General features: G+C 42.3%; 5 protein-coding genes and 1 non-coding gene across 7 annotated transcripts; all 6 read right to left on the bottom strand.

Annotated features, from left to right (window-relative positions):
* Positions 1-15,133: 15,133 nt before the first annotated feature.
* Positions 15,134-21,292, bottom strand: LOC123826068 (zinc finger protein 211-like). 2 transcript variants are annotated; one of them, XM_045849876.1, is made up of 4 exons: positions 21,064-21,292; positions 20,683-20,815; positions 18,864-18,990; positions 15,134-17,806 (listed from the first exon to the last, which is right to left on the bottom strand). In XM_045849876.1, the coding sequence occupies exons 3-4, from the start codon at positions 18,895-18,897 to the stop codon at positions 16,659-16,661; spliced, it is 1,182 nt and encodes a 393-aa protein (XP_045705832.1). In that variant the 5' UTR covers positions 18,898-18,990; positions 20,683-20,815; positions 21,064-21,292; the 3' UTR covers positions 15,134-16,658. The 2 variants fall into 2 exon arrangements, with proteins under 2 accessions (XP_045705832.1, XP_045705822.1); XM_045849866.1 differs by lacking the exon at positions 20,683-20,815.
* An 8,824-nt stretch (positions 21,293-30,116) lies between these two features.
* LOC123826064 (zinc finger protein OZF-like) lies at positions 30,117-43,499 on the bottom strand. The gene is made up of 3 exons (XM_045849853.1): positions 43,201-43,499; positions 39,895-40,018; positions 30,117-36,176 (listed from the first exon to the last, which is right to left on the bottom strand). Exons 2-3 carry the CDS (start codon positions 40,013-40,015, stop codon positions 34,699-34,701), a joined length of 1,599 nt encoding a protein of 532 aa, XP_045705809.1. The 5' UTR covers positions 40,016-40,018; positions 43,201-43,499; the 3' UTR covers positions 30,117-34,698.
* A 4,786-nt stretch (positions 43,500-48,285) lies between these two features.
* Positions 48,286-48,389, bottom strand: LOC123826949. The gene has a single exon (XR_006787150.1). It is a non-coding gene; the product is annotated as a small nucleolar RNA U13 (small nucleolar RNA).
* Positions 48,390-51,759: 3,370 nt separating this feature from the next.
* Positions 51,760-57,176, bottom strand: LOC123826061 (zinc finger protein 345-like). Its single transcript, XM_045849837.1, has 3 exons — positions 56,757-57,176; positions 55,513-55,636; positions 51,760-54,218 (listed from the first exon to the last, which is right to left on the bottom strand). The coding sequence occupies exons 2-3, from the start codon at positions 55,631-55,633 to the stop codon at positions 51,889-51,891; spliced, it is 2,451 nt and encodes an 816-aa protein (XP_045705793.1). The 5' UTR covers positions 55,634-55,636; positions 56,757-57,176; the 3' UTR covers positions 51,760-51,888.
* Positions 57,177-67,492: 10,316 nt separating this feature from the next.
* On the bottom strand, positions 67,493-126,146 carry LOC123825994 (zinc finger protein 717-like). The gene is made up of 10 exons (XM_045849657.1): positions 125,871-126,146; positions 110,747-110,785; positions 110,003-110,129; positions 102,575-104,028; positions 85,164-85,337; positions 84,486-84,651; positions 83,652-84,393; positions 76,196-76,340; positions 72,481-72,604; positions 67,493-70,975 (listed from the first exon to the last, which is right to left on the bottom strand). Exons 1-10 carry the CDS (start codon positions 125,997-125,999, stop codon positions 69,747-69,749), a joined length of 4,329 nt encoding a protein of 1,442 aa, XP_045705613.1. The 5' UTR covers positions 126,000-126,146; the 3' UTR covers positions 67,493-69,746.
* On the bottom strand, positions 116,956-125,999 carry LOC123826080 (zinc finger protein 154-like). Its single transcript, XM_045849915.1, is given in 4 exon segments — positions 116,956-120,906; positions 120,909-122,309; positions 123,524-123,645; positions 125,871-125,999. Coding segments are annotated over 3 exon segments (1,635 nt in total). The 5' UTR covers positions 123,558-123,645; positions 125,871-125,999; the 3' UTR covers positions 116,956-120,706.
* Positions 126,147-133,485: the final 7,339 nt, after the last annotated feature.

Here is a 133,485-nt window from a genome sequence, read left to right as displayed (position 1 = left end):
AAAAGGTTTTAAGTAAATTTACGATTTTGTATTGGGCCACATTCATAGCTATCTTGGGCCATATGCATCCGGAATGCTGCAGGTTGGACACCCCTGCTTGGGCCCAGTCCAAGGGTCATTTTCCCCACCCTCCTTTTAAAAATTATTTAAAAGAGAACTTGTATAGCTGAAAAACCTAAACATGTGACAGGGTTTTATAAATTCTTTTTAAAAATATATATTTTATTTAACCTTTACTATATTTTTATTACCATTTATTCCCCATATACTCCCCTCGCCCCATTTATGAGCCTGTTTTTGTTTTGCTTGTTCAGTTTGTTCATTAGCTTCCACCTATGAGTGAAATCATATATTACTTGTCTTTCTCTGACTGGCTTATTTTAATTAGCATAATGTTCTCCAAGTCCATTTTACCCTGTTTTAACATCAAAAGGTTTAAGGCTTCCTGGCTGGTATGTCTTAGAGGATTGAGTGCTGGCCTGCAAACCCAAGGGTCCCTGGTTTGATTCCAAATCAGGGCACATGCCTGCATTGTGGGCCAGGTCCCTGGTGCAAGAGGCAGTCGATAGATGTTTCTCTCCCTCTCTTCTTCCCTCCTTTCCCCTCTAAAATTATTTTTTTTAATGTTTAAGGCATAAGATGTGCAAGGCAATTCCTTTGGCATGGCAGCTACAACTCCATTTTTTTTTTAAGAGAGAGGGGAAGGGAGAGAAACACTGACATCAAAGAGAGACATCAATCAATTGCTTCTTGTATTTGCCCCAACCTGGGACCAAACATGCAACCCAGACATATGCCCTAACTGGGAATTAAGAACAGGTGACTTTTCGCTTTGCGGGAGGATGCCCAATTAACTGAGCCACACTTATCAGGGCACAACTCTATTTTAAAATGGCTCCATTTATTATTATTTGGACACTCTGGTTTCCTCAGAAATGATTCCCAATAGTACTCTAGGGAAAAAGAGGAACACAAGGAAGTTGCCTTTCTTGCCTGTATAGTCACTGATAGTAACCAACCCAGAGAACAGCACTCATTAAACCAAAAGATATTTCTTAGCCCAACAGCTGAGATATATTTATTTCCTTTTAGGAATGTACTGCCTATCTGAAAAGAACCATTACAAGTGCTCTTGTGTGCCAGGACAGTGGCTGACATAGTCATAGTGGCAGCACATTTGCAAAGGTGACATCTGGGCATGGAAATAAAGATTTGGAACACCATTGTTAGGATAGTGAACCAAGGCAGGAATGGGGAGGGAGACATGTCTCACCCATTAACTCAACAGTCCTGAGCCTTGTCTGGTAAGATTGCCAGGTATTCCAAACATCACAAGAAAAACCATGAAAGCACAGGAGGAAGGGAGGCATTGAAATTCTATTTGTATCATTTTCACTACCTGGGAAAGACAGCCTTTAAAACTGTGTATTCATCCCAAGGTCTGGACGGTGGAAGCAGAGGGGGAAACTGGAAGCTGGCTACAAGCATAGAACTCCTAAAATCCCAATAGTCAGTATACTCAGACTAGTTGCGAACCCACTTGCAGCTTTGTGTTTATGTATTTCATAAATAAACTTACTATCTCATTTCCACTATATGTGTTGTCTCTCAACTGAATTCATCTCTTGTGAGCAAGGCAAAAACCCAGAAGGGAGAGCACCCTAACTCAGGTCTCTCTGGCAATACCATGATCTCATTTCTTTACTAGGAATTCTCATTTCACTTGTAATTACAGGGACAGTGTCTGACTTGGGAGTTGAGATTATTCGTGATAAGCCAAAAAAAGGGGAGGAGAGAAAGAGAAAACACAACACAAATATTTATGAATTGTTTAAGTTACCAAAAGTCATTAATAATAATTGTGTAGTATCCCTGGCTGGTATGGCCCAGTGGATTGAGCATAGCCTGCAATCCAAAGAGTCGCTGGTTTGATTCCTGGTCAGGTAACATGCCTAGGTTGTGGGCCAGGTCCCCAGTTGTACATGTGTGAGAGGCAACCAGTTGATATATCTTTCACACATTGATGTTTCTATTCCTCTTTCTTCCTCCCTTCAAATCTCCCTAAAAACAAATAAAATCTTTAAAAATATTTTTAAAAAGTAATAATTGTATAGTTATTCTCAGATATATGCAAGAATGGCTCTGGGGAACATAACTGTGACAGGTGAAGAGAGTTAAAATGTCAGCACAATTTGACCTGAGGACACTGAAGTCTGAGAAGTGAGAGAATGCAGCCGAGCACACAGCTGTGAGACAACTTTGAAAACAAAAGACAAATACCCCAGCTATCAAGTAGCTTACACTGTATTTAAGAAAGACAGAAGAAGAGGCCCTGACTGATGTGGCTCAGTGGATCAAGCACCAGCCTGTGAACCAAAGGGTCCCATGTTGATTCCCAGTCAGGGCACATACCTGGGTTATAGGCCAGGTCCCCAGTAGGGGGCGCTCAGGAGGCAAACACACATTGATGTTTCTCTCCCTTTCCGCCTCCCATCCCCCCTCTAAAAATAAATAAATAAAATCTTTTTTTAAAAAGAGGAAGAGATAGAAAAAGAAAACAGTTACACGCAATATTAGAATGTGGTAGGCACATGGAAAAGAGAGATGATGAAGACACCAAGAAGTAGAGAATGATGTGTAATATTATACAGGCAAAGGAGGCTGACTTGTGCCCAGGTCTTAATTTATAAATGTGTCTGAGTGACAACACAGTAATACCATTGAAAGAAAAGTTTACTGTTATTCACAATTCCCCTAGAAGTGAGAGGCACAGAAGAAATACCAGGTTTTCATCAGTAGGCAGAGGCAGGAACCATGGGAAAGCCTAGGTCAGAGCCTTAATTATATCCTTTGTGGGAAACATAAGGCAGGGCAGAGTCAAGAGCTGATGATTGGCTAGTTTGAACAATTCCAGTGGACTTTGGGTTATACTGCCTGGTATCTGGCCCGGGGATGATTTAGGTTACAAAGGTAAGCCACTAAGTGCTTATGTAAAACCATGAGCCCATGAAAATACTAACACAAATTAAACTCCTTAAAGGAAATGAGAATATTTTCAATTGATTAGGGGACAATGGGCTAAGAAAAAACTCTTTCTATAAGACAGTTTTGCTCTTCAGTTTATTAGAGGGGAGAAATTTATTTCATCATGATTTGTCATTCATAGCCATATTGCTTAAATATATTGGAATAGAATATTTAGGTACTTTAGGTACAGGTTATATATACATTAAACTATTTTACATGAGTTACTTTCAAACATATAACAAATAAGATTAATGTTTAAATATAATTTTAGTTAAATATTGATAATCATAAAAATGCATAATTGTATATTTAGCAACATATGATATTTAATGAACAGGCATTATGTTTATAAAGTAGTTGTAATAAAGTCAAATGATTATTTAAAGATGAGAAATAAAGGTGAAATGAAAATGAAACTTTTTTAAAGTTTTCTTTAAGTACCAAAGACAAATTTTCTAAAGATCAATTACATAAAAAATGATAATTTTAAAGATATGGAAGGATTTGTTTTAAAGAAAACCAGAGCTGAACAGTAGTTAAAGCAGTAAAGTGGATTTTCATCAGAAACTATTGGAATGAACTTCACAAAGAACTGGGCTAAATTCCAAATATGGACACATCAGGGTTTATAGTTGACTCAGTGGATGGAAAATTACTAAGAGGGAACATCAGGTGTATGGAAGGATCCTTGCTAAGCTGATCTAATAGGATTCTTGCTGACGGCAGGCTAAGGTGATCAGCTATCACCTGGGAGATAATGGGATGAGGAATTTGACCAGCTATCGAGAGTGATCAGATATTGAGGTGGAGATGATTGTGGCTAAACCAACCTCATAGGATTCTTGCTAAAATTGGGCAATGCAAAGATGGGCATAGAAGTCCAAAATTGAGGCCTAGTAGGGAAGAAGATTCAGAGGAGCCTGACTAAAGTTAGATCAAGGAAAGTTCTGTCAGATCTGACCACTATATATTCTAAATTGGAAATGAATTATTTTACTACTTATTTCTTTTTTAATCCTCACCTGGTGACATTTCTTCCTTGCCTTTTTTTAATTTTGAGAGAGAGAGAAAGAAACATCAGTGTGAGAAGGAAACATCAATTTGTTGCTTTCTCAGATGCTCCCCAACCAGAGATTGAACCTGCAACCTTGGTATGTGCCCCACTGGGAGTCAAACCTGTGACCTTTCGATCTGTGGGACAACACTCCAACCAACTAAGCCACACCAGCCAGGACACCACTTATTTTATTAAGGAAAAAATATTGTAAGTTTTAAAAGTGGTAAACTATAATGTGTACTAAAATTAATTTATTTTAAATGATTTATTTTTTTAAGATTTCATTTTTAGAGAGGAAGGGAGGGAGAAAGAGGAGAGAAACATCAATGTGTGGTTGCCTCCCGGGTGCCCCCCACTGGGGACCTGGCCCACAACCCAGGTATGTACCCTGATTGGGAATCGAACCAATGACCCCTTGATTCACAGCCCGCACTCAACCCACTGAGCTACACCAACCAGGGCTGATTTATTGCTTTTTTTTTTATCACAAGCAATTTTGATTATTTCACCAACTAGACCAAAGTCATCAGAGACCCTGATCTCTCCTATGAAAAGTTTTGGTCATTGCTGTGGCCCTCACCACCTGCCAGAAGAAGCTACCACCTGTTTTCCTTTCTATCTTTCTCAAAACACTGTGTATCACACTCTTTGCCAAATACCATGAACCTCTGTTAACTCAATTTTAAGTCTACCAGTGCCATCCCAATTCAGGGTATTCCCAGGTCATTTTCTTTCCTTTTGCTAAAAAAAAAAAAAAGAGGGAGAGAGAGAGAGAAAGAAAAAAAAAAGATTTGCAATGCCCAAGTTATCTTTTGGATTTTACTTTAGAATTTCAAGTGTATTTCAAGTCCAGCAGTTTCAAACACTGACAAGCCCCCAGATGTCATTATCACTATTGTCTGACTTTCTTCCCATGAATAGCAATCCATAATTTTATTCATTTATTTTAAGGATTTTATTGATTTACTTTTAAAAAGAGGGGAGAGAAGAGAAACACCAATCACTGCCTCTCACACATCCCCAACTGGGGACCTGGCCCACAACCAAGGCATGTGCCCTGCCAGGAATTTTATCAGCAACCTCTTGGTTCACAAGCCAGTACTCAGTCCACTAAGCCACACTGGCCAGGGAGCAACCCATAATTTTAGAAAGTCATCTTTGAGCCATGATCTAATCTATGTTTATATTTTGGCAATCTTCTAAGCAGTATGAGGTCAGGATTATTTTTGCTATTATTTCATACTGAATACCAGTGTGGTGACAGATCATCTAACATAAAAATGAGGTTATAGCCCTGGCCAGGTAGCACAGCTGGTTAGAGTGTTGTCATGATACACCAAGGTTGCAGGTTCGATCCCCAGTCAAGCCATATACAAGAATCAATCAGTGAATACATAAATAAGTGGAATAATGAGTCGATGTGTTTATCTCTCTCTCCCCACCGCCTTTTTCTAAAACCTGTAAATAAAAAATGTTAAAAAACACATGAGCCTACAAACACACAAAAAGTGGTTTAAATAAGTGATAAGAGGTCTTAGAGGGAACTTACTGCCCGGAGATCAACTTCAAAACATTATTTTTCTAACCCTAAAAGGCAGAGTGGAACTGAGCAACACAGTTGTCACTGCCAAGGAGCACTGAGGGGCTGAATATTGGGAAGCCTAAACACACCAGTGCAGAGGTATTCATCAGCCTGTGGCCTGGGTTCACACTCAGTGTTACCCAATAAGACAAAATGGAAAAGAGAAAATAAGAGGAGGCAAATATGCTCACCAGGACCAGGATGGTGCATGTTGCTCTGGTCTTGTGGGAGGGTCTGGGGAGCATCTGTTAGTGAATGTGTTGCATTCCCTGCTGATGCCTGGGCAGGATGAAGACCACAGAGCCACTAGAACAGGCCATGAGGCTCAAATCTATAAAATCAGTGGAGAACATGACTGCATGCTTTGAGGCTACAGATTTGTATGGAAAGAAGAAATACGGTATCCATAAGTTTTCCCCATACTCCTACTTTTGCTCTTTTTTGGTACAGTAACATTCACTGTAATCAAGATATTTAACAGGAGACGTAGGATCCAGCAGAGAAAACAGCAGAAGACAATGTACTTTGGGGATCTGATCTTAAATTCCTTCCACTTCAATGTATTAAGGATGAGCTTAATGGCCTAGATGCCACTGAGGAGGCAGGTAGTGCCCAGGGAAACCCTTCTGGCCACTGTAAAAAGAAGACAGGTTTACATCCAATACCACCCAGGAAATATTTCAACCAAAATGTTGCCACTGTCTGAGGAATCCTTTTGTTAAGAACCAAGTTGTTAGCTATGACAAGGAGGATGAGAATCCAATCTGTGGGTCTGAACATGTGTCTAGTGAGCAAAGTAAAGGTATAAAGAAAGACAAAGGTGGGAGGAAATTCCAATGATCCCAGCTCCAATCTGAGTGAGGAAAATAACACAAAGATTTAAGTTAGTAGAAACCATTTCATCAATTTGAAGTGTGGATATTGTTGACTGATATTATTTGAACCACAGGAATCTAAAAACTAAAATGGAAAATTGGCTACTCTCATTACACCAAGAAAATTTCTTTGATCATGTAATTTTTCAACTCATTATGAATATCTAGACATGTATTTTATATGTGCAAAGCAAATTCCTGCAGGATTATTTATTATAACAAAGAGTGGACCCCAGCCCTGGCTGGTGTGGCTCGATTGGTTGGGCATCATCCTGTAAACCAAATCGTTGCTGGTTGGGGCCTGTGCAAGAGACAACATATTCATGTTTCTCTCACATTAATGTTTTTCTCCCTTTCTTTCTTCCTCCGTTCCCCTCGCTCTAAAAAGTAAATAAAGATTAAAAAATGTAAGAGAGGACTCCGCCCACTGTCAATCAATGGGAGACTGATTCAGTGACTCATGGACTTTGTCACAATGGAGCACCAGGCAGCAGTGATGAGTCAAGTTCCCTCTACTGCTGCACTGCCAGGATATTATAAAGTAAAAGACAGAAAATACCAGAATACAGTGTGCAGTTAGCTTTATTTTCCTAATAAAAGGAATAAAATTATATACTATCCACTTATTTGCATGTATATGGTTATATTTTTAAATAGAAGAATACATTTTAAAATTATAAAAATGAGTACTTGTAGAAGAGTATGGAGACATAGTAGAGGACAAAGTATTAAGTGAGACTACCCTCAATATATCTAGTTTGTGGGTTTGGCTAGATTTTTACAAAAACAAAAATAAAGATAAAAATAAAAATAAAAATAAAAAATTTACCCTCAGTAGTGTGGCTCAGCGGATTGAACACCAGCCTCTGAACCAAAGAGGCACTGGTTCGATTCCTAGTCAGGGCACATGCCTGGGTTGCAAGCCAGGTCCCCAGTAGGGGGTGTGTGAGAGGTAAACACACATTGATGTTTCTCTCCCTCACTTTCTCCCTCCCTTACCCTCTCTAAAAATAAGCAAATGTTTAAAAAAAAAAACTTTACATACTTATTCTAATGATATATAGTAGCAAAAATATAAAACTCAAGCATGTAAACAAAAAAATAAATCTAAATATATGTCAGTGGGATTTAAAGAAATGAAAAGGAATTACCTCAAATACTCTAAACACTAGTTTGAACATATACTCTATACAAATAAATATGACAACAAAATAAGAGTAAATTATTGCACTTGTGAGTAAAAACTGGTATTTTAATTCTGTGATTTTATATATATGTGTATATATATATATATAGGTATATACACACATACATACACACAGATATAAGATGTATCCATATCACAGCTTCTTGAAGAAATAAATGAATCTACATTTGGAGTAGAAGGTATAGAACATGATCTCAGAACTCATTATTATACAAGAAAACAAAGGCTATGCTGTACAATGGAAACTAATATAAATAATATTGAATGTAAACTATAACTTTGAAAAATTGTTTTTAAAAAAAGAAGCACTCTAAATCATTGGGGTTGTGTCAATGGGACCCAACAGTTAACATGAAAGATTCCCATTGGCTAAGTGTTGGACATTTTCAGTATCAAATAGTTATTTATTTTGGTGGGATCCGGGAGGAAGAGTGAAAGAGAGGGAAAGAAACATTGATGTAAGAGAGAAACATTGATCTGTTTCCTCTCAAATGTGCCCCAACCAGAGATGGAATCTGCAATCCCAGCATGTGCCCTGACTAGGAATCAAACTGACGACTTTTTGTTTTGGCAGCTGATGACCTACCAACTGAACCACACCAGTCAGGACTCAAATAGTAACTTTAAAGAATTAAAACAAGTATGTTTTCTAAATATATTTTTATTATTTTTGAAATTAACCATACTTTTAAAAAATAACCTTACCTTTAGTAGATGACAGAAGACCAAATCAACACACTAAAAAAGGAAAAATAAAGGGGTAGAATTAAGTTGTTTTTCTATCTAAACTTTTCCTCAAGAAACTTTTTTTTTTGTAGAAGTTTCTACCTAATAAGAGAAACAGAAGTGGAACATCACATAAAGTGAGGCATAATCCTTAATGACTATAAGACCCCAACAGGGGTCATGTTCCAAATGCTCACCATAACGGATGGGTCTGGAGGTCCAGAGGGCAATTCAAGAACATATGAATGTTTGCTACAGGGAAGATGGGGAAGTTCACAGATAAAATGAGTTTGACATGGATTATAGTTGTGTGATGGGTTCTTTTGGTTTGTATTATCCTCTTCTTCTCTTTTGTAGGTATTTTGATTTTTTAAAAGATTTTTATTTATTTACTTTTAGAAAGAGAAGGGAGGAAGAGTAACATCGATCGGTTGCCTCTCACACTCCCCCAACTGGGGACCTGGCCCACTATGCAGGCATGTGCCCTGCCCGGGAATCAGACCAGTGACCTTTTGGTTCACACACCAGTGCTCAATGCACTGAGCTACACCCACCAGAGCTTTCTGTAGGTATTTTTTTAAAGGTCCATATTAAAGTTGGAAAGCATTTACTGCAATAATTGACAAATACGGAGTTTGTTCTCTGCTACAACTTTGTTCTTTTATTCTCTATAGCACCATACCTTCTTATCTTGCATTAGATAGGAGTCCATTGAGATCTCTTAATGTTACTCTTTTTCTCAACATTTTCCTGAGCCAGTGATAACAACTTAAATGCCTTCATTATCAGGAGAGTGAAGTAGAAAAGGCAAAGCCAGCCCTGTAGGTAGAGGTACAAAGTGCAGAATACAAGACCCAAACAAGTGCAGTGGTATTTTCCAGCTCTACCTATTTTTCACTTGTATTACCATATCAACAAAGTCAGGTTGGTTTCTATAATATCTCAATTTTTATAAAAACAATGTTTCAATTAAAACACTACATAGGCAGTAGTATCTGGGCTCCCAATCACAGGCATCAAAAATAAATAAATTGCAATATATTAAGGTGACACTACCTCATGCATCCAAAATTACTGGATATTGGTTGTTTTGCTTTTCTTTTCTTTTTTGTTTTTGTATCACAGTGGTTAAATATTAGTATGGCTTAAAAATTGTTCAGAAATAAGACCACAGTGCTGTATGCCACTATTCTTTGTTCAATATAGTTTAGGCACAGCCCATCAATAAGATGAAATATAACTCTGGATGTATTATGGAAATCACAAAATCACATGTTTAACATTCAGAGAGGATGCAGGGTACATAATTGCTAAATAGCATGAATAAAGTGAATTCTTATCAATACTAATAAATATTTACAACATACACAAATGCTATGTTTAAAAAGTAGTAATTTACAATTTCTCTATAGGAACATTATATTTAAAAATATGAGCAAAAAATACTGTGAATGATATGCTTAATTATGCAATTCAACCATAAAATTACAGAAATGTGGAACAAATAGTGAAACTGCACAACTTTTAAAAAAAGATCTAGGAGTTCCAGCCAAGAAGGAGGTGCAGGTAGAGAAACCCTTCACTTCCTCGCAGAACCAAAAGGAGGATAATAACCAATCTAAAATCAATAAACAACCAGAAGCACCAGAAAATCAAACTGCATGGAACTCTGACAACCAAGGAATTAGAGAAAAAATCAGTCAGAACAACCAGACCGGTAAGGCGGCAGACCATGTGAGTTGGCCTGTGTAGAAAAACCTTGGGAAGGCAGCAGGCTGTGGGGGTGGGGCTGACTTAAGGGGAAACTGAGACTCAAAGTTGATACAGTGGTTTCTATAGTGAGAGAAACTCCCAGTCTCACATAAGATTTCGTTGAAAAGTGCACTAGAGATGAGCAAGCCAGCTGCATTGTTCCCTCTCTGGCCCCTCCCCCACAGGCAGCACCACAAAGCAGCAAGGAGGGCTGCCCTGCCTCAGGAATTCCTACGGCCCGGCGCCCTTACAACTTACCAGTTGTGCCAAGACAAAGTAATACGGCTCAAATGAAAGAACAGAGTGTAACTTCAGAAAGAGAACTAAATGATGAGGACATAGCCAACCTATCTAATGGAGAATTTAAAGCCCTGGTAATCAAAATGCACACAGATCTGATTGAGCTTGGTCAAAAAATGAAAAACAAATGAAAGATACCCAACATGAAATAAAGCAAAATATTCAGAGAACCAACAGTGACAGGAAGGAAACCAGGACTCAAAGCAATGATTTGGAACAAAAGGAAAAAATAAACATCCAACCAAAACAAAATGAAGAAACAAGAATTCAGAAAAGTGAAGAGAGTCTTAGGAACCTCTGGGAAAACCTGAAACGTTCCAATATATGAATTATAGGGGTGTCAGAAGGACAAGAACAACAGCAAGAAATTGAAAACTTACTTGAACAAATAAGGAAAACTTCCACAATCTGGCAAAGCAAATAGACTTCCAGGAAGTCCAGGAAGCCCAGAGACTCCCAAAGAAGTTGGACCCAAAGAGGAACACACCAAGGCACATCATCATTAAGTTACCCAAGATTAAACATAAAGAGAAAATCCTAAAAGCAGCAAGAGGAAAGGAGAGAGTTAGCTACAAAGGAATGCATTAGGCTATCAGCTGATTTCTCAAAAGAAACCTTGCAGGCAAGAAGGGGCTGGGAAGAAGTATCTGAAGTCATGAAAGGCAAGGAGCTACATCCAAGATTACTCTATCCAGCAAAGCTTTCATTTAGAATGGAAGGGCAGATAAAGTACTTCCCGGATATGGTCAAGTTAAAGGAGTTCATCGTCACCAAGCCATTATTATATGAAATGTTAAAGGGACTTATCTAAGAAAAAGAATATAATATGAACAATAAAATGACAACAAACTCACAATTATCAACAAATGAACCTAAAAGAAAAGACAAACAATGAAAACAAAAATTAAGCAAACAACTAGAACAGGAACACGATCAGAGAAATGGACATCACATGGAGGGGTGTCAGTGGGGAGTGGAAAGGGAGGAATAAAGGGAAAATGTACAGAGAAGGAGAAGCATAATTATTTGGCATAAAATAGACGGGAAGAGATAAAAAATGGCACAGGAAACAGAGGACTCAAAGAACTTATATGTAGAACCCATGGACATGAACTAAGGTGATGGAATGCTGGAGGGATGGCGGGGCAGGGTGGACAAAGGGAGAAAAAATTGGGAAAACTGTAATAGCATAATCAATAAAAAATACTTTAAAAATCTAAATAAAAATAAAACATTGTTGTAAATAAATCCATAAAATAAATAAAAGTGTGCATAAACAATGTAACATAACCAAATAATATTTACAAGTTTCCTATGCTGGTGGAAAAGGAGAAATAAATGAAATTGAGTTTAGCAGATTAATTCTAACAGTTATTGGAAAAAAGGCATTACTGTTAAAAATAAAAAGCCTGCTCTTAGTCAATAATGAGAGAGTAAAATTGAGGCAATGAAATACACTATGAAAAGAAAGTCTATAAAATGTTTCGAAGTATTTGATATGTAGAGAGGTAGGCAGGTAAATACAGATTAAAATCAGATAGATCTTTTTCTATATACATGTATTAAAAATAGTAGAAATTTAGTGTGACTAAAAGGAATTTAAAAAATATTTGGGAAATAAAAGCTTATTTAATGTTTACGAAGATCTTTGCAAACTTATTTGAAAAAATGAAGCTAAATTTCTACTGCATGGCATTTAGACATATAGAAAACATTATATACTAGCATATATATAGAAAAATCTAAACCTAACTGATAAATCATATAGTATATATATATATTTTTGAAAACTGTGATATGTACTAAGTAATGCATAAAAAAGACTTATTAGAGTATAAAAAATGTACAACTTATGTAAGGTGAAAGGCATAAAAAATATAAAGACAAAGCACAGAAAATTTTATGTTACAGAAGAACAGTGAAATGTGAGGCAATCAATTATATTCTAAGTGCTCATCATAACCAATGAGATAGATGATCACATATTTTCTAACATTGAAAGTATATAAATAAGCATTTCTGAAGAGAAGAAACAACATAAATGTAAAATATGATTTTTGTTAGAAATTATAAGGCAAATGCATGATAAATTTAAATAAAAAGAGCCCTAGCTGGTGTGGCTCAGTGGATTGAGTGCCAGCCTGCAAACCAAAAGGTTGCTGGTTTGATTCCAGTTAGGGCACATGCCTGGATGCAGGCCACATCCCCAGTTTGGGGCATGAAAGAGGCAACCAATCAATGCTTCCCTCACACATCAATGTTTCTCCTTTTTCTCCTTCCCTTCCCCTCTCTGAAAATAAAAATTAAATTTAAAAAAAGACTGAAAAAAATAAGTAAATAAAATCTTGAAAAAAAAAAGATTAACAAATCCAAGTAAGAGATATGAGGATTGTTCATGAATGGTAATCATAATAAAGGTAAATCATAAAAATGAATTTTGCCTGGCTGGTGTAGGTCAGTGTATTGAGTGCCAGCTGCGAACCAGAGTCACCAGTTCAATTTCCCAGTCAGGTCCCCAGTGGGGGACACATGAGAGGCAACCACATTGATATTTCTCTCCCTCTTTCTCCCTCCTTTCCCCTTTCTCTGAGAATAAAATCTTTTTAAAAAAATGTAGACATGAATGTTTTGTGAATTCTGATCCCACATGTCCTTTAAGAAATACAGATGCTCATATACAAATAAAGCCCCTCATTTCTTTGGTCAAATTGCTTTCTATGGAGGCACAATTAAAAGCTACATTGGGCTCATCTTACTTCCTCAGAAAATGGCAGGACAATCAATCTCTTTCAATAGCTCCTTTCTGGGAGCTTGGTGGTTAGAACAGACCTAGAGATTAGTTTGGGGAGATGGCTTTGGAAACCAGAGATTCAAAGCAGCTGCTAAAGCTCAGGGACTACCAAAACTACAGGGTTTTAATGCAGTAATATTACCTGGCAATTCCTGCTCCCTAACCCCAGAAATTCAGAAGGCTGACAGAGAAAGCAGAGGACAGAAGGCAGACAGCCCAGGGACAGGAACTTTAGGTCTCTATTCTTAGGAGCCCTCAGAAAATATCCTTTTTGTACATGCCTATGTCCATGTTCTCACTCCAGAAAAAACACACACTTAAGATGTTTTCTAAGCAACATAATCTCTATAAAATTTTTTAAAAGGAAGCTCCACTTACCAAATGTCATTGCCTGCTGGAATAGCAGGTGTCCTGGTTGCACCTGGAGCATGTGTGCAAAAGGGGGTATCTTATCCTCGAGATTAAAGGTTTGAGACACCATGAGCTCATCTCCTTGCTGGGAATTACCATATCACCTGTAATGGCAGAGTCATTGTCCCTGTCAATGTCTGCGCAGGGAGTTGAGATTCTCTCTGAAAAAAACTGTAAAATGAAGCTATTACTAGTGTTTAATTCATTCAGAAAGAGAGATAAGAACAGCCAGGGGCAAACACAGTGAAGCTGTCTGAAAAGTATCAGTTGGAGATGAAAGATGAGACAAGGACACTATGATGTATGACATGGAAGGAAGCTTGGCTTGGGCTGGGATGTTTCTGGCTAACCTGAAGATTTTTGCCTCCCAAATATGATTTTTTTTTTTTTTTCCTGAGGACCCTGCCCAATTGTAGCCTGGAAGGCAGAGGAAGGCAAGAATCATTCAGTAAAAACTGAAATTGTTAAAAATAAACATGAACAAAGATAGACTTTTTTTAAAATGCTTTTTATTTGTTAGAGAGGAGGGAAGGGAAAGAGGAGAGAAATATCAATGCGTGAAAGAAACATCTATCAGTTGCCTCCCATACATCACCATCAGGGGACCTGGCCTGAAACCCAGGCATGTGCCTCAACCAAATGTTGAACTGGTGACCCTTCAGTTTACATCTCCACGATCAATCCACTGAGTCACACCAGCCAGGGCTCCAAGTTTTTTTCTTAAAAATTTTATTTTCAGAGAGAGGGAGAGAGAGGGATAAAAAGGGAGAGAAACATCAACTGGTTGCCTCTCACATGCTAACCAGAGGGCCTGGTCCATGACCCAGGCACGTGCTCTGATCAGGAATCAAACCTGCAAACTTTCAGTTCATAGAATGTTGCTCAACCCACTGAGTCATACCAGTCAGGGATTAACTCCAGGTTTAATGGTAATTACTGATACAAGGATTTTTTTTTTTTTAAACTGGCTTTAACATTCAGGTATTTCACAATAATTTCAGAGCCAAAGACTTAAGCACTTTTTATATTCCTGATTCATTTTAGATAATCAGGCTTTAATAATTTCATGCTGCACAATTCAAGCACTGTTGATTTCTCTCACTGTAACTGACAGAAATTACTGTAGGTTGTCACAACTGCACCCTCCTCAAATCCCTGGGCCTACAAAAAGTCCTGGCAAATCACAAATGCCTACAGTCTTTTCCAGAAGGCCTTGTGCAGTACATGGCTTTTCTTTCATTTTTTCCTTTATTGAATCTATTGGGGTCACATTGGTTAATAAAATTACATAGGTTTCAGGGGTACAATTCTGTAACACATCATCTGTATATTGTTATTGTGTTCACCACCCCAAGTAGTGTGTGGCTTTTTATGAAACCAAATACATCATTCCAACAATTCCCAATTCTCCAAGTCCATTTAATTCAATTCTGACACTATATGGAGTTAGCACAGATCCCACACATAAAGGACTCATTTCCACAAGATTACTTCCACTTCAGGTGCCAAGTATAAATGGGGTCCCTGGGTGACCCACACTTCTTCCAGGCCAAATACAAATCTGGAATTCCCATAAACTACCACCTGCCCCTGCCATGGAGGTACAGTAATGTGTTAGAATTACTCACAGAATTCAGGAAAATGCTATACTTATGATTAGTTTCTTATAAAAGACACAGTCAACAGCCAGAAGATACATAGGATGAGGTTTGGAAAATCCCCAAGTGCAACAGCCTCTATCCCAGTGGGGTCAGGGTACACCCCTCCCTTGGTTGGATGTGTTCACCAACTCAGCTGCTCCTCAAACTCTTTTTAAAAATTTATTTAATTTTAAGAGGGGGAAGGGAGAAAGAGAGCAAGAGAAACATCAATGTGTGGTTACCTCGCATGCATCCCCTACCGGGCCTGCACCCCAGGCATATGCCGACTGGGAACTGAACTGGCAACCCTAAGGTTTGCAGGCTGGCACTCAATCCACTGAATCACAGCAGCCAGGGCACAACCGCTCTTATTTAGAGGTTTTTATCAAGGTGTCATCAAATAGACAAGGTTGAATGCATCACTGACCATTGGTGACTGAGTTCAATCTCCACCTCCACAGTGTCGTCAGGCCAAGGGGTAGGGCTAGAGTTTTAACCCTCAAATCTGGGGGCAAGAGCCCTTCCTGAAGCTCTTTATTGACACCTACCTTGAGTCATTTCATTATCATACAAAGATGCTCTTCTCATTCAGGGGATTCCAAGGGTTTTAGAACCTCTGTGCCAGGAACTGGGGACAAACACCAAATGTTTATTTTTATTTTATCATTAACAGATTAGGCAAAAATTGTACTAGGAGGTACTCTCTGACATCATACTGAAGATCTCAAGAAAGCTGTCCTCTTCACACTGGCAAAGATCAATTCTGTTCTCAACTTACCCCACACAGCAAATATAACTCTTAAGGTTAAAGGTGACTTAAGCAATTGGGACTTATTATTGCACAGTCCAGGCCAATGTGAGGCAGAGTTTCCAGGCTGGTCTTGGAAGGATAGAAAGTCCATCAAAAATATCACACAAGACCAGCAATGCCACAAAGAATGTAAAATGCCACCATCAGTTGTCAAACTGTGCCCTTCTTTTCTGACCATGTTGTGGTGACTGATACATGCTGTGGGAACCTGCCAGGAGGTAGAAGTGAGATGACTTCTGCCACAGAAATTTGCATCATTCTAGCAAGGGTCCTGAGCAGGTCAGAATATAAAATTCAATTCCTGAAAACTCACATTCTTGAAACTCAAGATGGCCCCTCATAGAGGCCTTCAAAGTCTCATGCCGTTCATTATCATCTGTGGAATTCTCACACTGGATTCATAAAACTGGGTGGTAAAGTTTTTCCTGTTGGATCAGAGTGGACTATAAGCTGAAGGCTTTCTCCTGGAGGGTACACTCTTAAAGCCTTCCTCTACTATGGAGTTTATGGTGTTGAATGAGGCTATAATTTTGGCTAAAAGACTTCCCACATTCACTGCATTCATATAGTCTTGTTCCAGTGTGAATTCTCCGATGTAGAATGAGGCTGGAGCTGTGTTTAAAAGATTTCCCACATTCACTGCACTCATAAGGACTTTCTCCAGTGTGAAATTTCTGGTGCTGAATGAGGCTGGAGTTTTGTCTAAAGCATTTCCGACATTCACTGCACTCATAAGGCATTTCTCCAGTGTGAATCCTCCGGTGCTGAACTAGGCTAGAGCTGTATCTAAAGAGTTTCCCACAATCAGCACATGCATAAGGCTTTGCCCCAGTGTGAATTCTCTGATGCCGAACAAGTCTGGATTTAAATCCAAAAGCTTTCCCACAGTCACTGCACTCATAAGGCCTTTCTCCAGTGTGAATACGTTGGTGCTCAACAAGTTTATATTTGAACCTGAAGGCCTTCCCACATTCACTGCACTCAAAAGGCTTTTCTCCAGTGTGGATTGTCTTGTGCTGAACAAATGAGTGCTTGTAGCTGAAGGTTTTCCCACACTCACTACACTCATACAGTCCTTCTCCAGTGTGGATTCTCTGGTGCTGAACAAGTGTACGTTTGCGGCGGAAAGTTTTCCCACATGCACCACACATATAATGACGTTTTCCACTGTGAAAGACCTCCCCACACCCAATACTGCTATGTATACTCAGTAGTGCTTTGGGAATGGCCTGGCGCTGGAAAAGACCCACACTAGTAAAGAAGTCCTCTCCAATTTCCCCGAAGGTGAAATTCTTCTCTGACAAATGACCTCTGTAGCTCTTCACAGAGGCCACGTCCATGTCCTTGCTGTAGGGTTTCATTACACTGTGCTCCTGATGTTGGTGAAGATTTTCACTAAAACAAAACTGTTTCCCACATGCCACACATGGGTTCAATTTCTGCCCAGTAAGTGCTCCTTGATACTCATCTGGGGACAAAATATCTCCCATGACAGGAACACACATCTCAGAGACAGGAGCCGTCTGGATTGACAGATCTAGCTTTGGAGTCCTGACTTGTGGCAATCTTTCCAAGGAAACAATCTGTCCAGAAGGTGCTTTCTCAATCTCTAGGCCACACAAACAACCTGAAAACAGAGAAATATTAGTAAAGTACATGTTGTCTTTGGGGACAAGTGGCAGCAACATCACAAATATGTACACAGGTGTCTGACACACCAAAGAATGAATACATGAGGTTCTTTCAGGATGAGGGAGTTGGAGTCACTGGTGTTCCATGACTATTAAGGATATGTGCACACCACCCCGTTATAAATGTGAACCAAGGTTGGAGAACACTGCAGAGTCAGCAGTAAAGAAGAATGGGTAACAGGTAGAGGCAGGAAAGTTGGGAGTAGGCAGGGGTTACAAATTAGTAAAAATGACAAGCTGGCCAAGGATCATGAATGGGAAAGAAAAAAATAGAAAAAAAAATACTAGTTTGAATAGGTTCTTGGTGGGATGTGAACACAGCCCAGCGAACCTGTCTTCTCTTAGCAGGGCCAGGCCCCATTTAGCCAATCTTTCTAAGGTGAGACTGATATCCATTCTATGAAGTACCCAGGACTCTTTCCCACTATCAACCCAAGTTGACCAACTACATGGGACTTGGACAATGCAAGTCCTAAAGGAGACAGGACAGTTAAGTGGACAGTACCAGCCCACAGCAATTTATCATGACTGTCCACAGAAAACTAAATGTTACAAAAAGAACCTTGGATGAGGTTCTCACAAGAACAGCTCATGGTGCATGTAAGGAGTGTCCATGTCAGTGACAGCAATTCCTGACACAGCAGGCACGAAAAACTGTCAGAAAAGGGGAGCAAAACCCGGGATACACAGATACCATGGATCTGGAAAGTTACCCAGCCAAGGAGAGGGCAAGCAAGGTGAGATCCACCCAGCTGATTCCAAGACTAGTTACCAGAATCCTCTCCTGCCAGGCTTTGGGGCAGCAGGACTGGGCTGCAGGGGAGAGAAGAGGACAGTGCAAAAACCCAACCCAAGGAAAAACAGCACTACGCAGGGTACTAGAAAAAGAGGTAGTGTCTATGGTCTCGGGGTAAGAAGGATGGAGCAGCCCCTAGGAAAAAGCAGAAAGGCAAAATCTAGTCCAGGTCACTGGGGTGGGTGTAAGAGTCTTACCCAGCGAAGATATAAGTGCCAAGTTCTCCAGCATCACATCATAGTACAGGCGTCTCTGAGTCTCATCGAGGAGACCCCATTCCTCCCAGGAGAAGTACACAACCACATCCTCCAGAGTCACACTGTCCTGTCATGACAGGGACAGATGAAACCACAGCCTCTCTCCCGAGGACCCATAACCCACCCACCCCCAACATCTACCCCATGCCCATGCCCATCCTCCTCCCAAGTTCCCCACCTTAGATCAGATAACAAGGCCTGATGCAACTAGTGCTGCTGGCTCCTTAGGGTTCCTTAATGTGCCCAGCCCTCAGCCAAGACAGGTCAGTAGGCAAACAGACACCAGCTAAGGTCAGAGACTATATTGCAGGGCCCCATCCATTCCTCTCAGGCAATTTCCTTGGGGTCTTCCATATCATGCCTCAAAGCACAATAGCCTTGGGGGTCACCCATTACCTTTACATTTCCAGTACCAGGGGCCATTATTTCACATTCCCTCTCTCTACATGTACCTCTCTCACATCTTCAGACCCCACAGCTGCATCCCCACAGCCACTGCCAACTCCCTGCTCTTCACCATGGTCATGTCCCTGAACGCCCTCCTGTTACTTGATGCATGGCATCCAGAGAGAAGTTGGCAAATTCAAACACTGTCCAGTACTACTTAAGACCTCCAGCAGATCCCAATACCAGGGTAGCTGTGGATGCTGCTTTGGAGGCCTCTCTGCCTGTCTTTAATCCTCATTTCCACATTAGTCACACACACCATATGTGAATTTCAAATACCCACGACCCCCTTCCACTTCAGCTTTGTATTCGTCCCCTCAGCAGCTACAACTCTCCTCTTTTCACCTAACTAACCTTCATTAACATTCCTGCCATACTAGTACCCACACCAGTCATGATCCTCACACATGACCACATTTGCCGTGACTGTGCTCACCAGCAAGACTGACACACCCTATATCCTGCCAAAGCTTGCTACAAAATTCTGGTAAATCCATCTTATTTCAACCCGTCCCATGCCTCCGCATCTGTCTCAGGTTTACTCTCACCTGTCCTCAGGAAAACCTACACCTCTTTCTACTGGTGGCCAGAATAGGGAACTCCTCCATACAACCTTCAGCCAAGGCTCAAGGAGGAGTCTAGGGGATTTCTCCCAGGACCCCAAACCCAAGGGCTGGGAGAATGGCAGCTAAAGAGCCCTAAAACACCACACTCCCAAAAGTCAAATTGGATGGAGTCAGAATCAGTGAGGACCTGGGACACCCTGCACTTTCCTGGATAGGATTCATTAAGTGCTTCTTCAGCCACAGGGACCTGTAGGCAGAAGCAGGCTGGGGCACTGGTGTTTCAATGGGCAAAAACCTCCCCTGAACCTCTGGCCTACACTACCGGACAAGGGACTTCGGGTTCAATTACTAAACTCTGTGCTTTAGACCTCACTGCTATCACTCACCAGCTCTATGAAAAGGACTCGTCTCTCTGTGCCTCACTGTCCTCATCACCTGCAATCCAGTCCGTTTCCCCTGAGCAGCTCTTGGGAAACTTAAAAGCCTTAATCATCCCTGGCAGGGTGGCTCAGTAGGTTGGAGCGTTGTCTGGCGCACCATGAGGTTGCATGTTCAACCCCCCTATCAGGGCACATGCATAGACTGCAGGTTCGATCCCTGGTCTAGCTGTATAGGAGGCAACTGTCGATGATTCTCTCTCACACTGATGTTTCTCTTTCTTTCCTCTCAGAAATCAATAAACACATCCTCGGGTGAGGATTAAAAAAATAAAAATTAAAAGTTAATGAAATAAAATCAGAACTTACTATAAAAAGAAATAAAAGCCTAAACCAGACCGTGTTCCTCTTCTCTTCTTGGTTATCCACGGCTGCCCGGGTCCTCAGAATGGAGGTACAACCCCCCAACCTGACAGTCTGGGCGTGACTCGGCCTCAACACTCTGTTCCAAAAGGACACAGGAGGAATTCCAGGTTCCCGGATCCTCCCGGCACAGCCGCCCTGCGCGTCTTTACACAGCGGTCCCGCAGCCCGTCACCCTCTACAACCCCCGTCACACCCTGTGTCACCCACGAGCCCCTCATGGTCCGGGACGCCGGGACCTGGGCGGCAGGACAGGACGGGAGCCCCGCACCCAAGCAGCAGGACTCGGTAGGATGAGGGGGGAGGGCGCGGGGGACGCGCACTCACCTCAGCCGGGCGCCCTAGCTCGGCCGCCGCCATCGGACTCTGGGCGGGGCAGGGCGGGAGCGGCGGCGGCAAAGGTACTGTCACGGATCACTCGGAATGTGTCGCGGACACTCAGACCTGCGTTTCTGCGGCGGAGACCACAACTCTCGCGCCTTTTCGGACAGGTACCTCCATCCGAACCAGAACAGACCACGGAGTAGCCAAAATGACCGCCAGCGAAGGCCGGAAGTCCCGCCCCGTCGCGATGCGCATATACCGAGTCGCTCTTAGCTTGGGCCTTCATTGGCGCAACTCTACTGCCTTTCGGCGCGGCGCAGTGTTCTCTGGGAAATGTAGTTCCCAGCTCTCCAAAGGCCTGGGCTAAGTGTGTCTCCACCCAAATGCCAACCGGATAGCTCCTCCAAACACACGCGTACCAGGCCCGTCCTAGAGGGGCTAGTGAGGGGTCTGATAAGATTAGGAGGAGGGCTTCGCTGCTTCTCAAAAGAGCCTCATGCATATCTATGGGGAATATTGTCTGCGAGTGATCAAATAAAGTTTTTGGAAACATTATTTCAGACCCCATGAGCTCAGCACTTCAAAGGATTAAAAATATTTTAGATGCCCGGGGAGACTACTGATACAAATGGACATACAACTCCATTAAGTCATTCACACATAAGATATATTCATACTCAGATAAAAGCTAATAAACATCATTTTATTGTTCCTCTCATGCATGTAACCTGACAGAAGCATTGCAGTCATTTTTGTGGGGGAAAAAAAGCATTTCTCCTATTCCGAAGGCACAGTACTACTCTACGGCGAATTAAGATTACGTATTTTTAAACTTTTTTTCAGATTATCTTTTGAAAAACAGTTGTGAAGTGGAAATTGCACAAAGTTTTTAATAATAACTTTAATAGTTTCTAACATTATTAGAAACGATTGTAACAGGGTGCAGCCAAGAGGGGAGCCCCAAATAAGGATTTGTAATAGGGTCCAGAAGAGCTGGCAGATAATTGGCTCCACACCACAGGGCCACACCTGCCCAGAATGCAGGCAGCTGTGGCCAATTGTGAGAGAAGCGGGAAATGGGGCTGCGGAGGAAGATTAGCTCTGGGATTTACACAGGGGCACAGTAGCCATTGGGCGTCTCTCTTTTTGGGACCACGTGGCTTTGGTATCTTGGTTGGGACCATGAGGCTTGGGTGAGAGTCAGGACCACAAGGCTTTGGTAGTGCTCCCTTTTGCCACATGGAGGGTGCTGGGAGGGCTGTGTGCATTTGTGGGGAACTTTAGTTTGTGTTATTTCAAATGAATAATAAATTATTTTCCTTTTCACGAATCTTGGGCATTGAGAGATGTCTTTCCTCTGGCGGCAGACATAATGAACCTGGGGGGTTCCTTTTGGGTAATAGTATATTGCCTCGGCTGCCCTTGGCCCCCCCTTTTGTATTGTAACACTATTAGAACTATTTATGTAGTTTTTTAAAGGTAGTGGTACAAAGCTCTGGGGAAACATCAGAGAAGGGTGAAAACATTTAAGACCCCAGTGAAATTTGTTAAGTTATGGAAATCTGAGAATAGCTAGAATCTTCAGTTGAGCATGTGAATCTTCTGGAACCTTGGTCACCCTGAGGATAGCCTCTTCAAAACCTGATTGTTTTCCCCATGAGCACATTGAGCAATACCAGCTTGTGGAAAGAGTAAAAGAAGACATTTATCCCTGGCTGGTGTCGTTCAGTGAACTGAGCAATGGACTGTGAACTGAGGAGTCGAAGGGTCAATTCCCAGTCTAGGGTGCATCCCTGGGTTGCAGGCTGGGTCCGCAGTGCAGGGCACATGGAAGGCAACCACACATTGATGTTTCTCTTCCTCTCTTTCTCCTTCCCTACCCCTCTCTAAAAATAAGTAAAGTCTTTTTTTTTAAGAGTACCTTTAGGCTAGCCACAAGAGTAAACATAAAAGAAAGATTTTGAGGTGTCATGTTTATTCAGTGTTTTAACAAATGTTCATTGATCACATTTTAAAAACCATACAGAATTATGCAAGTATGTTTATTAAAGCTAAGGACAGTGAATCAAGAAGGGCTTAGGACAAAAGAAGCAACAAAAGAGAGCCTAGGCATGGCTGCTCTGACTCACTGAGAAACAGAAGTCACAGTAACAAAAGTGAGACAAGGCAGGGCTGCTGTCAGCTCACTGAGAAGTCAGAGAAAAAGGGGGCTTTGGAGACAGAGTTAGCCTGGGATGGACAGCTGTTGCCCACTGCTCCCCTGGTTGTAAGTTTCTTGGGGTCCTGAAATGTACTCCTTGAGAGGAAAGAAGACGAGAAAGGCACATGTGTGCTCTTGGGAAGAAGAGTGTCAACATTTCTGATGACAGATATTTTAGAGCTGGATCATTACAGATAGCAGCACAGTGGGTTTGCAACTAAATACATCAAATCCAAACCTGTGCTGAGACACCAGGCGATTCTGCAGGTCTGGGAGCTCAACAGCAGCATCTAATTTCTGGGTACATGTCTGCAGTGTGAAGAGTTTAGAGTAAATGACATGAGGTTCAGTATCTTTAGTCAGAGAAAATGAAAAGACTTCAGAGAAGCTGTGAGGAGAGAAAAGTGTCAGGCAGCCCTAAAACAGGTGGCCAAAGGGGTGGGATATCAGATGTTCTCAGGAAGCATCATTCATCACTATATATGAAATGTATTTGTGTTCCAATCCTAGAAAACATTATCTGAGAGACAGATTCATATTTGTCTTTATTTTACTAGATTTCAGTGATACAAGTCAATGAATCTGACACCCATCTAAAAAATAAACACCAAATGGCATTTGCAGTCAGGACAGCAGGTGCCAGGGCAACACCTGTGCATGTGTGGAAAGGGGCATCTGAACCTGAGATAAAGTTTTGGGAAGCCATAATGTCATCTCCTTGGTGTAAAATAATTTATCAAGTCACCTGTAGTTTCAGTGACAAGATCTGCATAGGGAGTTGAGATGATCTTTGAAAAATATTTGCAGATTGTACAAATTACTGAAAGCCATTAATATTGAATTATAAAGTTTTATATTGAAAACTGTAGAAATAGCTGAGGGAAAGCTTACCTGTGAAGAAGTTTAAAATATCTATAAATATCAAATCACCATATTATATACCCAAAACTAATATTGTATACTGTCTATACTTAAATATAAATTTTAAACATTTTAAAGATTTTATTTATTTATTTTTAGAAAGAGGGCAAGGGAAGGAGAAAGAGAGGGAGAGAAACATCAATGTGTGGTTGCCTCTTGCATGCCCCCAACTGGGGACCCAGCCAGCAATCCAGGCATGTGTCCTGACTGGAAATTTAACCAGCAACCCTTTGGTTCACAGGCCAGCACTCAATCCACTGAGCCACACAAGCCAGGGCTAAATTTAAATTTTAAGAAATCTCAGGGAAAATGAAGCAGACCAGAAAAAAAAATGAGATTTAATGAGTGAGAGAATGAAACTGAGCACTTCCTTATCTGGAATTATCAATCACTCTGAAAGTTTTTCTCAAAACATGATTCCATTTCTGAGTTCACTGAAGGTACTGAAATTGAAGGTAGAACAGCATATGAGATAGAAAAAGAAAGAGGTAAAAAGAGGTGAGATATCTGGTTCAAATGAACAGATATCTATGATGTCATTCAGTAAGTGTTCTTCCAGATAGCTATTGAGATTCTTAGGTCTTTTGGGCACTTCAGCAGCTACACTGAACCATCAGTATGTTAGCATGGAACCTACCTTCTAGGAGCAGGAATGAGAGCATCACATAAAAGTAAATTACCAAATTCTTTTGTTTTTCTAAGGGTGTTATGTTCTGTAGAAAATGGAAGAAAGTAGAGTCCATATGATGTCCATATGATGAAAAGTTTAGTGGTTACAGAAGTGTTGTGACATTAAAGGATATTCACAGTAAGACTCATAGGGAAGATGATACTGAAAAAAATATTTTAAAGACATGAGGGGGCATGTTTAATTCTTTCTTTTAATCTTTAAATGTCCATTTAAAGAAATTGCTTTAGTTCAAACAATATAACTACAATAGATAGGGCTACTATGGCTTCTGTCAGGCTAAATGCATACATGGCAGAAACAGAGACAGAAGGGGGTGCAGGAAGAAACCACTGGAGTGTTTTCTGGTGTAATTTCCTATAAGGACAGAAATGCTGTCATTTCTGTGCCCAGCCTTATGACCTTAAAGTTTACTTTAGAGGCCCTCTCTCCATACAGTCACATTGGGGTTTAGGGTATGAACACATAAATTCTGCCCATGAGTTGGTAAAAACTCAGGGATAGAGGCAAAGAGCATAGAGTTCACCTATTGTACCAATTTATTTGATTGATTTGTCTGTCTTCAATCAGAGTGACCACCTTCCCAAAGAGAGGCCATCCATTTACCTTGGAACTTCCATTAACCAAGTAGCTCTTTTCGGTCAATCAAGAGAAGGTTATAGGACACAACGTAAATAGAACAATTGGCCACTGTGTCTGGCGACTCCTCCAGTGGTTACTTGGGTGCTTTCTGACAACACTCCAGAATCTACTGGGTGTTCTACTATTCAATCCTATTCTGACACTACCTGGAGTCAGCAACTGATTCAGTCTCACAAAACTTCCCTTGCTTCACATGCTAGTCAGAGTTCCATGCTGTGCATTCTAAAAAAAAAATGTGGGGAAAGCCCTGGCTGGTGTGGCTCAGTGGATTGAGTGCTGGCCTGTGAACCAAAGGGTCTCCAGTTCAATTCCCAGTCAGGGCACATGCCTGGGTTGCAGGCCAGGTCCCCAGTAAAGAGTTCATGAGAGGCAACCACACATTGATGTTTCTCTCCTACTCTTTCTCCTTCCTTTCCCTCGTTCTAAAAATAAATAAATATTTTTTTAAAAAGAAGTATAAATAGGAGTACAAACTTACCCTCTATAAAAATAAATAATATAAAATATTTTTTAAATGTGGGAAAAATCATGAAGCTCCTTAAATTTTATGTCAGCTGTTTAACAGGGGACTTTCAGAGTGACACTACTTGGCTCTACTATCTATCTTTTAATGTTGAGACTCTATTTACTTAGTTTGCTGATGTAGAACCCACTAAAAGACAATGTAAAGGGGAAGTCATGCAAAGATTCCAAAGAGTACAAAATAAAGTTTCCAAGGACAACAAATAGTGAAGAGACCAAAGAGTTTTGGGATGACTTTACCCGGGACAACGCCAAAAGAACTGAGATGAAAGGACACTGGTTCCAGCTGGTTGTGAAGTGAGGGAATGACACGGATGTCAAATGAATATGTATAATCCCTATGGTGGGACTTCTGGTCAAGATGGCAGCATAGACAGGCATAGCTTGCTTCTTCACACAACCACATCAGAATTACAGCTAAAATATACAACAACCATCATTCAGAACCATCAGAAATCGAGTTGAATGGTAGTCTGACAACTACGGAATTAAAGAAACTACATCCATCCAGATGGAAGGAGAGGCACAGACATGGAACTGGCTGGTCCCTCATGAACACGTGATGGATAAAAATTTGGGAGGAATATCTCTGGAGCAAGGAGTCTCAGCCCCACACTAGTTCCCTCAGCCCAGGGTTCCAGTGCCAGGAAGACAAGTCCCTGAAACTTCTGGCTGCAAAAACTAATAAAATGGCAAAAAATACAAATTATCAATAATTGAATCTAATAAACAAACTAAGCAAAGAAGAACAGAGACAGAAACATGGATATGGAAAGTATTTTGATGGTTGCCAGATGGGAGGGGGGAATGGAGGAATGGGTGAAGAGGTGAGAGGATTAACAAGTACAGCCCTGGCTAGTGTGGCTCAGTGGATTGAGTGCCAGCCTGCAAATCAAAGGGTCACTGGTTCAATTCCCAGTCAGGGCACATGCTTGGATTGCAGGCCAGGTCCCCAGTAGGGAGCACACAAGAGGCAACCACACATTGATGTTTCTCTCCCTCTCTTTCTCCTTCCTTTCCCCCTTTTTAAAAATAAATAAAGTATTTTTTTAAAAAAGAAGCACAAATAGGTAATTACAGAATAGCAATGGGAGTGTAAAGTACAGTATAGGAAATAGAGTAGCCAAAGAACTTATATGCATGATCCATGGGCATGAACAAGTGTGGGGGGTTGCCTGAGGGAGTGGGCGATGCTGGGTGGAGGGGGGCAAAAAGAGAAAATAAGGACAACTGTAATAGCATAATCAATAAAATACAATTTTAAAAATCTCTATGGTGACCAGGGTTATGGTGAGTGTAAACAGGGTTACATGCTAGAGAGTAACCCTGAGGCAGGTTGCATTTACATCCTGAGACACAACTCTCCTGCACATAACCCTTAAAATATTTCACTAGATTTATTTTTCAAATATAAGCATCTTAGAAAAACATGGATTCACTTCTGTAAGGGGCAAGCCAGCTCCACTTCGAATAAACAGTAGGCAACATTGCAAAGATAAATCCACTGATCTACTTGGTTTTACCCTGCACAGGAGCCCTCTCTCTTCAGTCTTATGAGCAGAAATGCTAAAAACCAGCTAATCTGGGATTCACACTCAAACTTCAGACACAGAGGCCTTGGACAGCAACTTCCATGGGAACCATAGTGCTTCTGTGCAGAATGCACCACCAACTACATTACTGAGAGGGCAACACATGACTAGACACTAGACCTGGACTACAAGTCCCAGAAGACATGGGGATGCCAGCTCTCTAAGGGGGGTTTCAGGCGACAGCTCACTGGGATGTGCAGGCACCATGTCCAGCACTGGAAGGCCCAAGCATGTCTAAAACTAGAAAGATGAATGGACAGGGTCAGAGTCCCATTTCTATAAGAAATGTGGGTTTCAGCAGGAAGACGGGATTGTCTTTGAGACAGGATTCCACCATTCTCCCAGGTCATGGCACCTGAATAAATTTTTCTTTTTGCACTGGCACCTGTCTCACAAGTTTGGCTTTTGTTTCAGCAGGCAGCCAAACCTGTTTCAGTTATGATTTCTGGATACAAATGCAGATGCAGCATTGGATGGACATCTGATGAACATTTTGTCTATATGTGACTTCTATCCTTTTATTAGGGCAAGTAGAGTCCAACATGTAGGTGGTACATCAGGGAGAAGTGTCAACCATGCATTTAATCTGCAAAACCCATTCATATTGGCTAAGCAGGGGGTGGAGAAAGAAATTGTGTGTGTTTGTGTGTGTTTTACTCCTTTATCTTACCAGCTTAATCCAATAAATGTTAGCCAGGATCTTGGTATTAAGGTTGGACCAATCACAATGTTGAGTGCTCCAGAAGACATGGACATGAAGGATCTTGTCAATGATGGTTTAATAATTACTAAAACCACTTAAAAATGTTTGTCCCCCACCCCACAAAGGACATTACAAAAGCAGCTCTCCCTCATATGGAAGCATAGGCAAGAATGTCCACTATAGCACACCCCTTGGAGACAGTCCAGGAAAAAGGATGGATAAATGAGCTTCTGCACCCACTGGAGCCTTCTCCATAGCCCAATAGGCCTTCCTTCTATACATATGAGGAAAGCAGAGAAATGTCACAACTTACCCTATAGATTGCCACCTTCCATGATTCAAGCTATTTCTACAGGGTACCTCCCAGTTTCTCAGGACTTAGCCCCAGTTCCTGATGGACACCAGCTCACAAATGGATTCCGAATAACCGGCACATGTGCTTTTGCCTCAGTGCTGCATAGAATCTTTTCTTTTTTTTTCCAGACCATCTTTTCAAACTGGTTGGGCAAATAAGCTCCTTCAACCCCCATGCTCTCCATCTTTGGAATATATGGGTGGAAAACATTGGACTTTTATGGTATCTGTTCATATAAGAGGATTCTGCAACTTTCAGTCACCAGTCATGTTTACATTCCACTTAGCTATTGGTATTTCCAGTGGATCTAAGACATGATTATATCGTTTGAATAAAATGGTTCCCTTTTATGGAATAAGGCCTGTCCCCAGGTTCCCACCTCCCCTCCCCATGGATTTTGGTGCCTGTGGCTGCACTAAAATAAAGGGTGTGGGACACAGAACTGGGTAGCAGAAAGAGTTTGTGTCCTGGCATTGGAGTTCATTGTCTTCTCACATAGGACACATCCCTGGATTTTAAAAAGTAAACAATACAAGCATCACACTTTCATTTATTCAACAGGTATTTATTGGTGATTTAAAATGTTTCAGCCACTTGAGATGTTTAGGCACCTGAGATGCTTTGGTGAACAAAATAAAAATTCCTTACCCTCCCTGTTTTTCTTTTTTAAGTTTTTATTTATTTTTGGAGAGAGGGGAAGGAAGGGAAAGAGGAAAAGAAACATTAATGTGAGACAGAAACATCAATCCGTTGCCTCTCATATGCATCCTGACCTACGACCAAACCTGCAACCCAGCCATGTGCCCTGACCAGGAGTGGGACTGGTGATCTTTCATTGTGCGGGATGATACTCAACCAACTAAGCCTCACAGGTCAGGGCTCCCTGCCCTTCTAAAACTTAACAACTTAGAGGGGGGAGACAATAAATGAAAAATATCATCTGGAAGTTATAAAATGTGTTCTAAATACAGTAGTACTATGAAAATATACATGTTTGCAGACATGTATATGTATTACCAACAAATGTATAACCTCCTCAAAACCCATTTTTTTCAAATGTAAAGGCTATTTCACAATGCCAGTAACTTTCACACAAAATAAAATATTTTATTACTGATGGCTAATTTCCTCAACTGTCTTAGAAATAAGTTAGTTTCACCCTGGCTGGCATAGCTCAGTGGATTGAGTGCAGGCTGAGAACCAAAGTGTCACAGGTTCGATTCCCAATCAGGGTACATTCCTGGGTTGCAGGCCGTGACCCCCAGCAACCTCACATTGATGTTTCTCTCTCTCTCTCTCTCTCTCTCTCTCTCTCTCTCTCTCTCTCTCTCTCCCTCCCTCCCTTCCCTCTCTAAAAATAAATAAATAAAATCTTAAAAAAAAAGAAATGAGTTAGTTTCTTAAGCCAGACTTATTGCTATCAGGATCCAGTGAGTACATGAGAGGTTGAGTAGCTGTCTCAAAAGTTTCTTATCCTATCATTCCAAATACCATTCTAATTATTTGCTGAAATTGCTGACACATTTGCACATTACAATTAGCCACTTCTTAGACAAGGTTTATTGTCTGGTATTGTTTAAGTGATCATCCTTGCACATGTTTCCTGTACACTAAATACTGATGAGATGAGTGGGACGTTTGGTTTCTACAGGCAGGTGTGTGATGATAACTGTTGGGAAAATAAAATATTTTCCCAGCCCAGACATTCTCTCACAGTACAGACAGGAAACACTTTACTATTAAATAAGCATTAAGCCAGAATGAGATGTCCATTGCAGGTACTCTGCTAAGAAAGTACAAAAATAGAAAAAATTAAAAAAAACAACAACAACTCTCATTCCCCTATATCAGGGGCCATGGGCTGCTGCCGGTCTGCGACCTGTTAGGAACCACCGGATTAAAGCTGGCCTGAAATCTGCCTCCTGTCTCCCTCCCACCTCCTCTCATCCAAAGCGGGCAAAGCTCACCTGAGCTCCCTCTCACCTCCGGGTAACCCCCAACCCTCCACCCTGTCTTTCATGAAACTGGTCTCTGGTGCCAAAAAGCTTGGGGACCACTGCTCTATGTAACCAAGCTGATATGCATACTATAAGCTTTTAAGATAAAAACAAGTGAAAAACACTGTATCGAGAGAGATAGAACACATAAACAGGAGGTAGCTTTACAAACAGACAAAGTGCCCCCGAGCTTAGCCTCCTTCCTTCACAGGGACTGGGAGCCTGAACAAAAGGCTCAGCTGGCCTTCAAAGGCGCACACTTTAGAGATGGAAAAGTACTTACAGGTTTCAAAGAAGGCAAATGCTCTAAGACAAGGAAAGGGAAGAAAACCACCTTTCCATTTTCAGCAGAGAATTAAACCTTTTGTCTTTATTTTGTATTGGTTGTTTACTATTTTTTCCCCAAGTATAAGTCATTTCTATGCGACACGTCTGGAAACACAAACCTCGTGACTGTTTTGCAAGTATACAGCAGCACAGCCTGGAAACAGACATGTCAGGTATCAGATTGGATGGGGACCCTGTGCGAAAGTTCTGATACTGATACTCAGCACAGCCTGGTCACTTCACATACACCATGGGGACAGTGTGACAGGTGTGAGATGCTGTCATGTCCTGTGTGAGAGGTGCAGGTTGTAGAATGCGACCATCCTGCTCTACTACCCAGGTTAGGGAGTGGTTGGTCTAGTTTTCTAGGGGGGAAAGGGAAGGTTCTTAGGGATTCACTTTGTCAGTCATTGATTTGCATTTTAGCTAGAAGGCTGGGGAGGAACAGTCAGGGAGGGCTAAGATCACCTGTTGTGGGGTGGGTGGAAAAAAGAGACTGAGCTTTCTTCAGTCTTTCAGCATGTCTTCAATGTCCACCAAAGTGACAGTAATTACTGGGCGACACTTAGTTCTGAGGCACTGATGGGAGGGGGCACCCTGCAGTGATATTAGAAGACCAACAGGATCTAAACACAAATCACTCTATGTAATGGTGAGGGCCAGTGTTGTTTGGAGTGACACTGATGACCCTGTGTGGGATGCCAGCGCAATGGTGAACACTTTAGAGATGGAAAAGTACTTACAGGTTTCGAAGAAGGCAAATGCTCTAAGACAAGGAAAGGGAAGAAAATCTCCTTTCCATTTTCAGCAGAGAATTAAACCTCTTGTCTTTATTTTGTATTGGTTGTTTACTATTTTTTTGGTGAAGCCTTCCATGAGGACAAGAGGGCAGGAGTTTGCAGGGAAGGTGCAGCAGGTGTGTGGGAGGGGCCCTGGGGCCTTGGGTGATTTTAGGGTGTTGTTTCTACATGGTCCCACATCACAGGAAAGGAATCTGGGCTTCTGGCTGGAGTCTGCTGTTTCCCTCAGGGACAGGATGCAAGGGAACAAAGTGAGCTGACCCACAGCTTGTCCAATAAATCTTTCCCAGCTCACACTTGCAGCTGAGTACCCTCTCTGAGCTGCAGATCTCTCCTTTGAGAAGTAGACATAAATAATTCCCTTGCTAGATAATTTCAGGGGTGTTAAATGAGATAATCCTCCAGAGAGCTCCTTAATGAAAAGATGCCTGGGGACTGTTATGGGCTGCACTGCATGGCATAAATCCATATACTGAAGTCCTAACCCCACTGCCTCAGAATGTACTTGAAAACAGGGTCTTTTGAAGGTAATAATCAATAGGGTAGGCTGGTGTCCTTACAAGAAGAGGTTAGGTCCGACACACACACACACACAAAAGGCCATATGAGGACAGAGAAGATGGCCATCTGCAAGCCAAGGAGAGAGGCCTCAGGAGAATCCAACTCTGCTGACATCTTGGCCTGACTTCTAGCCTCCAAGTATATGAAAATAGGTCTCTGTTGTTTAAGCTGCCCAGTGTGAAGCACTTTGTTATGGCAGCCCGAGCAGACTAATACAGGGTCCATCATCTGGGAAGGAGAGGATTTACAGGGCACCTTCAGGTTGAAGGGATACCCCAAAGGGGCATGCCAGGAGGCAAAATATCACAAGGAACTGAAGTACTATACCCAGTCTCTATCACAAACTTGTTAAGGCCACTTTTCAATCCTCAAAGGAATTACAAAAAAGCAATGACTATCCTTCAAAATGAAGCAAAAATAAAAAGCTGAATCACAGTTAACAGAGCTGGAAGTATGAAGATTAATGTGCCAGAGGTGATCCCTGTATCAATATCTGACTACAGATAAGGCACTTGTGGATCATTCTCCAAAAGCAACTCCCGACAACTAATTCTGTATTTCTCCAAATAACACTGTATGTTTTTCAGAGGAAAGTAAAGTAGCAAGTATAATGGGTAGGTGAGGAAAAAAAAGAATAAACTCTGTTTTGTGTACTCAAAACTGTACAACTACTTTTATGGGTGACAGATAAGTTCCTTGTCAAGTGTGACAGTTTCACAGCTTTATGAGTATGGCAAAGCTCACCAAACAGTCCACATCAGATAAGTGCACTTTGTTGCATGTCAATTATACATATACCTGCATAAAGCTTTAAAAAGTGGTTCCTATTAATGACCCAGATATCCCCCTTTTCTTAGAAAATTAGATTGGCAACACTATGTGAACTCTACCACCTCTCTCCTCATGTCCAAGGAGTGGCAGCCTTGCCTCAGTGGCAGCAAATACTGGCAAACAGTGATGACTGTTGCCATCCAATCATCAGGAATGATGACTGGGTCACAAGGCACACATCTTAGGACTGAGTACAGGATTGTCCTTCTCTCTAGCTTTGTTTTCTTGCCTGTACAGCAACGGCCTTGAAGCAAGCACCCTAGAGAGGATAGGGGAAGACCACAGACCATTAGATTATCTTCTCTGCCAATGACCTAAGCTAGGGGAAACAGTTATGGAGGTTCTCAGAATGCCTGTATAAAGAGATCACATAAACCAGTCCCTGGAACATCTGTGGATGAATTTTCAGAAGAGGCAACTTCTATCTAATTTACTGCAGTCTCTCCTACTCACTATTAATACAGTCTTTCTGTCTCAGTTGTGTTTCCACCTAACACTCAGAGTCTTACAGCAAATGACACCAACCCATGTATGAAATTTCATACATAATTGACACATGGCTCATTTGTAGGACCTGGGGAGGAGGTCTCCACATCATTGCTGAAAATTACATAATATATATGGTGAGCAAAGAAATGTAACTCATATTGTTCACAGAGGCACAAAAGCCTCTTCTGAGTGACCTTTGACCTCTCCAATAACCTGGGCATCAGGATGCAAATTAGGACAAAGTCATGCAGTCTTTCTTTCAATGCCTTGGGAAGCAATACAAAATAAATCAATATTGAACAGCAATTTTTTGCCATAATGCTGTTATGCTGAAGCATAGTGAGTCTGGGATCCCCACAAAATCTGTTCACCTCCACATGTTGACAGATCACAATTCTGCTTTCAAACAATCTTACGTAGTGAACTGAACCACAAACATTAAAGGTACTAAAGTAAAAAGACCTTTATAAAAAGATCATAAACAGAGCAGTGTACAGTGAGCAGGTTCCATATTCATGAATTAGAACCTAAAAGATTCATCACAGTATAACATGAGAACAACAATGACCCTGGAAGAAGTAGTCCTTGTTAGCCAAAAATGGGTCTGTTGGACCCACATTGGGGTCAGGGCCATTCCCTACTCAAACAGGAAAAAATAAGGATCTCACCACAGGATCAGAGTATTCACTATTTTCTCAAGCAAAAGGGAGAACAGAGGTCATCTCTGAGAACACTGGGGTTGTGACTGACAAACATATGTAGGTGAGCCAGGTGGTAGAGATGAAATGGCTTCAGCCACAAAAACTGGCAATGACGTCATCTGGTAATAGCCCTGGGCAGGTTACAAAGTGCCACAAAGCTGCTTTGAGCCTTGCTTGTACCTGAAAACTAAGAGCAATCTAGAACAGTGTATGAATGTTTCACTAAAACATTGCAATTTAGGTAAGTGGCTCTCAAAACATCTCCTCCAGTGTTCTTACAGTAAGTGAAAAAAAAAATTTCCAGCACATTTAAAGATTTTCTCCACTGTGAACTCTCTGATGTTGAATGAGGTTAGAGGTATAGCTAAAGTATTTCCCACATTTACCACACTCATAAGGCTTTTCTCCAGAATGTACTCGACAGTGTTGAATAAGATAAGAGCGTTGTGCAAAGGATTTCCCACATTCACTACACTCATATGGCTTTTCTCCAGTGTGAATTCTCTGGTGTCTAAAGAGGCTGGAGTAAATGCTAAAAAACTTCCCACATTCACCACACTCATAAGGCTTTTCACCAGAATGAACTGGACGGTGTTGAATAAGCTCACAGCGTTTTCTAAAGGATTTTCCACATTCATTACATTCATAAGGCTTTTCTCCAGTATGAATTATCTGGTGCTGAATGAGGGCAGATCTTTGGGTGAAGAACTTCCCACAAGCACTACACTCATGTGGCTTTTCGCCAGTATGAATTCTCTGGTGTCTACTGAGGCTAGAGGTATCGCTAAAAGATTTCCCACATTCACCACAGTCATAAGGCCTTTCACCAGAATGAACTCGACGGTGTTGAATAAGGTGAGAGCGTAGTCTAAAAGATTTCCCACAATCACTGCACTCATACGGCTTTTCTCCAGTATGAATTTTCTGGTGTTGAATGAGGGTAGAGCTTTGGCTGAAGAACTTTCCACAATTAGTACACTCATACGGCCTTTCTCCAGTATGCACTCTCTGATGTTGAATGAGGTTAGACCTTTGGCTGAAAGACTTCCCACAATCACTGCACTCATATGGCTTTTCTCCAGTGTGAACACTCTGATGTCGAAGAAGGAAAAAGTTGCGGTTAAAGCATTTTCCACAAACACTGCACTCATATGGCTTTTCTCCAGTGTGAACTCTTCTATGTTGAATGAGGTTAAAGATTTGTCCAAATGCTTTCCCACAGTTGCTACACTCATAAAGACTTTCTCCAGAGCAGACACCCTGACATTGAACAAGTTTGTGGTTGCGGCTGGCAGCTTTTTTACATTCGCCCAACTGGGGATGACTTTTTCTGCTGTGAAAGCCCTGCCCACCACTGGGTGGCTCTCCACTGTTAGGAGTGATTTGGTGCTGGAGAAGGCCAGAGATGGCTTGGAGGTCTTCCCCAATATCCCCATGGGTGAAAAGTGCCCTTGGCACGTAGTACCTGCACCTTGTCACAAACGAGGCCCTGTCCATATCTCCTTTCAGGAGCTTCTCTCCACTGGCAGGTTTCTGTTGCTGCTGAAGCTTGGCATTGAAACAGAAGCCTCTCACACACGCATCACTGAAGAATGCTTTCTGCTCAAGGTATGCTGCATGAAACTCAGTCAGGTGCAAAATAGCTTTCAAGACTGAGACACACTGCTCACAGGGATGGGTCTTCTGAGTTGCAGGCGCTGTCTTAGAAGAACTGACCTGTGATTCTCCATCTATAGATACACTCTGCTCAGAAGGGGTCTCATCGCCTTCCATTTTATGCAAACAACCTGAAAGCAGACAAATGCTTAGAAAACAGATGTGGGCTTTCATGGGAAAATGAAGTCCTATTACAAAGGTGTATCACACATAATACATTGGTTCCATTGAATGTCTGAAAGAAAGGGACTTAGAGGCAGGTTGAATAAGGTCCTGCTGTGTAGTACTGGACCTCTGAAGATCGCAAAATAGGGGACACCTCACTGGAAAAAGAACACAGAGATGCAAGGACCACATGGAAGTGAAACTGGATCTGCAACTCATTCTTCTGTTAACAGCATTGATTAGGGTATTTTGCTGGTGACACAGGCAAGTTATGCAAAAGGCTGGTTATGTCCTTTACCCAGTAAAATTCAATAAATGTGTAGTTAGTGTTCAAGGACTACATAAGGATGTATGCAACCTAATAACACATGCTCAGGTCAATGATGGAGAATACTGCAGAGGGAGCTGTGCAGAAGAATAGGTGATGCACAGAGGCCACAGATGTTAAGGTAGCCCGGTGCTAGAAAATCACAGATAAAATGACAAGACAGCAAAGTGTTACGATGAGAAAGAAAAGAAAAAAATAAGTTGTGGCCAGTGACACTTGTACTAAAACACTACTAGACACAAGGCAGGTTTCTGGAATGATCTGAACACAGTTCTTTTCTCATGCCCTCTCCATAGTTGACGTTTACCAGGGCAAGGTCTCTTCTGAGACCATTTTGAATGCCCACCCTGTGAGAAAACACGGCTCTCTCCGCATCTTATTGTAAAAACTACTCAGAACTTGAGTAATTCACTTCTAGCCAAGATGGAGGCGTAGGTAGACACACTGTGCCTCCTTGCACAACCAAAAGAAGAACAATTTAAAAACAAAAACAACCAGAACTGACAGAAAATTGAATTGTACGGAAGTCTGACAACCAAGGAGTTAAAGAAGACACTTTCATCCAGACCAATAGGAGGGGTGGAGATGGGCATCCGGGGTGGAGAGGGCTCACGGCAAGGCAACAGCTGGCAGACCCAGTGAGGTGGGGGATTGTGGAATGGGGCACTGCATGCAAGGAGGCTGGCAGACCAGGCAGTCCCACATTTGCACGCTGATAAACCAGGCAAAACTGGAGAGCGGGACAAACCGTACAACCCAGGGTACCAGTGTAGGGAAATAAAGCCTCAAACCACTAACTGAAAACACCTGTGTGGGTTCAGGAGCCAGGAGAAACTCCCAGCCTCACAGGAGAGTTCATTGGAGAGACCCACAGGGTCCTGGAAAAGCCAACCCACCCAGGAATCAGCACCAGAAGGGCCCACTTTCCCTGCGGGAAGTGGGGGAAGTGACTGAAATCCGGCAGAGAGCGGAGCAAGCACCATTGTTCCCTCTCAGACCCCTACCCCTCATACAGCCTTACAACCCAGCTATGTGGGTTGCCCTGCCCAGGTGAACACCTAAGGCTCCACCCCTCACTATGTAACAGGTGCAACAAGACAAAAAAAATGGCCCAAATGAAAGAACAGATCAAAGCTCCAGAAAAAATACAACTAAGCAATGAAGAGATAGCCAACCTATCAGATTGCACAGTTCAAAACACTGGTAATCAGGATGCTCACAGAATTGGTTGAATTTGATTGCAAATTAGATGAAAAAATGAAGGCTACGCTAAGTGAAATAAAGGAAAATGCATAGTAACCAATAGTGAGGGGAAGGAAACTGGGACTCAAATCAATGGAGTGAGCCAGAAGGAAGAAAGGAATATTCAACCAGAAAAGAATGAAGAAACAAGAATTCAAAAAAAAAAAAAATGAGAGGCTTAGGAACCTCCAGGACATCTTTAAATGTTCCAACATTCGAATTATAGGGGTGCCAGAAGGAGAAGAGGAAGAGCAACAAACTGAAAACTTATTTGAACAAATAATAAAAGAGAATGTCCCCAGTCTGGCAAAGGAAATAAACTTCCAGAAAGTTCAGGAAACTCAGAGAGTCCCAAAGAAGTTGGACCCAAGGATGAACACATCAAGGCACATCACACTTACATTAGCCAAGGTAAAAATGAAGGAGAGAATCCTAGAAGCAGCAAGAGATAAGGAGATAGTAACCTACAAAGGAGTTCCCATCAGACTGTCAGCTGATTTCTCAAAAGAGACCTTACAGGCAAGAAGGGGCTGGAAAGAAGTATTCAAAGTCATGAAAGGCAAGGACTTACATCCAAGATTGCTCTATCCAGCAAAACTTTCATTTAGAATGGAACAGCAGGTAAAGTGCTACCCAAATAAGGTTAAGTTCAAGGAGTTCATCATCACCAAGCCCTTATTTTTTTTTTTAAAGATTTTACTTATTTATTTTCAGAGATGGGAAGGGAGGGAGAAAGAGAGACAGAAGCATCAGTGTGTGGTTGCCTCTCACATGGCCCCCACTGGGGACCTGGCCCGCAACCCAGGCATGCGCCCTGACTGGGAATCGAACCTGCATCCCTTTGTTCGCAGCCCACACTCAATCCACTGAGCTATGCCAGCCAGGGCACCAAGCCCTTATTGTATGAAATGTTAAAAGAACTTATCTAAGAAAAAGAAAATAAAAAACAGGTATAGTAAAATGACAGCAAACTCACAATTATTAACAACCACACCTAAAACAAAACCAAAAACAAACTAAGCAAACAACTAGAACAGGAACAGAACCACAGAAATGGACATCACATGGAGGGTTATCAAGAGGGGAGTGGGAGTGGGAGAGAAGGGGAAAAGGTACAGAGAATAAGTAGCATAGATGGTAGGTAGAAAACAGACGGGGGAGAGCAAGAATAGTATGGGAATTGTAGAAGCCAAAGAACTTACATGTATGATACATGGACATGAAGTAAAGGAGGGGAATGTGGGTGGGAGGAGGTGTGCAGGGTGGAGGGGAGTGAAGGGGGAGGGAGAGGACAACTGTAATAGCATAATCAATAAAATGTATTTTTAAAAACCTCAAAAGAAGAACTTGAGTAATTCGAGTACTCATGAAAGAAAACAGTGGTGAGCAGCAACCACTGAATCACAGCAACTCAGCATACAGTAGTATTCAGGAAAGACCAGATTACAAACATCATTTGAAGAAGAATCTTACAAGAACAGCCAACAGTCCATTCAAGTAATGACAATGACCAGGCACAGGGAGTCACAAAGAGCCATGAGCCAGATGAAGGGGCAGAACTGGAGGCCATGGGTCAGGACACAGTCACCCTGTCAGGAAGAGGGCAAGCAAGGTGGGATCCATTGAGCTGTCTGCAAGATTTCAGACTCCCAGAGTCTTCCCTGAACTTAAAAAAAAAAGGTTTATTTATTTATTTTACAGCAAGAGGAAGGGAGGAAGACAAAGATAGAAGCATGGATATGTGAAAGGAACATGGATTGGCTGCCTCTCACATGCCTCCACCCAGGGACCTGCCTTGCAACCCAGGTATGTGCCCTGATCTGGAATGAAACCAGTGATCTTTTGTTTTTCAGGACAATGCTCAACCCACTAAGCCACACTGTCAGGGTTTCCATGCAATTTTTGAGAAAACAGGTGTTAGGGCTAGTCCAGCACTTCATGGCTCAGGACATTCCACACAGCTCAGCACTGGCAGCCACAGCACAGTTGACAACAGAGAGGTGGAAATTAGCAGAGTTCATGGTCTGGCTGTGGGAAAGACAACGCTACCTCTGGAGAAAACAGGGAAGGCAGGACATCACCTCAGGAAATGAGGAGAGATATGAAGGTCTTACCAACAGATGTTACAAGGTTGAAGATTTCCCACATCACATCGCAGTACAGAAGTCTCTGAGCCTCATCAAGGAGCCCCCACTCCTCCTGGGAGAAGGCAATGGCCACGTCCACAAAGTTCATATCCTGTCAGAATGGGGACAGTTCATTCCATGACCAGCTTCTCTCCTAGGATTCCAAGTTTGTCCTACACCCCACTTTCCACATCCATCTGCTCACTCGTGTCCCCACATCAGAGAAGATACCAGGCATTGGTGCCATCGGTGTCACTCTTCCTATATTCCTATTGATAGTGTGTCTTCCCACAACAATAGGCTGATGGGCAGTTATGGGCCTGGCATGTGGGTCACACTGCCTCTTATCAATGCAGTGGGTGTCACATACAATGGTTAGGGATTGAAGTTGGTCATATAGATGGTGTGAGTGATTTGACACTGGTCTCGTCAGGCAATACCCCGTTGGTCCTCCAGATTGCACAAGAGAAAAAAAGATGGCATCACCCTTTACCATTATGATCCCAATCCCAGGGCACTGAGGCCATCAGTTTATGTAAACCTGTGTACATAATTCTTTGAACCACACTTCTCTCACACAGCTACATTCCCAAAAACACAACTTCAAAGGTAGCACAGCTCTGCCATGACAGGGACTGTTTGTTCCCAGATCAGCTTCTTTCCCAGGATTCTAATTTCCCCACCCCTATAATCTATCCTTTGCTTACCCTTCTCCCTTCCCCAGGGCAGTGGAGGTTTTTAATCCTGGGTGGCACTGACTTCTGCTATTTCATCTAAGTCCTATTGGTCATTGAATCAGCCCTCAACAAAAATAGACACGTAGGCAGATAAATGGATTCTCATCTTTGGAACTGCCATGTAGAATTACAACCTCTCTTTTCAGGCAATTCTCCTGATGTTCCCCACATTGTTTCTTCCAGACACTGCCTGACATGGGCTGATCCTTAACTCACTCTTAGATCAAAGCCAGGGACCTGGAGCCATAAATTCACACTCCCCCTCCAAGTGTACTTTAATCTTCCTACCACACCTCTCTCTCACACCTGTACACCACAGCCCCAGTCTCCTCCTGCCCTGTACCTCAGTCACCACCTTGACCTCTCTACTCAGTAGTCAGCATATGTGGTCCAGAGAATACATGGTAAATTCAAACAGGATTAGGTACTACCCAGACTCTGATGGGCCCCACTGACAGGGGCTGCCTGGAGTCCTGCTGTGAAGGCCTCTCTCCCTGACTGTTCCTTGCTTCAACCTCACCCACTGAGAACCACATCAGACCTCAGATATGCACAGCCCTCCCCCATTGGTGCTGCTCCTGATGTCTGTCCACCAGTCCAGCCTTCCCCTGTCCACCTCCCACTCAGTGAAGGCCCAGCTCCAGTGACCCTCCATCCCATGCCCAGAGTCTCACAGATGATCACTTATGCCCCTACACTAACCTGCCAGCCTGACTGGGACACCCCAGGTCTCACCAAGGCTCACAAGAAACTTCTGGTGAGTCTTTAGAGCAGTGAATATGCACCAGCTCCAGTCTCCTCTTGTGTGAATTACTCTTCAGGGCTTTGTTCCATTTAAGTCCACATATCCCTTAATGTCCCTGGCCACGTGCCATACCATATCTTACCCCCAACCCCTACACGACCACTTCTGTCTCTAAACTGTGCTATGAACTCCCCTCCCAAAACTAGAAGCCCCAGCAGGAAACCCAAGACCAGGTCTTTTGGGGTTATTACTACCATTATCATCCTGACCACGATTCCATATTTCACACTGACCTACAACTCCTCCCTGGTCCATACATTCTCCTCTACCTTTTGGAGACGTCTCCATCCTAAACTCCTCCTTGGCGTTGCAGATGCCCTTGAACTACTCTCTGAAACAACTCATACCATTAACAGGCCAAAAATAAACCTCCTGTTGTCACCAATGAAAGCTACTTTTCCTATTGTGGATTTCACCATCTCAGTTGATGCTGCTTCTAAACCTCCAGCTGCTAAACACCAAATGTTGAAGTCACCCCCTACTCCTACCTTTCTTTCTCTGAAACTCAAAATTACAAAGTCCAGGTGGCCACACCTAAACATCCATCCAAATGCTTCTCCCACCTACATTACCCCATTTTGGTCCTCACACTAACCCAAATTATACAACCAGCCTCCTCCCAGGTCCTTCTACCACCTCCCTCACATGCACTGTTCTCCACGCTGCAGCCACGGCAAATCTGCTGAGACATGGGTCAGATCACCTGCCTCTACTGCTCCACATCTTCCATTCCTCCCATCACCTGCAGAACAGACAGCCAACTTGTCACAGAGCTGCTCTAGACCTAACTCCTTTCCCACTGGTCCCAGATCCTATAAGAAGGGATACATGCAGATCCCTGAACCAGTTCGGCCTCAGCTACAAGCCTTTGCACGTTCTGGTACCTATGCCTGGGAGGACCTCCAACATCTCATTCCATTGGTTGTCAAACATAGGAACCACTTCACATAACTCTATACCTGGACCTAGACCCGTGGGCTTGGCGTCTGTTCAAGGTTCCCAGGCCCAAGGGCTGGAAGAGTGGCACACTGTCCAGGACACCTCTCTTTCATGACCTCAAGAGTGGGAAGTCATGGAATAAGCTCCACAAACCAGAACCCTAAGTGATTCTGGAGTGGCAGGAATCTGTGGAAAGAGAATGGTCTGCTGAGAGCCTGGCCACCACTGCCAGGACGCACGGGCTAGGGCCACTAAGCGCTCTTGTCTGGCCCAGGGCCAGCTTTGACTGTACTACCTCGGGGGCTCCGTCCTCAGTGCAAAGTCTGCCAGTCACGTCACCTTTTACAGGATTCACCATCCTGTCTCCTCTATCACCTCTTCTGGTCTCTCCTTCCTCTCAGCAGTGTTTGGAAAACATTACAACCTGACCTCAATTCCTCTCTACTCAGTAGTCAGCGTATGTGGTCCACAGAATACATGGTAAATTCAAACAGGATCAGGTACTACCCAGGGGCCCTGATCCCTCTTTTATTCACAACCCTCCAGAGCCTTCACTTCTGGAGAATGAAAGTAAAACTCCTTACGCAGTACTTTGCCTCAGCTTCTCTGTCACCTTTAGACACAAAACAGAGCACGGATTATCAGACCGGACCCTGAGCGTCACTGGACACGGTGGCCCCTCAGTCCCTCCACTCTCTCCACCCCGTCACACCCTGTGTGCCCCCGCGAGCGCTTCACTGTCCCGGACACCGGGGCCTGGGCTGCAGGGCTCGGCGGGCTGGGGGGGGGAGGGCCCGGGGGCCGAGCACTCACCTCAGCTGGGAGCCTCGGGGCGGCCGGCCTCCAGCAGGCCCTGTGGGCTGAGTGGAGGCTGCGAGGCTCTGAGGCCCCGATCCAGCCCGATGCGGTCAAGCTTCGGAGGCACCTCTGCACAGCGGGGACCACTCCTCTGGCGCCTCTTCCGTGGCGACCTGGACTTTGAAGGCTCTCACTCCGTGAGCCCAGCCGAGAGGCCAAAGCAACCACCTAGAGGCAGACGCGTGTGTCACGCACGGACCCCAGGATCCGCGTGGCAATGCAGGTTTGGGGTTTTCACTAGCTCAACTCCGCCATTGTTGGGCGCATTGCGCCCTGGGTAATGTAGTTTCCTCCACTGTTCAGGGTGTTAGTGTTCCAATCGCGCACTTGGAGGATTAAAGAAATTGAATGGCAGCAGCCCGGCCGGTGATATAGTTGGGTAGAGCGCCCTCGCCCATATGCCACCATTCACACGTAGGGGAACAGTGGAGAGTCAACCAATGAATGCATAAATTAGTGGAACACCACGATGATGTTTCTCCCCATCTCTCTAAAATAAGTAAATAAATGTTTTTAAAAATATTTTATTTATTTATTTTTAGAGGGGGGAGGGAGAAAGAGAGGGAAACATCAACATGTGGTTGCCCCTCGCTTGCGCACTACTGGAGACGTGGCCCACAACCCAAGAATGTGTTCTGACTGGGAATTGAACCATGGAGTACTTTGGTTTGCAAGGCGGCATTCAATCTGCTGAGCTACACTAGGGCAATAGTAGGACAATAGTAGGACAATAGTATCAGCTGAGTGCAGGCTAGAAATTGTTTACTGTGGCCACACCACCACGTGTGGATGTTGTTGGGAATAAGATGGAGGAGGGAAGATAGCACTGTAAGAAGGTAATGAGTTTCAGGCATCCTGTCCTTAAGAAGATAAGATGGGTTGTCTCCAATGCAAAGTGAGTGGCTGAATCTTGATCGCAGCACTTTCTATTTTCTGCTAGAACCGGGAAGGGAAGGAAAGTGGGTCCATTGGAGGTTAGCTGTCTATTTGGAGCGCTTCATTTTTTTACCCAAATTGTAGTCCTCTCATTACAACAGTGCAAGGAAAAGAAGGAACGTTTATAGATTTCAAAGGAAGAATCTGACCTGTCCCCTCACATCTTTAAGATATTTTATGCTGCCACTGATCCTTGACCACTGAATGTTTCATCATCTGTGCTTACTTTTCTCCATTTTCCATAAAACTTTATATTAATTAACTAAATTTAATAACTTGGTTTTATGTAATGCTATCTCTCCATTAGAAGCTAGATTACGTGTCTTATACAATAATGGTGCAGTATAGCTACCAAAGTGCCCAAAGATGTAAGAACCTCAATAACTCTTTGGGGTAAGACTTACTGAATGACATCGCAGATATTTGTTCATTTGAACCACCCAACTACCCTTCCTATTTATCTCTTTCTATCTCTTTTTCTATCTCATGTTCTGCTATACCTTCTACTCCAGTACTCAAAAGGAACAATATTTTGAGACAAACTTTCAAAATAATTAATAAACCTGGATAACAAGGAGCTGTCTCATTCTCACTTATTACATCCCAGTGTTTTCAGGCCTTCTCTGTGTTCCCTGAGATTTTTAAAAAAATGTTTTACAGGTAAGTTGTTCCCTAGCCATTTCAGCAGTTGTCAATACAAAACTTTTTAATTAACATTAATTGCTTTCAGTAATTCATACAATCTGCAAATGTTTTTCAAACATCATCTCAACTCCCCATGCAAGTATTTTCACTGAAATTACAGGTGATATGATAATCATTTTACACCAAGATGACATCATGGTGTCCCAAACCATTATCTCAGGTTCAGATGGCCCTGTCCACACCTATACAGGTGCTGCCCTGGCACCCACTTTCTTCTTCTTTTTTTTCATTTGACACCTGCTGACTTGACTGCAAATATCATTTGGAAAGTGTCTACATTTTGAGATGGGTATCGGATCCATTTACTTATATTACTGAAATTCAGTAAAAAAGACAAACATAAATTTCTCTGTTATATGTTCTGGAATTGAAACAAAATTATATTTTTAAAAGATTTTATTTATCTTTTAGAGAGGGGAAAGAAGAAACATTGATTGGTTACTGGTTGCCTCTCTCATGTGCTGAAATGGGAACCTGACCAGCAACCCAGGCATGTGCCCTGACTGGGAATCAAACTGGTGACCTTTCGGTTTGCAGGCTGGTCAATCCACTAAGCCACACCAGCCAGAACCACAAATATATTTTGTATATACTAAGGAATGATGCTTCCTGAGAATATCTGATATATCCTACCCCTTTGCCCAACTGTTTTAGGCTTGCCCCAAACCTCATCTCTGCTCACAGTTTACTTCACTCTGCAGACACCTGCCCCGAAATTAGATGCAATTAGATGCTGCTGCTGCTGCTGAGTTGCCTGGGGTCTCAGCACAAGGACTGACATGCATGTTTGGTTTTGGTCTATTTAATAATGAAAAGGATTTGAGAGAGCCATCAATTTGTTATCCCACTTATTTATGCACTCATTGAGACTTGTATGTGTTCTGACCTGAGATTGAACCCACAGCTTTAGGGTATCGACAACGCTCTGAACAACTGTGCTGTCCAGTAAGGGCTGGTTTTGATGTGTTTGGTTGTGAGCTTGTTGTGCTGGTCTCTGTAAAGATCCAGCTCTAAAATTTCTGTCATCATAAGTGTTGTCATTTACCTCCTGTTTAGAGACCTGAGGGTCTAATCATTTCCTCATTTAAGAAAATGAAATGCTCATTTAAAGAACATAAAGCCTAATGCTGGTGGGGTTTGGAGAAAAAAAAATAGTAACAATCTTAGTAGTCTTAAGATAGTATTATCTAGTATGAAATATAATCAGATATTAATTGGTCTACTGAAATTTGTCTTTCTACCCTCTCAGATGTGTTTATTAAATTAGAAAGATAAGAATAAAATAAAATTCTGACCAGAGAATTTGTTTCATGGTCAGGTGCATGTCCCTTCAAGAGCAGGAGGCACTTAACTCAGATCCTGCCTTTGTTACCCTGAAATCCCATGATGAAGGGAATATTGTGATCCTTTCCTGTCCTGTATCTCTGAAGTCTTTAAGAGATGGAATGATTGATATCCACAGCATTTTGGAGACTTACAGGATTGTATAGCAGACAAGTTAAACAAATTTTATTAATTCCCACACCATATCTTTTTACCTGTTTTAAATTTAAATATTTCATGTATTGCTCAAAAGATTCTAAATCTTTCCTTTTCCCTCACTTTCTGTCCTAATTGTTACATATTTTATTCTATTCTTTATGCCCAAAATTTCTTTTTCAAACTTAAGTGTTTTTGAAAACTTAAAAAAAATTTAAATTTAAAAAGCTAAATTTCACTGTGAAATCTTAGTAAATCAAGGTATATATACATTTAAGGGCAGAATGTTTTAAAAACATTTAATTTACTTAATCCTAAATTGCACAATCAGTCTGAAAAACAAGATTAGAAAATATAGAGAATGACAGTGGTAGATGCCCAACATCTATTTTCAGCCCAACACAACATTGGCAACTTTTAAGACTAATTCAAGTTTCTGAGTTCAGAACATGATTTATTAAATAATTAAATCCAGAGCCAAATAAAATTCATCCCTTCACAAAAACAGAATATATCATATAAAGTTTTATATATTTAGCACTCAAACAATTCTCAAGAAATTCCAAGTTAGCAGCAGATAAATCTAAAGCTTTAGAATTTACAATACATAAGGCACGTATACTCTTTGGGGGGTATTGACTATGTTATAATGTGCTTTACACATAGAACATACTCAGTGAATGTGGGGAGAGGTTGTTTCCTTGCTTTTTATTTTGCTTTATCTTATAGCAAGTTAGTTTTAGAAACCTTTGTTTAAAAAATCAGCACACTGTCAACTTAAATTGGTTGCAATTAGTATAAATAATAGTCTCTAAAGTTGATTCCTTGGTTGAAAAAATTACTTAGATTTCATACTTTTATTAATAAAAATGATGATAAATTTTACTCTTTATTAAGTACCTTCTATTATCCCATCCAAATATTCTTCTGCAAATTGTAAATAATTTTTTACTAAAATGCAATATTATTTATTTATTTATTTTTAGAGAGCAGAAGGGAAGGAGAGAGGGAAAGAAACTTCGATGTGTGAGATACATTGATCAGTTGCCTCTTCCATGACCCCAACTGGGGACCTCACCCATAACCCAGGCATGTGCCCAGACCAGGAATCGAACCAGCAACCTTTCAGTTCATAGGCCAGCACTCAGTGCACTGAGCACCAGCCAAGGCAGAAGTCACACTTTTAAAAAACACTGTTTTAAACTTGCAATTTCCCAGTCATTTTACTGTTTTATTATTGATGTTTTTGAAGTTTTTATTTGTTGTTACTGTATCAGTATGATAGAAATAAAATATAGTTGTGTTCTACTGGAATATCTTACATTCTCCATGTTCAGTGACATCTATTTGGCAGTTTCAAACTGACCATGATGAGAGTATTTACACCAGGGAAATTGACAAAAGATTACAAACCTAGACTTGACAATGTAGTATGGAATGTTTACACTTAAGAAAGTGGTGGATAATACATTAAAATTGTAGGTTAAACTTATAAGTGTATGGTACAAGTGGGCTTAAGTTGTATATAAATATAAAAATTGAGAAAAAAACAATACTCCTTCCAGTACTCAAAAATAATTGTTCCATATGACAAAGAAGTCACTCAGGTCATTGGAAAATGAATGAAATTCCAACATATGTCTTTGTTGCTTCACTGTGTCCTATTGGTTAAAATAATAAATTCATAAAAAGAATACAGGCAAAAATATTCAAGCAGACATGTTATCAAAAGAAATAAAGACAGAGTAAATAAATGTATTAAAAAAAGATAACCATTATAAATTCTTAAGAAAATGGAATAAAATCCAAAGCAAGTTACCACTATACTGACTTCCAGGACTAATATTTAAAAAGATTAACCACAGCAAGTGCTGGCAGGGTTGCAGAAGAAATGGAATTTTCTTTTTCTTTTTTTTTTCATGTCAGGCAGGTAATGTGCCAAAGTCATAACAAGGTTTGTGGGAGGCACATGTCACACAAGAGCGAAAACACCCCATCATCATGCTTATGAACTACAAAAGGATAGAAATGGAATTTTCTTATGCTGTGGATGAATGGGAAGGTAAAGGAAACCATTTTAGATCATAGTTTTGCATTTCTAAAAATACAAAACATTCACTGACACTATAACAGCATGAGAAATAAAACATATATACATATAGAGAACTGAATGCAAGTATTCATAGCTTTATTTGTAATACCCCAACCTAGAAATAGCCCAAACCATAGACAGATAAATGAATAAACAAAGTATTACCTATATAACACAAATTTACTCAGAAATAAAAGAATTAGCTTTTTACGTAAGTGTTATTGTTGAATCACAAAATAACTGTGCAGCATAAAAGTACTTGTTAAAGAGATATACACCTTATAATGCCTTTAAAATTGTATAATACATGAACTAATCTATTGTAAAGGAAGATAAATCAACAACCAGCTGGAGGGCTAAGGAAGACAGGGAGAGAGATTATAAAAGGGCAGGAGGTAACTTAAATACAGGGTAGGACAAAAATAAGTTTACAGTTTTTTAAATAAATAATAACATAATAATAAATAATAATGCAAGAATTAACTTGGTGTTTTGCATACTTACAACTGTAAACCTATTTTTGCTGAACCTGTATATGGGTGACAGTTAAGTTTTTTTTACCTGTGAGTTTCAGTTTATCCTTATGTCAAAGCTCACTAAACAGTACACATTAGATAAGTGTACTTTGTCACATGTCCATTATATGTATACCTGAATAAAGCTTTATAAAATAGTTCAAAATAAAAACCTGGATATCCTTCTTTTCTTAGAAAATTAGGTTGTAAAAAAATCAGGTTTTCAACTGTACAGAAACTCTACCTCCTTTCTTTTCATATCCTGTGAGGGGCAGTCTGCCTCAGTGGCAACAAATATTGGCAAGCAGGCCTGACTAAGGCACTCAGTTGCTTGGGCACCATCCTACTAAGTGAAAGGTCACCAGGGTGACTCCTGGTCAGGAAACATGCCTGTGATGCTGGTATGGTCCCCTGTTGGGGGAGCAGACAGAAGACAACCAATTGATGTTTCTTGCATTGATGTTTCTCAACCTCTCTTTCTCCCTCTATTCTCCTTTCTCTAAAAATAAATATACAGTCTTTTTAAAAAATACTGGCAAGTAATGAAGACTATTGCATTCTGAATCAACAGCAACGCTGGCTGGGTCACAAAGAACACATCCTAGGACTGACTACAGAATCACCCTTCTCGCTAGTTTTGTTCTCTTGCCTATAGAGCAATAACCCTGAGATGAACACCCCAGAGAGGCTAGGAAAAGACCACAAACCATTAGATTATTTTCTCTGCCAATGAGGCAGATGAAACAGTTAGGAAACAGTTATGGAGGGCCTCAGAATGTTGTATACACAGGTCACACTAGCCATAGTCCCTGAAACATTTGTGGATGAACATTCAGAAGAGGTACCTCCCACCTAATTTACTGCAGTCTCTTCCATTCCCTATTAACACAGTGTTTCTGTCTCAATTGTGCTTCCATGTAACCCAGAGTTTTATAACAAATGACACCAATCTATGAAATTTTGCACATAATGGCACATGGCTCCTTGCACAACCTGTGGAGTAGGTCCCTTCAACATTGCTGGGAATTATGTAATATAAATGTAAACAAAGCAAAAGAATCCATTTTGTTCATAGAAGTACAACAAAAGCCTCCTCCTTGGGGTGATCTTTGACCTCCCCAATAATTATGGTACCAGGCTACAAATTAGGACCACAAAGTCATGCATTCTTTCTTTCAAGGCCTTGGGTATAATTACAAAACTTATATTGAACAAAGAGTGATTTTTGCCATCACACCTTACCTTCCCAAGCACAGAAGTCTCGGATCTCCATAATATCTATCTACTTCTACATGCTGACAGATCACAATTCTCCTTTCAAATCATCCCACCCACTAAATACAACCACCAACATTAAAGGTACAAAAGCGAAAGGACCTTCACACACACACAAAAATCATTATCAAAAGCAGTGAACAGCAAGCAGTTTACAAATTTACAGGTTGGTGAATGAGAACTTAGAAATATTCATCCCAGCATAATGTGATAACAATGTCCTTGAAAGAAAAAGTCCTTCTTAGCTAAGGATGGGTCTGCTGAACCATGTGGGTCAGCTCAGTCAACAGTCAGACAGAAAGGAATGAGGATCATGCCAAGAGCTTGGAGTATTCATAATTTCCTCAAGCAAGTGAGAATACCAGGGTCAGTTTCCCTGAGTACGTTGCAGTTGTGACCGACACACACTTTGCAGGTGAGCCAAGTTATAGAAATAAAATGGCTTTACTCACAAAAACTGGCACTGACATCAATCTGGTGATAGCACAGTTCAGGTTAGAAAATGAAACTTCTTAAAGCCTCATTTCTTCCTGGAACTTATGAGAAATCTAACACAGTGTACATTCCACCAAATTTAAATTTAGGTAAATGGTTGTAAAGAGTCTCTTCCAGTGCTGTTATAGTGAGGAAATAAAACATTACAAGCATATTTAAGGCTTTTCTTCATTGTGAGCTCCCCAGTGTATATATAAAGACGTGAGATTTGTGAACGAACTTGAGTGTTGAGTAAGGTGCAGTGTTCACTATAGGATTTTGCACATTCAGTGCACATGTCTTTTGTCAGTATGAATTCTCTGGTGTTGCATAAGCTTAGATTTGTGACTAAAGCATTTTCCACAAAGACTGCATTCACACAGCTTTTCTCCAGTGTGAACTCTCCAGTGATTAGTGAGGCTCGAGTTTTCCCCAATACAATTACTGCAACCACTACCCTCATAAGGCATTTCTCTGGTGTTAAATTTCCTATGTGAAAATCAGGTTAAAAATTTAAGGTGTTTTGGACATTTTAAAAAATATTCACTTGTTAGAGAGAAGGGAAGGGAGGGAGAGAGAGAGGAAGATAAACATCAATCAGTTGCCTCTCACATGCTCCCATTTAGGGACCTGGACTAAAATCCAAGCATGTGCCCTGACTGGGAATTGATCCAGCAATCTTTTGGTTTGTGGTACAACACCCAACTCACTGAGCCACACCAGTCAGGGTACTTTTTAAAAATATTTGCTGCACTCATAAGCTGTTCTCTAGTCTACAGTGTGTGGTGTCAAAAAGGCTACAGCTATTTCTAAAGGACTTTCTTCATATACCACATTTGCAAGACCTTAGACCAGTGTGAACTCTCTGATGTTTAATAAGGGTAGAGGTCTGGCTGAAGGACTTCCAACATTCATTACACTCATACAACTCTTCTCCAGCGTGAACTCTGTAGTGATCAAGGAGGCTAGAGGAGTGCTAAAAGATTTCCCTCATATGTCACACTCATGAAGCTTTTCTCCAGAATAAACTTGATAATGTGGACAATTTGGGAGGATGTCACAAGGATTTGCCAGTCGTTACAGTCATAAGGCATTTCTTTGGTATGATCTTTCTTAATGTCAAATAAGGTTACAATTTTGTCCAAAGGCTTTCCCATATTTGCTTCACTAATAAGGTTTTTTTCCAGTGTGAATTCTGCGGTGTCGGAAAAGGCTAGAGCGCTGCCTAAAGGACTTCCCACATTCACTACATTCATAAGGCCTTTCACCAGTGTGACACCTGTGGTGTTCAATGAGTTTAAAACTTTGGCTAAAAGCCTTCCCACAATCACTGCATTCATATCGCTTTTCACCAGAGTGAACTTTCTGGTGTTGAATGAGGGAAGAGCTTGTGCTGAAAGACTTCCCACATTCACTACACTGATAGGGCTTTTCTCCAGTGTGAACTCTCCGGTGCCGAAGAAGGTGAGATTTGTGGCCAAAAGACTTCCCACACTCACTACACTCATAAGGTCTTTCTCTACTATGAACTTTCTGGTGTTGAATGAGGTTAGATGTATAGCTAAAGTATTTCCCACATTCCCCACACTCATAAGGCTTTTCTCCAGAATGAACTCGACAGTGTTGAACAAGTTGGCTGCGTCGTCGAAAGGATTTCCCACATTCACTACACTCATATGGTTTTTTTCCAGTATGAACTCTGTGGTGTTGAATAAGGGCAGAGCTTTGGCTGAAGGACTTTCCACAATCAATACACTCATACGGCTTTTCTCCAGTGTGAATTCTCTGGTGGTTATTGAGTACATATTTGTAGCTAAACCATTTCCCACAATCACTACACTCATACGGCTTTTCTCCAGTATGAACTCTCTGGTGCTGAATGAGGCCAGAGCTATGGCGGAAGAACTTTCCACAATCACTACACTCATACGGCTTTTCTCCAGTGTGAATTCTCTGGTGTTGAATGAGTATGTATTTGTAGCTAAAGCATTTTCCACAATCACTGCACTCATATGGCTTTTCTCCACTGTGAATTTTCTGGTGTTGAATGAGTATATATTTGTAGTTAAAGCATTTCCCACAATTACTACACTCATAAGGCTTTTCTCCAGTGTGAACTCTCTGATGTTGAATGAGGGCAGAACTTTGGTTGAAAGACTTCCCACAATCACTGCACTCATACGGCTTTTCACCAGTGTGAATTCTCTGATGTTGAATGAGGTTAAATTTGTGGCGAATGCGTTTCCCACAAACACTGCACTCATTCAGCTTTTCACCAGTATGGCCTCTCTGGTGTTCAATAAGCTTACAGCTTCGGCTGAAGAACTTCCCACAATCTCCACACTCATATGGCTTTTCTCCAGTGTGAATTCTTTGATGTCGAATTAGGTTAAATTTGCGGCGAAAGCATTTCCCGCAAACACTGCACTCATACTGCTTTTCTCCCGTGTGAATTCTGTAGTGTTGAATGAGACTGGAGGTTTGTCTGAAGGGCTTCCCACAATAACTACACTCATATGGCTTTTCTCCAGTGTGAACCCTTTTGTGTTGAATGAGAGCAGAGCTTTCACCGAAGGACTTTCCACAATCACTGCACTGATGGGGTTTTTTACCAGCATGAATTTTCTGGTGTTTACTAAGATTAAATTTGTAGCTAAAGCATTTCCCACAAACACTGCATTCATAAGGCTTTTCTCCAGTGTGAACTCTAAGGTGTTGAATGAGGATATATTTGCAGCTGAAGCATTTACCACAAACACTGCACTCATACGGCTTTTCTCCTGTGTGAACACTTTGATGTTGAATAAAGGAAAATTTGCGGTTAAAGCACTTCCCACAAACACTGCACTCGTATTGCTTTTCTCCCATATGAACTCTCCTATGTCGAATGAGGTAAAAGATTTGTCTAAAGGCTTTCCCACATTTGCTACACTCATAAAGCCACTCTCCCGAGCAGACACCATGACAATGAACGACACTGTGGTTGTAGCTGGCAACTATTTCATGTTCACCCCATCGATGATGACCTTTTCCACCATGAAAGGCCTGCCAACTCTCACCACAACTGAGTGGCTCTTCGCTGTTATGAGTGGCCTGGTGTTGGAGAAGGCCTAAGATGGCCGGGAAGTCCTCCTCAACCTCTCTCCTGGTGAAAAGTGCCCTTGATACACAGCACCTGCACCTAGTCACAAACCAGGCCCTGTCCATATTTGTTTTCCTGGGATTCTCTCCCCTGGCAGGCCTTGGTTGTTGGTGAAAGTTTGCACTGATACAGAAGCCTCTCACACACACGTCACTGAAGAATGCTTTCTGCTCAAGGTATGCTGCTTGGAACTCAGTCAGGTGCAAAACAGTTTTCAAGGCTGAGACACACTGCTCACAGAGATGGGTCTTCTGCATTGCTGGAGTTGTTGTAGAAACCCTTACCTGTGACTCTCCTTCTATAGATACAATATGCTCGGCAGGGGCCTCTTCATCTTCCATCTTATGCCAACACCCTGAAAGTAGAGAAATACTGAGGAAATGGATATTGACTTTGATGGAAGGAGTAAGGCCCATTTCAAAAGACTGTCAGACATAATACATTGGTTTCATGGGATTATCTGAAAATAAGATACCTGGAGACAGGTTAAATAAGGGGCTGTTGTATAGTAATGGGCCTCTAAAACCACAAATTAGGGGACACTTCACAAAACAAAACAAAAAAAAAGGACAGGTTACATGCACCACATGAAAGAGAAGCCAAACCCACAACCCAGTCTTCTGCTAACACTGTGTGTGCTGGTGACACGGGCAAGCTATGCGGAATGTTGGTTACATCTTTCTCCCAGTAAAATTCAATAAATGAGTAGCTGGTATTTGAGGACTACTTAAAGATGTATATGCACCTCATAAAACATGCACAGGTGGATGTTTGACAATACCGCAGAGTAGGAAGTGCAGTAAAATGCTGACACACAGACAGTACAAAAGTGAAGGTAGTCAGGAGCCACAAAGTCACACATGAAATGACAAGTCAACAAAGTGTCAAGTATTGGAAACAAAAGGTAAAAATAATTTGTGCCCAGTGGCACTTGAACCAAAACAATACTGGACACAGGGGAGGTTGCTGGTATGACCTGAATACAGCCCTTATCTCATGCCCTCATCCAGCTGCCACTCACCAGGACCAGGCCTCATTTAAGACTATCCTGCATTGTCTAACCTGTGAAAATTACCAGTTTTCTTCCTGCACCTTCTATTGTGAAAGAATCTCAGAATCTGAATAATCCAAGCCTTAATGAAAGACCACAGTACTGAGCAGCCAGCACTGGCTCAGAGCAAGTCTTCATACAATAGTATTCAGGGAAGACAATATTACAAAGAACAATTGAGGAGGATTTTACAAGAATACCCACAGTTTATGTAATGACCATGACCTGGCACAGGCAGTAACAATGAACAGTTAGCTAGAGGCAGTGAGGAAGAGCTCAAGGCCATTAATTTGTAGAGTCACCAAGCAAAAGAGAAGGCATGTTAACAAGGTGGGATCTATTAAGCTCTCTGCAAGATTTCTGACTCATGGATATTTCCATAACTTTTTGAGACAACAGGTGACAGGGATGCTTAGGGTGTCCATGGCCCAGTGCATTCCACACAGCTCTGCATTGGCAGACACAGCACAGATGACAAGAAAGTGGTGTAAATTAGCATAGCAAATGGTCTTGCTGTGAAAAAGACAAAGCTACCTCTAAAGAAAATGGAGAAGATAGCATATCACCTCAGGACACCAGGCAAATGCAAAAGTCTTACCAACAGATGTTACAAAGGCAAAGATTTCCAGCATCACATCATAGTAGAGCAGTCTCTGAGCCTCACCAAGGAGCCCCCACTCCTCCTGGGAGAAGGCAATGGCCAAGTCCGCAAAGTTCATATCCTGTCAGAATGGGGATGGTTCATTCCATCATCAATTTCTGTTCTAGGATTCCAAGTTAGTTATGCCCCTCACCCTCCACATTCACAGGTATTCTAATGAGACCTGGGTTAGATCATCTGCCTCCACCCCTCAAAATATTCTGTATCCCCCATGACCAGCCAAACACACACCCAACTTGACACAAAGCTGCTCTACACCTGACTCCTTTCCCATCTGTCCCATATTATAAAAACAAAAGCAAACTGCACAGTTCCCTGATTCAGCTCAGCCTCTCCTCCTATCTTTGCCTGGAAGATCTCCCAAATCTCATTTCACTTGTTGCCAAAAACAGGAACCACTTCATATAAATCTTAATCTGAACTAAGGACCCTGGGCTTGGTGTCAGTTCAAGGGCCCCAGACTCAAGGACTGGAAGAGTGGCACCACGTCCCCAAACACCTCTCTCTCAAAGACCATAAGAGTGGGAGGCCCTGAAACACAAACCAGGATCCTAAGGGATTCTGCAGTCGCAGAATGTGTGGAAAGAGAACTGTCTGCTGAGAGCCTGGCCACCGCGGCACCCACAGGCAGGCCACTAAGGGCCCTCTACCTGCCAGGGGCCAGGAGCCCTGGAGCTGACTGCACTACCTCAGGGCCTCGGTTCTCAGTGCAGACTCTCTTGTGCAGTCACATCAGCTTTTACAGGATTCACCTTCCTCTCTCCAACTGCTGTCACCTCTTCTGGCCTCTCAGCTGTGTTTGGAAAACATTACAACCCGATCTCAGCTAAGGTCCCTCTTTTATTCACAACCTTCCACCACTCCGGTATCCAGAGAAAAAAACTACAACTCCTCACGTACAACTTCGCTTCAGCTTCTCCGTTGCCTTGAGACACAAAGCAGCGCCTGGGTGTTCCCGATTCTCCCGGTTCAGCCGCCCCTGTGCAGCCGCCCCTGTGCAGCCACCCCTGTGCGTCTTTACGCAGTGGCCCCTCAGCCTGTCAAACCATGTCACCCAGGAGCACCTCGCGGTCCCAAATGCCAGGACCTGGGCTGCAGGACGTGACTGGCGCCCCGCACCCGAGCTGCAGCGCTCGCTATCGGTCGGACGAGGGGAGAGGACCCCAGGGCTGAGCACTCACCTCAGCAGGGCGCCTCAGCGCGGCTACTGGCCAGCGGACACTGTGAGCGGAGCTGAGACTGCGAGGCTCAGAAGCCCCAATTCGGTCAGCTGCTGGTCCTCAAGCTTTGGACGTGCCTCTGAGCATCAGGAAGCACTTCTCTGGCGCCTGTTCGGTCGCCACCTCACGCTCCGGAGCTTCTGACTTGAAGAACAAACTGGAGAACTCAAAATGACCGCCACCAAGAGGACAAGGGAAATCCCGCCCCAATCTGATAGGCACGCACTAAATACCCTTCTCCCATCGGTTCAGGGCCTTAAGCCAGCAGTCGTTGTTTGCATTGCCCTCTTGGGTAATGTAGTTTCCTCAGCAGCACAGGGGACTTTAGCATTCCAGACACTGACCTTGGCGAATAAAAGAGGTCGTGGCTCAGCTACTGGCGCTGGGAAACGACAGCTTTAGGTTTCAGAGGCGGTTCTGGGTGTCTGAGAAGTGTGGGCTGCAACTGATCACTTGTTTGGAGACATTCCTTCTGACTGTGTAACTCAGAATGCTCCCTGAGGTGAAAAGTATTATTCCAGTTATTCCTTAATACTACAAATCTAAATGGACAGGTGTTTTAACTCAGACACAAAATGCATCCACTCTTAGCTGGACTGTGGTAAACATTTTCTGCCAATTCAAATACATGGAGTCAGAATCATAAATAGATTTTGTAACTCTCTGATATTTAGTCTGAGCCAGGACTTGGAAGATAGGGAGGGATTTAGGTTGCCCTCAAGGAGGAGGACAAGGAGTTATCTTTGCCTCTGGTTCCCACAGAGAACATCTCTCCGTGTCTTCAGTGATGGTCTGTTGAGGAAAGCCCCAAAAGTCTACAGTCAGCTCCCACTCTGAAGAATTTAAATGTAGCCTTATTCAAATTCTTAAGATCTTTAATAGGAGACACTTACATACATGGGCAATGCAGCTTCTCCCAGTGGTGGCCAAATGGAAAGAATGCACACTGCTCCCAGGACAGGATTCCTTTCTATAAGGATTAACAGTAAAACCATATCATGGGTAGTCATGTAGACAACCAGAAAGAACAATGCATTCCTAAATTAATAGATAATATCAGGCAGTTATTACATTGTGTACATTCATTAACCTCCCTCATAGAAGTATGATGTTTATCTTTGAGTTTTCTAGAATGCCAGCCAAGCCTGAGGCTATAGAAAATTAAAACACAGAGTACAGCATTATACAGACACCTTTGCTTCTGGAGCCATATTGCATCTCTAAGTGGGTTTCCTTACTTTGTAGAACAACATTGATTACCCATTAAGTATTTCCAACTTAATATTATAAGTTATATGCAATTCCAGTAAATATCTGACATATTTCTAAAATGGAGAGCAACTTACCAAATTCTATTTGGGTATGGGATAGTGACTACAGTGCCCTCAAGCAGAACACATGTGCAAATGGGGAATCTGAACACCATCATCTCTTTTCGTTTTGATTAGAAGTGATCATTACTCTGGTGATTGCTGGGAATCTTGTGCATGAGGAATTCATGTGCCAGAAAAAAAGTTATGAAATGCAACTTACAGAAAGATATTAATAATGACCATGTAATTAAAAGACAGTGGTAGAAATATATCTGGGAAAATGTCAGTGAAGGGGGAAAAGAGTTAAGACCTCAGATAATATTTATCAACAACCCCAATGAGCCCAATCTTGGTATTGTGATTCTTTTTAATTGGTTTCATCTTAGCAGACTTGTAGTGCTTTCTCATTGAAGTTTTAAGCTACAATTTAATGACTAATATGAAACAACTCTTCTAGCCTAATAATTATTGTGTTCTTTAATGAAGAATCTGCCCAAATATGTTGCCTATTTTATGTCCTGCCGATTGGTCTGTTTCTTATTGATTTCTGTGATTTCTTTTACATAAAAGTTTTTCAGTCAGATACAACTTTTTTCTACAGTTCTGTTGGCAATTTTTAATAATTTTAAGTTATGTATATGTGTAAATATTTTGTAAGCTCACTGTTTTTAGAATTATTTTTACAAATAACTTACAATTCCTCAATACTGCACTGTTTGGGTTAAAATTTTTATTAAAATTTCTCTATAAAAATTGTTATGGAATTCCTTTCTCCTAATTCAACCCCATAATGAATTGGTTTTGGCAATAGTCCTAGTAGATAAATCCATAAGGATGAAATTTTGAGATTGGTTTGGCCATACCCTTAGGCTTGAATGAAGTGCTCAGTACCTACCCATGAGAAATTGGATGCTACTGACTCATGGCACACAATGGTATCATAATTAATGTTACTTGGGACTGACTTTGAAAAAGAGATAAGTATCACAGATCTCAAGACCAGGGAGGTGAGCAATGATCATGTAGTGAGAGTGACTACAAAGACTGTGGTTAGGAAAGAATACTTTTGATTTCATGTTATTGCTTACAAAGAGAAAATGGTAAATTCAAGTCTTAGCACAAGAAAGTTCCACGAGAGCCCTAAAAGAAGCTCTGATTTCTGGAGCTACAGTGTATATATTGCTGAAAAATAAAAACATGTATTTTGTGATTACCATAAAAGTTAAATACAGTACCACAGTATTTCTCATGTAACATTTAGGGCACTGATACATATAATGAAATTCAGAATCTTGGAATTGAACAACAATTTAAAATATTTAAAATAAAAATGAACAACAACAACAACAAAAAAGAATCTTGGAATGGGGACATACAGTTAAATGAAAAAGAAAATAATTTGGAACTCTTAAGTGACTGAATCTCTCTTACCAGGTGTCTGAGGAGACTAGTCTTCCTCTGAATATCACCTGGGGTAGCCACTTCTAAAAAAAAACGTCAATTCGCCTTGACCAGAGTGGCTCACTTTGTTGGGCGTTGTCCTGCAAAACGAAAAGGTTGCTGGTTCAGTTTCTAGTTTGATTCCCAGTTAGAACACATACCTAGGTTGTAGGTTCAATCTTTGCTTGGGGGAGATAGGAAAGGCAACTGATGGATGTTTCTCTCTCACATCAATGTTTCTCTCCACATTTCTCCCTCCCTTCCCCTCTCTCTGAAATAAATAATAACATTTTATTTTAAAAGACGGCAATTCAACTTCCGGCAAGATGGAGGCATAGGTGGACGCACCGTACCTCCATGCACAACCAAGATTAGAACAACAACAATTTAGAGGTAGAATAACACCCAGAACTGATAGAGAATTTATCTGAATGGAAGTCAGATAGCCAAGAAGTTGAAGTAGACCCATTCATCCAGACCGGTAGGAGGGGTGGAGAGGAGCAGCTGGGCGCGGGGCGCGGCACATGCGTGCACGGAGTACAGGGAGAACTGGGCACATTAGGCAACCGGGAGTGCGTAAGGCATCTGGGGCGCGCAAGATCACAGCAGGTGGACCCTGAGTACGAAACCGGCAGCTGGCGGACCCAATGAGGCAGCAACTGTGGACCAGGGCAGAGTGTGCAACCCAGGATCCCAGACAAGGGACTGTGGTCCCAGGAGAATGGAGCTACCGCCATTGTTCCTCCCCACCCCCACCCCCACCCCCACCCTCACCCATAACATCACAATCTAGTGACTGGGGTGCCCAGCCTGGGTGAACACCTAAGGCTCTGCCCCTCACTGTAACAGGAGCAACCAGACCCCCCACCCAAAAAAAAAAACAAAAAAGAGAGAGAGAGACATGTCTCAAACAGAAGAACAGATCAATGCCCCGGGACTCATCCTTTTGAGTGACCAAGAAATAGCCAATCTGCCAGATGCACAGTTCAAAACACTGGTGATCAGGAACCTCACAGAATTGGTTGATTTTGGTCACAAATTAGATGAAAAAATGCAGGTTACCATAAAAGAGATGAAGGAAGATGCACGGAGAACCAATAGTGAGGGAAAGGAAACTGTGACTCAAAACAATACAGTGGACCAGAAGGAAGGAAAAAACAACCACACAGGAAAGAATGGAGAAATAAGAATTCAAAAAAAAAATGAGAAGCTTAGGAACCTCCAGGACATCTTTAAACATTCCAACATCTGAATTATAGGGGTACCAGAAGGGGAAGAGGAAAAGCAACAGATTGAACACGTATTTGAACAAATAATAAAGGAGAACTTCCCCATTCTGGCAAAGGAAATAGACTTCCAGGAAGTCCAGGAAGCTCAGAGAGTCCCAAAGAAGTTGGACCCAAGAAGAAACACACCAAGGCACATCATAATTACATTAGCCAAGGTAAAAATGAAGGAGAGAATCCTAGAAGCAGCAAGAGATAAGGGGACAGTCACCTACAAAGGAGTTCCCATCAGACTGTCAGCTGATTTCTCAAAAGAGACCTTACAGGCAAGAAGGGGCTGGAAAGAAGTATTCCAAGTCATGAAAGACAAGGACCTATATCCCAAAATACTTTATCCAGCAAAGCTTTCATTTAGAATGGAAGGGCTGATAAAGTGTTTCTCAGATAAGGTCAAGTTCAAGGAGTTTATCACCACCAAGCCCTTATTTTATGAAATGTTAAAGGGACTTATCTAAGAAAAGAAGATTTTAAAAAACATGTGTAGTAAAAGGACAGCAAACTCACAATTATTAACAACCACACCTAAACCAAAACCAAAAGAAACTAAGCAAACAACTAGAACAGGAACAGAACCACAGAAATGGACATCACATGGAGGGTTAGCAACAGGGGTTGGGAAGAGGAGAGAGGGGGAAAAGGTACAGAGAATAAGTAGCATAGATTGTAGGTTGAAAATAGATAGGGGAAGGGTAAGAATAGTATGGGAAATGTAGAAGCTAAAGAACTCATAAGTATGACACATGGACAAGAACTAAAGGGGGGGGAAGTAGATGGGAGAGGGTGTAGGGTGTACAGGGTGGAGGGGAGTGAAGGGGGGAAAATGGGACAACTGTAATAGCATAATCAATAAAATATATTTAAAAAAAAAGAAAACAGTCCACCAAATTACAGACAAAAAAAAAAAAGATGGCAATTCTTCTGAAGACTTACCACAACCCATAACTTGTACTAATTCTCTTCATGACCCAGTAAAATAATGGGCACATCAGAAAAAATGATATTTTGCCAGTATTTATTATCAGAAAAGAGGGGAGCAACTATGGGTATGGATTCTAAGGCTGTTTAACCAATAAGGGTAAAATATACAAATAGACCAAATACAATAAATATATAAATGGATCAAATTCATTGATTTTGTGCAGTACTAAAGAGTCTGGATTTATTGTGTTAGCTCAAGCAGAGGGAGGAGGTGGCTCTAACAGCCTATATGTTAAGCTGACTGTGGAGTCATTAGTGGCTTTTAGTTAATGAGGCTGAGATGCCAGAGTTAGTCTTGCATGATGTACAAGACAGAGTTGCAGGGCTTAGGGATAGAAATATTGGCTGAATTTATCATGTGTGAGAAGTACGTCTGTACATGCGTTAATCATATGTTTTATGTGTATTTTACAATGTTGACATTTCGAGGCCCACAGACCTGGAAGAGACTGCACTTCCCAGGGCAAGTTAATTCTAAAAGATAATAAATGACAGGCCCAACCACCTTAATTTCTTTCATATGCAAACTAACCAATTCAAAGCCATACCACCATCTACCTCCTTTATTTGACTCTCACACAGGCCAGTATGTCCTCTAAATCATCTCAGGATGAGGTCCCCCAAATTTAAGGACTACAGCTATACCTCAAAGCCTGCCAGAATACTTCAAACTCAACAATCCTATGTGCTACACTGACTCACCTTTCTCAAGGAAACCACAAGCAAGTGAAAGGACAAAAAAGCCTTTTTCAGGCTCTTTTTACCAGATCTCTCTTTCCTTGAGTCTGTCAGGCATAATTAACTGTTATTTCTGTGAGCCTCTATTCTCAGGATTGGAGAGATTAGAAGCATCTCCCACCCAGGTATTTTAAAACATATACAAAGAGGACATACTGAACCGGAGCACCTGGACCCTGAATCCAAAGATAACAGTGAAACAAACTGAAGCCCGAAACCTCCTGATTTACAACTAATTGCCACGACTACCCAGCTACAGCTCCTCTTCCCCTTTATCCCGCAATAAAACCTCAGGGCTGGTGCATTTCTCTGCTCCTAGCCCCTTCCCTCTCCTGCGAAAGTAAAAAAAAATAAAACTTCGCTGTGTTTTCTTCTCTTCATGAAGTCTTTCACAGCCTGCATCACTGGCCACCATAACAGAAAGGATTGTGCCCATGTTCTCCTCAATCCTTTGTGCCTTCCAAACAGCACTATTGCTTTGTCACATGGCCACATGTTGGCACAGCGTATTGCCACTCTTGGGAACTGTAATGAAAACTTCTTACAGATACATTAAACTCTCCATGTCATCATGCAGTCACCTCTGTAAATTAAAACCCTGTGGGTATAATCGAGATAATTTGTGTAGGGAGCAGGGTTACTAGTTTAGATAGAAGAGCATGCCTTGAGGCAAGATTGCTCTTGGCTGCCTAACTGGATTCATTAAACAGCCTACCATGCCAGGGAAGGTACAGCTGGCACTTTGGCTGCCATTTCTTTATTCTGTGAATGTGTACGCTGCCACGGGACTTCAAATCAAGTATAAGATCTTCAGAGGATGTGCCTTTATGGCTACCTCCATTTAGTTTTGGTTGCTAAAATCTTCTAGGATATACAATTGGATCCCTGGGTGTCATTTGATTCTCTATTCCAATACACCCAGAGGGCATGACTAAGATAGTTGGATAACATAGAAGGGAAATATTTAGGAGTGAGGAAATTCCCCTCAATAAGAATGTTTTGTGACTTGAGCCAACACCGAACTTAGTGTGGGCTAACCCATTTTCATCCAACTCTTGTAAGCAAATCATACATTGATCTGTCTTCACAGAGATGTCTCTGGCATAACTGTATTACTAGAAACTGGGACTGGAGCAGGTTTGCCTAGGGCTGGCCTGTAGTGTATAGGTTCTCGACTTTGTGCTGGCAAGATTTCAACAGGTGATTTTGAGAGTATGTTTATTAAAGCTGAAGACAGTGAAAGAAGGAAAAGCTTAGGATAAAAAAAGCAATAGGAGAAAGACTAGGTGGGGCTATTACAGCTCTCTGGAAACCTCATGAGGAAGTAAGTGAGCCAAGGAGGGGCTAATACCAGCATACTGGAGAGTCAAAGAGAACAGGGCCATGATGAAAGAGTCAGGGGGCCAGTCTGGGACAACCTGCCACTGCCCACTATTGTCCTGGTTGCAAGTCTTTTGGGGACCCTTAGAATTTAAAAGGTGCATGCCTTTTGGGGGAAAGGAAGAGTAATAAAAAGGTGTGGGTTTTCTCTGGGAAAGCACAGTGCACACTGAGACCTTCATTTTGAGGTTTTGGGTTTTTTTAAATTTATTTTATTGATTATGCTATTACAGTTGTCCCATTTTCCCCCCTTCACTCCCCTCCACCCTGTATACCCTCTCCCACCCATATCCCCCCATTAGTTCATGTCCATGTGTCATACTTATGAGTTCTTTAGCTTCCACATTTCCCATACTATTCTTACCCTCCCCCTATCTATTTTCAGCCTACATTCTATGCTACTTATTCTCTGTACCTTTTCCCCCTCTCTCCTCCTCCTACTCCCCTGTTGCTAACCCTCCAGGTGATCTCCATTTCTGTGGTTCTGTTCCTGTTCTAGTTGTTTGCTTAGTTTCTTTTGGTTTTGCTTTAGGTGTGGTTGTTAATAATTGTGAGTTTGCTGTCCTTTTACTATACATGTTTTTTTAAATCTTCTTTTCTTAGATAAGTCCCTTTAACATTTCATAAAATAAGGGCTTGGTGGTGATGAACTCCTTTAACTTGACCTTATCTGAGAAGCACTTTATCAGCCCTTCCATTCTAAATGAAAGCTTTGCTGGATAGAGCAATCTGGGGCGTAGGTCCTTGTCTTTCATGACTTGGAATACTTCTTTCCAGCCCCTTCTTGCCTGTAAGGTCTCTTTTGAGAAATCAGCTGACAGTCTGATGGGAACTCCTTTGTAGGTGACTGTCCCCTTATCTCTTGCTGCTTTTAGGATTCTCTCCTTCGTTTTTACCTTGGCTAATGTAATTATGATGTGCCTTGGTGTGTTTCTTCTTGGGTCCAACTTCTTTGGGGCCCTCTGAGCTTCCTGGATTTCTTGGAAGACTATTTCCTTTGCCAGATTGGGGAAGTTCTCCTTTATTATTTGTTCAAATATGTGTTCAATCTGTTGCTTTCCCCCTTCCCCTTCTGGTACCCCTATAATTCGGATGTTGGAACATTTAAAGATGTCCTTGAGGTTCCTAAGCTTTTTTGAATTCTTATTTCTTCATGCTTTCCTGACTGGTTGTTTCTATCTTCCTTCTGGTTCACTGTATTGTTTTGAGACCCAGTTTCCTTCCCTTCACTATTGGCTCTCCTCCGTGCATCTTCCTTCATCTCTTTTATGGTGACCTCCATCTTTTCATCTAATTTGCGCCCAAAAACAACCAATTCCGTGAGCTTTCTGATCACCAGTGTTTTGAACTGTGCATCTGATAGATTGGCTATTTCTTGGTCGCTCAAAAGGATGAGTCCTGGGGGACTGATCTGTTCTTCTGTTGGAAACACGCCTCTCCCTGTCTCTCCTTTTTTTCCCCCCTTTTTTTTCCGGTCTGGTCACTCTTGTTATGGTGAGGGGCGGAGCCTTAGGTGTTTACCTGGGCTGGGCACCCTAGTCGCTAGATTGTGACGTTGTATGTGGGGGATGGGTGTGGGGGGGCGGGAGGGAACAATGGTGGTAGTTCCGTTCTCCCAGGAACACAGTCCCTTCTCTGGGATCCTGGGTTGCGCGCTCTGCCCTGGTCCACAATCATTGCTTCACTGGGTCCTCCAGCCTCCGCTTGCGCACTCACACCGCTGCGATCTTGCGAGCCCCAGATGGCTCAGGCGCTGAGTTTGCGCCCAGTTCACACCGAGTTCTCCCCTTCACCACGCACCGCTGCTGACCCGCGCCTGCCTGGCTCTGCCCTGCCTACCTGTCTGGGTGAACAGGTCTACTTCAACTTCTTGGCTGTCCGACTTCCATTCAGATAAATTCTCTATCAGTTCTGTGTTATTCTAGCTCTAAATTGTTGTTGTTCTAATCTTGGTTGTGCGTGGAGGTACGGTGCATCCACCTATGCCTCCATCTTGCCGGAAGTCATTTTGAGGGTTTTAATGGCTGGGCATTTGGGGGAATTTTTAAGGGAGGATCTTAATAAAATATTAATCAGCTTTATGCGAATGTGCCAAAATCAGATTTAGTCCCTTAATTTAATCTGTCCTTAGATGTGGTTGGAAGGAGTGCTACTGTCAACTATTTACTTTTTTAAAAAATTTTTTTTTCTAAACCATTTATTCTTAAGTGCCCTGGGTTGTAGAAGATAGGATTGTGTGACTTACTAGATGGATGTAATTTGCTTGGCCACATAATTATCTGTTCCTTTCTTTATTCCACTTGTCCTGGTTTGCTGGCCTGTCTCAACTTCATGTTCAGTTACATCATTTTGTCAGTTAGAAATATATCACAATGGGAGCATTTACACCAGAGAAATGGATAAATATTACAAACCTAGACCTGACTTAATGTTTAGAGTTAAAGAAATTGGTAGAGAATATGGGGTGTTTTGTTTCTGAGAATGTATTTCTTTTCCATTACCATTTATCCCTGTTTTACCCACCAGTAGAGAACATATTAAACAATGCATATTAAATTTATAACTATATGGTAATAGTAAGCTTTAAATTGTACATAAAAAAATTGAGGAAAAAATTCTCTATCTAGTATTCAAATATAATTGTTCCATATGGCAAAGCAGTCACTTGGGTCAAAGTCACTTGGGTCATTGAGGAATGAATAAAATTCTAACATATGTCTTTGTTGCTGCACTATCTATTGGTTAAAATAATAAATTCATTAAAAAATAGGCAAAAGATTCTGAACAAAGGAAATTGTTCAAAAAACAAAAAAGATTTTACCAAAGGAAGTAAAGAGAGAATAATTGAATGTAGGAAAAAATGGCCACCATTATGAATTCTTACAAAAATGGAATTAAAATCAAAGTGAGCTACCACTACAATGATTTACAGAGCTAATATTTACAAAGACTAATCATAGCAAGTGCTGGCAGAATTGCAGAACAACTTGAATTTTTATTCACTGTGGGTAGGTGGAAAAGCAAAGGGAATGATCATTTTAGATCATATTTCTGCATTTCTAAAAATGTAAAACATTCTCCAACACTCTAACAGTTTGAGAAATAAAACATATATTAATATAAAGAACTCAATGCAGATATTTACAGTAGCTTTATTTGTAATATTCCAAACCTGGAAATAATCCAAACCATAGGCAAATGAATGGATAAACAAAGTGGCTATCCATAGAACAAAATAATACTTAGAAGTAAAAAGAATAAACTGTTCACATAAGCATTATTGTTGAATCTCCAAATAACTGTCCAGCATGAAAGAAACCAGTATTTTTTAACATGTATACACTTTATAATGCCTATTAAATTATAGAAAATGTGAATTAATCTATGATAAAGAAAGATAAATCAAGGATTGCCTAGAGGGTCGGGGTAGGCAGAAAAAAGATTATAAAAAATGAGGAGGTAGCCCTGGCTTTGTGGTTCAGTGGACTAAGTGCTGGCCTGTAAACCTAAAGGTAATTGGTTTGATTCCAGGTCAGGGCACATGCTTGGGTTGTAGGCCAGGTCCCCAGTTGAGATGTGATCTCACATATTGATGTTTCTCTCCCTCTCTTTTTCCCTCCCATCCCTTCTCTCTAAAAGTAAATAAATAAAATCTTAAGAAAAAAAAGCAGGAGGTAAATAGATGGTGGGGCAAATGAAAGTTCACTGTTGTTTTTATGGAAAATACTACAACAATTAATAAATGATAATACAAGACTAAAATTTGTGTTTTGCAAACTAACAACTGTAAACCTAAATTTTCTCCACCCTTATATGGGTGACAGATAAGTTTCATTTCAGTGTGACAGTGTCATAGCTTTATGTGTACGTCAGAGCTCACCAAAGAGTCCACATCAGATAAGTTCATTTTGTTGTATGTCAATTATAAATAAACCTGAATAAAGCTTTAAAAAGTGGTCCCTAATAAAGACCTAGACATATGTTTTGCAGAAAATTAGATTGGCAACACTATATGGGTTTTACCATCTCTCTCCTCATGTCCTAAGAGAGGCAGCCCTGCCTTAGCAGCAGCAAATATGAGCAAACAGTGAAGATTTGTTGGCATTTAATCAATACCAATGCTGACTGGGTCACTATTAATAGACACATCCTGGGACTGCCTACAAGATCATCCTTCTCTCTATCTTTGTTTTCTTTTCTGTAGAGCAACAGCCTTGAGGTGTACATGGCAGAGAGGCCAGAAGAATCCACAGTGTCATCAGATTATTTTCTCTGCCAGTGACTTCAGCTACAGGAAACAGTTATGGGGACCTGAGAATGTCTGTACACACAGATCACACAAGCCAGAGTTCCTGAAACATTCATGGATGAATGTTTGGAAGAGGCACCTTTCATCTAATTTACTGCAGTCTCTTCCATTCACTATTAATACAGTGTTTCTGTCCCAATTGTGGCTCCACATAATCCTCAGAGGCTTACAATAAATGACACCAGCCTACAAAATTTTGTACATTATGGCATGTGGGTCCTTTGCACAACCTGTGGAGGATATCCCCTCAACATAGCTGGGAATTACATAATATAAAAGTGAAAAAGGGAATAAAATTCATGTTGCTCACAGAAGCACAGTAAAAGCCTCTTCTTCAGGGTGACCTTTAACCTCCCCAATAATCAGAGAATGAGGCTGCAAATACAGACCAAAAGCCATGCAGTATTTCTTTCAAGGCCTTGGGCACTGATACAAAATAAATCAATGTTAGACAAAGAGCACTTTTCTTCCATCCATCATTCTGCCCCTTCTGAAGCATAAAAAGTTTGCATTCCCCACAAAATCTGTTCATCTCTGTATTGACAGATCACAATTCTACTTTCAAATCATCTCACACACTAAATAGATACACCAAAATTAAAGGTACAATAGCAAAGAGACCACTGGAATAAGATCAAACACCAGAGCAGTGTACAGAAAGCAGTTTCTAGGTAGATGAAAGAGAATCTGTAAAAATTTATCACAGAATAATATGATAACAACAGTGTGGTGAAACAGATAGTGCTTCTTAGCTGAGGATGGGTTTTCTGAGACAAAACAGAGTCAGGTTCATTCCCCAATCAAAGAAAAAGGAATATACTTCATTCCTGAAGCCAAGAGTTCAGAAAATTGATAAATTTTCAAGAAAAAGAGACAATAGAGGTCAGCTTCCCTGAGCACACTATGTTTGTGACTAATGCACACTGGGCAGATGGGACAGGTGGTAGTAGTGAAATGGCTTCAACCACAAAAACTGACATCAACCAGGTAATACCCTTGGGCAGGTTAGAAAGTGGAATGCAGCTTCTTAAAGCCGTACTTGTACCTGAAACTTATGAGGAACCTAGCACAGTGTATGTTCTGTCAAAAGGGCTTCAAATTCAGGTAAAAGGATTTCAGAGGAAGATACCTCTTCCTGGGTTGATACATGGAGTGAGGAAATAAAACATTCACAGCATATTTAATAATTTCTTCCAGTATGAACTCTCTAGTATTTAAGGAGATTAATGGCTAAATGATTTCCCACATTTGCTACACTCATAAAGCTTTTTCCCAGAATGACCTTGATGGTGATGAGTAACATGGGAGCATTGTCTAAAAGATTTCCTACATTGACAATACGCATATGGCTTTTCTCCAGTATGAATTCTCTGGTAATTAATGAGGTTAGATTTGTAGTTAAAGCATTTTCCACAATCACTGCACTCAAGGCTTTTCTCCAGTGTGAATTCTCTGGTGTTGAATGAGGATTAATTTTTAGCTCAAGTATTTACCATAATCGCTACAGTCATATGGGTTTTTGTACATTGTGAAGTCTCTGGTGTTTAATGAGGTTAAATTTGCGGCTAAAACATTTCCCACAAACACTGCACTCATAAGGCTTTTCTCCAGTGTGGACTCTTTGGTGTTCAATGAGCTTAGAGTTCTGTCTGAAGGATTTCCCACAATCTCTACACTCATATGGCTTTTCTCCAGTGTGAATTCTCTGATGTTGAATGAGGTTAAATTTGCGGCAAAACCATTTTGCACAAACACTGCACTCATATCGCTTTTCTCCAGTGTGTATTCTCTGGTGTTCAATGAGGGCAGAGCTTTGCCTGAAGGACTTCCCACAATCACTACATTCATATGGCTTTTCTCCAGTATGAATTCTCTGGTGATTAATGAGTATATATTTATACCTAAAGCATTTCCCACAAACACTGCACTCATTTGGCTTTTCTCCAGTGTGACCTCGCTGGTGTTGAATGAGATTAGAGCTTTGGCTGAAGGACTTCCCACAATCTTTACACTCATATGGCTTTTCTCCCGTATGAACACTCTGATGTCGAATGAGGAAAAATTTTCGGTTAAAGCATTTTCCACAAATACTGCACTCATACGGTTTTTCTACCGGGTGAGCTCTCCCACACTGAATAAGGTCAAAGAGCTTTCTGCAGGCTTTCCCACAGTTGCTACTCTCATAAAGCCATTCTCCAGAGCAGACATCCTCATGTTGAACAAGTTTGTGGTTGTGGCTGGCAGCTTTTTCACATTCACTCCACTGGTGATGACTTTTTCCACTGAGAAAGGCTTCCCCACCATTGTGAGGTTCCTCACTATTAGGAGTAGCCTGGTGCTGGAGAAGGCCTGAAATGGCTAGGAAGTCCTTCCCAACCACCCTACTGGTGAGAGGTGTCTCTGATACATGGCACCTGCACCTGGTCACAAACCAGGCCCTGTCCATGCCACCTTTCCAGAGCTTCTCTCCTCTGGCAGGCCTCTGTTGCTGGTGATGGTTTGCACTGATACAGAAGCCTCTCACACACATGTCACTGAAGAATGCTTTCTGCTCAAGGTATGCTGCTTGGAACTCAGTCAGGTGCAAAACAGTTTTCAAGGCTGAGACACACTGCTCACAGAGATGGGTCTTCGGGGTTGCTGGAGCTGTCTTAGAAGCCCCGACCTGTGACTCTCCTTCTACAGACACCCTCTGCTCAGAAGAGGCCTCCTCATTTTCCTTTTTATGCCAACAACCTGAAAGCAGAGAAATGCTGAGGAAATGGATGTCAATATTGGTAGGAGAGGAAAAGTCCAATTACAAAGATGTCAGACATAATACACTGGTTCCACAGGATTGTCTGAAAGAAAGGGACCTGGAGGCAGGTTGAATAAGGTGCTGCTGTGCAGTACTGAACCTCGAAGATAACAAAACAGGGGAGACCTCACCAGAAAAAGGTACAAAGATGGCAAGCACTACATGGAAAAGAAGCAGGATCTCCAACTAATCTTCTGCTAACAGCATTTAGCAGGGCTTGTCTGCTGGTGACATGGGAAAGCTGTTCAGGAGGTTGGGTTATGTTTGTTCCCCAGGAAAATTAAATGAATGTGAGGCTGGTGTCTGAGGACTACATAAGGATGTATGCACACTTCATAATGCATGCACAGGTCAATCCTGGAGAATACTGTAGAGGGAGCTGTGCAGAGAAACAGGTGATGCATTGAGGCCACAGACATGAAGACAGCCAGGAGCTAGGATGTCACAGATGAAATGACAAGTCAGTAGAGTGTCATGGATGAGAAAGAAAAAAAAAATAAGGTGTGGCCAGTGGCATTAGCACAAAACACTAATGGACACAAGACAGGTTTCTAGTATGATCTGAACACAGCTTTTTTTTAAAAGATTTTATTTATTTATTTTTAGAGAGGGAAGAGAGGGAGAAAGAGAGAGAGAGAAACATCAATGTGCGGTTGCTGGGGGTCATGGCCTGCAACCCAGGCATGTACCTTGACTGGGAATCAAACCTGCGACACTCTGGTTCACAGCCCGCACTCAATCCACTGAGCTACATCAGCCAGGGCTTGAACACAGCTTTTATCTCATGCCCTCTCCATAGCTGACACCAGCTAGGGCCAAGCCTCCTGTTAGTTTCCATGGAGACCATTTTTCCATGTCCACTCTGTCAAAAAACCAGGGTTCTCCCTTTACCCTCTAATGTACTCAGAATGTGAACAATTCAAGTTTTAATGAAAGACAACAGTGGTGACCAGCCAGCATGAACCCAAAGAAACTCAGCATACAATACTACTCAGTGAAGACAACGTTAGAAAGACTGACTTAAGAAGGATCTTACAAGAGCCCATGGCTCATGTAAGTAATGCCCATGACTTGGCATGGGCAGTCACAATGAACTGTTAGCTACAAAAGGGGGACAGAACTGGAGATCATGGATCTGGACATATTTACCCTGCCAGGGACAAGGCAAGCAAGGTGGGATCCATTAAGCTGTTAGCAAGACTCCTGACTCACAGACACTTCCCTGTACTTTTTGATGCAACACACATTAGAACTGCTCAGAGAGTTCATGACTCAGGACACTCCACACAGCTCAGCACTGGCAGCAACAGCACAGATGACAACAGAGAGGTGTAAATTAGCAGAACCCATGGTCTGGCTGTGAGAAAGACATTTTCTACCTCTGGAGAAAATAGGGAAGGCAGAACATCACCTCAGGACATGAGGAGAAATGTGAAGTTCTTACCCACGGATGCTACAAGGGCAAAGATTTCCAGCATCACGTCGCAGTGCAGAAGTCTCTGAGCCTCATCAAGGAGTCCCCACTCCTCCTGGGAGAAGGCAATGGCCACGTCCACAAAGTTCATATCCTGTCAGAATGGGGACAGTTCATTCCATGACCAGCTTCTCTCCTAGGATTCTAAGTTTGTCCTACCCCCCACCCTCCACATTTATCTGCTCACTCACATTCCCACATCAGAGCAGATAGCGGGCCCTGGTGCCATCAGTGTCACTCTCTCCTTATATACCCATTGATACTATGAGTTCCCACAACAGCAGGCAGCTGGGCAGATAGCAATGCCTGAGCTCTGAGCCTGGAAGGTAGGCCACGCAGCCTCTTGTCAGTACGGTGGGTGTCACAATCATAGGTTAGGAAGAGAAGTCAGCCAGAGATGGTGTGAATGATTTGACAATATACCACTGTGGTCTCCCAGATTGTCCCTACAAGACATGAAAAACATGGCATCCCATTCAACCTATGAGCCCCATCATAGGGGCCTGAGGCCTTCAGTTTACCCTACTCTCTGCACATAATTTTTTTTATCACCTCTCTTTCACACAGCTACCTTCTCAGAGGGGCAACTTGAAATGTACCACAGTCCTACCATGACAGAGACTGTTCTCTGATCAGCTTCTTTCCTAGGATTTTAATTTCACCATCCCTATAATCTATTACCTGCTTACCCCTCTCCCTTCCCCAGGGCAGTGGAGGTTTTTAATCCTGGGTGGCACTGACTTCCCCTGTTTTATCTAAATCCTATTGGTCATTGAATCAGCCCTCAACAAAAATAAACAGGTAGGCAGACAAATGGATTCTCATCTCTGGACCTGCCATGTAGAATTACAACCTCTCTTTTCAGGCAATTCTCTTGATGTTCCCCACACTGTTTCTTCCAGACACTGCCTGACACGGACTGACCCTTAACTCACTCTTAGATCAAAGCCAGGGACCTGGGGCCATAAATTCACACTCCCCCTCCAAGTGTACCTTAACCTTCCTACCACACCTCTCTCTCACACCTGTACCACCACAGCCCCAGCCTCCTCCTGCCCTGTACCACAGTCACCACCTTGACCTCTCTACTCAGTAGTCAGCATATGTGGTCCAGAGAATACATGGTAAATTCAAACAGGATCAGGTACTACCCAGACTCTGGTGGGCCCCACTGACAGGGGCTGCCTGGAGTCCTGCTGTGAAGGCCTCCCTCCCTGACTGTTCCTTGCTTCAACCTCACACACTGAGAACCACATCAGACCTCAGATATGCACAGTCCTCCCCCACTGGTGCTGCTCCTGATGTCTGTCCACCAGTCTAGCCTTTCCCTGTCCACCTCCCACTCAGTGAAGGCCCAGCCCCAGTGGCCCTCCACCCTATGCCCAGTGAGTCTCACAGATGATCACTTATGCCCCTCCACTAACTCGCCAGCCTGACTAGGACACCCCAGGTCTCACCAAGGCTCACAACAAACTTCTGGTGAGTCTTTAGAGCCATGAATATGCACCAGCTCCAGTCTCCTCTTGTGTGAATTACTCTTAGGCCTTCAATCCATCTCACATCCATGCATCCCTTAAAGTCCTTGACCATATGACACAGCATACTCTCTCCCTGATGTCCTACTTGACAACTGCTATCCATAAGCTGTGTTGTGACACCCACTTTGCACAACCAGGGTTCCCAACAGGAAACCCAGTCCTCACTCCCACCCTCTTCTTACTGGACTATTACTACCAGTATTATCCTGACCATGATTTCATATTTCACACTGACCTAAAGCTCCTCCCTGGTCCATACACTCTCTATTACCTTTTGGAGAAGTCTCCATCTTGAACTCTTCCTTGGAGTTCCACATGCCCATGAACTGCTCTCTGAAACAACTCATACCATTAACAGGCCAAATTTAAAACTGATGTCCCTAGTGAAAATTACTCATACTACTGTGGATTTCCCCTCAGTTGATGGTGGGACCAAAACTTCTCAACTTGTTATCATCCCTGACACTTACCTACCTCTCTCTCTCCCTCCCTCCCTCCCAATGTGAAAATCCATGTGGCAACCTGCCCTGGTTGCTCAGTAGGTTGGATTGTCCTCCCATTATTCCAAGGTTGTGGGTTCAATCCCTTGTCAGGGCACATATAAGAATCGAATGGCCCTGGCTGGTGTTGCTCAGTGGATTGAGTGCTGGCTGTGGACCAGTTCAATTCACAGTCAGGGCATGTGCCTGGGTTGCAAGCCAGGTCCCCAGTAGAGGGCACACAAGTGGCAACCACATATTGATGTTTCTCTCCTTGTCTTTCTCCCTCCTTTACCCTCTCTCTAAAGCTAAAGAAATAAAGTCTTTAAGAAATAAAAATAATCAAACACTGAATACATTAATAAGGTGAATTACAAATCAATGTTTGTCTCCCTCTATGTTGTCTGTGTCCACTGTTACTCTTTATCTCTAAAATGAACAGATAATTTTTTTTAATTTTAAGAAAATCCACACAGCCACACCTAAAACACCCATCCAGAATCCAACTGCTTCTCCTACCTCCACGGCTCCCTTCTTGGTCCTTCACACTCACCCAGATTATATAAGCAGCCTCTTGCCTGGTCCTACCAAGTCCCTCACACTCACACTCTTCTCTGTGCTACAACCAGTGAGCCTATTGAGACCTGGGCCGGATCACCTGCCTCCACTGCTTCATATCTCCCATTGCTCCCATCACCTGCCAAATAGACAGCCAACTTGTCACAAAGTGCCTTTAGACCCAAATGCTGTCCCATTGCTTCCAGTATCTATATGAAAGAAAGGATACCTGCAGGTTCTGTACCAGCTAATCCTCCCTCCAAGCCTTTGCACAAGCTGGTATCTATCCCTGGGAGGACTGCCCACATCTCATTCCACTGGTTGCCAAACAAAGGAACCACTTCATATAAATCTAAACCTAAACTAAGGACCCTGGGCCTGGTGTCAGTTCAAGGTCCCCAGGCCCAACAGCTGGAAAAGTGGCACCACAGTCCCAGACCACCTCTATAAGAGTAGGAGGCCATGACATAAGCTTCACAAACCAGGGCCCTAAGCGATTCTGCAGTGTCAGGAGTCTGTGGAAAGAGAAAGGTCTGCTGAAAGGCTGGCCACCACTGCCAGGACCCAGGGGCTCAGGTCTCTAAGTGCTCTCTCACTCGGCCTGGGGCCAGGTGCCCTGGAGGTAACTGTGCTACCTCAGGGCTTCCATCCTGAGTGCAGACACTGCCAGTAATACCACCTTTTACAGGATTCATCTTCCTGCCCCCAACAGCTATCACCTCTTATGGTCTCTCCTTACTCTCAGCAGTGTTTGGAAATTGTTACAACCCTATCTGGGCCAAGGTCCCTCTTTTGTTCACAACTCTCCACAGCCTCTGCTTCTGGAGAATGAAAGTAAAACTCCTCACGCAGTACTTCGCCTCAGCTTCTCTGTCACCTTTAGACACAAAACAGAGCACGGATTATCAGACGGGACCCTGCCCGTCACAGGCACATGGTAACCCCTCAGTCTGTCACCCTCTCCACCCCGTCACACCCTGTGTGCCCCCCGCGAGCGCTTCACTGTCCTGGACACCGGGGCCTGGGCTGCAGGACGTGACTGAAACCCTGCCCCCTGGGCTGCAGGGCTCGGTGGGCTGAGGGGGGAGGGCCCGGGGGTCGTGCACTCACCTCAGCTGGGAGCCTCAGGGCGGCCGAGGCCAGCGGACTCTGTGGGCTGAGTGGAGGCTGCGAGGCTCTGAGGCCCCAATTCAGCCCGCTGCCAGTGGCCAAGCTTCGGACGCACCCCTGCACAGCGGGGACCACACCTCTGGCGCTTCCTCAGTGGCGACCTGGACTTTGAAGGCTCTCACTCCGTGAGCCCAGCAGAGAAGCCAAAATGACCGCCAAGAGGTGGACGCGTGTGGCGTGTGTCACGCAGCAACCTCAGGCTCAGCGTGGCAATGCGGGCTTGGGGCTTTCACTGACCAACCCTCCCACATTGGGCCCGTTGGGCTCTGGGTAATGTAGTTTCTTCCGCTGTTCAGGGTGTTAGGGTCCCATTCGCGCACTTTGGGGATTAAATGAGTTGAGGCAGCAGCCCTGGCCCTGTCTTGTCCTTGGTTAAGGCATCTTCTTCCATAAGCCACCATCCCCCCGGTAGGGGGACATAGAGTCAACCAATGAATGAATAAATAAGTGAAATAAAAAGTTGATGATTCTCTTTCTCTCTCTAAAATAATTTTTTTTAAAAAGTGTTGCAGCAGCACGAATGCTCCTGGGAATTAAGAACTTTAGCTTTTGGCCCTGGCTGGTGTGGCTCAGTGGATTGAGTGCCAGCCTGCAAACCAAAGTGTTGTCAGTTCAATTCCCAGTCTAGGGGACATGCCTTGGTTGCAGGCCAGGTCCCAAGTGGGAGATGTGTCAGAGGCAACCACACATTAATGTTCCTCTCCCACCCTTTCTCTAAAAATAAATAAAATATTTTTTTTAAAAAAGAACTTTAGTTTTCATTCTACATGGCTAAAGAAAACAGCATTAAAATGAAAAGAGAACCAACTATATGGGAAAACGTATTTGCCAATGATACCTTGGACAAGGGTTTGATCTCCAAAATATATAAAGAACTCTAGGAAGACAAACAACCCAATTAAAAAGTGGGCAAAAGACTTGAACAGACACTTCTCCAAGGAGGATATACAGAGGGCCCAGTGACATATGAAAAGATGCTCAGCATCACTGGCCATCAGAGAGATACAAATTAAAACCACAATTAGATACCACTTTACATCAGTGAGAATGGCCATCATAAACAAATCAACAAGTGTTGGAGAGGATGTGGAGAAAAGGGAACCCTAGTGCACTGTTGGTGGGATTGCAGACTGGTACAGCCACTGTGGAAAACAGTATGGAATTTCCCCAGAAAACTAAAAATGAAACTGCCTTTTGACCTGACAATTCCACTGCTGGGATTATATCCTAAGAACCCTGAAACACCAATCCAAAAGAACCTATGCACCCCAATGTTCATAGCAGCACAATTTACAATATCCAAGTGATGGAAGCCACCTAAGTGCCCATCAGTAAATGAATGGATCAAAAAACTATGGTACATTTACACAATGGAATACTACGCAGCAGAGAGAAGGAAGGACCTCCTACCCTTTGCAACAGCATGGATGGAACTGGAGAGCATTATGCTAAGTGAAGTAAGCCAGGTAGTGAGGAACAAATACCATATGATCTCACTTTTAGCTGGCACCTAATCATCAAAAGAAAAAAAAAACAAGCAAAATATAACCAGGGACATTGAAATTAAGAACAATCTGATGGTAACCAGACGGGAGGTGAGAGGGGATAATGGGGTGAAGGGGGGAAGGGTTTTCAGGAACAACTATAAAAGACACATGGACAAAACCAAGCAAGGTGGAAGCAAGGGAAGGAGGTGGGTTTGGCTGGGGTGGGCAGGAGTGGTGCAGGGTATACACAGACAACTGCAATTGAACAACAGTAAAATAATTCTTTGTTCAATTCCCACTCAGGGCACACGCCTGTGTTGCGGGCCAGGCCCCCAGTGGGGCAACCACATGTTGATGTTTTTTTCCCTCTTTCTCCCCGCCTTCCCCTTTCCTTAAAAATAAATAAATAAAATCTTTTTTTTTTTTTTAAGAACTTTAGCTTTCAGGGGCGCTTGGCAGGTGTCTGGAGAGTGTTGTTCTCAACAGATCCTTTATGTATTTGGAGACATTAGTTCAGACTCAAGGGAGCTCAGAATGCTCCCTGAGGCAAAAAATATTATTTCAATTATTCCCAAAGACTAGAAATCTCAGCCTCTGCCTGGGCTGGGGTGTGTCCTTTATTGAGTAGGAGGAAAAGCAACAGGAAGAGCATCCATGAAACTCAGCACTTCTGTTTCCTGACTCATGTGAATGGAAGACATTTTAGTCAGATTTAACAGACTCAATGAACTTGCTGTACTGGTTTCTAAATCACTGTTCTTCATTTCAGCCTCAAATTTACAGAGGGGACCATGGGAACTGGCAAGTCCTCTGACCATACTTTGGTCAACACTCACTTGGACCCTGGGTGGTTAGTGCAGTGCATCACCGGATACACCAAATTGGAAAGTTTGATCTCAGGTCAGGGTACATACAAGCAACTGATGAATACCTCAATATGTGGAACAACATATTGATGTTTCCCTCTCTCCCTCTAAAATTAGCTAAATAAAAAAAATCCACTTACTTGGGGTAGAAACCAGATGCTTAACAGTGGCCTGGAGACTCTGCAGACCAGGTCCCCATATCCTGTCTACATCAGCATCTTTTCTCCATGCTTTCTTCACTCTAGTTAAACCTCACAGTTTAGTTGAAATGACCTCAAATTAGGTGATATTGGTTGTAGTGACAATTTCCTTAATAAAACACAAACCTTCCTGGAGTGGGTGGTGGAAGAGGAACCAAAAGATGACCACACTCTCTGGTAGCAGTTTTGTTCTGACAGGGAGTAGGGCAATAGTATCAGCTGAAGGAAGGTTGGGACACCAGTACCATATTGTTTATTGTGGCCACACCACCACATGTGGATGTTGTTGGGAATAAGATGGAGGAGGGAAGATGTTTTGTATTGTAGAAAAGGTAGTTAGCTTCAGACATACTGTCCTAGAGAAGACAAAATGGGTGGCTTCCAACGCAAAGTGAGTGAGTGGATCTTGATCACAGCACTGTTTTCTGCTAGAAGAACAGGGAAGGGAAGGAAGGTGGGTCCAGTGGAGAAACACTGTCAACTTGGCACTCTTCATTATTTTACCCTAGTTGTAGTCCTATCATTACATGAATGTAAGGAAGGGTAGGAACATTTACAGATTTCAAAGAAAAAATCAAACCTGCCTCCCCAGGTCTTCAATGTATTTTCTTCAGTTTCATCTTCCAAGGTCTATGATGAATGTCCTATTTAATGTCGCCACCCTTCCTTGACCAGTGAATGTTTCATCATACTTTCCTGCTCTTTTCGATTTTCCATAGAACTCATTACTAATAAACTATGTAATAACTTGGTTTCATATAATGCTGTCTCTCCCTTAGAAGGTAGATTCTGTGTTTTGTACAATGAAGGTCCAGTGTAGCTACCAAAGTGCCCAACAGTTGTAAGAACCTCAATAATTTCTGGAATAAGACTTACTGAATGACATCACAGATTTCTGCTCTTCTGAACTACCCAGCTATTCTTTCTATCTCATCTCTTTTTATCTTCCTCTCTTTCTATCTCACGTGCTTCTATACTTTCTATTCCAGTAAACTTGAAATAAATAATATTTTGAGACAAACTTGCAAATAACTAATAATCCTGGATAACAGAAAGCTGTTTCATTCTCTCACTTACTACATCACAGCATTTGCTGGCCTGCTCTGTGTTCCCTGAGATTTAAAAAAAAAACAAAAAAACATTTTCACAAGTAAGTTCTTCCCTAGCTATCTTCAGTTTTTAATATAAAACTTTGTACTTCAATATTAATTTCTTTCAGTAATTTAGTAATTTGTACAATCTGCCAATGTTTTTCAAAGATCATCTTAACTCCCCATGCAGGTCTCGCCAATGAAATTAAAGGTGACATGATAATCATTTTACACCAAAGATATGACATCATGGTGTCCCAAACCTTTATCTCAGGTTCAGATGCTCCTTCCCACATATGCACAGGTGTTGCCCTGGCACCCACTGTCCTGACTGCAAATGTCATTTGGTCAGTTTCTATTTTGTAGATGGGAGTCAGATTCATTTACCTATATCACTGAAATTAGTAGAAAAGACAAACATAAATCTGTCTCTTGTTTCCTGGGATTGGACCACAAATACATTTTGTACATAATGAGAAATGATGCTTCCTGACAACACCTGATACATCCCATCCCTTTGCCCAAACTGCTTTAGGGCTGCATGACACCTATTCTCTTTCCTTAGTTGTAGTTTCTGTGAAATCTTTTCATTTTCTCTCACTCTAAAAACTTTACTCTGCAGACACATGGCCAAGCAATGAAATGCAACTACATGCTGCTGCTGAGTTGCCTGGGGCCTCAGAACAGGGGATGACATGAGTGTTTGATTTTGGTGTATTTAATTTTTTTGAAGTCATTTAATTATTTTTTGAAAAATTTTTGTTTAGTGATTTTTCTGTGGGGAGAGAAACAGGAACTTGTTGTTCTGCTTTTGAAGCATTCATTGGTTGCTTCTTATGTATGCCCTGACCAGGGATCGACCTACAACCTTGGTGTATCGGGATGATGCTGTAACAAACTGAGCTACCTGGCCAGGGCCATAAATTGATTTTAGAGATAGAGAGGGAAAGAGAGGTAGAGAGAAACATAGATTTGTTATTCCACTTATTTATGCACTCATTGGTTCTTGTATGTGCCCCATCTTGGGATCTAACCCACAACCTTGGGGTATCAGGACAATGCTCTAACCAAATATACTATCCAACCAGGGTGGGTTTTGGTGTGTTTAGTTATGAGCCTGTTGTGCTGCTGTCTGTAAAAATCCAGCTCTAAAATTTCTGTCATCAAAAGTGTTAGCATTTACCTCCTGTTTAGAGACCTGAGGGCCTAATCATTTCCTCATTTAAGGAAATGAAATGCTCATTTAAAGAACATAAAGCCTAATAAAGCTGGTGGGGCTTGGGGAAAAAAGGGAACAGTCAAGACTTCAGTGAACCTCATAATCCTAGACACCGGGGCCTAGGCTGCTGCAGGATGTAACAGGCATTCCTCACCAGGTTGGGGGTCTCAGCCGGGTGAGGAGGGGTGGAGGGGGCAGAAAACACTCACTCACCTCTGGGAGCCTCTGTGTGGCTACCACCAATGAATTCTGTGGGTGGAACAGAGGCTGTAAGGTGTTTGAGGCTCAGAAGCCCTATCCAGCTGCTATTGCAGGTTGTCAATCCTCAAACAACCTCTTGACAGTGGGGATGACTTCTCCAGAGACTCCTGTTGTGCCAGGCTTCTCCGGAGTCTCTCTCTCCCTCTCTCACATCAATAAATAAATATATTTTTGAAAAATACGTTGTGTCACTGTGAAGGACACTTGTAAATAACAACTTAGGGTTTCAGGAGCTCTTGGAGGTTTCTGGCAGTGTTGTCTGCAACACAACCCTTGTTTGGAGATATTTCACATTCTGTGAACCTCAGGATGCTCCATGAGGTGAGAAGTATTATCTTGATTATTCTAAAGACTACAAATTCAAATAAACATATATTTTCATTCAGGCATAAAATGCATCTACTCTTAGCCAGAATGTGTTAACCATTTTCCACCAATTTTAATGCACGGAGTCAGAAGCAATAGTGGATTTATAACTCTTTGTACCTTCATTCAGAGCCATAATTTGGAAGAAAAAGAGGGACTTAGGATGCCCTTAAGAAGAACTAGGAATTATCTCTGCTACTGATGATCTCTCCTGTCTAATCCTCAGTGACAGTGTCCACACTATAGAAAAACATTGTTTATCCATTTAGTATTTCCTACTCAATATGCTAAGATATATTAAATTCCTTGAGGAATCTATCATATTTCTCAAACTGAGAGGAACTTATCAAATTATGTTTGGGTATGGGACAGTGACTAATGTTCTGAGGCAGAGCACATGTGAAATATACAGATGATGTATTATAGAATTGTACAGCTGAAACCTATATAAATTTATTAACCAAAGTCATTGCAATAAATTCAGTAAGAAAATTAATAAATTTTAGAAATGGAAAAAGCCCTTGCCAGTGTGGCTCAGTTGGTTGGTCATCATCCTGCAAAGCTAAAAGACACCAGTTCAGTTCCTGATCAGGTCACATGCCTGAGTTGTGGGCCTGTTCCCCGGTCAGGGAGCATGCAAGAGGGAACCAATGTATATTTCTTTCTCACATCGATGTTTCTCTTCCTCCTTTCCCCTCTCTCTGGAATCAATAAAAGAAAAAACATTAATGAAAAAAAAAAAGAACATTTATACTGTAAAACATTTGAATACAGCCCCAGAAGCCGAGGGCAGCTTCTCCACACAGTGAAGCCTTATCTGCAACCTGGTAGTCCTCCCTTCTATGAATGCAAAGAGGAAAACAGAAATGTCACAATTTACCTGGCAGATTACCCTCTTCCATGATTTAAGCCATCCCTACATGGCAACTTCCAGTCTCTCAGTGGGACTGAACCCCAGTTCCTAGTGGACACCAACTCACAATTGGGTTCCAAATAACTAGCACACATGCTTTTGCCTGTATGCCGTACAGAATCCTTTCTTTTTCTCCAAACTGCTTACTGAAACTGGCTGGATAAATAAACTCCTTCACCACCTATACCTGCCATCTTTGGAACAAATGAGTGGAAAACATTGGACTTTTATGATATTTGTTCATCAAATAGCATTCTACAACTTCCAGTTACCAGTCATATTTATGTCCTATTTAGCTATTGATACTCCAGTGAATCAAAGGAACAATTACATCCTTTGAACATAAGGTTCTGTTTCATGAGCTAAGGCCTCTTCCCAGCTTCCCACTTCCCCTCCCCATGTTTTTAGGTGCCTGTGGCCGCTCGAAAGTAAAGGGTGTTGACAGAGGACTGGGTAGTAGGTAGGTTTGTGTCCTAGTGTTGGGGCTCATTGTCTTCTCACATGGGACACATTACTGGATTTTAAAAAGTAAACAAACATTACACTTTCACTTATTCAACAGGTATTTATTGGTCATTTAAAATGTGTCAGCCAGCCCTGGCTGGTGTGGCTCAATGAACTAAGTGCCAGCCTAAGAACCAAAGAGTCACCCGTTCCATTCCCATTCAGGGCACATGCATGGGTTGTGGGCCAGTACCCCAGTAGGGGGGTGCTTGAGAGGCAACCACACATTGATACTTCTCTCCCTCTCCTTTCCTTACCCTCTCTCCAAAAATTAAAAAAAAATATTTAAGAAAATAAAATGTGTCAGCCACTTTGTAGGCACCTGAGACACTTTGCTGAACAAAACAGAAATTCCCTGCCCTCCTTAAACTTACATTTTAGAGAGGGAGAAAATGAATGGAATATATGATTGAGAAGTTATAAAGTATGTTCTAAATAGAGAAGTACTATGGAAATATACGTACTTGAAGACATATTTATATTCATTACATAGAGGAAGCTTCAGGTATAGAGGAAACACGTCTGAAAGCAGTTCTCTGGTGCATCCTCAGGTGGCGGTGGTAGGTAGATGACTGGCGGAAGCATTTCTGGCACACAGAACACACATAGGGCTTCTCTCCCGTGTGGATTCTCTCATGAGCCAGAAGGTTGGTTCTGTGGCTGAAGGACTTGGCACAGGTGCTGCACCTGAAAGGCTTCTCTCCCAGATGAATCTTCCGATGCATGTGTAGGTCTGAGGCCTGGAAAAAGCCTTTGTCACACACAGCACAAATAAATATCCTCTCATTATTGTGTCTTCTAAGATGGACTTTTAACCAAGAGAAACACCTAAAGATCTTGGGACACTTCTTACATCGGTATGACCTTTGAGCTCTTTGGAATCTTTCTTTAGATCCCCAACATGTGGAGCTTCCAGCATTGCTCTGGTGGGTAGGAATGGGCTCAGGGGTAACCTGGTACAGCCTGGAGAGGAATGCTGGTCTCACCTCCATGAGGACATCTTGATTACAGGGTCCTTTTGGGGACCCTCCCTGGGACCTGGAGCTGCCTAGACTTGCTCTTCTGGAGCTGAGTGAATTCTCCAAAGAAACATCTCCCCCGCCAGGCTCAGGATGGTTCTCTCCCTGGATAATGAGCAGGGGAGGTGTTTGATGGTCTTGACTAGTAATATTGACATTTTCTTCAGTAGTTTTCAAAGAAATGTTGCTACCATTTTCTTTATCTTCATCTCCTATGAAAATAAAGACATGACTCAGTGAAATTGTACCCAAGAAAGAGTTTATACAGAACAGCCCTCTGGTTCATGGGCCCCGCCTCACTCACCTTGTCTTCTTTGCAGAGAAGCATCTTGGGCAGTCGAGGGGAGTGTTCCCACATTTGCCACTGTTGGGGTTTCTGCTGACAATTGTTTCTTAAAGTGAACAATGACTTCTCTTAAGGGCACAGTGTCAGAAAAGAGGGCTTCCTGTCCCCGCATGTGGACATGGACCTGTAAACAAAGCCTGATCACTGTCATATCTGGATCTCTTCAGCTACAGACACATGTGAAAAACCTACCCTCATTGGGCTTTCCCAAGATCCCTCTACTGCATGCTCCTGTGCCCACTATCCTGCCTTTTACCTCTGATGGCCTTACATTCATGGTAATTTCTTGTTCATGTATCCTTCTGAGGGAAGAACTAGTTCACGTTAAGTCATTTCTCATCCTTGAGGTGTCTGCTCAAATATGATTTTGTTAATGAGCCCTCTTACCACTTCACCAGCTTAAAAGAGTATTAATGAGTATCTATTAATACACTGGCTCTTACATGTCCCACTGAATATATGAATATGGAATTTTTTCCTTGTTCACTTAGAATGGTAAAGATTCCCTTTAGTCCTCCCAAAGGAGGACTAGCAACTGAGTCTACTCTTTTTTCTTTACTTCCAGGCACCCCCAATAGACTACTATTCCTTTTTTTTCTCAGCCCCTCACCTCAGGGGTCAGAACCCTCCACTCACCAAGCCAGGGGGCTTCAGGCAATCATCACTCAGGCTTTCCATGAATGTCTCCAGGTTTCTGCCACTTGCTTCCCATTTCTCCTTCAACATGGACCTGTCACTGCAGTGCCTACTGATCATAAACTGCTCCAGTGCCAAACAAGAAATAATTTCATCCTTGCTGTGTTTTTCTGGCTGCAGCCATGAGTGAAATAATTCATAGAGTCTTTGCAGTTCCTGCCTTGCACACATGTTATCGCTATTTTGAAATAAGCTGAGCTCAGTACTTGGAAATGTGGAGATCCCATCTCCCTCCTGGATGGCAGGTCCTTGGCTAGGTTTACTCTCTAGATTTTCTGGCTCATGATCATTCCTCGATGGTTTAGCTTGATAGGAATTTCTGAGATATGAAGCCATTCTTAGCACGAATTTTCAGAGAGACTAATCTTCAGAAATTCAAGCTCCTCTTAGTTATTTCTCTAGGGTTTTGTTTCAATAACTGGTAGATGCTTAAACATTGCAAGCTGGAGAGATAGAAAGGATGTATTATTAATTACAGCACTGAGATACTTAAAAACAAACAAAAAAGTTTGGGTCCAGATAAACTCATGGATGAATTCTACTAGACAATGAAGAAAGAAAGAATTCTAATTTTATGCAAACTTTCCCAGAGCATTAAAAAAAAAAAAAAGAGTGGGAACACTTCCCTTTTGGTTAAGGAGGTTAGCAGCTCCCTGATAACAAAACCTTGCCAATACATTAAAGAAAGGAACTCCACAGGCCAATTTGTCATGAATGTAGGTGTAAAAATCAAAAGCAAATTATTTGCAAGTCAAACCCAGGGTTTACTTTCTAAATGAAGAGTTAAAATTTAAAAATCAATGTGACCTACCACATTAATGGAATATAGAAAAAAAACCCACTATAATCATATGCCTAGATAGATTTAAATTTTTAATTTTAAAATGTTTAATAAAAGTCAGTGCTCATTATGAAAGATACTTAGTAGACAAGAAATAAAGAGAATTTCATTAATGTGATCAAGTATACAAAATGCAGTAAAAATTATATGTAAAAATTTTCACCTTAAGATTGAGAGATGGCTGATGCCCCCTATCAACTCTATGCAACAACGGACTGCTCTGTAACCAGCTTATATATATATAAGGAAGAGAGAGAGAGAGAGAGAGAGAGAGAGAGAGAGAATGTCATTATTTATATATGTCCTAACTTTGTTTGCAGAGAAGTCCCCAATATTCTACAAATATTAGATGAGGTGAATTTTTGCAAGATACATAAAACAAGACCAATATACCAAAATCAACTGGATTGTACAATAACACAAGCAGCTGAAAATTAAAACAAAAATACTTTACCACTATATAACCATTAACCAAATATCTAAGAAAAAACCCGGCCTTGACTGGTGTGACTCAGTTGTTGGGGCATAGTCCCACAAAGTGAAAGGTTGCAGGTTCAGTCCTCAGTCAGGGCACATGCCTGGGTTGTGGGTTCAATCCCTGTTGGAGTGCATACAAGAGGCAACCAATTGATGTTTCTTACATCGATGCTTCTCTCCCTCCCTTTCTCCCTCTCATTCCTTCTCTCAATAAATACAATTTTTTAAAGAAATCCAATAAAAATGTGAGGCCTGAACCCAAATAGACAAAAATATTATTTCTAATTATCATATTTAAATGATTTTTATTAATATCTATGAGTTTTTTGAAATTTCTTTATCTGAATGTTTATTAAAAGCAATATATGTGCCCTGATGGTGTGGCTCAGTGGATTGAATGCCAGCCTGCAAACCAAAGGGTCATCAGTTCAATTCCCAGTCAGGGTACACACCTGGGTTGCAGGCCAAGTCCTCAGTAGGGGGCGTGCAAGGGGCAACCACACATTGATGTTTCTCTCCCTTTCTTTCTCTCTCCCCCTCTCTCTAAAAATAAATATAAATATAAGTATTTTTTTAAAAAAGCAATATATGTGGCATAATGGTAAATTGAATATTCAAATATTTTGACCTAAAAATTATTTCCCATTTTGATTAGTTCTTTAGAATAGATAAACATAAGGTAGCTCACCCTGCCACTTACAAGAGCTATTGCAGGAGGAAAAGCAAGGATCCTTCCACACTGAATTAGGAAACTAGAAGTATTTTAGAATTAGACTGTTTGAGGTACTACCCTATTGTGAACACATTTAATGTGCCAAGCGAAATGGCTGATTTGCACCAACAAAACAAGGTTTGGGTGCCAAACGGATTCTCTCCCTCCACTTTACTGTGAACAAGGCCACATCCCCTCTCCAGGGCCCAGGGCCTGCTGTCTCAGGAATACCATACTCTCTGTCCAGAAGGTCTTTCTCTTTTCTTCAAAGTTCTACTTTACTTGTGTCCTAAAACCAGCACCCACAGACCAAGCTCCCCCCATCCTGACACTTCATCCCAAAATCTCCTTTGGTCAAAGGATGAGCTTCTCAACTCAGGCTTAGAGACTCTGCAGAACAGCCCTAGGTTTCCCTCAGAGCTCTCTAGGCTTCTTCACAGCTGGAGTAGGGTCTGAAGGAGACCCTTTAAAATTAGCAAGTAATGACAGTTTCTAAGTGGAATTTTCAAAGTCTTTAATTTCTTTTTTTAAAGATTTTATTTACTTACTTTTAGAGAGAGGAGGAGGGAGAAAGAAAGGGAGAGAAACATCAGTCCTCTCACAGGTCCTCAACTGGGGACCTGACCTGCAACCCAGTCATGTGCCCTAGACTGGGAATTGAACTGGCAACCCTTTGGTTTGCAAGCTGGCACTCAATCCACTGAGCCACACCAGCTAGGGTCCAAAGTCTTTAATTTCTAAATGTTTTCCAAAGGCCAGACCTCTGGTGAAATTGACCACTGGAATCATACTGCATATGGAATTCTAAACTGCCCCTTGAGCCCTGGCTGGTGTGGTTCAGTGGATCAAGTGCTGGCCTGTGAACCAAAGGTTCACTGGTTCAATTCCCAGTCAGAACATATCCCTGGATTGCAGGCCAGGTCCCCAGTGTGGGGTGTGCAAGAGGTAACCACATATTGATGTGTTTCTCTCCCCCTCTCCTTCCCTTCTTCTCTCTCTAAAAATAAATTTACTTTTTAAAATAAATAATTTATTTAAAAAAATAAATAATCCACTTCTTGATAAGTGATTAACAAATGTAAATAAATGGATGGTTTCACACTTTCCTGGTAATCCAGGCCCTGGGCTGCCTCTGCCATGGCTGCCAGTCTGGGGAACATGGCCAGGAGTCCCCGAGGGCATCACAAATGGCAGGGTCCAGGCAGGGCCATCCTGCGCACCCCTCTGAGACCCAACTGCAAAAGATCTAGAAAGGGGCGCCCAGGGGTACAAGGCACCCAGTCACTCTTCCCCCATGACTTCTGGTTCCCAGCCACCTGCACTAAGGAATCAATAAATATTATGTACATATATATAAAGAATAGACATGTTCACAGGTTGGAAGACTCAGTATTATTTAAAAAAACCTTACTTTTTCCTAAGCTGCTTCATAAACTTAATGCTATCCCAGTGAAAATCCACCAAGTGGGTATGTGTGTGTAATAAACAACAAGCTAACCTTAAAATTATACAGACATAAAGGGGCTAAAAATAATCAAGACAAATTTGAAGAAGAATTTTTCCAGATGCACTTAATCTGAAAGCAAAATGGATTAAAAGACTATATTCATTAAGACTGTGATCATTAAGACACAAAAAGCAATAGAACAGAATGTTGTGCTGTTATGGATCAACATCTATAGGTACCTGCTTTCTGGGAAACATGACAGGGAAGCGTATTCCAAAGGGGAAAATCTTTTTTCCTCAATGAATGGTATTAGGTCAACTCACTATCCATAAAGGGGAAAGTTAATCCTGACCCCTACCTTATACCATTTACATAAATTAGTTCTTAGGTGGGTTAAAAAGAAACACCTCAGAAATATAAAACAACAGCAGCAAAATAAAAAATGAAATATAAAATAATAAAGCATCTAGAACACCACATGGCAGAACACATTTAAGAACTTATAATAGAAAAGATAACTTTAAGATGAGAGAAAGAACTCAGCACAAAGGAAGACTGATATACTGGACTACTTTAAAATGAGGATTTCTGTTTACCAAGTAGAGTCATTCATTCATCGAAAAGATGAAGTATGTCCTGACCCATGTGGCTCAGTTGGTTGGGCATTGTTTCACAATGTAAAAGGTCACTGGCTCAATTCCCAGTCAGGGCACATGCCTAGGTTATGGATTCAGTCCTGACTAGGGTATATACAAGAGTCAGCTGATTGATATTTTTCTCTTGCATGAATTTTTCTCTCTCTCTTTTCTCCCTCCCTTCCCTTCTCTCTAAATAAATAAAAAAAATAATTTAAAAGATTAAGCACAGCATAGGAGAAAAAATTTTCAGTAGTACACAAAACACTAGATGAGTTTATACAGAACTCCTTCAAATCAATTAAATAAAAGACTGCTTAATAGAAAAATTGTCAAAAGTACTTATCAAAAGTGGACTGAGGTGGGCTCTCTCTGGAGCACGCCCATGCCTTTCTTCCTCAGGTGTACATCTTTACATTTTCTCCCTAAGTTCTAAGGTTCTCCCTGAGACTTGCAACTAGCAGAGCAGTGGGCAGCAGCAGCTTATCTAGGGCTAACCCTCTGTACCATCTCCAAGGCCTCCCTTTTCTGACTTTTCAGTGAGCTAACAGCAGCCCCACCCTGGCTCACTTTCTCCTATTCCTGTAACATTTCTAGAGAGCCAAAGCAAAGCACCACCTAGCATCTCTCCTGTTGCTTCTTCTACCCTAAGCCCTTTGTTTCACTGTCCTCAGCTTTAATAAACGTACTCTCAAAATAAAAAATTAAAATAAAAAGAAAGTGGATTAATAAACAACTAAAAAGAAGTTCAACCTCACTAACGATCCCAGAAATGCAAATAAAACTACAATATCATGTTACAAAATACCTGCCAGAGTGACTAAAATCAAATAGATTAGGTATCGGCATGTCTGAAGTACCTGGAGGTCTCTCAGTCATTGTTGGTGGGTATCCACTGTAGAAAGGTTTTGACCGGAATCATCTAAACTTGTATTTATGCATTCCCTGTGACTCATCAATTTTACTCCTGGGCATATACTCAACAGAAAAATGTATTTATGTACATTGAAGACATAAACAAGAATGTTTAAATCATCATAATGCACAATACTCCCACGTTGCAACCTCCTAAATGCCCAACATTAAATGGGATAGATCATAATTAACTCATACAGAAGCATGTTTGACAGCAATGAAAATGAACTGCGTCATGCAATAAGATGGATTAATCACACATCAAAACATTGGATGAAATAATCCAGACACCAAACAAAAGCTTTTGTTTAGTCCTATTTATGCTGCTTCAAAAGCATACAAATATTATCAATATTATTTAAGATGTTGCATTTTGGAGACAACAGTGGAAACCGGGAGAGGTACATATACAGAGGGCTCCATAGGAGGACCCCATCCCAGTTTTCCTGGGGTGCCGTACTTCCTGTTTTTTAGTTGGCAATTGTCTCTCTCTCTGACTTCAAAGGTAGTTATGCAGGAGTGTTTCTCCATACAAAGCTACCAAGCTATATATACTTTTAGTTTTAAATTTTTTGTTATGTGCATTATACTTCAATAAAAATGCTCAATTTTATTTTATTTAAAATTTTTTCTTTTTCAATGACAGTTGACATTCAATATTACATTAATTTCAGGTGTATAGCATAGTGATTAGGCATTTTTATATCAGGAAGTGATTCCCCTGATAAGCCAAATACCCATCTGGTTCCACACATAGTTATTACAGTATCATAGACTATATTCTGAATGCTGTACTTTACACCCCTGTGACTACAGTATTTTGCCATATATAATGCATTCCTGTGTATAATGTGCACCCATGTTTTGGGCCCAAACTTTCAGAAAAAAAAACTTTTAAGTTTTTAATTCAATTATTTATTTATTTACATTTAGAAACAAAACTGATGATCATATTCGAGGGTATTATTTTGCATACGGATATCATTATTGTTTTCTAGAGTTACACTTTTAATGCATCGGCATAAATAAAAGAATTAAAAACATTTATATAGATACAGAATTAATACTACCCATGTATAATGCACATCCTTATTTTTCCCTCAAAAACTTGAGCAAAAAATTGCACATCATATATGGCAAAATATGGGTATTTTGTAACATCCCAATTTTACTGCTTAATCCCTTTACCTTTTTCACCCATTCCCCCAACTCCCTCCCATTTGGCAACCACAAGTTTGTTCTCTGCATCTATGCAAGTTTGTTTCTGTTATGTGTTTTTTATTTAAAAAATGTCCAATTGCAAATACTAAATGGGGTCTTAACTTGCAACCGGACACGATGTGATTGAATGAAGGCAATGATCTTGTACAAATATACTTTAAGTTATTATAAGAAAACAAAATGTTAGGAAAAGTTGAAAAACAAAGTGAATGAAAGGGAAGAGGCAGGCTGGAATCCATACAAATGGTCTCCTCCTGTGTTGGAAATGCCTACATCAAACACGGGTGCCTGCATGACCAGCTGTGTCGGTCCAGTGACACATTCCATAGGAAATTTTCTCTTCACTGATTTTCTTTTTTTCCACCATCAATTACCTTTCCTTGTGAAAAACATTTCTCCTTGCTTAACTGCATTCACCAAAGTTACAGTTTTGGTGTCCCTCTGTTTTTAATCCCTGTCGTTTTTCCAGGTGTGTAGGATCCAGCAGAGATGAAATTGAGTTTGCATTGCTCCATATTAATTTATATTGATTTCTGACCACAGATTACATTACCTGGGCAATGTAGGCATACCATCTGGGATGTCAAATGGATAAAAGATTTAATCCCTTCTCTATATCACTTCTCTATTTTTGTGTCCTTTTCCCATTTTAAGTATAGTTAACATTTCAAAGATTTGTATTTTTTATAAGTTTCATGCCACAAAATTGCAAAATATGGGTGTTGGGAGGCATTGATACGTGGGCACACAAAACCCCATGTAATTAGTTTCTGTTAGTCAATGTCATGGCAGCTTTGTGTCATCCTCAAGTGACGGTTTGATCAGATTTCCTACCATGATCTCATTATTTATTGAGGCAATAGGTAACTAGTAAAAAAACCTCTAGAAGAAAACACTTTGTCTTCCCCTAATCCGTTTATCACAAAGCTTCCAGCCAACTCCTATAAAACTATAATCTGTTTAGGTCACATTTCACTTTAATCCCTGCTTGCATCTCTCTTCCTCTCAGAGAAGAATACCAAACCCTTCCTGGTCTCTTAGGGCCACGCCAGCCCACCTTCTCACCCCTCCATTTCCCTCTGAGGTGTTGTGGCCAGTTCTCATATCCAGGTACACTGTCTGTCTTGGTCTCTGTCTCTCTCCTGTAGGATCCATGCCCTGCCCTTCTTCTCAATCTCCCACAGATTTTCTTTCTAGACTGCCTCCAGGCACTCACAGACCACGTGGTCACACTTGCAGACCGGCATTTAATCCCACACAGACACAGCTGGAATTTAAGATCAGGCTGTATAATACAAGTTCCCATCACAAGAAAATAACATTTTGTAACTATGTGTGCTAACAGATGTTAACTAGACTTAGTATGGTGATCATTTTGCAATATATTATAAAGAGTCATTGTGTTGTATACCTGAAGCTGGTAGAATATTGTATGTTAGTTACATCTCAGTACAAAACAAAACAAACAAACAAGCAAGCAAACAAACAAAAAAGCAGATTGTCAGTTTCCTTAATCTGGAGTTCAGCATTTACAAGCTGTGTGACCCCAGGCACATTGCCCATCAGGTCCCCATCTGTGTCATGGGGGCTCTAATCTCCAATGCCACTTACTTCCAGAGTTGCCACAGCAGCTCAGAGTTAACATTTATTTGCTGGCACATGGGAAGCGCTCAGTATATATCCACTAAATATCCGACAGTCACACTTTCAATGTCAAGGTCTACCCATACCACCCTTTCCCAAGATGCCTTAAAAATGAATTCCTAGAAAGATGCAATTAACCCAACAACATAACCACGCAGACAAGGCTTCCCCAGGAGATGTCTCCTGCAGTTGGGCCAGATTTTGCACAACTAGAGCAGTAGCCACAATAGACCCCCCATGCCTGAGAGACCCCAAATCTTTGTATGTAGAAACTTTCTCCTCGTAACTAAGCCTATATACACATGCGTGCACTCTCACCCGCAGACATATACAATTAGAAATTTTCTTTCCTTTCCAGAAACTCACCGCCTCAAGAAGACTGAACTTCCAACTGAGTAATCCTGGACCAAAGGCTGAGGTGCTGACAGGCTGGCTGCACTGGCTCATATGGTATCCTTTCCCAAGGCTCCTCCCTTTTATAAAGCGACTGGGGTCAGTCATGAGATCAAAGACATAATCGGATAAAGTCTGCCCAGTAATGGATCCCTGAAGGCAACTTCACCCTCCAGCTCTCTCAAACCTACTGCAATAGAGCATAATCCCCTGGGTGGGGGAGCCAGAGGCCATCATCAACCACACTGACGTCTTACTGTGAAATCTAACAACATTAACTCTAAGGCAGAATGCAAAGGTTAACATTAGTCTCACATAAACTCTAGTCAAGTTGTGTCATAAATGAGTCTTACGAACTTGCTAATTTTAAGAGATTTGGGGATCATAAGTGTAAGACTGTTCTCTCCTCCTGCGCCAGTGAGTCAGAGGGGCCCTGGGACTCAAGCAGAGGGTTCCAAGTCCAGCAAGGAGACCACGGGGGCTGCGACTAGGATCCTTACAGTAGGAAGGGAGACACTGATGCTTATTTTATATTGAGAAACACATGATGTTTGATAGACTTGTGAGGACTGAGGGAGAGGAAGGAGTTTCAATGGTGAGAGGCTCCTAGTTTGAAAATCTGGCTGGGAGGGGTCTCCTGTACTCACACAAGGGAAACTAAGCACTTTGTTCCCTGACTCATTGTGGAGTGAGGGACCAGCCTACAGAAGACCAGGGAGAGTTGGGGAAGCAGATGGAGTGGGATTTTTTGAGGGAAGGTACTTGGGGAGTGGTCCACACATTATCTGTCTGTCCTTTACGTTCAAGTAATATCCAGAATCAAATCACTTTTTAGCCCCCCCCATCTGCCCTCCCCAGATTATTGAGGTCAGTTCCTGACTGGGCTCCCCTCCTCCTGCCAGTCTTCAGCCCATTCTCAAAGCAGCCTTCACAGGGACCCTATTAGAACCGAGGCTGACCATGTCCCTCCTGTCCTAGAAGCTCCCCAACAGCTTCCAGGGTCGCTCTGCCAGAACTCAAACCACTTTTGGGAAAGGACCTCATCACTCCCCAATCTGTCATGGGCTCACAGTTTCACCAAATACAATCAAAATGAATCACCAGAAATGTGTAGTTATCAAGGAAATTAAGTCATGCAGAAGGTAAAGCCTTTGCCGTCAATGGCAAAGAGAGTCGATGGACATAAAATATCTGAAAATATTTGTCAACTTGCCTGAAGAGCTGACTCCTTACCTCCTGGTTCCTGTACTCACCCTGCCAAGAACAGGAACAGGAGTGGTAAGGGCAGTGTCCTCAGACTATACTCCAAACATCATTGACATGGTATAGAAATTTCTCCAGGCTTCCTGGAGAAATTCCTGGCCTGGCCTGGAGATCCTGTAAACCTGGCTCCCAGACAGGAATGCACCGCTCTCACTGAATTCTCCCTAGATCTTTATTCAAGCATCTCCTTCTAAGTGAGAGCTCCCCTGAACACATTTTTTCTTTCTTTTTTTAACATTTTTAAAAATCTTCACTCGAGGATATACTTACTGATTTTGAGAGAGAGTGAATGCAAGAGAAAAACATCCATGTGAGAGAGAAATATCAATTGTTGCCTCCCGTACATGCCCCAACCGGTGATCAAACTGCAACCCTTTGGTGTATACACTACGTTCCAACCAAATGAGCCACCTGGCCAGGGCTGAACACATTTTCTGGAATTTTGGTGCTCTCATCCCATCCCCCTGACCCACTCTGTCTCTGTTCACCCTCTCTGCTCTATTTTTCTCTATAGCTTTGGTCTGCACCAGATGAATTATATTCTCATCACGTTGATTGTCAGTCCCACCTCATGAAATTTAATGAACACACACTTTTTTTTTCTGTTTTGTTTTGTCTTGTATCCCTAGAAATTTACGCAGAGCTCAGCACTTAGCAGGTCCCGTTCAGTATGTGTCAACGTGAAATGAATATTGCAGGTAAGAGACTGTGCAGCTGCAGGGAGGGCAGAATCACACAAGTCACATGGAAATTCAGGAAGTAGAAACTCAAGACAGCTTTGGGGCCTGGGAGGAATGCTGATCACAATCCACAGACATCATACAGAAATTAGAAGATAGAGGGAAACACAGATAACAGCAACTAGCAGTGTCCTGTTGCCAACCACGTGAGAGATCCATGGACAAGATCCTGGCCCCTTTTCATTGCCTCCTTGTTTACATGTGAAGGAAGCAGCATCGGCTAGTAGCTAAGTACTGGACTCTGGGGACAGGTTGCGAGTCAAACTCCTCTGAGCTGAGCCCATTACCATCTGGCTGACCTTGGTCATATTCATTCTCCCCAAACCTCAGAATCCATGTCTGGAAAAATGGGAACATGGACTTTAAATTGTACAGCACAGAGAAGGAAGCAGACAGTAAACAAGAGGTGATGTTATGCAGTCCAGGTGCAAAGGTGAGGAAACACTTCTGGCAAAGAGAAAAGCAAGTACGGAGACCCCATGGCCAGGGAGAGCACAGCTTGCTGGTGGAATCACGGGAAGGTTGGTCGGGCTGGAAGGGGTTGAAGGGTTGAGGGGGAAGGGGCTGATACACATGGTTGTGTAGGCTACAATGAGAAAGTTAAGTTTTCTCTAACTGCTCTGGGAAGTTCTGGGAAGTATTTAGCAATACAGACACATAATCTTTTCTTAATGTCTTATTTAGAAATCATTATAGATTCATAGGACATTGTAAATATAGTACAGAGTATCTTTCACTTAATTTCCCATATGGTAATAGCTCACATAACCTTAATATCAAAATCAGCAATCTGACATTGGTTCAATCCTCAGAACTTGCTCAGAGTTCACTGTTTTATATATACTCATGTATGTGTGTAGTTCTATGCAATTTTAACCCACATATAGATTCACAATCAAAATACGGAACTTTTTTGACAAAAGGCCAAAGGTTATATTTAGGCCCCAAATTCAGTATTATAAATCAAATTAAGAGAAGTTGGAGGTAGAGGGATATATGCTTATGCAAATGAGGAGTATTTAGAAGATTAAAACTAATAGTCATCATGGGCTAAAATCTTGGGCTTTGCATCTGGCATGAACAACCAAGATTTAATAGGTTACCAAGAAGGATTTGGGTCAGGACATTTATGGTGACCATCCCGAATAGTTGGAGTTAGTTTTTGTAGGTTTTTAAAATATTTCCTTATTGATTTGAGGGAAAACATTGATTTGTTATTCCACTGGCTGCTTCTTGTATACACCCTGAATGGGATCAAACCCACACCCTTGGTTGATCAGGACTATGCTACAGCCAACTGACCTTGGAGTTAGGATTTTACAGGCCAGGAGTCTTAGGTTTGTAAATGTGGACTGCTAAAGAGATCAATAGGGTGTAGGTAGGGAGATGATAATGGCTTCTTAAAGATCAGCTGACTAGGCTACAACATGGGCAGGGAGCTCTTTGAAAGGGAGCCTTATGCCATATAAGGTAAAAAGTTACACCAGTGAAATAGGAACAAAATTATGGTGCCTAATAGCAGTTAGCTGTGGCAATGGTGCTTAAGAGGCCATTTAAGTATGGTGTCTGTGTGCCAAAATAGTGCCAAGTAGCTGCTCCATTGCCAGGTAGGGTCAGCCCACGGCCTGCAGTGCCCCAGGTCCAGGCTATTACCTATCTACTCAAAGTAGGTACAGTCAAATCTCAGTTCTCGAATATCTTGATTCTCAAACAATTCAGTTCTTGACCAAGGTGTTCATGGAAAAAAATATCTTGGTTGTCTAACAAAACTTCAGATCTCAATTCTCTATCTGACAGCCCTCTCAGGCTAATACCTGTATGATCATTCATGTGTCTCTCGGGCAACAAAGAAGATTCCGTTCTAATTGTTTCTCAAACAGTTTTCCAGAATGAATTCAGTTTGAGAACTGAGGTTCCACCTTTCACCCAGACTACAAAAAGCCAGAAGGCCAAGCAGTAGCATTAGTACCTTGTGAGTGCTATAACCCAAGGCATGAAAAGTATCTTTTACAGTGGGGAATATTTGACAAACCTGTGGTTCAGGCAAGTCAACATTACCAAGGTGCCAGATAACTGGTGGATAGCCAAAGATGGATTCGATCATAAGTCACAAAAGCTCAAGTCTCAGTCTCTTCCTGATCAGGGTGGGAGAAAGACCAAAAATGATGGATGAAAGAGGAGGAGAAACAAGAGGAATGTCTACTACAAGATGATCTTTGTGGACCCTGAAATGTAGTGTCACTGCAGAGGGCAAGGAAAGGTAATTTTTTTCAGTGTAGTTTGACTGGGAGTAGAGAGCCCCAAGGGTCAGGAATTTAGTATAATGAGGTCCAGTGGTAGGAGGGAGACTCATTTTAATCCTTACCTGAGAATATGAATTTTATTGATTGATTTTTTTTTGAGGGAGAGAGAAATATCAATGTGAGAGAGAAACATTAATCAGTTGCCTCTAGTACATGCCTTGAATGGGGATGGAACCCACAACTTAGGTATATGCCCTGACTTGAGATCAAACTTTTGGTGTATGGGACGATGCTCCAACCAAGCCACTAAACCAGGGAAGGAGGACCTATTTTAAAGATCATGTTATTTTATAATTTCTGTAAGGTTTAACTAAGACATTGCGGCATTCTGTAAGTCCAGCTGCCTGGGACTGATAGGGAGGGTAGAACATGTATTGAATGCCTTATTCTAAAGTGACAGCTTTGTTTAATGTCAATAATGTCTGGAGCTTTGAAGCTCATGAGGAGTGTTTTTGTGAGGCCTAATATGGAAGCTTCAGCAGTGGCATGTCTAGTGGGGTAGACAAATAAGATGTTTGGGGAGGTATCCACTGTCAAGTGGCAGCAGTACAGGGGGACAGTGGCCTGATAAAGTTGGCTTGTTGGTGAAAACAGGAGATCTCCCTGGTATCGCATCCCTCCATTATATTGCCAGTGACAGGTGTTCCCACAGAGTGCCCTGACTTGTCACCGTGTTAGCCATGGCAGAAGAGTGGGGAAGCCCTGTGTGTTCAGCCCAAGCTTCAAGGGCACAGATTCCTCTATGGCTGGTGGGTCCATTTTGCCAAAGATAGACAAATGGAACCTGGAGGATCATCAGACAGTTTTCACCTGAGTTTTTGAAATTTGTTCTAATCTATCTGCTTGAGAATTAAATTGGGCCTTAGAAGTCCAAACTTTGGTGTGGGGAAAGGCATAGATGAGCTTGATTAGATGCTTTGGGGTATTCACCCTAAAGCATGCAGTCCTGAATGACAAATTGTTGCAACTGAATGCACTGAAGAACTAAAACTGGCAATGGCACAGGAATCTGTGACAGCGTTACTTCCTGTTTTCCTTTCATTTTACTGTTTTCCTATCATCTATGTTCTAGAGCAGGGGTGACAAACTCATTTTCACCGGGGACCACATCAGCCTCATGGTTGCCTTCAAAGGGCCGAATGTAATTTCAATTCCTTAACGGTTAAGTAGTATTTACATTTATAGGGTCCTAAAATTATTTGGCCCTTTGAAGGCAACCACGAGGCTGATGTGATCCCTGGTGAAGATGAGTTTTACATCCCTATTCTAGAGGTTATTTGCAGCTACTGGATTAATACAGGGAAAATAAAATGGCGTGTCTCTGGCTACTCTTCCCAACTCCATGTTCAATGCCATCATGTTGACAGTTTGAAACTGGCCATGGCGGGAATACTAACAAGAGGGAAAATGGAGAACACTACAAACCAGAATTTAACTAATTGTATTACAGAAAGTCTAAACAAAGAGTATGATGGTGAATAAGGGAAAAAATGCAGATTGAATTTAAAAGTGCATGGTGCCCTAGCTGGTGTGGCTCAGTGGATTGAGCTCTAGCCTGTGAACCAAAGGGCTGCAGGTTCGATTCCCAATCAGGGCACATGCCTGGGTTGTGGGCCTGGTACCCAGTAGGGGGCACACAAGAGGCAACCACACATTGATGCTTCTCTCCCTCTCTTTCTCTTTCCCTTCCCCTCTATCTAAAAATAAATAAAATCTTTAAAAAATAAAAATAAAAGTGCATGGTGTATGTGTTCATTACACTGCACATGGCACAAAAAAAAAAGAGGAGCAAAAATGAGCTGTTTGTTAATGAAAAGGGAAGTATGTACAATTCATAAAACAAACAAAATAGGCAAAAGATACAAACATTTTACCAAAGATTCACAGATGACAAACACATAAAAAATCTGCTCAACATCAAGAATCCATAGAGAAATGCTATTAAAACTACTGCTTATTAAAAGATAAATTCAAATGATTGACCAGATCAAGTACTGACAAGAATGTTGAAGAACTGTAATTCTTGCCCTGGCTGGTGTGGTTCAGTGGACTGAGTACTGGACTGTGAACAAAAGGGTCGCCAGTTCAGTTCCCAGTCAGGGCACACACCTGGGTTGCAGGCCAGGTCCCGGGCAGGGGGTGCATGAGAGGCAACCACACTTTGATGTTTCTCTCCTCTTTCTCCCTCCCTACCAAAAAATAAATGGATAAAACCTTAAAAAAAAAAAGAACTGGAATTCTCATACACTCCTAGTGGGTACACAACAGTGAACAACCATTTTAGATCACAATTTAGAAATTTCTTAATTTAAACATTTGGCTATCCTATGATTCAGACATTACACTTTGATTTTCTAACACAGGAAAAGTGAAGCATAAATGTACATATAAAGTATCATATACAAATATTCTTTTAAAAAAGATTTTATTTACTTATTCTTAAAGGTAAGGAAAAGAAGGGAGAAAGAGAAGGAGAAAAGCATCAGTGCGTGGTTGCCTCTCAAGTGGTCCCCACTGGGGACCTGGCCCACAACCCAGGCATGTGCCCTGACTGGGAATCAAACTGGTGACCCTTTGGTTCCCAGGCAGACACTCAACCCACTGAGCCACACGAGCCAGGGCCTTTTAGACAAAGATTTTATTTTATTTATTTTTAGAGAGAGGGGAAGGGAAGGAGAAAGAGAAGCAGAGAAACATCAATGTGTGGCTGCCTCTCATGTGTCCCCCTACCGGGGACCTGGCCTGCAACCCAGGTGTGTGCCCTGACTAGGAATTGAACTGGCAACCCTTTGGTTCACAGACTAGCACTCAATCCACTGAGCCACACCAGCCAGGGCCATATACAAACATTCTAGCAGCATTTTGTGCAACAGTCAAAACTGGAAGTAACCCAAATGCCCAAACAGATGAATATACAAACAAATGATCTATCCATAAATAAGATACTACTCAGTAATAAAAAGAAAGAACAACTCATATAAGCATTATTGAAAAATCTCAACATAACCAGGAATGAAACCAGAAAAAAATAATCTTTTTACAAATCAAACCATATAAAATACAAACTAATTTATTATAAATAAAGGTAAATCAATGGTTGCCTGGAGGCCTGGGGAGGGGAGGGGCACATTGTAAAATGGCATGAAGTAGAGGTGATGGACATTTCATGATTATAATAAAGTTTCATGGGTTTGTATATTATGTCAAAATTTAACAAATTATACATTTCAAATAGGTGCACTATATTGCATGTCCACTATACCCAAAAAAATCATTATAAACTGGTTCAAAAGACAAATCTAGATCTCCCACTATTTTCAGAAAATCAGGCTTGTCGATCATATATTGACTCTTTTCTGATGACTGTGGAAGAACAGCTTTGCCTCAGTGGTAGCAAATTGATGAGCATTGAAATCTGTTTCCACTTAAGTCAACAGAAATGCTGGCTAGGTCACAGAGCAACATCACTGGACAAAGGGATTTCATTTCGAATTTTGTTTTTCTGCCTGTGTAGCAATGGCTTTTCAGTTATCATCCCACAAAGACTGCAGGAATCCACAAAACCAATACCTTATTTTGTTTGAAAATGAACTCAGCTACAAAAGGCATACATGCTTGAAAGTCCTGAGAATTTCAGTGCACACTGATCCTTCATGGTCACAGTGACATTTTTGATGAAATTTTAACAGGGGTGCATTCCATCTACTTTGCTGTAGTCTCCTCCCCTCCAGTGTTACTGCACCAATTATGCTCCCCCCACCCCCAGGGCCTTGTAGTCTTATGACCCTAGCCTAGTAAATTCTGGGTATCAGGACACATGGCTCCTTTGTAGGACCTGGAGTACAGATTCCCAACATTGCTGAACATTATATGATATCTACTGTGAACAAGAGAAACAATTCATGTTGTTCCCAGAAGCACTTGAGGCTGCCACAACTTCCTGGTTCCTCAGGGTGTTTCCAGAGCCCGCCCAAAAATTCTGACACCCCATGTACAAAGGAGGACCACAAAGCCCCAAAATCTTTTCCAGGAGACTTTGGTCAACAATGTATAGAGAGGAATATTCTTCCATCATTCTGTCATCTCTGAGGCACACAGAGCTTTGAACCTGCATGACAAATGTTTTACTCCTTAATCTGGCAGAGCCAAACTGTTTCCAAACCAGCTCACACAGTAAATACAACACCAAAGTCAAAGGCGGCTTAAACAATAATGCCTTTATTCTTATAAAATCCAAGGCAATAAGTGGCAGGCAGTTTCCAGGTTGGTGACTTGGAAGCTGGGAAAGTCCAAGTAAGTGTCATATGAAATTAACATGTCCTTATAAACAGGGTCCTCTTGACAAAGTCACCAGCAAAACTCTGATCTGGTCCAGTGGGACAAAACTGAGTGAGGTCCATGACCTAACTTATAAAAGAGAGAGGAATGAGAAGAACCCTGGAAGAGTACCTAGAGGTCCACTTCCCTGAGGTGGCTAAGGTGGTGACTGATGCACACTGTGTGGACCTGCCAGGTGGTAGAGGTGAAATGAATTCTGCTGTAGAAACTGGTAGTGACATATATCTAGCAAGGGCCCTGGGCAGGTCAGAAAGTGTAAAACAGTTCCTTAAAGATTCCTATACCCCGAATTTAAGAAGGATCTTTCCACTGTGGATTTTCTGATGTATGGGTTGTAATTCAGGTAAATGGCTCCCTCACAAATTCTCTCCTCCAGTGTAATTATACTAAAAGGAAATTGCACATTCCCTATACATCTAAGGTCTTTCTCCAGCGTGAAGTCTGTGGTGTTGAATGAGGTCAGATTTGCAGCTAAAGGATTTGCTACATTCAATGCACTCATGAGGCTTTTTTCCACTGTGAACTCTTCGGTGTTGAATGAGGCTTGAACTTTGGCTAAAGGATTTGCCACATTCCCCACACTCATAAGGCCTTTCTCCAGTGTGAACTCTCAGGTGTTTAACAAGGTTAGATTTGCAGCTAAAGGATTTCCCACATTCACTGCAGTCAATAGTCCTTTCTCCAGTGTGAACTTTCCAGTGGTTCTTGAGGTTGGAGCTATGGCTAAAGGATTTTCCACATTCCAAACACTCATAAGGCCTTTCTCCTGTGTGGACTTTTCTATGTGAACTGAAGCTAGAGCTTTGCTTGAAGGATTTCCCGCATTTACTGCACTCATAAGGCCTTTCTCCAGTGTGTAGTCTCTTATGGTGAATGAGGCTGGAGCTTCGGCTAAAAGATTTCCCACACTCACCACAGTGATGAGGCCTTTCTCCAGTATGAATTCTCTGGTGGTAAATAAGGCTAAAGTTTTGGGTAAAGGACTTCCCACATTCACTACACCGATAAGGCCTTTCTCCAGTGTGAACTCTTTGATGTTGAATGAGATTGGACCTTTGGCTAAAAGATTTTCCACATTCCCTGCACTTATAGGGCTTTTCTCCAGTGTGAACTTTCCTATGACTATTGAGTCTGTAGCTTTGGCTAAAGGATTTCCCACATTCATTGCACTCATAAGGCCTTTCTCCAGTGTGAACTCTCTGATGTATAATGAAGCTGGAATAGTAGGTAAAGAATTTCCCACATTCACTGCATTCAAAAGGCCTTTCTCCATTGTGAACTTTCTGGTGCTGAATTAGGTTACATCTTCGGGTACAGGCTTTTCCACATTTACTGCATTCATAAAGCCCTTCTTGAGCGAGGACTCTCTGGTTCTGAGCAAGTGTGTCTGTGCACCTAAAGGTCTTCTCACATTCTCCCCAGCTGTGAAGACTTTTTCCACTGTGAAAGGCAGCCTCACACTCATTACTGTTGTTTGGCTTCTTCCCAGTGTGAGTGATCTGTTGATGAAAGAATTGCAGCCTGGCTAAAAAGTCCTTCCCAATCTCCCCACAAATAAAGGGCTTCTCTGACGCATAGACTCTGCAGCTCTTTGTAAACAAAGCTCTGTCCACAGAATTTCTAATGTGTTGCTCCCTGTACTGTTGAAGGTTGGCCATGAAGAACAGTTTCTCACATGTGTATGTTTTCTGCCCAAGATGTGTTCCCTGATGCTCAGCCAAGTGTAAAATATCTTTCAGGATCGGCCCACACATCTCAAAGAGCTGGATCTTCTGGAGATCTGAACCTGCTATAAAAGTCCTGCTCTGTGATGCTCCTTCTAAATAAATGCTCTGTTCAGAAGGTACATCATCACCTTCCACTCCACTCCAACAGCCTGAAAGCACAGAAGTGACGGTGAAGTACATGTTAACTTTATTGGGAGGGGGCAAAACCATCACAAATGTACACATTAAGAACCAGTCCATGAGGCTGTTTTCAGGAAAAGGGAGTTGGGGTCAGATTGACAAAGCAGTTGCTGTGTACTACTGGGTCACTAAGGTCACAAAATTGGGCAGGCCTTATCAGGCACAGAACATAAGAAAAGGGTGTGGTCCCAGGATGAAAGGCATGTTCTATAAGTCATTCTTCTGTCCATGGCTTTGAGCAGGATTCTATCTGCTGCTGACATGTAATGCTGTGAAGAAGTCTACATCCAGGCCCAGGAAAATTTGAATAGAACAAAGTAACTGGTGTCAAGGGTTATTAAAAAGTATGTGTACACTTTAGGACAAAACAACGCTGGAAAGCACTGTGGAAGGAATAATGTGAGGATTGAGTGAGATAAGCAGTCCAGAGAGTGGGGATTAGCCTCAGGGATGGACTGAGAATAAAAATGATAAGTCAGCAGAGAGTCAAGATTGGACAAGGGAAGGTAGATGTAAGGTAACCACCTGTAATGAAATGGCACCAAAACATAAGTCAAACAGGACAGGTTCCTAGTATGATGTGACCAAAGCCCTAATGTCACATCCTCCGATTGCTATTCACCTCAGTTAGGCCCCTCCCTGAGCTCCTCTTGTTGAGACTGGAGTCATGTCCACACTGTGAAGCACAGAGACTCCCCCCTTCGCCCCAGATGAGCAACTGCATAGGACCTGGTGATTTGATCCCTAACGGAAAGACAGGACAGGTCAATAGCCAAAGTGGCCCAGAACAACTCAGCACACAACATATCACAGGAAAGATATTCAAATACTACAAAAAATACCTCTGGGCACAGAAAGAGGGAAGATGGCAGAGTAGTAAGCATCAGGAATCTGTCTCCCTACCTAGACAACAACTGAACTGATAGAATCAATATGACCATAAATATTTTGCAACTCTAGAGCCCACAGAAGGCGTGCAACATGCTAAATTGATTTAATTCTGATCAATTTCACCTGTTAGGTGGCATCAGCCATCCATCCCCTAACTCACACAATTCCCCACCCTGAGCCCAGAAGCCGGCAGTCGTGAACATGTAACTGGAGCAGCTTGCACAAACCAGGATCCCTGGCCTCTGGGATCTGTGCTCTCATTTCTGCATTTTTAAAAAATATTTTATTTATAATTTTTTTTAGAGAGAGAAAGGAAAGGAGAAAGAGAGGGAGAGAAATAGCAATATGTGGTTGCCTCTTGAGCACTCTCTATTGGGCAACTGGCCTGCAACCCAGCCACATGTCCTGACTGGGAACAGAACCAGTGACCAACACTTCGGTTTGTAGCCTGGTGCTCAATCCACTGAGCAATACCAGCCAGGGTTCAATTTTGCTTTGGATGGTGGAGGTGCAACAGAAAGGTGGGTAGCCATTGTTGCAAACCACACCACCATTGTTGCAAAGCCCTTACCTACCTCACTGGCTGAACTGACTTTGCAGGGAATTTAAAAGGTAGGCATCTATTCCCTCCATCTCCTTTTCTTTAATTTTTTTCTTATTCTTCTGTTGGGAGACAGAATTTAAAGGACCAGGACATTCAAACTCAATCATATAGGGAAATTTAGAAAATTATCATGCATGCCCAGGGAATAGCACAGGTTCAGAAAAAAAAACCAAGACAATGTTAAGTTTATAAGTTTATACCTCAGACTGATCTCTAGCACAGACGCAACCTACAACCATTAAACAATAAACAAACAAAACCACCTCCTCCCAGCAAATTCTAGGGGATAGAGACAGATTTCTTGAGTTGCCACATGGTAAGATACAAATATCCAGTTCTCAGAAAAAAATCAAAGAGCATACAAAGCAACAGGAAAGTATGGCTCAATCTAAGGGGAAAAAAATCAAGTGAAAATGACCTTGAGACCCAGATATTGTACTTCTTAGACAAAGACTTTAAAACAACTGTCTAAAAGATGCTAAAAGAACTAAAAGAAAATGTGGACAAAGTCAAGAAAGTGTTGCATGAGCAAAATGGAAATATCAGTAAAGAGATAGGAAACATAAAAAAGAATCAAGAAAAAATTTTGGAACTGAAATGTACAATAACTAATGAAAAAAAAATCACTAGAGGGTGATTTTCAAAAGCAGGTTTGAGCAAATGAAAACCAGTCAGTAAACTTGAAGATATCAAATATGAGGAAGAGAAAATAAAAATATTGCACAAAAGTGAACAGAACATAAAGACCTATAAGATACCATGAGGAGAACCAACATCCTCCATATGCAGGTTTAAAAAAAAAATTTACTTATTTTTAGAGAGAGGAGAAGGGAGGGAGAGAGGGAGAGAAACATCAATGATGGTTGCCTTGCGTGTGCCCCCTACTGGGGACCTTGCCTCCAACTCAGGCATGTACCCTGATTGGGTATTGAACCGGCAACCCTTTGCTTTGCAGACCTGCACTCAATTCACTGAGCCACATCAGCCAGGGCCTAAATAAATAAAATCTTTTTAAAAAAGGGGTATGGCGGCAAGAGACTTGAATAGATATTTCTCTAAGAAGATATACAAATGGCCAATAAGAACATAAAAGGTGCTCAACACCACTAATTATTAAGGAAATATAAATAAAAACCACAATAAAATACAACTTACCCATTAGGATGGCTATTATTAAAAAAACAAAACACAGAAAATAAACACTGCCAGGAAGAGAGAAATTAGGACCTCGGTGCACTGCTGGTGGGAATATAAAATGGTGCATGAAAATATGGATATCCCTGGCTGGCGTAGCTCAGTGGATTGAGCCCGAGCTGCGAACCAAAGTGTCGCAGGTTTGATTCCCAGTCAGGGTACATGCCTGGGTTGCAGGCCATGACCCCCAGTAACTGCACATTGATGCTTCTCTCTCTCTCTCTGTCTCCCTCCCTTCCCTCTCTAAAAATAAATAAATAAAATCTTTAAAAAATATATGGATATGGAAAACAGTATGGTGGTTACTCAAAGAATTAAAAAAATAGAATTATCATATGATATAGCAATTCCAGTTCCAGATGTTATTCAAAAGAATTGAAGCAGAGACATGAAAGGTATTTGTACCCCATATTCATATCAGCATTTTTAATAAGAGCCAAGCGATCATCAATGAATGAATGGATAAACAAAATGTGGTACAGACATACAACAGAATATTATTCAGTCTTAAAAATAAAGAAAACTTTCACACATGCTATAACACAAATGAACCTTACAGGGGTGTCCAATCTTTTGGCATCTCTGGGCCACATTGGAAGAAGAGCTGTCTTGGGCTACACACTAAATACATTGTGACACGTAATCACAAAAAACTCTCATAATGGACTTCTGGCCAAGATGGAGGCATAGGTAGACACGCTGTGCCTCCACGCACAACCAAAATAAGGGTAACAATTTAAAAACAAAATAACAACCAGAACTGACAGAAAATTGAACTGTATAGAAGTCCAACAACCAAGGAGTTAAAATAGACACATTCATCCAGATCTGCAGGCCGGGTGGAGTCAGGCAGCCAGGTAGACAGGGGTCATAGCACAAAAAGTGCTGGCACCAAGAGCGCAAGACGGAAGTGGGCAGACACTGGGCACACAGGCAGCGGCTTGCAGACCCCGGGCATGGGGTGGCAACAAGCAGACCCAGTGAGGCAGTGATTGTGAAGCGAGGGACGTGTGCAAGGCAGCTGACAGCTGGGCGGTCCCACATTCGCACAAAGATAAACCAGGCGAGGCTGTGGAGTGAGACAGACTGCACAACCCAGGGTCCCAGCGCCAGGAAATAAAGCCTCAAGGCACCAACTGGGAACACCTGTGGGGGTTGAGGTGCTGGGAGAGACTCCCAGACTCACAGGAGAGTTCACTGGAGAGACCCACAGGGTCCTAGAATGTACACAAGCACACTCACATGGAAATCAGCACCAGAAAGACCCAGTTTGCTTGGGGGAAGCGGCAGAAGGGACAGAAATCTGACAGAAAGTGGAGCAAGCACCATTGTTCCCTCTCGACCCTGCCCCCACATACAGCGTCACAACCCAGCAACATGGGTTGTCCTGCCCTGGTGAACACCTAAGGCTCCGCCCCTCATACGTAACAGGCACAACAAGACAAAAATGGCCCAAACAAAATAACAGATCAAAGCTCCAGAAAAAATATAACTAAGCAACAAAGAGATAGCCAACATATCAGATGCACAGTTCAAAGCACTGGTGATCAGAATGCTCACAGAATTGGTTGAATTTGGTCACAAATTAGATGAAAAAAATGAAGGCTACGCTAAGTGAAATAAAGGAAAATGTACAGGGAACCAATAGTGATGGGAAGGAAACTGGGACTCAAATCAATGGAGTGGGCCAGAAGGACGAAAGAAACATTCAACCAGAAAAGAATGAAGAAACAAGAATTCAAAAAACTGAGGAGAGGCTTAGGAACCTTCAGGACATCTTTAAACATTCCAACATCTGAATCATAGGGGTACCAGAAGGGGAAGAGGAAGAGCAACAAGTGGAAAACTTATTTGAACAAATAACAAAGGAGAACTTCCCCAATCTGGCAAAGGAAATAGACTTCCAGGAAGTCCAGGAAGCTCAAGAGAGTCCCAAAGAAGTTGGACCCAAGGAGGAACACACCAAGGCACATCATAATTACATTACCCAAGATCAAAAATAAGGAGAGAATCCTAGAAGCAGCAAGAGAAAAGGAGACAGTTACCTACAAAGGAGTTCCCATCAGACTGTCAGCTGATTTCTCAAAAAGAGACCTTGCAGGCAAGAAGGGGCTGGAAAGAAGTATTCCAAGTCATGAAAGGCAAGGACCTACATACATCCAAGATTGCTCTATCCAGCCAAGCTTTCATTTAGAATGGAAGGGCAGATAAAGTGCTTCTCAGATAAGGTCAAGTTCAAGGAGTTCATCATCACCAAGCCCTTATTTTATGAAATGTTAAAGGGACTTATCTAAGAAAAAGAAAGTAAAAAACATGTATAGTAAAATAACAGCAAACTCACAATTATTAACAACCACACCTAAAACAAAAACAAAAAGAAACTAAGCAAACAAGTAGAACAGGAACAGAACCACAGAAATGGAGATCACCTGGAGGGTTAGCAACAGGGGAGTGGGAGGAGAGAGGGGGAAAAGGTACAGAGAATAAGTAGCATAGATGGTAGGTAGAAAATAGACAGGGGAAGGGTAAGAATGATATGGGAAATGTAGAAGCTAAAGAACTTATGACCCATGGACATGAACTAAAGGGGGAGGGGGAATGTGGGTGGGAGAGGGTGTGAGGGTGGAGGGGAATGAAGGAGGGAAAAAGGGACAACTGTAATAGCATAATCAATAAAATATATTTTAAAATAATAAAAAGTAAATATTTTAAAAACTCTCATAATGTTTTAAGTAAATTTACAATTTTGTGTTGGGCTGCATTCATAGCCATCCTTAGCCACATGGAGCCTGAGGGCTGCAGGTTGGACACTCCTGGGCCATATTATGCTAAGTAATAAAAAGCCAGACACAGAAGTACAATTAGTGTATGATTCTATGCACATGAGATACTATGAGCCTGGCATAGTCAGGCTCAAATAAAGGTCAGGTATAGGAAGGAGCGACACTAAAGTGCTATGGATCTAGACAGTCACTCAGCAAGGGAGAGAGCAAGACAGGTGGGATCCATTAGGCTAACATCAAGATTCCTGATCCCTGAATCCTTCCCTATGAGGCTTTGGGGAAGTGGGCGTTGGAGTGGAAACAAAGAGAAGTAGGCGTGCATTCAGCCTAGCCATAGTAACCACCGCACACACTCATGAAACTGGGGAAGGAAGCAGTGTCCATGGTTTAGATATGAGAAAGACAAAGTTGCCCCTGAGGAAGAAAGACAGAAACTCAATCAGGGCACAGGGGTGGATGTGAGAGTCTTACCCAGCGAGGATGTAAGTGCAAAGTTCTCAAGCATCACATCTTGGTACAAGCATCTCTGAGTCTCATCAAGGAGCTCCCATTCCTCCCAGGAAAAATAAAGGGCGACGTCCTCAAAGGTCACACATCCCTGCCAGGACAGATAAAACCAGGAATGACCTTACTCTTGAAGCTTACAATCCACCTCCCCACACATCTACCCCCATTTCCAACCTCCTCCCAAGATCCCCAAATCAGGGGAGATACTAAACCCTGGGGCCATTGGTGTCTTCTCTCTCTCAACTTCCCTTTAATCATTATGTTCACTGTTTTCCACTCTTTGACAGATGGAGCCCTTTAAGAACCAGGTAAGATCACCTTCCTCCTCTTATCCAGGCCTTCTACTGGCTCCAGAATAAATGCCTAACTTCTAGAGCAGTCATTCCAAGCCTGACTCTTGCCTCCTTCCTCTTTCATTCTCACCAGAAAGGAGCCCTGAAATTCCCTGAACCAGCTAAGCCTCACCTCCAAGTAGTTCCACATACTGTTACCTGTTTTTGTGATAAACTTCCACCTTTCTGTTGATGGCTCAAAATGAAAACCCCTCCACATAACCACTGACCTAGACTCAAGACCCTGAGCTCTCATGAGGATTCTCCAGGGTCTCCAAACTAAGGGCTGGAGGAATGCCGGTGAAGACTCATGACACCACAAATCCAGAGAAAATGTGTATTGGTACCAATGAGGGTCTGAGACACTTCCACTTACCTGTGTAGGCTCCAAAAGCACTTCTGCTGCCATGGAAACCTGAGGGAAGAGTCAGATCTTAGATGTCATGGTGGCAAGGTTTCAGGCATGGGGGCCTTCCCTATACCCGTGCAGGGCACCAGAGCCAGGTAGCCTGGGGCAACTGTCTAACCTCTGTAATGCCTCTCATCAACTGTGTGTCCTTGGAAAAAGACTAAACCTCCCTCTGCCTCAGTGTCTTCATAACCCCTACAGTCTATTCTTTTTTTTTCTTGATTTTTTAAATCATCACTTGAAGATTTTTTTTTTTTTTTGAGAGAGAGGGAGAGAAACCTCGATGTATGAGAAATATCCATTGGGTGCCTCCCAGACCCACTGGACCAGGGATCGACCCATAACCCAGGCACGAGCCCCGATTGGGGATCCAACCAGTGATCTTTTGGTGCATGGCATGACGCTCAAACCAACTGAGCCACCTGGTCAGGACCTACAGTCTGTTCTTGTACTGAGCAGACTTTGGGAGGGGGGGATTTTTCAAACTCTATCATATTAGATGTCTCTTTTCCTCCAAATTCTCCATGGCACCCAGAGCCCTAGGAAGGTAGACACAACTAACTCCCCAGGATGCCGTTGCAAGTGCAACTCTAGCCAAACTTAGTTTCCTGCAGAAGCGAGAAGGACACCAGGGTCCCGAATCTCCCTGTTCAGCCACCCCTGTGTGTCTTTACACGGCGGCCCCTCAGTCCGTCACGCTCTCCCACCTCATCACAACACGTGTCACCCACAAGAGCCTCACAGTTTGGACTCCGGGGCCTAGGCTGCAGGGCTCGGTGGGGTCCAGGGGGAGGTTCCGGGACCGGCGCATTCACCTCAGCAAGGCCGCCGCCCCACGGTGGGGAGGAGTGGAGTGGTGACAGCCAAGCGACCTGGAGGGGACCCCTGCACAGACGTCTCAAGGTCAGCCTCACGGGCAGCGATTCCCCCTACCCTCAACCAGTCGCTGTGCAAGTGGATTCAAAGCCTCCTCTCGCGTTTTGTCTATCACCTGCACCCAGACCTGTGGGAGCCGGAGCCGGAGCCTCTGAGCTCGTAACGTAATCCGAAAGCCGCTAAAATGACCACCAGGAACAGTCCGGAAGCCCCACCCCAGTGCGATTGCCCCCGTGAAAATGCCCTTTTCCTGGACTTTCATTCCTTTGACGTCGTGGTCGCTCAGCGCATAGCTCTCTGGGTAATGTAGTTCGCACAGCCGCACCGCGCTGGAAGCCCCTCGCCAGACCACCAGAAAAACAGTTAAGGAGTGGCTGCTGGGAAATGACCTCGCCACCATTTTTGTGAGCTTCAGTAAGCTCTGTCTGAGACAAAAGAAGAAACCATTCAGGAACAAGATGGAGAAGACAGGTAATGGGCAGCGAAGAACAAAACGGGATCTGGACCTTTGGTACCCACAGAACACATCTCTCCAATCTCAGTGATGGTGCCCAACACAGTAAGAAATGCTGTTATCCATAAACGTAAAATTGTTTTACCTATAAAACAGAAAACTATTTTATATAGGCATATTCTTTTTCCTAATAAAGATTTTAATATTTTAAGGTGTGAAATATAAAGTTAACTGTTGTTTATGAAGGAGTACTACTCTATGGATATTTTATAAAACAAAAGTATGAGAATTCTAACTACTAGAGAAAAACAGTGTTGGCAGCTTGATGTCCTTTTAGAATTCTGCCAGCACACTGAGGTACCACTGTGTGTTCCTATGTATTTCTATACAAAATGTTTTTTGTTTAGTATTTAGTTTGCTTCTAAGTGCAAACGAGGCACATCAAGAGGGGAGGTTTTAAATTTTATTCAGCTAATAAAACAATTTAGGAATTATATTGAACTAGTTCTGTATGTATTTATAATGGAAACTTATTGGTGATACATACATTAAAAATAAATTAGAGCAGTATAACAATCACATTTCTCTTTTAAAAGATTTTTATTGAGCCCTGGCTGGCGTAGCTCAGTGGATTGAGCACCGGCTGTGATCCAAAGCATCCCAGGTTCGATTCCCAGTCAGGGCACATGCCTGGGTTGCAGGCCACGGCCCCCAGCAACCACACATTGATGTCTCTCTCTCTCTCTCTCTTTCTCCCTCCCTTCCCTCTCTAAAAATCAAGAAATAAAGTCTTTTAAAAATTAAAAAAAATTTTTTTTAGAGAGAAGGGAAGGGAGGGAGAAAAAGAGGGAAAGACACATTGATATGTAGGTAGCTTCTGGCATGTCTCCAACTGGGGACCTGTGGAGGTACTTACAAATAAATGTAAGTATTTGAAAAGGTTCTATTCTAAAAAAATTTTTTTAGAGAGAAGGGAAGGGAGGGAGAAAAAGAGGGAAAGACACATTGATATGTAGGTAGCTTCTGGCATGTCTCCAACTGGGGACCTGTGGAGGTACTTACAAATAAATGTAAGTATTTGAAAAGGTTCTATTCAAATAACAATCCCAACTTATATCTGGGTGTTACATTTGGAATTAATTAAACTAAATTAATTTATTTTTTAAACTAAAATATAGACATTCCATTATGGCCCTGGTTAGTGTGGCTCAGTAGATTGAGTGCTGGGCTTGCAAACCAAAGGGTTGCTGGTTTGATTCCGAGTGGGGGCATATGCCTGGGTTGTCAGGCTGGGTACCCAGTAGGGGGCACTCAAGAGGCAACCGCACATTGATGTTTCTCTCCCTCTTTTTCTCCTCCTTTCCCCTCTCTAAAAATAAATAAAATCCTTTTAAAAATTAAAAAAGAAAAAGAACATATCGATGATCTTATGAATTTTTGAGTAGTTGCAATATTTTACATTTCAATTTTTCTGTTTAGATGCAAACTATGGGTCATAATCATTAAAAAAGACATGTTGGATATCAATTAACCTTGAAGAAAAAGCATTATCAATTTTTTTTGTTTTTTCAATAATTATTTTCTTTTATTTCTTTTTTTCAGAACTTTTTTTTAATCTTTGTTTAAGTACAGTTTTCTCCCTTTTATTCCCATTCCAGCCCACCCACCCAACCCTCCTCACTTCCCTCCCATTACCACCCTCCCCCTAGTTTTTGTCCCTGTGTCCTTTAAATTTGTTCCTGTAAACCCTACCCATTCTCCCCTGAAATTCCCTCTTCTCTCCCCTCTAGTCACTATCAGCCTCTCCTCTATTTCAGTGACTTTGGTTATATTTTGCTTGTTTCTTTGTTTTGTTGTTTAGGTTCCTGTTAAAGGTGAGATTATATGATATTTGTCTTTCACTGCCTGGCTTATTTCGCTTAGCATAATGCTTTCCAGCTCCATCCAAGCTGTTGCAGAGGGCAGGAGCTCCTTCTTTTTTTCTGCTGCATAGAATTCCATTGTGTAAATGTACCACAGTTTTTTGATCCATTCATTTACTGATGGGCATCTAGGTTGCTTCCAGCACCTAGCATTATCAATTTTTAATGCCTGCCACTAATCTAAATAATTTACAAATGTTCTGTTTGTTTTTTAAAATATTTTATGTGCCCTTACTGGGAATTGAACCTACAAACTTTCACTTTGTGGGACGACACCCAACCAACCCACATCCTTCAGGGCTGATGACGTTGGTCTTAATTTGCATTTTCCTGGTTGCCAGTAGGTGGACTTTTTTTCCTTTTTGAGACTGTCCTTTGGGCCCTGACAGGATAGCTCAGTTGGTTAGAGCATTGTCCGGATATGCCAAGGTTGCAGGTTCAGTCCCTTGTCAGGGTACATACAGGAATTAACCAGTGAATGCATAAATAAGCGAAACAACAAATTGATATTCCTCCCTCCCTCCAAAACCAATTTTTAAAATAATTTCCCTTTGGAATGCTTCTAAAGTGACTCTACATGCTTTCTGCACTCATTTTCATTTGAATTTTTTCTCTTCAACTTACAGAATTTATTAAATTTATTTACATACTAGCAATTATAGAGGATTCAAACATTTTCTCAAGCATGTGGCTTGTAATTTTAATTTTTATGTTTTAATACTAGAAGCACTTTGGTAAAAATTAAAATTTATATACCACACGGCCCCAGAAAATTTTATTTAAAAACTGCCATTTCCCATTATTTCGTAAGCACTATCACAGTTGTGAATCATGAATCTATAGTGTGTTCTACTAGTTTTTAAGCTAAACTTCATGCCATTAAGACACTTTATTTAGCCCTGGCTGGAGTGGCTCAGTGGATTGAGCACTGGCCTGTGCACCAAAGAGTTGCTGGTTTAATTCCCAGTCTAGAGCACATGCCTGGGTTGTGGGTCATGTCCCGAAGTATTTCATGCATACTGGGTTGCATGAGAGACAACCACACACTGATGTTTCTCTTTCTCTTTCTCCTTCCCTTCCCCTCTCTAAAAATAGGTAAAATCTTTTTTAAAAATCTAAATTTTAAAAAAGACACCTTACTTAATGTAGATTTATAATATGCTTTATAGCTTTTCAAGAAGTCATTTCCAACTTTACATATTAAAGCAATTGTCAGTTTTTGCCTATGGTATTTAGAAACTACTTCAGACTTATGAAACAATGTGGAATTTTTATATTTCTAGTATTATAAGCCCCCAAAATAATAGCAGTCATTTTGTTTGGCAAAGCCACTAAGTAATGCAAGTTAAGATTGTCAACATTAGATATCTATGGATATTTTTTAAAAATTTTAGCCCAAAATGAAACCTACCAACATGTTACCTTTACTTTCCATTTTTATTCCAAAACCTATTGACTTATCTCATTTGAATATTCTCTCCAAGATTTTCATCAAGGTATTCTTTATATTGGCAAAATACATAGTAAAAAAGAAAGTGAAGGACTGTGCCAACTCTCTATTTATTTTTATTGATTTTAGAGAGGAAGAGAAATATTGATTTGTTCCACATATTTATGCATTCAGTGGTTGACCCTTGTAAATGCCCTCACTGGGGACTGAACCCACAACCTTGGTATATCAGGATACTGCTCTAACCAACTGAGCTATGCATTTGAAATGTAAAGTAATGCTGCATCCACTTTTATGTTGAGGAATGCAAAATAGATCCTGTTCTTTCTCTTTACATATGGGTAGGCTTTGCCCACTCTAGCTTTGGTGCATTTTTCACTGACCCACACCAGCCAGGGTCAGTTTTGGTGTTTTTTCTGAGTACTTGTCCAATACGCAGGAGGCCAGGACAGGGCGCCCCTCCCAGTGACTACCTCCATAACAGCAACTGTATTTCCCAGAAGAGTGTGCACCTTAAGTGCCCGACAGTGCTAGACTTAGGAAAGCTTGGAAGAGGATTGTTTCTGTGAGTGTACTATTTGAAAGTGAGACTTTTGGTGTCTTCCTTGTGGTTTCATTTCAGCTGCTTTTGATCCTGTTCATCTGGTCAGTGGGTTGAACTGGGATACTGGAACAGCAGAGCAAGAGGAGGTCTTGTTATCTGGGTGACCTCCCAAGCCACCCAGCTTGAGTTCCCTGAAACTGTTCCACCTTCAGAGCCATGGCCATGGCCATGCACCCAGGCCACACCCCACCCAAATCTTGAAGACTCCCTGCTCAGGTCACTGCAGTTCAGGACCATCTCCAGAACAGTAAGGTGTTTCTGGGCAGGGTTCCTATTTCTGAAACACAGTATGAAGTGTAGAAGAATGTTGCAGATGGAGTGACCAGCAAGCACAAAGTCTTGGAAGTATGCTTGCTTGAGCTCAGAACAGTCAGGAAACCTGGTGTCCCACTTAGTCTGCAGGGGGTAGTGTGCCTGCCATGGCAGCTCAAGCAGCCACTGTGGGGCTCCTGTGAGCCATGGAAGTTGGAACAGAGAATCTGAGTTAAGGTTTTCTATTTTTTTTTTAATTATGGTTTTAAAAGTATTCCGAATGTTGCTCAGGGAGAAGTGATCATGATGGTAGAGGGAAAGAAATAAACTAGTAAGGTGGTCACTTGCAAGTTTTGGTGTTGGTGGAGCAGACTGGCCTGTAGTATGTGGGGTTTTGTTTTTTTAAAGATTTTGTTTATTTATTTTTAGAGAAAGAGGAAGGGAGGGAGGGAGAAAGAAGGGAGAGAAACATCGATGTGTGGCTGCCTCTTACATGTCCCCAAGTGGGGACCACTCAATCCACTGAGCCACACCAGCCATGGCAGTGTGTAGGTTTCTTGACTTCACGCAGGGAAGACTTCACAACATGAGTCCAGGTGACTTTGAGAGTACGTTTATTAAAGCTGGGGACAGTGAAACAAGGAAGGACTTACAGAAGCAACAGGAGAAGGAAAGTGAGCCTAGGTGGGGCTGCTTTGGCTCACAGAGAAGTCAAGAGAAAAGGGCACCAGGGAGGCAGGTTCAGGGGGTTAGCCTGGGACAGCTACTGCTGCCCATTGCTTCCTTGTTCCAAGTCTCATGGAGTCCCTTAGTGTTTAGGTAAAGAGGGGGGAGGGAAAGGCATGGGTGTGCTGCCTAGAGGGATAGTGTACACTGGGTCCTTCATTTTGAGGGTTTTTAAAGGCTGGCAGTTTAGGGGAGGTCATATGGATTTCAATAGGATATTCACCAGCTTTGTGCTGATGTGCCAAAATGAGATTTATCCCCTTAACTACATCTGTCTTTGGAGGTGGTTGGCAAATGGCACTAATTGCATTTCTGCTATCTATCTCCCTGAGTAGGGTGATTTAAGCTATTTAACCTCTGGTTGGGGAGAAGTATAAACCATTGACTCCTAAGTGTCCTTGATTAGGCAAGATAGGATTTTGCAATTTACTAAGAAGGCTGTAACCTCCTTGGGTATTTAACTGTCTCAGTTTCCCTATACCTCTTGTCCTGGCTTACTAGTCTATTTCAGGTGGGCCAGAGAGGTGGGAGTAGAGTGGGGATAAGTGCAGATTCTTGATGGAGCTTAAAGACAGAACTGATAGGTTTTCCTGCTACATCAGATGTGGCTGTGAATGAAGGTAAGAAGTAAATAACCACCCTAGATTTTTTTGTCTGAACATCTAGAAGAATGGAGATGGGTAATTTGGTGGTAGGAACAGGATTCAGGGGTAATATTATGAGTTGGATTTTGGACATGGTGAATCTGAGATGTCCCAAAGGTGGAGGTGGCACATGGACAACTGGATTCACAGTTCTCGAATTCTGGGGAGGGGCCCTGACACTTGGACCCAGCCTAGTGCTCAGACTGGGAGAGCAGAGAATCATAGACTTTACTCTCAGATAAATCCTGAAATGAGAGAGGAGAGGGATGGGGCTGAGGGCAGAGCAGAGTCTCAGTGAGGCTGACTCAAGGGGGAGGAGGGTCTACAAGGGGGGTCCACCAGAAGGGAAAGCAGTAGGCCATAAGGAGCTCTGCCTTGAAATAATGGCAGAAATTTAAAACTGTATGGACTTAAGTTATACGGCATTTAGTGACTGAAGTCACACATTTGTGAAGGTGCTAACCCATTTATTTGTTCATTAGAATTTGCCACTATCTAAAGTTGGCTTGTTGATTTCTTTCATACCATTTAACATACTCACCATCCCCCCATATTTTTTGTACATTAGCTATGCTCAGCATCATGAAATACCAGGGACATGCAAAATCTGAGTGAGATACTGCTACACATTTACTAAAAGGATCAAAATTTTAAAAGACCAGGCCTATGCACTATTAGCAAGGCCATGCGAGAAGTGGAACCTGTATACACTGCTGGTAAAAATACAAAAGGAACAATCATTTTAGATGACAGTTTGGTGTTTCTTAAAGTTATACATTCATGTTTACTCGGACTCGGGTATTGCACTTCACAGTATTAACATGAGAAAGGAAACATATCAATATGAGCTTTGTCCAGTTTTTGCAATGGCCAAAATTAGAAACAATTAAAATATCCATAAACAGATGAATGGTGGTACATTAATGTAACATGCTTGTGAACAATATAAAAAGAATAAACTACTCAAATAAGCAACACTGATGATTCTCAAAATAAATATGTCACATGAGGGCACCCAAAGAAAACACTAAACACTTTATGATTTCAGTCATATAAAATTTTAGAAAATATAAACCAATCTATTATTACAAATGCAAATCTGTGGCTGCCTGGAGGACAGTGATTATTAAAGGACACAAGGTAAATATAGGGGTGATGGAAAGGTTTATTATTATGTCTGATGGTTTCAGGGGTTTGCATGAATGTCAAAATTTATACAATTATACAGTTTAAATATGGACAGATTATTGCATGTTGTTTATACCTTATTAAAACTTGAAAAATAGGTTCAAATTAAAGTCTGGATTTCTTACCCTTTAGAAAATCAGGCTTGGCAACTGAACTGACTCCACATCCTCTCTCCTCATGAGGCAGACACTTGCCTGAGTGGCAGCAAAAATAGGCGAACACTGAAGGGTGTTTCCACTTTACTCACAGGAACGCTGACCAGGTCACGAAGACCACATTGCTGAACTGAGATCTCCTTTCTTGTGTTTCTGCACAACGGTGATCTTAGGTGAACAGCTCAGAGGGGCCACAGAAACCCACAAACCTTTACATTTTCTCTGACAGGACCTTTAGCTACACAAGATACATAGTTCCTGGAGGGCCTGAGAACATCTGTACCCGCTCATCCTTCACAGCTATAGGTACTAAACATCGTGGACCTTTCAGAAAAGGTCCACAAATAAATAAAGGCAGAGCCTGCTAACCAGTTTATGGCAGTTTCCTCCACTCTATTAATCCAGTGTTTCTATAACAACAATCATTTTCCTGGGCCCCATAATCTTAAAACTAGTGACGTTATCCCACAGAATTCAGGACATCAGGGCCCACGGCTCCGCTGCAGGACCTGTGGGACAGATGTCCTCTCACCAGTGCTGAGCACAACACAATACCCCCTGTGAAGAAGAGAACAAGTTCACACTGCTCTCAGAAGCACTGAGGGTTGTCACAAGGACCCCCTCCTCAGGTTGAACTCTGAACCTACAAAAGTCATGGTATCCAAGCTACAAAATAGGAGTCCAAAGCTCTGCAGTCTTTCCTTAAAGGCTCTGAGCAGCAATGCAAACTAGGCCAAACTTGAAGAGGTATATTCTACCATCATACTATATATACACTCTGAGGCACACAGTTTGGGATCCCAACCAAAGCTGTTCACCCCACATTCTAACAAACCCAGTTAATTTCAAAGCACCCTGAACAGTGACTAGAACCCCCAAGATTAAAAAGACCTTTATTGTCATACAAACAAGAGCAATGATAGGCACAGTTCCTGGGTTGGTGACTTGGAGGCTAGAAAATGCCATCACAAAAGTCACATGAAACCAACAATATCCCTGAAAAATGTAGTCCCAACAGTGCCCTAGGCCAAAACTGGGTAAGGTCCATGCACTAACTCATCAGAGAGGAAAAATTGGGAAAGAGTTAAGTGCTCAGGTTACTGATGCATCATTCTGCAAGTGACAGCACACTGGGGCTTACTTCCTGAATATTTTGGAATGGATAAATGTTGCACACTGTGGGCTGCAGCGAGGAGGTAGACATGAAATGGCTTCTGCTACAAACTGCCAGTGACATAAATCTGGCCATGGTAAAAAAGTGCAATGCCATTCCCACATACCTGAAATTTATATAGATGTTTACATGTATGAGGCTCAATACAGGCAAATGGCACCTTCATAAAGGACCTCCTCCAGTGCTGGCTCACTGAACAAAAATATAGTATATACCTATGCAATTAAGGCAGTTCTCCCATTTGAAATCTGTGGTATCCAATACAGCAAGTCCTTTGACTGAATGCCTTCTCATATTCACTGCACTTACAAGACCTTTCTCCACTGTGAATTCTCTAGATCACAGGTGGCAAACACAAGGCCCATGGGCCAAATCTGGCCTTCCACCTTGTTTTATCCAGCCTGGCACCTTGTTTCTACCGGTGGCAACGCTGAGCTCTCGCTTAACTGTTACAGAGTAGTTACATTTAAACAGTCCTAAAATTACATTCGGCCCTTTGAAGGCAACTGCCAGGCTGATGTGGCCTCCGGTGAAAATGAGTTTGACAGCCCTGCTCTAGATGTAATGAGGCTGGATCTTGGTAAATGATATCTCACAATGCCACACTCAAGGCTTTCATCCAATGTGATCCAGTGTTTTAGGAGCCTGGAGTTAAAGGTAAATAACTTCCCACATTCCAATACTCCTAAGGCCTTTATCCAGTGTGAACTCTCTGGTGTTTAATGAGGCTGGAGCTATGGCTAAAAGATTTCCCACATTTACTACACTCATAAGGCCTTTCTCCAGTGTGAATTCTCCTGTGTTTGATGAGACTAGAGTTTTGAGTAAAGGATTTCCCACATTCACTGCACTCATAAGGCCTTGATCCAGTGTGAACTCTCTGGTGTTTTAAGAGACTGGAGCTGTAAGTAAAGAACTTCCCACATTCACTGCACTCATAAGGCCTTTCTCCAGTGTGAACTCTCCGATGCTGAAGAAGCGCAGAGCTTTGGCTAAAAGATTTCCCACATTCACTGCATTTATAAGGCCTTTCTCCACTATGAACTCTGCGGTGTTCAATGAGGCTGGAGTTTTGAGTGAAGGATTTTCCACATTCATTGCATGCATAGGGCCTTGATCCAGAGTGAACTCTCTGGTGTTTTATGAGACTGGAGTGGTAGGTAAAAAACTTCCCACATTCACTGCACTCATAAGGCCTTTCTCCAGTGTGAACACTCCGGTGTTGAAGGAGTGCAGAGCTTTCACTAAAGGATTTCCCACATTCACTACACTCATAAGGCCTTTCTCCAGTGTGAATTCTTCGGTGTTTGATGAGGTTGGACTTGTTGCTAAATAATTTTCCACATAAGTCACACTTGTGAGGCCTTGCTCCAGTGTGAACTCTCCGGTGTTGAATGAGGCTAGAGCTTTGCCTAAATGACTTCCCACATTCCCCACACTCATAAGGCTTTTCCCCAGTGTGAACTCTCCAATGGTCATTGAGGCTATAGCTTTTGCTGTAAGACTTTCCACATTCACTGCACATGTAGCATCTTTCTCTAGTGAAAACTCTCTGGTGTTCAACAAGTGTGCGTTTGCAATTTAAGTCTTTTGTGTATTCTCCAGAGTTACGTATAGTTTTTCCCCTGTGAGAGGCTGCCCCACACTCAGTTCTCCTCTTTGTCTTCTCCTTGGTGCATGCAGCCTGATGCTGGAGAAATCCTGAGCTGGCTAGGAAGTCCCTCACAGCCTCTCCATAGGAAAAGGGTTTCCCTGACATACAGAATTTGCAGTCCTTTACAACTGAGGCTCTGCCCATGTTGCTCCTGAAGCACTTCTCTCCCATGTGCTGCTTCTGATGCTGAAGTTCCACGCTGACATACAACTGCTTCTCACATGCCCCTATCTTGCACAGTTTCTGCCCATGACGTGTTCCCTGGTGCTTGATCAAGTGCAAAATGTCTCTCAAGTCCATACCACACATCTCACAAGGATGGGCCTTCTGGGGAGACACACCTGCCTTGCGAGTCCAGACTTGTGACACTCCTTGTAAAGAATCACGGTGCTCAGAAGGTACCTCCTCATTCTGGGCTCCATGCCAACAACCTGAAAGCAAGAAGCACTGGTGAAGTGCATGCTGCCTTTGGTGAGAGAGGGCAGACGTATGTGTCTGACAAACTCAGGAGTAGGTCTGTGGTACCATGTGAAGGACCAGGATGTTGGTTCAGGCTGAGGATGGGGCTGGTTAGCAATATTGAGCTATACAGAGCACAGGATTGGGGAGGCCTCACAAGGTGAAGGACACAACCATGCAGTGTGACACAGAGGAGAGACAGGGCCTACGGTTCATTTCTCTACTACCAACTTTCCAAAGGAACTTCTCTACTGGTGACACATGAATGTGTGTAGAAGGGTATATTAAGAACCAAGGAAATACAACTACAGCAGGGAAGCTGGGGTTCAAGGACTGTTTAGGAATATGCACACTCAAGACACAATGCACAGGAGCCAATGAGAACACACTGTAACGGAATGGTGAGAAAAATGGTTTAGATACCATATGTGGCCACATGTACTGGCACCAAAATACTAGTCTGCAAATAGGTGTCTGGTATGATTTGAACACAGCAATGCCATCACACCCTCCCCCTAAATGACACTCTTCAGGTCCAGGCTCTTTCTGAGCCCATCTTGCTATGTACAGATGGATTCATACTCATCCTGAGAACCACTGCTTTCCAACCCAACCCAACTCCCTCAATGAGCAAATTTATGGCAACTTATACAATTACTAAGGGAAGGAGATAGCACAGATGAGGAGCCAGCACTAGTCCAGAACAACTTAGCACATGATTGCCAACAGAAAACTAAATACTACAGAAAACTTCAAAAGAGGGTTTTGCAAGAATAGCCTGTGGGTTATATAAGGAGTCACCATGTCAGTGATGGCAATTCCTGGCATAGGCGCACCCAAGAAAGTGTCGGCTAGAGGAAGGAAACAGAACCTGGGCACACAGGAGCCTTGGATTTGGACAAGGTCACTCCATCAGGAAGGCAAGTAAAGTCATATCCATTAGGTTCACTGGAAGACTCCTAATCCTGATTCCTTCCCTGCAAGTCTACAGGACAACTAGTGTTGGGGCTGCTCATGGAAGGAGAGTGCGGTGCACACACCTCAGCCCAATAACCACAGCACCTTCCCTGGGAACTAGGGAAGCAGAGCCCGTGGTCCTGCTGTGTGGATAGGCCTGCTTGTTCCTGGAGAAGGGAAGGGTAGAGACTACTAGCTCACAGCACAGGGGTGAGTTTGAAAACCTTACCCAAGGAGGTTATAAGTGCCAGGTTCTCCAGCATCACATCGTGGTACAGATGTCTCTGAGCCTCATTAAGGAGATCCCATTCCTCCAAGGAGAAGTATACGGCCACATCCTCAAAGGTCACCCTGCCCTGGCATGATGGGGACAGATGAAACCACAAAAAATTCCTCTACTGAGAACCCACAATCCCTTCCCCCAAACATCGACCCTGTGCCCATCCTCCTCCCAATCTCCCCAACTCAAAGGACAAACCAAGCCCTGGTGCCACTGGTGCTGTTGTCTCCTCATGGGCTCACTGATGACAGGGTACAGCCATCAGCAAGAGGAAAGAGGTGGATAAGCAGACATGCAAGTTTTGGACTTGCATAGAGGGGTCCGCCCACTCATGCCAGGCTATTCCGCTGGTGTGGCTAAGTTCACGTAAGCCTTGATACCAGGTCCCTGGAGTCATCAGGCATACTCCTTCTCCCAGAACATATAATTCTTGAGACTGGATCCCACAGTCCCATATCTATGGTCACCACCACTTCACTGTTCCACACCAAAGGCATCTTCCTGGCCTCCCCACATAACTTGTGTCTTAATCACCTCCTCTTCACCCCACTGGTAAGGGTGGGATTCCCATCTTAGAGTTATAGTGATGGCCAAACACACAACACCTGACTCTGTACAAAGCTGATGAATAGCACAGCCTGGGAGAGGAGGACACCACACAGCACACAGGGCCACCTGGGGGATGCATTCTGAAAAAGAGTGAATAGCAGTAGCTCAGGGCCCACCAAAGTCCCCATAAAACCCTGGTTGTAATTCATAGAGTGGTGGGTGAATAAACTCTAGCTCAGGCCTGAGAGTCATCTCGCCTTCATTGCTCCTAAGCTGCTGCATCCACTTCATGTCTACTCCTTCCACTGGAAACCTAGGCCACCTGACAGACTGTCCTGTTACTGACACATTCTCCTCCCATGGCAACTTACCTCCCTCTAATGTGTTTCAATACCATCACTCAGGTATCCAAGCAAGAGAGCAGTCCTGAGCCCCTAACCTCCCCATTTCCTGGCACAGTTTTTACCGCCATAACCATAAAAACAATTGTCCTAAAAATGACCCAAATCATTCACCTTGGCCCACACAGCAGCCATTACATTTCAGATGTCTCCATCTTCAACCCTTCCCCAGATTTCCAGACCTGTGTGTTTAGCTGCTCACTTAATGCCTCCACATAGTGCCCCCCCTCCCCAAAATCTCAGAACATCCTGATATCTCCCATGACTATTACTTCTACCAACTTCCTCATTTTAAGTTGAGCTTCTGTTCTTAACAGCTGCTGAGAAAAAATCCTAGTTTTATCTGAGTCCCATTTCACACCCTCACAGTCCATGTTAGAAAACAAACTTGGCACCCGATGCAGGCTGATTCCCAGTCACTGGCACATACCTTTGTTAAAGGTTCAATCCCTAGACACGGCTCACACGGGAGTTAACGTATCAATGTTTCTCCCTCTAAAATCAATAAGCACGTCCTCAGGTGAGGATTTTTTTTAAAAAGAGTTACACAGCACAATGCAATCACAACTCCTAAGCCACGACTCTGCTCCATTAACCCTCAGCTGAATTATGGCAATAGCCCCGACCCCGCTCCCCTTCTTCCTTTTTCCTCCCTCAACCCCAGTCTATGATGATACAAGAAACAGAAGGACCCAGGTAAGACTTCGGTAGTATCTCCTCTCCCTTCAGATCCAACCCCTGCATTAGCGCCAGAATAAACACCCAGTCTCTCAGGTAGCCATTCCAGTCCTGACTCCAGTTCCCTTGACCTTTGTTACAAAGAAGAGACCACCCTTGGAGTGGCCTTAGGACCCCGTCCTTAGGGTTCCTCCAGATTCTCCAAACCCAAAACCGAGGAAATGTCACTTTACAGTCCGAAGACACCATTACGGGGAATATGTGGGTGGTGGTCAGGGCCAGTGAGGGATGGGGACATGCTTCCGCTTCCCTGTGGTCCCATGACCGCGTCTGCAGCCACGGGACAGGTGAACAGAAGTAGGCCTTAGAGAAATGAGTTCATGGAGGGTTTCATGGCCTCAGGCAAGCCGGTACTGCACCCCGTCCTGAAGACTGGGACTCAAGCCGACCGTTTAACCACGGTGCCTCAGTGCTCAGTTCACCTTTTACCAGGTGCTTCTCAGCCCACCACCCTCTCCCCATCGCGTGACACTGTGTCACCGTCAACTGCCTCTGGGTCCTGGACACCAGGGCCTAGGCTGCAGGACGTGGCCGGCACTCCGTACCAGGGCAACAGGGCTCAGTGGAGTGTGTGTGTGGGGAGAGGGGGCTGAGGTACCAGCACTCACCTCAGCCGGGCGCCTCCGTGCGGGCGCCGCCATCAGACTCTTTGGGCGGGACGGGGCGGGAGTGGCAGACAAGGAGGGAGCCCGGGGCACTGGCACGGGGGTTCCTGTTTTGGCCTTGCCGCGGGTCATACAGGCCGTGGAGTCGAACAGCCGTGATTATGGAGCGGGACCACGACTATCGAGCTTTCCGGACCCGGTACCACAACCCTGATTCCCCACTCCAGAGTCTTTGACTGTGAACAAAACCAAGAGCAGCTAACATGGCCGCCAAGCGAGACCCAGAAGTCCCGCCCCCAGAAAAAAATGAGCCAACGATGAAGCACCTCTGTTCTAAGTTCTCACTGGAGAGCGATGCTGCCGCTCGGCTCTGAGCATTCTGGGTAATGTAGTTCCCACAGAGAAAAAATTCAGGCGATGACAGGCTTACTGCCCAGAAGGTTATGCTCGCCTGGGAGGAGCATTGGGATACGGCACATCTAGGTAGGCTTCACCTCCCCTTTAAAGGGATCTTCATCATATTTCTGCGAAGTGCTCTTTGCAAATGATCACCCAAATTATGGAGACATATTATTTGAGACTCTGAAGCTCAGCATACTCCTGAAGGCTAAAGATCTTTTTTTTTAATTATATTGTACTGATTATGCTATTATAGTTGTCCCTGTTGTTCCCCCTCTGTCCCCCTCCACCAGGTAGCCCCCGACTCCCTCAGGCCATCCCAACACCTTTGTTCATGTTCATGGGTCATGCATATAAGTTCTTCAGCTTCTTCATAACCTATACTGCACTTTACATCCCCATGACTATTCTATAACTCCTAATTTGTGTTTCTTAATCACTTCACCTTTTCATCTATGCCACAAATACTCTCTCCCATATGACAGCCATTAAACTGCTCTCCATATCTATGATTCTGTTTTTTCTGCTTGTTTGCTTTGGGAGTTCAATTTTTGATAGATATATATTTATTGCCATTTTATTGTTCACACTTTGATCTTCTTTTTCTTAAATAAGTACCTTTAGCCCTGGCTGGTGTGGCTCAGTGGATTGAGTGCTGGCCTGTGAACCAAAGGGTCACCGGTTCCATTCCCAGCCAGGGCACATGCCTGGGTTATGGGTCAGGTCCCTAGCAGGGGCTGCATGAGAGACAACCACACATTGATGTTTCTCTTGCTCTTTCTCTCTCCCTTCTCCTCTGTACAAAAATAAAAGAAAATCTTTATTAAAAAGTCCCTTTAAAATTTCAAATAAAAATGATTTGGTGGAGACTTTAAAAATGAACACTTTAAGCATTTTCTTACCTGGGAAGGTCTTTATCTGCCCTTTGGTTCTAAATGATAGCTTTGCTGGATAGAGTAGTTTAGGTAGTAGGTCCTCCTTTATATCACTTTGAATATTTATTGCCAATCTCTTCTAGCCTGTAAAGTTTCTTTTGAGAAATCAGCTGACAATTTTATGGGAACTCCCTTGTAGGTAACAACCTGCTTTTCTCTTGCTACTTTTAAGATTCTCTCTTTATCTTTAAACTTTGGCATTTTCATCATGATGTGTCTTGGTGTGGGCCTCTTTGAATGTATCTTGTTTGGACTATCTGTCTCTCTGTGCTTACTGGACTTGTGTGTCTAATTCCTTCACCAAATTAAGGAAGTTTTCTTTCATTATTTTTCCTTTTTAAAAAATATTTAATTTTATTTATTTTTAGAGAGTAGGTAAGGAAAGGAGAAAGACAGGGAGAGAAACATCAGTGTATGGTTGCCTCTTGTGTGCCCTCCACCAGGGACTCAGCCCACAACCCAGGCATGCACCCTGACTGGGAATTGATCTACCGACCCTTTGGTTCATAGGCCAGCACTCAATCCACTGAGCCACACTACCTGGGGCTCTTTTATTATTTTTTTCAAACAGATTTCTAATTTCTGGCTCTTTCTCTTCTCCTTCTGGCATCCCTAAGATGTGAATATTGGTATGCTTGAAATTGTCCCAGAGGCTCATTATACTATCCTAATTTTTTGGATTCTTTTTCTTGTTATTCTGGTTTGTTGTTTTTTGCTTCCTTCTGTTCCAAATCATTGATTTGATTCTCAGTTTCATCCACTCTACTGTTGTTTTCCTGTAAATTGTTTTTCATTTCAATTAGTGTATCCTTCATTTCTGACTGGAAGATCAGAAGAATGAGCCCAAACAAGTCATTCATATGGAAAAGTGACCATTAACTGCCTGGGTGGGTCCATAAGTTGGGTGGGGTAAAGTCTCAGGGAATCACCAAAGCAGGACAAACAGTGTGAGCCAGGATGATGGAGTCTCAGATATGGTATCCAACACAGTCTGCAGCTCTGTGAGGGGGAGGACTCAGAAGAGGATCAGTGGCTTCTGCTGGCAGTTTTGTCTAGGAGAAGGTTGTCCCTCAGCTCTTGCGCTGATACCAGACACTTCAGGTCCTCCCTGGATGCCACTGGTGTCTTTCAACCTGCTGCTCTGCTGCTGGAGCTTAGCGAGAGTGAGTTTGAGTATGTCTGTATACAGGCCCTTTAAGAGGAACTGCCTGGTAATCCAGAAGTTTCTTCCATCAACCCAATCTCCACTGGTTTTTACATCCAGAAGCCATGGGGACTTACCTTCCCAGCATGGAAACCCTGGGCTGGAGGGCCTGGTACAGAGTTGGGACCCCTCACTTTCAAAATATCCCTCCCAATTTTTATCTGCCACAGGGGTGTGGGACCAGGCCGTTCTATGTCTCCACCCCTCCTACTGGTCTGTATAGATGTGGTTTTTCAATTCCGTGGTCACAGGACCTCCATTCAAGTCAATTTCTGTGGGCCTGAGTGATTGTTGTTCTATACTTTAGTTGTAATTTGATGTGGTTGTGCAAGGAGGTGAACCATGTTTACCTAGGCTGCCATCTTGAAGCAAAAAACCAAGATCTTATTTCTGATGCTCTCAAAGTCTACAAATCCAAATAAACATATTGCATGGAGTCATTCAGACAAAAAATATGTCCACTGTTACAGAAGCTAATAAACATTACCTTATTTCAAGTTTGGTCAGAGACAAGAAAGAAAATACTTCCAATTGTGCCATGTCAAGGAAGATACAGGAAGGATGCTAAGCCACCCTGAAGCAGGAGGACACAGAAGAATCTGACAGCATTTCTTCTTGACTAACTTCAGTCAGGTTCCTCTAAGCTCTTTTTGACTAGGCCTTGGGACTTGTCCTGCTAAGTTAGTTTAGCAAGAACTTTTCACCTTCAATATCTGATCATTACTGATATCTGATCAAATTTCTTCATCCCTCACCATCACATGGGTTATATCTGACCACACTTGACCTTCCTTCAGCAAGATCTTTTAGGTCAGTTTAGGAAGGATTTCCCTACTCTTTAAGTAATTTTTTTTATCCGCTGACACCACCCTTGCTCCTTGGCTATAAATCTCAGCTTTCTCTTTAAAATTTGTGGTTGAGCTCTGGCCATGTGGTATAGATGGTTAGAGCATCAGTTGTTCCTATATGCCAAGGTTGTGGATTGGATCTCCCATCAGGGCACATAAAAGAAGCAACCAATGAATATATAAATACATACAACAACAAATTGACTCCTTTCTTGCTCGAGTGCTCACTCCCTCTAAAATCAATAAATTAAAAAATGTATTTTAATAAATAAAATTTGTAGTTGAATCCAATCTCTCTCCCTTACTGCAAAACCCCATTGTCTTTACACATATCTCAATGATTTCAAGTAAAGCCTGCTTTACAGTTTTAACAAGGGTCTTAATAGACCCTTGTGGTTCTCAACAAAAACGTCTCTCCTGCCTGTGCAATTCAGTGAGCAACACTTTTATCCATTTAATATCTTGGATCTTTAAGTGACATAGCTGGTACAAAAGGACACGGAACACTAAGGCACAAAGGTTAGAGAATCTGTAAGGTCACCTAACTCCAAGGACATAGAAGAGGACAGGGAAGCATGAGCCCATTGAACCCCACATGAACACATTCCTCCATTACCAATCACTTTATAATTTCCCATGGTGCAAAAGTGCTTATGGAACCTACATAGGTCAGTTCCTCCCTTGCTCTGACTCCCACTAACATATTCCCTGGATTGTGGTGACCTTGGGCTCTTATCTTATTCCCCCCTATCTTGGTTCTGAGAACCCCAGAAAACACCCAACCTGTGGGTGCCACATCCACACAGGTTTATATACTGGTGTTACTGTTTCTGACAACCAATATAAACAGGTTAGAGGGTTCCTCCAGCAAGTGGTACCAAAATGTGGAGGTGCTCAGAGATATAACTGAGCTAGGAGTGTTCAGGAAAACACATATCTCCTTTAGTTCAGGTGGGAATAAAGAGCAGAAAGGCAGGAGTCAGGACCGAAATGACTGAGAAGTTGTGGGTCTATTCTGGAGGTAATTGGGGAGGTTTGGAAGAGAAGAGGATGGTGGTCTTAAAAAAGGTCTTACCAGATTCTGCCTGGCTGCATGAGACAAAACGTATTATTTCAAACCCAAATTTACATACATTCACGTTGAAACTCCAAGTGCACCTGCTCTTAGCCAAAATGTATTAACTATTTTCTGCCATTAAAATGCATGGAGTCAGAAGCATTAGTGCATTTTGTAACCTGAATGTTCAATCTGAGCCATGACTTGAAAGATAAGGAGGATTTAAGCTGTCCTAGTTAACCCTTCCTCTGGTTCCCACAGAAAACACCTTTTCTGATTCTATCTTCAGTGATGGTACCAATCCATAGAACAGCATTGTTTATCCATTTAGTATTTCATGCTCAATAGTCTAAGCTATATATTCCTTTAGGAACCTGACATATTTCTCCAGTGGAAAACAACTTTTCAAATTCTGTTTGGATATGGGCTAGTGACTACAGTGTTCTCAGGCATATCACATATGCAAAGGGAATACCTGAAAACCATCTCATCTCATTTTTCAGGGAAGGGATTATCTTTTCTATGGTGATTGCTTGGACTCTTGTTCATGAGTATTGATATACCAGAAAAAGAGTTGTGAAATGCAATTTACAGAAAGCTCTTAATAACAATTATGGAGTTATTAAAAAACAGTGCTAGAAAAAGCTATAAGGAAATATCAGCGGGGGAGGAATGACACTTAAGATCCGGATAATTTTAAGATCTGGATAATTTTATCAAGAGACACTGAAATTTGAGTCAGGCTGATCCCAATCCTGGTATTGTGATTTTTTAAAAATATATTTTATTGATTATACTATCACATTTGTCCCCAATTTCTTCCTTTGCCCCCCTCCACCCAGCAGTCCCCACTCCCTCAAGCAATCCCCAAAACTTTGTTCATGTCCATGGGTCATGCATATAAGTTTTTTGGCTACTCCATTTCCTAAACTGGCATTAGCAGCAGCCAGCCTAGATTCACAGCTTGGCTTTGCCTGGGAACCTCTAACCCTAGCACAAGTAGCAGACACCTCATAATGTTTTATAGCTCATGCAGGGTGAACCCAGGCAGAACACAGTTAGGGGCTGAATTAGGCCTGCACAACCTGGAAAACCTCAGAGCCTGCACACCCAGTGAACAACTACAGACCATGATGGAGCACCACCACCCTGCCCCTACACAACTGATCCCCCAGGGAGGGTAGAGGTTGGTGGTAAGTGGTCACAGCCAATCCTTGCAGCTGACTGGCCTGGGCAAATCCTTCACACTGATCGGTCAATACTAACCAAGGCTCAACTACAAGAGGAGGGTGTACTCACCCCAGACAAAGGGCACACCTCCAGTACCCAGCTTGGGTGGTAGAGGAAGCTGTGCCATTGGACCCTACAGGACACCTACTATATTAGGCCACACTACCAAGACACGGAGTCAAAACAGCTCTACCTAATACATAGAAACAAACGCAGGGAGGCTGCCAAAATGAGGCAAAGAAACATGACTACAGATGGGGCATGCCTCTCCATATGAAAAAACAGATCTAAACTCCAGAAAAAGAGCTAAATGAAATGGAGATAAGCAATCTATCAGATGCAGAGTTCAAAACATGGGATATAAGGATGCTCGAGGAATTTAGTAAGGACCTCGACAGCATAAAAAATCCAGTCAGGAATTAAGTATAGGACTTCCAGCCAACATGGAGGTGTAGGTAGACACACTGTGCCTCCTCACACAACCAAAATAAGGACAACAAAAATTTAGACACAAAAAATAACCAGTACTGACAGAAAATTGAATTGTATGGAAGTCCAACAACCAAGAAGTTAAAGTAGACACATTCATTCAGACTGGTAGGAGGGGCAGAGTGAGGCGGCCGGGTGGAAAGGAGTGGTGGCCAAAAAAAGTGGTGGCTGGAGGACCCCTGGCGCAAGACAGCAGCAGGTGGACCCAGCGAGGTGGCGGATTGTGGAGGGGCCCGGCGCAAGGTGGCTGGTGGACTGGGCAGTCCCACATTTGAGAGCAGATAAACCAGGCAAATTGGGGAGCAAGACAGACTGCAAAACCCAGGGTTCCAGCCCCCAGGAAATAAAGCCTCAAAACACCAATTGAAAACACCTGTGGGGGTTGAGGTGCCAGGAGAGACTCCCAGACTCACAGGAGAGTTCGTTGCAGAGACCCATAGGGTCCTAGAACATACACAAACCCATCCACACAGGAATCAGCACCAGAAGGGCCCACTTTGCTTGGGGGAAGTGGCGGAAGTGACTGAAATCTAGCAGAGAGTTGAGCAAGCGCCACTGTTCCCTCTCAGATCCCTGTCCCACATACAGCATCACAACCCAGCACCATGGGTTGCCCCACCCTGGTGAACACCTAAGGCTCCACCCCTCATACATAACAGATGCGACAAGACAAAAAAAATGGTCCAAATGAAAGAACAGATCAAAAAATACAAATAAGCGATGAAGGGATAGGCAATCTATCAGATGCACAGTTCAAAGCACTGGTGATCAGGATGGTCACAGAATTGGCTGAATTTGGTCCCAAATTAGATGAAAAAAATGAAGGCTACACTAAGTGAAATGAAGGAAAATGTACAGGGAAACAATAGTGATGGGAAGGAAACTAGGACTCAAATCAATGGAGTGGGCCAGAGGAAGAAAGAAACATTCAACCAGAAAAGAATGAAGAAACAAGAATTCAAAAAAACTGAGGAGAGGCTTAGGAACCTCCAGGACATCTTGAAATGTTCCAACATCTGGATTATAGGGGTACCAGAAGGGGAAGAGGAAGAGCAACAACTGGAAAACTTATTTGAATAAATAATAAAAGAGAACTTCCCCAATCTGGCAAAGAAAATAGACTTCCAGGAAGCCCAGGAAGCTCAGAGAATCCCAAAGAAGTTGGACTCAAGGAGGAACACACCAAGGCACATCATAATTACATTAGCCAAGGTGAAAATGAAGGAGAGAATCCTAGAAGCAGCAAGAGATAAGGAGACAGTTACCTACAAAGGAGTTCCCATCAGACTGTCAGCTGATTTCTCAAAAGAGACCTTACAGGCAAGAAGGGGCTCGAAAGAAATATTCCAAGTCATGAAAGACAAGGACCTATATCCCAGATTACTCTATCCAGCAAAGCTTTCATTTAGAATGGAAGGGCAGATAAAGTGCTACCCAGATAAGGTCAAGTTAATGG

The sequence above is a fragment of the Phyllostomus hastatus genome, unplaced genomic scaffold (assembly GCF_019186645.2).
Source record: "Phyllostomus hastatus isolate PE091 unplaced genomic scaffold, TTU_PhHast_1.1 phas_contig_133, whole genome shotgun sequence".
NCBI classification, from domain to species: domain Eukaryota; kingdom Metazoa; phylum Chordata; class Mammalia; order Chiroptera; family Phyllostomidae; genus Phyllostomus; species Phyllostomus hastatus.
This window is presented reverse-complemented; position numbering and strand designations above follow the sequence as displayed.

Excerpts from the sequence above, each read along its gene's own strand:
- LOC123825994 (XM_045849657.1), bottom strand. The coding sequence starts at position 125,999 with ATGACCCGCGGCAAGGCCAAAACAGGAACCCCCGTGCCAGTGCCCCGG. Across the intron at positions 110,786-125,870 it reads CACGGAGGCGCCCGGCTGAG|GTTTCCATGGCAGCAGAAGT; the intron begins GTGAGTGCTGGT and ends CTCTTCCCTCAG. Across the intron at positions 84,394-84,485 it reads TTCTCTGCAAAGAAGACAAG|GAGATGAAGATAAAGAAAAT; the intron begins GTGAGTGAGGCG and ends TTATTTTCATAG.
- LOC123826068 (XM_045849866.1), bottom strand. The coding sequence starts at position 21,096 with ATGGCGGCGGCCGAGCTAGGGCGCCCGGCTGAG. Across the intron at positions 18,991-21,063 it reads AGCTAGGGCGCCCGGCTGAG|GACAGTGTGACTCTGGAGGA; the intron begins GTGAGTGCGCGT and ends CTGTCATGACAG. Across the intron at positions 17,807-18,863 it reads GGCACTTATATCTTCGCTGG|GTTGTTTGTGTGGCCTAGAG; the intron begins GTAAGACTCTTA and ends CTCTGTTTTCAG.
- LOC123826064 (XM_045849853.1), bottom strand. The coding sequence starts at position 40,015 with ATGAACTTTGTGGACGTGGCCATTGCCTTCTCCCAGGAGGAGTGGGGG. Across the intron at positions 36,177-39,894 it reads CAACCTTGTAACATCTGTTG|GTTGTTTGCATAAAATGGAA; the intron begins GTAAGACCTTCA and ends GTCTGCTTTCAG.
- LOC123826061 (XM_045849837.1), bottom strand. The coding sequence starts at position 55,633 with ATGAACTTTGCGGACTTGGCCATTGCCTTCTCCCAGGAGGAGTGGGGG. Across the intron at positions 54,219-55,512 it reads TGCCTTTGTAACATCTGTTG|GGTGTTGGCATAAGATGGAA; the intron begins GTAAGACTTTTG and ends CTCTACTTTCAG.